General features: G+C 43.7%; 2 protein-coding genes across 3 annotated transcripts; both read left to right on the forward strand.

Annotated features, from left to right (window-relative positions):
- The first annotated feature begins 25212 nt into the window (after positions 1 to 25212).
- On the forward strand, positions 25213 to 28146 carry LOC142967800 (E3 ubiquitin-protein ligase TRIM21-like). 2 transcript variants are annotated; one of them, XM_076107389.1, is made up of 2 exons: positions 25213 to 25423; positions 25615 to 28146. In XM_076107389.1, exon 2 carries the CDS (start codon positions 25617 to 25619, stop codon positions 27249 to 27251), a length of 1635 nt encoding a protein of 544 aa, XP_075963504.1. In that variant the 5' UTR covers positions 25213 to 25423; positions 25615 to 25616; the 3' UTR covers positions 27252 to 28146. The 2 variants fall into 2 exon arrangements, with proteins under 2 accessions (XP_075963504.1, XP_075963505.1); XM_076107390.1 differs by having other exon boundaries at positions 25237 to 25342.
- A 25089-nt stretch (positions 28147 to 53235) lies between these two features.
- LOC142967806 (protein jagged-2-like) lies at positions 53236 to 102678 on the forward strand. The gene is made up of 26 exons (XM_076107403.1): positions 53236 to 53509; positions 54380 to 54703; positions 70351 to 70408; positions 76558 to 76812; positions 77193 to 77253; positions 80409 to 80539; positions 81856 to 81975; positions 82129 to 82242; positions 82746 to 82859; positions 84574 to 84687; positions 86474 to 86520; positions 87127 to 87294; positions 87406 to 87556; positions 87693 to 87857; positions 88640 to 88753; positions 89475 to 89588; positions 90192 to 90305; positions 90469 to 90585; positions 90861 to 90888; positions 93031 to 93116; positions 93662 to 93775; positions 93888 to 94003; positions 94090 to 94350; positions 95065 to 95196; positions 98803 to 98962; positions 99580 to 102678. The coding sequence occupies exons 1-26, from the start codon at positions 53441 to 53443 to the stop codon at positions 100092 to 100094; spliced, it is 3762 nt and encodes a 1253-aa protein (XP_075963518.1). The 5' UTR covers positions 53236 to 53440; the 3' UTR covers positions 100095 to 102678.
- The last annotated feature ends 41501 nt before the right edge of the window (positions 102679 to 144179 follow it).

Raw genomic sequence — 144179 nt, forward strand, 5'->3', positions numbered from 1 at the left:
ATTTCTGACTTCAGATGTGGTTACAGCACTGATGTTCTGCACAGCTGCTTATTAGCTACCGGGTGCTGCTTTGACGGCCTAATCCTACAGATGAAAACCGATCACTCACCTTTTAAAAGCGTGGCTGAGTGATCGTCTCTAATTTGCTGCCGGGGGGGTGTTGGGACGCGCACCGACCTGCTCGTCCCCGGAGTTTGCAGAGGAATCAGACCTGCCCGGGCCTGAGGATGACGAGGCTCATTAAAGCAGACCTGGGTTCAGAGGAAGACATGCACATACAGAGAGAGACATCACGAACACAGATTCACTTTTTGGATCACAAGCCAAAAGGAGCGGCTCGATTATTTTAGTTTTAATAAACCAGATTAGGAGACACTGTCATATCGGCCAACGAATATCACAAACTGAAGAGGAAGCTAACGACACCCAAATGTGTGTCCAGTTTCAGGCATTTTCAGCATTTTATCGCATTTTTCAATAATAGCATTTTATTTTAAATGCAGCCAAAATATCTACGTCCCAATAGTTCGTAATGTGCCTCATGAACCCGGTAGGCCTATGTGATGCAATATTTGGTGAAAGATAAGAGAGTTATAGTTTAGTATCAGTTATACTGTATTTATCTTAGCGTACAAGTTGGATTAATCGAGCTAGCTGGTGTTAGAGGCTTCGTAGAGTCATAGCATGCTAGGTCGCTAGCTTTAGTCTGTAGTATGGCTGCTAGCCTGCTAGCTAGCTGGTAGCATCCATGTTCCCCTCGGGATGAACTGTAATAACGTTGGTGAACCTTTGCTGCGTTACAGATGAGCTAATTGAGTGTAAGAGGAAATGTGTGCCGAGCAGCGTGTGTTATATTAGAGAGCTATTTACAGAGCAGCTGATGGGGATTCAATTAAAGAAGGGAGGTTATCTGAGGATGTTGTTTGGCATTTGGTCGCCACAAAAATGTGACTTTGTCATTTACAAAACCACATCCTGTCCGTGAAGATGAGAGGAACATACATTGATGTGTTTTTGAAGCCATGATGTGTTGATTTATTCATTTTTAAAAATATTTAACCAAGACGGTTTTACTCAACGAAGGTGTTTCGGTGCCTTACCTCAACCTCACTGTATTGTATGATCAACATGCATCCTTAACCGTAATCAAGGGTTTTGGGTTGTTAAAGCCTTGTTGCTGTAAAAAGCAGGACACAAATAACACATGCAAATGAAGTAGAAATACATTCACTCTTAACATTCTGTGGTTATATTGAGAAAAATCTTAATCTGCACAGCATGACAGTGCACTTCCTCCAAATATGTAGGCGAAAATATTCAGTGTAGGCGACAGAATAAACGAAGACGAAACTAAAGTTATTGTCTCATCTTAAACTTTGGGGTCAACCTTGATTTTTGACGGATGTCTCTTTTCAGGTTATTCAAAAATAATTAAACTCTCTGATAACTTGATGTTTAAATAATCTTGATTTGGACATTTCTCAATTGACTTTAAACAGATTTTGACTTGAGTCGCTTTGTGACCGTGTCCGGTTTGACTTTGTCTCGAGACTAAACTGGGACTTTCGACTTGACCTGAGGCTGTAACAGACTTAGGACAGGACCTATACCTGTTTAAATAACCTGAACGCATCTTGAATTAATATATTGAATTACAAAGAATTTGACTTGGACTTTGATGAGACCTGACTTGAGCTTTACAGTGCAAACAACGTTCCTGAAATTACTTGAGACCTGACTTGTCTATTTCTTTAGTGCGTTTACTTGATATGGATTTTTCCTGAATACTTGGACTTGTCTCAATTGTCCTAAAGTAATTTGGACTTGTCCTAACTATTTATTTAAATATGTGTCCTGATCCAAAGTTAAACAAGGCAAACAGAATACATCACAGCCCTCAGAGTGTCCTCAGGAGTATGTTTGTCTGATGAGGAAAGAGTCACTGTGTGAAAGTCAGTCCTTGTTTATTTTTTCTTTAAAGGTGTGTGAGTGTGTGTGTGAGTGTGTGTGTGTGTGTGTGTGTGTGTGTGTGTGTCTGACTGCGAGGGACTCACAGGGCGAGCGAGTCGATCTGCGTCTATTTTCCTGTCGAAGTGACGACTCTCTCCACGACGTCTTCGCCTTATCTCATGTTGACTCACAGTACGGCTCGACCACAAGGTGTTTCCACCTGGGCTACACACACACACACACACACACACACACACACACACACACACACACACACACAAACTCATCCTCGACACCCCTCAGACATAACACAATCACCTCAGCACTTGCCTCATCGAGGGAGGGAGAAAATGAGAAAGATAAAAGAAGTCAGACATTTGAGGACAGAGTCATCAGAGAGGAATGAATGGAAAATATTGTGTGTGTGTGTGTGTGTGTGTGCGGGTGTGTGTGTGTGCAGGTCCTCGTCCCTGGTTACTTGCGTGATAATTACCTGAGCAGCTCTGTGATTAGACTCACATCAGAGCAGAGCGAATGACGAGAGACTGGAACTCGTAAAAGCACCAACCACACACGCTCAAACTAAAATGCACAGACTAGCACACAGCGGACTTTGTGTCCTACTCGGCTTGCCGTCAGCAAGAACAAACAAGCAGCCACTTTACAGCGAATTAAGGCATCAACATTGAAACAGATTGAGGTGCACCTTTTATCTCTAAAACACACAAAGGTACAGTAGTCGGAACCAAGATGGAGAACTTTATAGCTCTTTTCCACCTTGACTAAGTAATTCTGGGGCAGTTACAGAGTCCGGTATTCTCTCTCTTTTTGCTCTGTTTTTGGTCTCCACCACCTCCCGAGAGAAGCGTGTGTCCCTGTAGCTGCTAAATGCTCCACTGTGTTCACCAGCTGGTTGCTAACTTTGTCTCTCGTTTGCATGACTACAACGGAGGTTTTTTTCTTCGGTGTTGATGTGCTTGAAAACGTAACATAAAATGTGTTGAAAAGTTATTAGAAATGCACGATAAATGCACAAACCTTTTGAACAACTCGCCTTTATTGTACTGTTTATCTGTAAGGAGACACATCGTTGGAGATCATTTCCATGGTCTGTTTTTGCAAAATATTGATCCCATTGGTGGGACGGTGCCTCTCCAGCTGGAAAAATTCAACTTTTTTGAATTCCTATTTTATCCTGTTTGCTTTGCGTTTGGTGTGAACTCTGACAACAGTTAGCCACACTAGATCCTCCGTCATGTGTACAGTTACAGATTACACCTTTTTAAAGGAGCAAACAGCAGCCAACATGTCCTCCCGTTTGTTACAAAAACAAACATTTTTATGAATCCAAAGCTGGTTCCCACGAGAACAGAAGCACAAGGCAACACACACACACGTGGGGAGCAGCTTTTAGTGTGCAGTTTAACTAGAAGGGGACGTCCTCCGTGTCCTCAGTGTCCTAGTGTGCCTCCGCCCAGTGAAGTTAAACAGAGTCAGAGCCCACAGCATCTGTCTCCTGTGTTTATGATAAACAAAGGTTACAATGAGCACAGCGCGACCTACACACACACACACACACACACACACACACACACACACAGGTCGGTCTCCCACCGACAGACAGATGTGCTCCGGATGAGTCACACTGAGAACCAATTCTCTCCTACATTTCCCAGAACTGCTGTGTGTTGTACAAATTACATTACGCTGGTGTGTGTGTGTGTGTGTGTGTGTGTGTGTGTGTGTGTGTGTGTGTGTGTGTGTGTGTGTGTGTGTGTGTGTGTGTGTGTGTGTGTGTGTGTGTGTGTGTGTGTGTGTGTGTGTGTGTGTGTGTGTGTGTGCAGCTGCAATCAAACCAGTTCAACCTTGTCTTCTACGCATTTCACAAACATGCAGCTATTTTTTGCTGAAACCTCGTAGGGAGGACGGGGGGGGGGGGTGCCATCAGGGAGGAACCTCCGTCATCACAGGTGTTTTACATGAATCATCTGATTTTAAATGATTGATGACTCATTGACATCAACCTAACGGACTCAGAGGTTGAGAAGGTAGATATGTTGTGTCTTGTGTGTTGCTGTGGTTGTAAAAGAGGCAGAGGAAAACCCGGTGGAGCGCACAGAGAAGTAGAAACACACACTTCAAATATAAGAATATTTTGTACGTGCCGCTCGTTGTCAGAGTAAAATGAGCTTTTACAGCGTGAGTGTCTGTCTTTGCTGATGGGAAAATGCAAAACAGATAACTGTAGATGTGATATCTTTTTAATGCTAACAAGCATCAAGAGACCACTAGCTTGTTAGCTGCAGGCCTGAAGCAGCCGCTGGGGGTACCGTGTGTGTGTGTGTGTGTGTGTGTGTGTGTGTGTGTGTGTGTGTGTGTGTGAGGTAAAATAAGATACAATGAGATATGATTAACTTTATTGATCCCTGAAGGAAGATTCAGTCATAGCAGCAGCAGACAGTAGACGAGTAGATTGGACTACTGAGACCAAGAAGGTAATAAGGACTAAAATATAAAACTTAATAATCCCCAAGAATCATGTTCACAACGATGGTGTCTCTGTGATGCTAATATTATGCTCCTCCCTGATGAGTAAAATGGGATTTGTTTTATGATTGCAATCAACAGATTAACAGATATTGATAGTCAGGTTGTTCTGGTATCAAACGTCTCTGATCAATCCTACTGGAAGCTGATTTACACACATTTACATTTTAGGTCTTTGCTTGCTTTATGGTGGTGGTGGTGGTAGTAGTAGTAGCAGTAGTGGTGGTGGTAGTAGTAGTGGTGGTAGTAGTAGTAGCAGTAGTGGTGGTGGTAGTAGTAGTGGTGGTAGTAGTAGTAGCAGTAGTACCAGGTACCATATCCACAGCTTTTGCTTATGAAAACCCCCAAAACAGCAAGTTGACTTGAGTAGAGCCGTGTGGACCATGCAGTGTGAATGTGACATTAATACATTCGTTTTTTTGTTTTGTTTTTCGGGCTGACTGATTGAATTATGTTTTGTAATCATTTCTATATTTGAGAACGTGATCTGGGTTTTGTAAAAGTCTTCGGCATCAGAAGTCAATTAACCGAAATCGAAATCACATTAAATATTGACGCCGTCCAAATCAGATAATTTGGTTCCGTTCACACTACACCTTATGTTTCTTTAATACATCTTTATTGACAGTTTGACCCTCTAATGCTGAGCCCTGTTCCTCGGGGAACATCAGGAGCAGCTCTCTGATTGGCTCAAGGCTATCAGTGACATAGTCAGGGTGTTTCCATTGAGCCCACATAAGAAGTGTGTATGTCTATAGCTGAGGTCAGAGGTCAGCAAGTGAATCTGCCCCCTCCTCCCGCCTCCATTTTGTCTCCTCGTCCTCTGGTGTTAAACTGACACATCTGTCGGGCCCCCCCGCCGAGCCTCCTCTTTACTGGAGCAGAAGGCGGGAGAGGAGGAGGAGGAGGAGCAGGAGGAAGAATGGAGCTCGTGCCTTCACACAAGACTCCTGACACACACTGCATCTGGCCCGTGCCTCAACAGATGCTTCTGACACAGACCTCTTACACACACACACACACACACACACACACACACACTTTATAGAGACCTCTAACAAACACAAATCAACAGATCCTCATACAACGGTTCGTATGATATCCTACTAAATGTCACTCCTCTTTTTTTCAATTTAGGCTCGTTACATGCATACGGTCTTTTCAAAATAAAGTTCCGTCTTCACAGTTAGGTTTGGGTTCAAATAACCACGGAGGTGCTGCAGTACTCAAGTTAGTACGATCGCTGTTTATTGGACTCATCCACCTCTCCTCCCTCCTCCCTCCGCGTGCTTCATAGGTGTGTATACTTCTTCGTGCAAGATTACGTGGGTAACATACAAAACACTTTTGTGGGACATCTATTGTATGTTGCATCGTGCATTATTTTTCGCAGGTATTGCTACGAATGCTGGTTGAGACCAGTCTGCATTCACACAAGAAGACGACACACGTGCACTGTAAATACAATCAGATACAAACTGAGACACACATCCTAAAACACACAGACAAGTGTGCGCACACACACACACACACACACAGCCCTTGTGGCAGCAGGTTCGTCCTTTCCATACCTCATAAGTCAGTCAATCCCTCCCACCCACTCCTGAATTTTCTCTGACTTTAAACTGACATTTAATAACAAGATCCAGACGTCTGAACCCTTAAATTCAAATATCTCTTTACAGATATGAGTTGGATAATTTCACTACAAACTGGACATTTTTTTGGCTTATTTCTCTCTCTCCTCAACTGACTTGAATGCTTCTCGTTGTGAGTAGAAAAGACGCCTACAAACATGGAGAGCCAGAACCAGAGAATCAATACAGTGGTGGCAGGCCTCTTCTGCAAGATGAAAAAGTCTAACAGTATTTGGATTTTTTCGATAGAGGGTAAAAGTTAAAAGCTGCAAAAAAGGACACTTGTCGAGACGTATCTATTTTGATTCATGGTGATGATGTGAGGTGTTTTTTTTCCTCAGGGCTTTTACAAATGCATGTTGGAAAAGAATGAAGTGCTTTAAACCTGGCGAGTTCACACAACCACAGCAATTACAGTTGAAAGCAGCAATAATGAAACTACGTGTTCTTCTGGCTTGTTGCTGCGGATCATAAAATGTTGATTGCTCTACTTGTTCCTGCCTCTTACGAAATGTGAGAACACCGAGACATTCATCACGTCACCCGGCAGACATTTATCATTTCGTCAAAGACGTCACCAACATAGCGGCCACTCCGAGCTCTATTTTAGCCTGATATAGTGAAGCCGCTCAGCTTGTGAAACAGAAGACTGTGTCAATGATTTACCGTGCTGATTTGAAGTGCAAACAGGGAACAAAATGTGAATATCGGGCATCCAAGCCATTTCAAAATGATCCCGAAGTGTGAGGTCCTGTGTGGTGACAACCACACAGGACTCTGTAGCGCTGAGTTTTGTGTAAATGTTGCAAGGATTTGTGCCCCACTGGGGGCTAAAACACATGCGCTGATACCAGGGAAGAGTTGATGTTATTCAATGTCAGCGTGGGAGAGAAAATGTAGGAACAAAGAAAAGCCCGATTTATAGCAAGAGAGTATCACTACTGTGGGTTTCTCTCTCCACGTCCTGGCTCAATTAGCATGCTGCAGCAGGGTCAGGGGGAGGCTGCTACACGCTGAGCATCTAAATGTAGGAAACGGAAGCTTTAGAAGTTTTAATGGAGTGAGTGTGTTTGTGTGTGAGAGGGAGCTTAGGGAAAGAGGGGGGAGGCTTGGAGAGATGAGCGATAATGCTGAGTCATATTGTACCGAGTTGCTCTGACCCAGTTCTCACTCGCATCCTATTTGCCATCACAATTTATTCATTCGACACAGCGCCGGTACTTTCTCAGAGATGCGGCTCTTAATAATGCATGTCGACCCAAAGTGGAATTGGGAAAACGGAGCCCACAAAAAGGCTGAGAGATATTGAAAACGCATCCATTTCCGTATTATTCTACACTCAATGTGCACTTTTAATGAAATCGCAGAACAATGCGTCAATCTGGGGAAATGTTTTATTCTGTGACTTAAAATTGGTCGCGCTCAGAGTCTGACTTGTGATGCCTCCACACAGTGGCCGGTGGCATTATGTTTTCAATTTGTCCGTCAGTCCGTACAAAGCGGTAACCTCCAGGGCCTAAAGTGGAGGCGCATGCAGTTCATCAAATGTCCACTTGAGCCTCCAAAAGTCAGTCAATCCCAGGCGTCTTAAAGTGTCTTAAAGCGGCATTCTCTCTAATGTCCACCAGGGGGCGACTCCTCTGGTTGTATAGAAGTCTATGAGAAAATGACTCTACTTCTCTCTTGATTTATTACCTCAGTAAACATTGTAAACATGAGTTTATGGTCTCAATCTCTAGTTTCAAGTCTTCTTCAATACAGCATGATGTTCATTTAGTACATTATGGTCCATTTAGAGTCAAACAGACCATAAAGCAGGGGATGCTTTAGGGCGGGGCTACACGGTGATTGACAGGTCTCTACCAGAGACGTATACGGCGTCTCTCACTCCTCCTCAGTCCTAATACTGTAACTTCTGTTTACTGGTTGCAAAAACAACATATTCCGTATTCCAAAATGGCGATGGCAAAATCGCCCAACTCGAGGCCTCACATAACGGCTCTTCAGAAACCTTTATGAGAATATGTCCATATTTAATACAGTCTGTGGTCTTCGGTAAAACTACCTGAGTATAATCAGGAAAATGTGGACGCGCAAATGTGTATACGTTAAAATATTATATAAGGAATAGCAGCAACATTTGAGAACCTTAAAATTTAATTTTTGCACAAAAAATGACTTAAACGGATTAATTGGCAATTATTTTGTGTGTCAATTGATTAACTGTAATTATATGTACTGTCGGTTAGTTCAATAAAACTCTTCATACGGTTTGTATGCAAACATACTAAGGCTGTGTGTAATGTAGCGGATTAGAAGTATAAAGTGGCCAAAAATGGAAATACCTCATATTAGTACTTAAGTACTAAGAGTAAATATATACATTGTTACCAGCTAGAACAAAGACACAGTGAAGTTTTACTTATAAATCATCTTTTCCTCCCGTCTTTCTTTGGCTCATTCTTTGATCTGATGCTTTACTAACTAGAATACACATGTTCATCAGAGGCTGCTCATGCTGTTCTAGGAATCACATCTTATTTGGATTTTCACACAGCACAAGGCACTCTGGGTAAATGTGTTAGTTAAATGCCTACAGTGTAAAATGAATGGGGACATGGGCCTCTCTTATCTGAATCTCACGGTGAAGAAAATCAAGCTGATGCATAAAGAAGCTGCTGAGGAAACGAGACAGGCGCATCACATCGCTGCTTTATCCTCGCCGGGTTCACACGCGGGTCTGGAAAGTCTGGGAGAAACCAGGTTGACGACTTGAAGGGTTTGAAAACTTTTGACATCTCACAAAAGAGTCAATCTCAACATCTATCTGCATACGTGATTCTGCAGACAAGGCAGGCTCTTTAAACTCCAGTCAACTGATGCAGGTAGGAAAAAAAAAAGAAGTGGACGTACTTGTCGTGACGTCCCCCATTGGTTTTTGGACTGCTGTTTTGAAGCCATGAGTTCGGCGTATTGGCTGTCGCCATCTTGGTTTTTGCAACCAGTGAACAGAAGTGACAATAGTTGGAATGAGTGACGTAGAGACGCCGTATACGACTCTGGTAGAGACCTGTCAATCACAAAGTAGCCCCGCCCTAAAGCATCCCCTGCTTTATGGTCTGTTTGACTCTAAATGGACCGTAATTTCTCATCTGTGAAAAATCATCTCTCTGTTCTTTGCACAGAAAACAATCTACCTGAACTTTTGACTTCCAACAATCTTTTTAAACTGCTGAATATTTTGCGAATACTCGATCAGTAGCTGTGCTCGAACATCAAAACGATCTGTGGCGGACATGAAGAATATGCTGTAAATTAAAAGGCTCTGATCTCTACACTCGTCTCTTTTTGTGTGTCCGTCAGCAGCTCTCCTCGGCTTCACAAAGGCCCTGAAGCAACACTTTGAGTCCCTCACCTACTTACTTTGGATAACGGCGTCAGCCAAATGCTTAAAATGTAAATGTGGCTCCAAATTCTTTTTTCTACTCCCACCAGTGTATTTTATATTCATCACCTTCCAGCTGTCTCCTCCAGGCCGGAGGGACGCCTCAGAGGAATTGGCCAAGTACCTCATAGTTTTGGGGCCTTTGGGAACAAGTGATTTGCTTAAGATGAAAGGCCTACTGGAGCTTAGATCAATAACATATTGTGCCATATTAACTTAGTAATGTAGAAGGCGTGCTGTCTACCCACACAACTACATATTTCACATATTTTCAAACCGTGAGAAAGCTGTTTAAAGAAGCTCTGGAAGGATTCAGCAGAGTAAAAAATTCCTCATTCGTTTTATTTAGAGAGTGAGACCAAGAGTCTCAAGTGGGAGTTAACCACGGATAGTGTGTATTTATAAATTCTATCTTTTACAGTGACAAGACCACAGAGAGAAAAGTGTGACGGCTTGGTGTTCAGAGGGTTAATACCAGGTGTGAATGGGGTCGTAGTGACAATCTGTAAATGTTGATTCTGATCCAGGTATTGCTTGAACATTGCTGCTATGCAAATAAGTGTTTTTTAAAAACCTGTACAGCTCTACCTGCCTCTTCTTTAAACAGGTTTTTATGGATTTATTTTTCAGCGCTGCTTTAAGCTCGGTGTGTTATTGTTTTGTGAAGCTCATAACTTCGCCAACCTTTGCAGTCAATGTCTGAGTTGAACATAAATCTCCTTCTTTCTTCTTTCCTGGATGACTGGAGTGGATTTAACCTCTGAATGGCGAGTCAGTGGGATTCCCCGGTCAAGAGGCATGTGTTCTTTGTGTTTTCTGTTCTTAAAGCCGACGCCTTTTATCTGCTCTGCAGCTTTAACGCCTCATTAGACGCCACCTACTTTTTGACTTAATGTCTGTTTTATTTTGGGTTTTTTCTTGTGTTGCAAACCAAATCACAGGACAAAACCTGCCACACAAATACAGTTTGACTGATTGATTCTCAAAAGTTGTGGCAGGCGCCCCCCCCCACCCCCCCTTCGGGTTTCAGCCAATTGGTATTCAGCTCTGGATCTGACCTGTCTGCACGCGCTCAGTAGAGGCGTCGGACATTTGATCTGCCTACACGGCCACTGAACATTCAGGCATATTGAAGCGTGTTGGGTGGGTTTGGGATCCTCCTGTGTGTTTGTGTTGTGTGTGTGTGTGGGAGTAAGTGCACTGTTGTGCTTCTCACAATGGGTCATAAATTCAGGAGACTCCCCCTCAGGCCTCGCTCACGATGGCACACTTCGTATACACACACACGCACACACACACTAGATGACCTCAGAAAGAAAGAGTTCAGGCTGCAGATGTCTGTTTGCCGGAGGTGGTGAATATGTGTGTTTGTATGTGTGTGTCGCCCCCTGACCCCAGCACACACCCTGCAAACACACACTTTCGCCTCCCGTAACCCCGACTAACCTCACCGACACACACTCTTCACCCCGGCAAAGCTGCGAGGGCTTTGTGTTCGCGTCTAATTCCTGTTGGGGTCAGCGGATCCCAACAGGACTGTAGCTGAAGGTTGAACTGTTTTGATTTCACAGCGATGAGTTTAAGTCATTTATTTTTAGACCTCATTTGCCAGTTGCTAATTGAGAATATGTGATTTTTCTTTTTTTTTTACAGTACAATTCGATTTAGTCAGAATTAGTTTAGGTGCTAAAATTTCCATCATGCGCCAAATTAAAATGCCAGCCTTCCTGTTGAATATGAATTGGTGATATGGTTGCAACAATTGGTTGGTTCACCACTTTGGTGCAGACTGAAATTTGGTTCAGATATTCATGTTCTCCACAGGACGCATTGTTATAACTTTGGTGATCTCTCGACTTTTCATGTAGCACCAATCAGGTCAAAGCTTGTCCAATACCTGCAAAACTGCAGACATCGTCCTCAGCTGTCCTTTGTGTTCAGTGCTAGTAAGCTAATGTTTGCATGCTAACAGGCTAAACTAAGATGATGTTACATGGTAAAAATTACACCCTCTGAACATTGGCCTGTTAGCAATGTCATCGTGAGCATGTTGGTGACGTTAGCCTTTAGCTTAAAGTGCCTAAACACAGCCTCAAAGAGCTGCTAGCATGGCAGTAGACCAGAGAGTGTATATAAGAAGTAGACAAAGTCGTCATGACGTCACCCATTGGTTTGTGGACTGATGTTTTGAAGCTTCGAGTTTGGCTGTCGCCATCTTGGATTTTCTAAAGCATCCCCTGCTTTATGGTCTGTTTGACTCTAAATGGACCATAATGTACTAAATGAACATCATGCTGTATTGAAGAAGACTTGAAACTAGAGATTGAGACCATAAACTCATGTTTACAATGTTTACTGAGGTAATAAATCAAGAGAGAAGTAGAGTCATTTTCTCATAGACTTCTATACAACCAGAGGAGTCGCCCCCTGGTGGACACTAGAGAGAATGCAGGTTAAAGACTTCAGCATTGGCTTCACTCATCAGAACAAGATGTTGCCGCCTGCTGCAAGCGCTGTCTATAAAAGCTTGATCAGAAGGGAAACATAAATAAATGTATTATATCCAATGTGATGGATTATTGCTTTAAACACGAAAAAAACTACTTCAAGTAAATTCCTCAGGTGAACATTTCAGATATGCAGAGAGGCTCTATTTCTTCTGCATGCATGCATACATAACACTGTATGCTGCACATGTGCATGCCTTTCTTTTTTCTCTCATTATTCTTTTTGTCTCACACACACATGTGAAGAGGTACTCACCTCACACCGAAGAGTACTCATGAATACTACATCAGAAATACCCACATACACGTGTTGCCTATAAATATGCAGAGCATCACTGCGGGGGAATACGCAGGGTCACAGTGCAAGTGATGGTGTGGGTTAGATAAGAGTGTGTGTGTGTGTGTGTGTGTAGTGATACTCATCTTGTGGGATTACCACAAGGCAAAAAATCTCTACCACTGTAATCATGACATACAAACTGCAGATCAGGATCATTGTTTTATTTTCTTGAAATAACTTCCTGTGAGTGAAACGATAGACTAACATTCTTTTGTAAGAATTAAAAAACAAACTGGTTCACACATATAATGAATTACGTTTTAGATTTCACACACATTAGATTATACAGTAACACTATTTGTAGAACAATAATTCCTCCTTCAGGTTCCCCATCGTTGGTCCATTTAGAGTCAAATAGATCATAAAGCAGGGTATGGTTTAGGGCGGGGCTACTGTGATTGACAGGTCTCTATCAGAGACGTATCCGGCATCACTACGTCACTCCTCCGCATTCCAAATATGGTCACTTCCGTTCATCGGTTGCAATAAACCCCAAAATAGGGACGGTCGTAATCCAAGATGGCGACGGCGAAATCACTGAACGCGAGGCTTCAAAACATCGGTCCACAAACGTGTGTGATGTCACGATGACTACGTCCACTTCTTAGTCTGCGATATAGAGCAACAAAGCCTGTTAGGAACGGCGGTCAGGGGCGATGGATGGGTCAAACAAACACAGGACTTCATGGAGACCGCTGTTCAACTCCCGTGTGACAACAAAAGTCAACATTGACTGATTTACTTGTATACTTATTTTAGCCCCAAACAACGATCTTATCCTAAACCTAACCAGGTAGATTTGTTACCTAAACCGTAAGGTGTTTTGTTTCAATTCACAACATTACGTTTCACTCTCAGTCTCACGACATGGTGCGTGCAGTTTGGCCAACCCGTTCACACAGAAATACGTCAAATGGCCACGACCTGTTAACCGCGCATTTAGGTGGTGGTGGTGGCACGTCATGTGTTAAAGGGACCTGCTGTGTGCCTTCTGTAGTTGTCAAACATGGCGTTGCCGCGTTCATTAGCTTGGTTGCTCGCTGAATACCTCTACACACTCTGGATGACCGGTCTCGACTGCTGCGGCTGATTATGCGGTTGTGTTCTGAACCGGCGGCGGGTCTGCCTTTGTTAGCCGTCAGTCCTCCGGGGGTTAATGACCTAGAAGCCGTCATCTCCTTATCCTGCTGAGATGAAAAGAGACATTGTTTACACACATCTGCCTTCAAAGGGGACGGCGCCCAAATTAGAAGCAGCAAGTCAAACAGTATGCAGATGAGGCAGCTGAATGGGGTGAATAGACGCCTCCCGACTGGAGGCACGCACGCCTTCACCCTCCTTCGCCACTCGCCTCCTGTGGGTGAGGATAGAGGAGGGAGGGAGCAGAGGCAGGTGCTGTCTCCCCCCTGCAGAGCTCTTCCATTGTGGTTCCTCTTAAAAAAGGACAGCTGTTGTGTCTCACTCCCCCTCCAGTGTGTGTGTGTGTGTGTGTGTGTGTGTGTGTGTATGTTTATCAGAGTGTGTGTTTTACAGAGTTCGTGTTTGGTTTCAACAGGCTGTTAAAGAGCCGAGGTGCAGATGTGTTTCTTTCTCAGCTGTTTCGCTGCTGTTCTGGTTCTCTCACCTGGAACGATTCTAACATTTTCTGTCCGTCTTTAAATGTTTTTTAAATTGTAAATTCGGTTCATCTAAAACTTTTTTCTCAAAGGCAGAGCTGCTTTGGAGCCAGAAGTAATCTCAATGCACGAGTTGAGCTGCAGTTTTACCGTCAGTAATCCTGTATAACCTAAGTTTGGGCTGGGCAATATGTCGATATTGTATTGGAAACGTGATATGAGACTAGATATCATGTTAGGTTTTTATATCGTAATTTGACCCGAGTCATTTCCTCGTTTTAAAGGCTGCCTTCCAGTAAAGTGATGTTCTAGCTGATCTATAATAGTCAACCTTACATTATTGTTGCAATATCAATATTGAAGTATATGTGGACAAAAGTATTGTGATATTTGATTTTCTACACATCGGTCAGTATTGCACTGACTGTCGCTATTTTGGTTAGCTACTAAGAAATGATTGCACTAGATTACAGGAAAAACTGTATAGTGGTTCACAAAAAAACGAGCAATTAGATAACATACCCTCACATCTCTAATTTCAGGTGCATGTGGGGATGAATTGGTAAGATGGACCTGATGGGCAGGTGGCACCTTGCATGGTAGCCCCTGTCATCAATGTGTGAATGGGTGAATGATGACATGTTGTGTTAAAGTTTTTTGAGCGGTCAGAAGACTAAGCGTTGTACAAGTACAATCCATTTACCAAAACTTCCCAAAAAGATATGTTTTTTGTCACCAGAGCGGATTCACTATTACCCGCCATTTTGGTACTTTTGTCGGCCATGGTTTGTCCGTGTTGCATTTTGAACCAAATCAACACAACTGATTTTATACACAGCAAACAGTTACAGGCAATTTACATATCCAGCCGTTACAGAGCAACACATTTAGTCCAATATTCACTTTTCTTTTCGCTCTGTTTTGGTCTCCACCAGCTCCTGAGAAAAATATCTGGCCGTAAAACCAAAACTATGACCTGAAAGAGTTGATGATAACAGGTTTGTCACAATAAGCAACCCATTCTCACGTTACACATTCATTTGATCCATTGCTTTTTTTAAAACATATTGATTAGTGTTGCTTAAATAGTCATTGGCTTTGCACAATCTGTCTCTTCCTTCTCGCTCTGCTCTACCCCCCGAAACCACATTATACTTTCCTCTGTCTGCTTGATTCCATCTCTCCCTCTCTCTTCTCCCATCTCCTCTTTATAAAGCTTTAGGGGTAACAAGCGTGTCCGGGGTTAAGATGAGCCCCTGGTGGGCTGACAGTCCACTTTGTCTCCTCCCAGAGCCCCTCCGGTGTGTTGGAATGACCACATCGGCATCAGTGGAATGGCACCAGGAATTCTTTTGTGTTTGCCCTGCTTAGCGCCCCCCATGCTGGCAGCCACCGTCCTCACCCCTCCACCCCGCTAATTTAATCAGCTCAGGCTAGGAAAACACACGGCATCGGTAAGAACGTCAATGTTTGTCCCAAATGTGAGCAGGCAGCTGATGGGGTAATGGTTACATGTCTGTGGGAATGTGTCCGGGCTCTGTTTGAGTGACACAATCTTTTAGGCATTGCGGTATTCTAATTGTGTGGGCCCAAAAGGGTTCGTAAACACATGAAACGTATTCATTGGAAAGAAATTCAAATTCCATATCATATACAAATAGTTTTTCAGATGACCAAATCAAGTGCCGTTTGTTGAAAATGTCAGTTTACATATTAAAGACAGTCGGATTTTACATTTTTAGTTTTTACCTAAAGGGTAAGAGGCGCAAGAGGAATAAAAGTTGAAGTATCAGCAGAGTTTTTAGAATGAATCCTCTGAGGATCATGACACAGGAATCCAGTTAATAGCTGTTGGGATGCTTCAGTTTGGACCAAAGTGTTGGATCTGCTGACCAACATCCCGAGAGCCAGGACGCCAGCGCGGTTAAAAAACACATACAAAGAAATACAGGGCTCCACGTAAGGGTTGCCAGGCTGCTATTGGCAACCATTTTGAAAAGTTGGCAAACCGATTCTTGGCCACTTTTTAACGTATAAAAATAGGGACAGCAAACAGCAAAACGTGCAGCCTAATGAACACGAATGTTGGTGTCACTTGAGGGACCTACAGTCCATCAGGGCCTGGAGAGAGAACGCATGAATGTTTGGACAAAACCAATAAATATTCCATCCAATAGTTGTTGGTGTATTTCTGGAAACCAAAGTGGTGGACGGACTAACGGACTGATACAGATATATATCTATTATGTTCTCTGCATCGTTTGACTAGAGATCTTTTGAAACGCAATTTTGTTAATTTATTGTATGCGATCAGGAGGCAACCTCCAGTTCTGAAAAATGAAGCCGATGCTGAAGTGTCTAAAGCTGCATTCTCTCTAGTGTCCACCAGGGGGCGACTCCTCTAGTTGTATAGAAGTCTATGAGAAAATGACTCTACTTCTCTCTTGATTTATTACCTCAGTAAACATTGTAAACATGAGTTTATGGTCTCAATCTCTAGTTTCAAGTCTTCTTCAATACAGCATGATGTTCATTTAGTACATGATGGTCCATTTAGAGTCAAACAGACCATAAAGCAGGGGATGCTTTAGGGGCGGGGCTACCTTGTGATTGACAGGTCTCTACCACCTCTGTGTAGTTCTGTAAACTATCAGTAAAAACACAAACTAAAAGAATTGTATTCGGTTTCTGTGTTACATTTTTATTATTAAGCTGGTGCATAACTGTATAGTACCTTGATTAAAATATAGGATGACTAACGGCAGCCACATGTTCAGTTTCGGAAACAAAAGCCGAGGCCTAGTTGTCGAGCCCGAACGCAGCAGAGAGTTTGAGATTCAGACCTCCCTGTGGTTTTCCTATCGCTTCATTCTGTTAAGATTTAGCTTTCCAAATAAGCTTAAGTAGATTCACACTGAATGCCACTGCAACATACTTTATATTCATTCAACAATGGGGATTTAAAAGCCTTAGTCTTGGTATACCAAGGGGGGGGATTTATTACATTAAGTTGATTAAGACAGTAATGGATGTCAATTGCCATTACCGTCATGGTTCATTACATTATTATGACTTTATTACATTAACAGCTGTAACAAAGCTTTATAGTCACTCTGCATGAGAGTGTGAGGCTCTAATGTAGAAGTGCTCACACATGCAGGCAATCATTACATCATATTGTGACACAAGAAACGGTCACATTTCCATCTAAATTACAACATAAAATACCCTGGCAGCACAGCGTCATTGTGTTAAGTGTTGTGTCATTTTGAGGACTTCATTCTTCATTTGTCAAAAAACATCCGCCTTCCAGCCACACGACCACGCCAGCCTCCATCCGCCGCCGTCCCTCGAGATCGTCTCTGACAGCCTGACGGCTGATGTGTCAGCGAGCTTATAGCCCAACAATGGCTTTCAAACGGCCTCACATGCAGTCAGACAACAGAACAAACTAAGAAGTGTGTGTAAAGGAGCCAATGGTCTTTTTCTTTTGTTTCTCTCGATGAATTGATTTTTTTCGCCAGACGTCAGCCTTCACCGTGCGAAGTGATGAATGGGTGATTAATGTGGCCGGGATACGGAGCAAATCAATTTCTGGTGACCCGCCTTGTAGCGGTGACCCAGAAGGCAAAACGCGTGGGAGTCGTGCACGTGAGTGGGGGGGGAGGCCAGGCACCAACCGGGAGCTGCACCTGCGTTATAGCACCATTTACATGTTTTGAACATGTATTGTTTTTATTGATTGAACGGGAGCAAGAGGTTCTGTGTCTGTTATAGTCCCAAAAACACGTCTCTTCTTACACAGTGCAAGGTACGGAATGAACCATGGAAGCCTTGTTCATTTTCTCCCTCCCACACTCTCTCTGGATCGATCCTGGCTCTGCCATCGGTGTGTGAAAGTGCACGAATGTTTAGGTCCTGACGTGCAGGTGGCGCCTCGTATGGATGTGTGTGGGAATTTGTCAGAACACTGAAAAGAGGCAAATACAAAGGCAGGTCCATTTACCGCTTACCTCTGTGCTGTGTTGAGAGGATTGACTTTTGTGCAGGTCAACACTGAGTTAACTCAGACCCTCTGAGTCAGCATCCAAACTGCACCAACACAGAGGTTTCTATCTTCTATATTCTTCATGTTTTCTACATTCAGCTTCCCTTTCTTTTCCTTTTTTTCCCGTTTCTTCCGTATTGTTGTTGACTTCCCTGCACAGCTTTTGTTTCAGCTGGATAGTAGATCAAGGTCACGTGTCACATTGAACAGCATGGATCAATTTGACCTGAGGTTGGAAAAGCAGAATTTTAAAGGTTTTCTGTCTGAAAATGCAGACTGAGTCCCAGAAAGGGACGCTGGAGCAGTTACCTCTCCCCCCTTCATTAGCTAGCATCAAGGTGCCCTTCATGTGCTTCATCGCCCCCCCCCCCCCCCCCCCCCCATTGCTGCAGTGCATCTGCTCAGTGGTCAACCGCACATGACTTTCACTGAACAGGGCAGATCCCAGACGTAGGTGTTTGTGTGTGAATGACTCTAATGAGCAGCAACATCACAGAAATCATGTGCAGCTACAGGCTATAAACAAGCTCCTGAACGGTACTGAAGCAGCTTGTAGTCGATGCTTACAGACATTTTACTCTCTTTGTCTCGTTGGGAGTTTTGTATCAATACACGAGTTGTTTTCCTCTTTCATCCTCTCTTTCTCTCTCTGATTTACCATCTTTCTCATACCTGCATATTTCCACATGTAAATACTTGTTGTTCAACGTATCCTCATACAACTGCTCTCCTGATATCTTGAGGAAAGTTACTCCTTTTTCTTGCGTTTTCCGACAAAAGCCAGCAACACGTGTCATCTTCCGCTTGTTACGTGGACAGGAAAGCATTGTTGTTTGGGTTTGAATAACTAGAAGTGCTGTTACTGAAGTACGCGACAAATAAATCCACGTAGACTTCTCGTTTCACAAGGGGAAGGAACAGCGGCCTCCAGATTGCTGGTTGTTGGACCCCTCCGCCTCACCTCACTCCGGCCCTGTATGGGTTTTAGCGGTCTTTAAATGTCCCCGTTCAAGATGATGGGGATAACATCAAAAGATCATTTTGTGGGATATCTACGAATAATTTTTTCATAGGTATAGCTAAAGATGCTGCATGAAAACAGCCTGCGCTGTAATACTCTGCCTGTCTCCCGTCAAGACCTGGATTCAACCCTCAGCGTGTCCTCTCTTTCCACTCTGCTGCTCCTGCTGACACAAACCAAGAGGAATCTGCGCTGTGGGAGACGATTAATGGGGTTCAGGTGCCGTTGTCTCCCCTCTTGACTCGCGACCAGAACTCCGCCCTGCCCGATCACCACCACGAGGGAACAACACGGACACGAGCTGCTTCATCAGAATCACTTTACTTTAGGGTCAGGAAAGGTGAAACGCATCTCTGCTGCAGCACGAGTCTGTGAATCAAATCACTCCGTCAACTGAAATGAAAATAAAATAATGTGAAGTTAGTACCCTGTTTGTACAAGTGTGTTGTCTTTCAAGGTAAGGTATTTTAACATGACCTTGAATTTATGCAATTGAGCAGAAATATCTCTGGAACCGTTAAAGCCGTATTCAAACAGGACGAGTGTTACCTGGGGACCTCGAGTCATTGTAATAATTGCGGATGTCACCTGTGATCTTCATCCTGTGCGAATCTGCCGTGTCCGTAATTTGTCACGTAAAAATTCCACTTTTTCTATGCTTTGAAAAAGATTAAAGTTTATTTGTGTTGAAAATAATATCTACATTTCAACTAATTGTATCTAATGTTTTAAGAAAAGTAAATTATAAAATTTGCAGCAGAAAGACCTCTCTTTCCTACTCCTCTTCTTTCCTCTTCTCCTTCCTCCTTGACCTCTACCTCCTAACGCCTTGTTTTAATATCTCTCTATTCACCAGCCAATCTCTCTCCTCCCCCCCCCCCCCCCCCCCCACCCGCTGTCCTCCATCATAAATTCAAGAAGATTAATATTTCATCTGCCACTTCTCTGGCAGCTTTGGGGAGGAAGTGAGGTGGGGTACCTTGTTGGTCACATGGTGTCCTGTGCAGATCCAATCATCACTCAAGTCTTTTCTTATGCTTTCAACTAAAGAGACATTCTGATATTTTATTACGGTCCTGAGGATTTTAGAGAGTACACTCTGTATGAAAGGGTTTACTCAATTATTTATTTACACTAGAAATGGACTGATTGTGTTTTCCATTTTACAATTTGTTGGTTAGAAAGAAAAAACATTTAAAATGTCAAAAAAAAAGAGTTGCTTCAATAAACTTTATTGAATGAAACAAACTCTTGCAACCCTTCTGACTACTGTGGATAAACATTAAGGTAAAACACATACGGCTGAGAAATTAAAGGCGAAATCTGATTAAATTAGTGGAAAATCAAGTGCAGATACTTCAAAGTGTAGTGCATGATACCAATTGAGCAATTAACATCCTCTTCTGTGTGGCTTGTATAAAGATGCTAGGAAGGCCCAGATGGGAGCCCTGCTGAACACCTTTTGGAGACTTTGGACCGATGATGTCAGGCAAAGAGGCCCTTTTTCCTGTGACATGTCCCAGTAGGAAAAGCACAGGTGTGAATAAAAACACCCGGTATTGTGCACGCTGACTCAAGGGTCAAGTTTCCATCCAAGTTTAGCGCAAATTTGGCAAACAAACAAAATGCACCAACGTCTACTGTTAAGTGAATATTGTGGGTCATATTAAGAAAAACAGAGGCTGGGGCTAATTCTCCAGTGGGATACAGAACGTAGTCACTGTGACATCACCCATTGGTTTGGTGTTTGATATTTTACCCGTCGCCAACAACGCCGTGGTAGAGACCTGTCAATCAAAGTAAGCCCCGCCCTAAAGCATACATCTGTTTGACTCTAAATGGACCATAATGTACTAAATGAACATCATGCTGTATTGAAGAAGACTTGAAACTAGAGATTGAGACCATAAACTCATGTTTACAATGTTTACTGAGGTAATAAATCAAGAGAGAAGTAGAGTCATTTTCTCATACACTTCTATACAACCAGAGGAGTCGCCCCCTGGTGGACACTAGAGAGAATGCAAGTTTAAAGCGCTTCAGCATTGACTTCATTTTTCAGATATGTAGCCTGGTCGGACACCATAAATCAACAAAATTACATCTCAAAAGATCTCCAGTCAAACATATTGGATATGAATCTGTATCAGTCTGTTAGGCCGTCCTCCACTTTGGTTCCAGAAATACAACAACTATTGTACAAACATTCATGGTTACCAGAGGATGAATCCTAACTTTGGTTAGCTCTTGACATTTGTGGTTTTAAGAAACATGCCTCAATAACTATTTGATGATTGAACCAAAAGAGCCTGAAAAGCTCCTCTGCGGAGCTGTAAGTCATTCAGTTAGTTGTTATACTAAAAATATTGACCGGTGGAGCATCGAGAACCCTTCAGTTCATGTAGAAACACAGCAGGTTACAGAGTGGACTTCCAGTACTTTCTTTTTATAATGGCAGTGATTTCAGAAATACTGCTCACATGTGTGGAGCCGGGAAGCGGCGGATTATTCTGTGTAATTGAGTTAACCTGGAACATGAGAGGGAGGTGTTGTGTTGAGGTGGAGAGACCAGGAGGAGGAGGAGGGTGTGAAGGGCTACATTCAGGCTTTCTGTATCCCAGAGAATGAATCTCTCCTCTTTGAGACAACAACAAAGGAGGAAAGAGTCACTTATTTCATCATTGTGAAGCCGCCGTGTTTCTGACTGAGCGCCCTGCGACGGGCCAAGAGTCAACTCCACTCTGATATTATTTCTCATGATGATGTCGGCCTGTAATTAAATTCTTTGCCCGTCCCGACGTTAAAATCACATTATGTTTTGTGCCTGTGGAAACGCAGATTCCAGGAGGCACATTAACTGTTACAGCACAGTATTCATCATTTTTATTCTTTAATGATGTCTCGTAATTAGCAAGCAGTGATGAACAGCTCACTTCACGGGGTTATGTTTTTATATTTCAGAGGAAGGAACAACAGATTCATTGAAAAAGCATATATATATATATATATATATATATATATATATATTTACAGTATATATATATATTTACAGTATATATACTATATGTGTGTATATATGTATATATATATATATTTACAGTATATATATATATATTTACAGTATATATATACATATATGTGTATATATGTATATATATATGTGTATATGATTGGATAAAAGATTATGGATGGACATAACCTGTTTGAGGAGTATCACAGCAAGGTTTAACTCCTGCTTTCGTATTATAACTATTACAGTACAGCGGTTGTGGTAGTATTAGTAGTACTGGCAGTAGTTGCAGTATGAGAGAACTAGGAACTAGTGGGAACTAGCTCAGTCCCCACAGAACCCTCAAACAAAAGTATAATTACACATTTGACCTCTTTTTGATTTCCTCTGGTCATTATTTTGTCTCAATCCTCTGTTTTTCTACTGGAATCAGCCTGTAAAACACCCATTGTGTGCATGTTTTTAATTGTAGAGGACAATTTAACTCGTCTAATTTTGTTTGTTTGTTTTTTAAATTGATGTTTGAATTACCAGTTTTGGCGAATTCAATCAGCAGCAGCTGAAATTAGCTTGTTACTGGAGACATTTACACATTTAGGGGTCGTTAGATGAGGGCTGCTGAGGGCCCTAAAGATGCTTTGGATGGGCCCTGCAGTAAAAGCAGAAGCAGCAGAGGGAGTAGTAATAGTAGTTGTAGTTGTGTACTTTTGGCAGTAGTACCTGTAGCAGATGTACCAGTATAAAGGCAGAGGGTTGTCCTGGGTCATTTCTGTCCATGATGCCCTCTTTCATATTCATAGGCCTTTTTTAGAATTCAGTTTATGAGACCAAACCCTGAAGACATGAGGTTTTATGATATGATGTGCAATGGAAACTTTGAATTTCACTAAAACTAAACATCAACACAAAATATTTTCTGTTACCAGAACTAACTGTTCAAAGTTGAGCCACACAGAACGATTTTTTAAACCACTTTGTCCTTCAATAACTGATAAACTGGGACAAATTGCTCTGCAATCTAATTCATTATTTATGAACGATAAGTCCTCTGTGCCTCGTGAGTAGATGTGAGGAGCAGCAGGGAGACAGGTGACCTGAGCGACCCTGCTGTGACACAACAGGGACGCTCATTTAGCGCCATCCAGTGGTGGAGACGCAACACTGCATCCTCAGCCAACGTAAACTAATCAGTGCTGTTGATTCTGAGTGTCGATCATCTTTTTCTTTACTTGATCCTCACTCTCTAACCAATTATTCACCTTACATGACAAGAACGTGGTTAGAAAGGAAAATATATGACACAGTATGTTTAAAAACAAGTAGATGTATCTCATCACTCTAGATTTTTGTCTCCCGCTTTCCTTCCCCTTTCTTTCCTCACCCCCTCCTCTCCTTTTCTTTCTTTATTCTCTTTATCCCTCACTCCTATTCTTCAGGCTCTTCCTGTTTGTTCCTCTCCGTCCTTACACCTGCCTCCAATTCTGTCCTTTTCCTACTTGACCTTCCCAGCCTCCTCCTCGTCTTTTTCCTCCCCTCTGTGTGTGTATATGTATATATATATATATATATATATATATATATATATATATATATATATAAAATCTCAAAAGCACTCAAGCACCTCCTCGGGCTAAAGAAAGACCAATTAATTAAAAACACTAATAACCCTTTCTCTACTCAGAGGGAGCATTTTCCTTCTCATACATTATTAATATGGCTCTTTATCATCATTTGCAGGTAGCGTGTGTGTGTGTGTGTGTTCCTAGCTTAACAAGCGCTACTTTGAAAGCTGTGTGTGTGTGTGTGTGTGTGTGTGTGTGTGATTTTCACTCCGAGGTGCTCATTAAGAGCTGACCAGCTGAGAGTGAGTGAGACGGTCTCGGCGTATATAGTAGGTCATGTCATTTGCATGGCGAGCGCTGGCCAAAGAGTGTGTGTGTGTGTGTGTGTGTGTGTGTGTTAGCTCATTTGCAGCCCTTGTTTCGAGGTGGCTGAGTGGACCCCGGGGCCACTCAGATGCGGTGAGGAGGGAATATCAAGTTAAAAGGTTAATGAAAATGTTTTGCGATCCTGATCTTTTCCCTGCAGTGTTTCTCTATCGTATATCATACAACACATGATACAAACAGCCTAAAATACAATCATCACCATCACATACTGGTGTCTACAATGAAAATGCAGCAGCAAGAAGTCAAGACGGCAACAAAGAAAAGAAGTAAGACATCCGTCAGCGTCGCACAGTGAGAATAGTTTAGTTTCGTACATTATAGTATCCCTCCTGGTGATGGTTGACAATTTGCAACCAGTGCACTTGAGTTAGCTTGAGTTAGCATGCTGTGTAGAAATGTAGCTAGAATTTAAAGTTTTGTAGGGAAATCTGAGAATCACTCGACACAAGTGCAGTAAGAATTTGTCGTTCTTGAATAAATAAGTATAAAGAGAAAAGAAACCTGAAGCTAAATGTTAAAATAGGAGACACACACACAGGTGTTGATAATAAAATAAATGATGAATTATGTTTAACGGCTTGCAGCTCTATTGTTTATATTCTCATAGCTTACTGAGACACATGACTAAAGCGGAGCTCAATACGAAATACTGAGCAAATCTATGATTGTGGGATTGCCTCCACATGGCTCTCAACATGGCGACGGCTGAGCTGGTGGTTAGCAGCTAACAGTGCAAACAACGGTAACAGTGCTGGCAGAGCAAACGGTTGGGCGCTACGCTTTGGCGATGACGCCAACAGCCACTAAAAGCTCTGATACCAACACGCACACAGGGAGACTGACTCCATGCTCTGCTCAGGTAGATATTACTCCACTATACCTTTACATATCTTGGACTAAATGTATGTTCTATTTAATGCTATAGACCCTCATTTAAAAACAAAGAAGACATAAAAAAGTGAAAAGTCTCCTTAGTGACTACAGGGTGGCTGTATACTTTACTTCCTATTAGATATATTGTATGCCAGAGGTGTGTCGCAATAACCGAGCTGCAGAGGGCAAAAACAATAGTCACCAGTGGAGCTGAAACAAGAGGCGGAGCAACGGCAAGAAATTTGAGCTTCAACGTCAGACTCCTGAAAGGAAACTAAAAGTTAGAAAGAGGCAACAGGAGGACTGCAGCTGACGTCTTATTTCTTTTTTAAGAAATATCACAATAAACAAAGTTCACGGGATCCTTTCTAAACTACACAGCGGAGTCTCTGCACGCTGGTGAGTACAGCTGATGATCTCGACTGTGTTCCAACCGCCAACATCGACACATACTGAGCTTGAGCTGAGCTCAGAGACGGGGTGAGACACTTTTGTCTTTTCAGAACAAATCTTCTCAAATGAAATGTTGACGTATGTGCAAAGTAGCTATAAAACAGAATTGCGTGTTAACTTTGTAATAATCATAGTTTCATATTTTTAAACTAATAATCAGGAATCTTGTGATTCTAGTTTAGCTTTTTCACACTTTCACTTCTGTTTTTATTGTGTAGAGATGTCTGCTGCCAGCAGTTTGCTCTCTGAAGACCAGTTTCTGTGTTCCATCTGTCGGGATGTGTTCACTGATCCAGTCAGCACACCTTGTGGACACAACTTCTGCAAAACCTGCATGACTAGATACTGGGATAGTGATGTGCTCTACAAGTGTCCCAACTGTAATAAGATGTTCTACACCAGACCTGAGCTGCAGGTGAATACTTTAGTCTCTGAGATGGTTGCTCACTTTAGACAGTCGGCTCAACAGAGAGGCAGAAGCAGCAGCAGCAGCTCAGAGCAACAAGCTGCTGAACCAGGAGACGTTCCCTGTGACGTCTGCACTGGAGCCAAACTGAAGGCCCTGAAGTCCTGCCTGGTGTGTCTGGAATCCTACTGTGAGACTCACCTGGAGCCTCACCTGACAAGATCAGGTCTGAGAAAACATCAGCTGATCGACCCCGTGGAGGATCTGGAAGGCAGGATGTGTACGAAGCACGATAAACCGCTGGAGCTGTTCTGTGAGACCGACCAGATGTGTGTCTGCATGCTCTGCACTGTTTTAGACCACAAGTCACATGATGTTGTTCCTCTGAAAGAAGAATATACAAGAAGGAAGGCCGGGGTTGAGAAGACAGAAGCTGAAATTCAGCAGATGATCCAGGAGAGACGACTTAAGATCCAAGAGTTCAATCGTTCAGTCAAGGTCAGCAGGAAAAATGCAAACAGGGACAAAGAAGACAGAAATTCTGTCTTCTCTAAACTGAAGAAGGCTGTTGAGAGAAACCAGGCCAAAGTCATCAAGACGATTGAAGAGAACCACAAAGCGACAGAGAAACGGGCTGAAGGCTTCATCAAAGAGCTGAAACAGGAACTCTCTGAGCTGAACAAGAGGAGTGCTGAGCTGCAGCTGCTCTCACACTCAGGAGACCACCTTCACCTCGTCCAGAACTTCAAGTCCCCGGGTGCTGCTCCACCCACAAAGAACTGGACTGAAGTCCGAGTCGGTCCACCTCCATATGAGGGGAACGAGAGGAGGACAACTGTAGCTCAGGTACTGGAGATGCTCAAAAATGAGATGAATACGGTGTTCAGAGAGACCGAGCTGAAGAGGATCCAGCAGTTTGCAGTGGACGTCACACTCGATCCTGATACAGCACATCCCTTGCTCATCCTGTCTGAAGATGGGAAACAAGTACATTGCGGTCTTGTAGAGAACAATCCACCAGATAACCCAAAGAGATTTTCTACTTTTATCTTTGTTTTAGGAAAGCAGTCTGTCTCTACAGGGAGATCTTACTTTGAGGTTCAGGTTAAAGGGAAGACTAGATGGGTTTTAGGAGTTGCCAGAGAGTCAGTCAATAGAAAGGGGATAATCAATGTGAGCTCTAAGAATGGTTACTGGACACTATGGTTGGGTAGTGACAATGTCTACAGTGCTCTTACTGAGACCCATGTCCCTCTCTCTGTGGAGTCGAAGCCTGAGAAGGTCGGAGTGTTTGTAGATTATGAGAAGAGTCTGGTCTCATTTTATGACGTTGATGCTGGAAGTCTTATCTACGCCTTTACTGGCTGCTCCTTCACTGAAAAACTCCTCCCATTCTTCTCTCCCTGTGCTAACCAGGGTGGTAAAAACTCTGCCCCTCTCATCATCTGAAAGTTGAATTTGATAACTGTATCTGATCTTTATTTTTATTTTATGATCACTGTATCCATCACGAGTGGACACGCAGGTTCATAGATAAGGATGGATGTATTTAGGTAAAAACACTAAAGAAAAGTTAATCTTTCTAAGTGTAGGCCTCATAGTCACAAGCTAAGCTTGGATAACTGTTCATTTTTAGTCATGTTGTTTGATTAATTTGGTATACAAGTTGATTTGTTGTTATTTTTTTCATTTTACTATATTTGCTTGTCTGCCAGAATTACATCTTCTCTGATCTCTTGAAAATAATAATTAAAATCATACATTATGTATATTTTAATTATTATTATCAGTAGTAGTAGAAGTGTGTACCTTTTCTTTAGTGTACATACATAAATGTTGACTTCAAGGACAACAAAGTTATGAGAAGTACTCTATGTGAAAAAAGTGTGTATATATTATATATATATATATATATAAACAAATCATTTAAATATACACAAACCACTATAATATCAGACTAAATTGAACATGTTTGTATGTATTTTATAATCCATTGTACATTTGTATATTTTTATTTTTAACTATGTCTTATACTATTGCACTGTGTTTATTACATGCACCAATCACCAAGCTACATTCCTTGTATGTACAGACATACTTGGTAGTAAACCTGATTCTACATATTATACTGTAATACTGAGTGTGAGTGCAAAGAATGCTGGAACAAATATTGTACACTGTGATTTGATAATAAGATAAGATTTCCTGTCTGGGGTTCAATAACGGATTGTTCTACTATTTGAATTGTTACTTTAATCAAAGTATGTACATGATGTGTTACATTGTGAACACAATACATTGTAAATATTTGACTTAAATAAAATTTGTAAGGAAACAAAGGTCAGTTGCTTCTGTATCACCTCTTCTTCATGTGAACACTATGTTTTATTGAGTTTCCTCAGATGGGTGAAACAGCGCCCCCCCTGGTAGCGGCTGGTAAATCTCATCCCGCCTGTGAGGTCAGACATGGCTTTACACCCATGAAGACGTCCACCGAGGAAAGCTCAGGTGAATCCTTTAATCATTAAATAGTAACGTTACGTAAATGTGGTCAGTGTGAAACTGCTGAGAAGCTGAGAATAGACATGTCTCTGTGAAATAAGCCCTGAAGTGAATTAAGAAGTCAAAGTCATTCTCTGGCCTCACCGCCAACAAAAGAAAGTCAAAAACAGTATTTAAATGACACAAACAGGAGAGTAAGCTTGTTTCCAGTCTTGCTGATTGTTGTAACAGCAGATGGAGAGGAGAGGAGGACCATCACAGTCACACATTCATCTTCATGATAGAGAGGAGAGAACAGGCTGCAACATCTAATAACGTGAGTTAAATAAATCTTTATCACTGTTTCTGTCTCTTTCTCTCTGGTTTCTGCTTAAATGTCTCCGTAGTTCTTCTACAGTACATTTGGATCAATTTACACAACAGAGAACATCAGAACACTATACATCTTAACAGTGGATTTAGATATGAGAACTGTACTTATTGAACTAATACTTGTGAAAACATAGCCTACAGTGGTCACGTTGTTATCAAGACTGCACAAATATCAATGAGAGAAATGCATTTGTTTTGCAGGAGTCAGTATTTGCAAAGATATGAACTGAGAATGAGAGCTTGTAATTTGTGTGAATTATGAATATTTTTCTGCTAGTGCTTGGGAACATGTATGTCTTGCTTTTGAGTGTAGCTGTATAATGAATCATTACCACCAATAAGTAACGGGTTTACTGTCTGTTAGGCCTCGTTGGTAAGGAAACTTCCCCAGACAATTTTCTGAACTGTAATGTTTGAATATGCAAATGAGACATTATCTAGTGGTATTTTTTGGTGAATTTGTGTGCTTTTATGGTGCACGTTACCAAAGAAACGTGCAATCAATCAAATGGCTACAAAGTAATGGCCACACAGATAATGTGGGGTGTTTTTGGCCCCTAATGGTCTGGAGCTCCGGGGCCAGTTTGTCATCACCACCAGCGATTAGGAAAGTTTTAATTTCCCCACCAGGCAAATTTATGTCGGGAAAAGAGATTAACGCGCAACCCTTCACAATAATTCACAAACTATATCCCAGGTTTAATTACGTATTTCCCTGATGGAGTGGTTGCACTGCTTAGACTTCTTCACTCGTCTCACTGCTCCTCAGAGAGAGAAAAGAGGTCCGTTAATCTTCTACACCCCCCCCAAAGACTCCACACTGGGATTCACGAGGACGCCGAGGGGCCCTGAAGGAGGCTTGCCTCGTCTCTGCTCCCCCTTCTGAGTCAGACTAATCCAATATGGCTGCTAATTAGATCATTCCAGTGTCCTCTAACGCATTACCAGTACCTGACTCAACTGCTCGGATGAAGGACAGCTTCTGTGACGAGACAGGAAACAGAAGAGACGACTGCTTTCCTTGAGGCACCACAGGAAGAGGAAGAGGAAGACGACGCTCAGAGTTGCATGATGGCAGTTTTGGACCCTCTAAATCGAGGTGTTGCGTGAGAAGATTTGACGTTTTCATATTTCACTTTCTCTTTGACAATCCAGGAAGAGCTTCTGCTGAGTGTGCATGCTCTTCCTCCCGCTCCATGTGTAGATATAAATGTCTCATTCTAAGGTCACAAAAAAAAAGATTCTTTGTTATCATACACTGGAAACATGCTTATTGATATTATAAATTACATTCCTGCCAATTGATCCTTCTAAATGTTTCACTATGTTCCTTTAATGTGTGATACAATAAACAGATCAAGTTGATGATCGGAGCGCCGTTAACTCAGAGAGAATCATTGTATTGGTGTCGTTGAAAATATTGCAATTTACCTGAACGTTGTACTCCAGCACATCAAGTTTATTTAATGTTTTTCGTCCTGTGATCTCTCTTTGTGCCGGCAGGTGGCACTGGTGTTTAAGCAAACCTCCTCAGGTCACACGGAGCTACTTTATTCAGCCACACACATGCACGCACACACACACACACACACACCCCTAGCTTGTTGTCAGGTGTCGGGTGTCAAACTACCAACCACACACACTTGAGGGAGTGTCGCCAAAACACCTGAGAAGCTGAGAAACCCCCTCAGAGCTCAGAGAGGAGAGCAGGACGGACAATAATTCAGTTTATTTATCAATAAATATTATAATAATGACAATAATGTTAAACCAGAATAAGTCATTATAGCAGAGGAGGAGAATCAACAAGGATACTTTTTAATTTGACCTGATTCAGCTGTTGTTCCTGATTCTTCTTCTGTTGATTGTTTTCTGATCGCTGTTAAACACCTTTTTATAACCTCCCAAAATACAACGTGACATATTCAATTTGCTTGTTTTGTCCGACAATCCAAATCTATTCACTTTACTTTAATAGAAGAAACAAAGATTCACACTTTAGTAGCTGAACCAGTTCATTTTGTAGTATTTTAGTTTAAAAAAAATAAATGGTTTAAATCATTTACAGATTTTCAGAATTGTTGCCAAATAGTTTCCTGACGATCTAATGATTAATCGTTTCAGCTCTGGTGTTACGACTCTTTGTTCTATTGTCTTTTTCTTTTCTTTCTTTTTTTTTACTAGAAACCACAAGATATGCTGCGTTAAAACAGAGATATTTAACATGAAGTCAGTTCCAGTAACTATCAAGATAAGCTGATGTTTGGTGACCATTTTATGTTGAAATGTTTACCTGAAAGTTTGTAGAAGTATGTAAAACGTGGAACTAACTCTCTCTAGTTTCCTGTACTTTATTTTGATATTCGTCTGTTATTGATCTGTGTGTGTGTGTGTGTGTGTGTGTGTGTGTGTGTGTGTGTGTGTGTGTGTGTGTGTGTGTGTGTGTGTGTGTGTGTGTGTGTAGTACACACAGGTGCATGAGAATCCTCGTTGGTATAAATTCCCCTCTGACCAGCACATAAAAAGCTGAATTTCCGTTCCCATGTGATTAAAAGAAGAACAGAAGTTAATCTCAGGCCTACCTGCTGTCGCCGGGCGAACGCCACAGCGAACGTACTGATTGGCTGTCGGCCCCCGGCCCCATTGTTGCAGCCGCGCTTCTGTTGTCTCATACCTCAACAGCTGTAATGAGATAGGGGAGGCAGGGAGGTGGAGGAGGGGAGGCCTCCCCCCCTCCACCCCTCCTGTAGGGAAGCTGTTGAGCTTAATGTTTAATAAGCCACTGGACACAGAAGGAAACCTGATCCTCTCTGGAGAGACGAGTGTGTGTGTGTGTGTGTGTGTGTGTGCGTGTGTGTGTGTGTGTGTGTGTGTGTGTGTGTGCGTGTGTGTCCTCTCGGTGCATTTGTTGTGCAAGTATCCAAGCGTGCTGCATTCTTCTCTGGGCGATGTGTGAATCGGATGCTCTGTTGTAATGGACTCTGTGTTCAGCTCCAGGCCGGCTCGTGTTTCTCCTCAGAACACAAGACTCATTTTTCTTTTTTCTCTTTTCGTGTTTGTATCGATATATAACATCAAATGACAACATGTGAGTTACAGAAGCAGGAAATGATCACCAGCTGAGCTTTTTCTTTTAGCTTCCTGAGCTTGTTGTTTTGGTGTTACTGCACATGTCGACCACCTTCACACCTGGTTTTAACACGCAGACTTTATCTGGATTAGAAAAAATGCAAAACATGCGATGAGATCTGTGAATGCAGAAACCGCCTCTGGAGGCGAGGTGGTCTGACTCGCGTTGTGATTGGATCTCAGCCAGGTGTAAATGACACGTGTACAGTTTGATCCATAGACTGTAGTGGACGTAGTCATCGTGATGTCACTCTTTGGTTTGTGGACTGATGTTATGAAGCCGTCGCCATCTTGGATTGCAGCCGTCGCCATCTTGACTTTTTACAACCAGTGAACAGGAAGTGATCATATCTGGACTGAGGAGGAGCTTCCATCGTGGCTCTCCTCCTCTCGACTCCGCTTTAGCAATGCCTTTATGAAGCCTCAAATTCGACGATTTCGCTGTCGCCATCTTGGATTACAGCCATCGCCATCTTGGCTTTTTTCCGTCCGATGCACGGAAGTGACCATATCTGGACTGAGGATGAGTGACGTAGAGACTCCGTATACGGCTCTGGTAGCCACCTGTCAATCACTGTGTAGCCCCGCCCTAAAGCATCCCCTGCTTTATGGTCTGTTTGACTCTAAATGGACCATAATGTACTAAATGAACATCATGCTGCATTGAAGAAGACTTGAAACTAGAGATTGAGACCATAAACTCATGTTTACAATGTTTACTGAGGTAATAAATCAAGAGAGAAGTAGAGTCATTTTCTCATAGACTTCTATACAATCCGACCTGGTTTGACCGCATCCAACGAGTTGAAAGGTCACCCGACTGCTTCTCATTTACACTTCAAGTCATTTCATGCGTCTCGTATTCGGATGAGATTCAATGCTCTTTCGTTCACATTTAGTAAATTCACTGATAAAAGCATTTTTAACATCTCTGAGGATTTTACAAAGACGGTCAATTAGTTTTTAAATGCTTTAGAAACAGGAGGTCTTAAAAATCTACATTTGAGGAAACATTCTGCAGCCAAATCAAATAGTTTACAGGATATTCAACCTTCATTCCTTTATAATGCTTTTAACACTTACAGGGTTTGTTCAAAGGCAATGAAGTAGTCCATGAATATGAGATATAAGTTTACAGATAATTACAATCCCTCCTCTTCGTTGTGGAGGTTTATGGCATTTTGCCGGTTACACCTACAGTCTGAGTTACACTCGTTATGTAATAGTGTACGTGAGGCTGTAGTTCCCCTGCGCCCCCTAGTGGCTAGAAATGCCTAATTGCAGCTTTAGGGTGTCATGTCTTTATATGCAATAGTCACAATGCTGCTGGCTTGTTTGTAGTAGTACCATCTGTCTTCTAATATTAACATGATTTAATGTTTTGATCAAAATAAGGGATCCTCAGATGTCCAATAGAAACACGTTTATTGTAATGCTCCTGTTATTACTGTAACAACTGAAAATAAAACAGGAACACAGAGGACGTCACTCTGCTTAGCTTTGATCGTGTTTATTAGGACTTTATGACTTTTATCCTGTTATGGAATAAGTAGGAATGAATGTTTTCTTTCCAGCTGAAGGTTGACTCACCACAGCACCGCTGCACCTTTTTACTTTATACTTCATTGAAACCTTTTTTAGTGTTTCTTCTTCAACCCTCTAACTCCGGTTGAAAGACATTAGCTTCCCCTCTCCCAAAGGATGAAACCTAATTGTCGTCCTTCTCATATCCCATGAATCATATCCTCTCCATCCTTCACCTCCTGTTATATACCCGCAATTTAATGGCTGCAAACAATTCTTTACTGTGCTTCAGTTTCTCAGCCTTTAGCGGCAGCATAACGGCTAAATGTAACGCTGTGCTACTGTAGTTTAAAGTTACTGTGAAGAACTTTTAACCTCTTTCTGAACCAGTCTCAGTGTAGTCCTGGTCCTCTATATGAACCAGTCTCAGTTTAGTCCTGATCCTATATGAACCAGTCTCAGTGTAGTCCTGATCCTCTATCAGACCTCCATCAGTAAAGAGACCATCAGAGAGAAGATGGTCTGTTTCTATAGAGTTATTCTTAATGCTCGTTATCGGGGCCACCGGGTCGGATTCTGGTGAAACCAGATGAAATCATGCAGGTTCACCAGAAACCTTTTGTTTTGATGAGGCATGTGGTTTCTGCATGTTTTGAAGTAAGCCTCAGCAAGTTATTTGCTTATACTGCGTCATGAATTATAACAGCTGGTGGTTTACTAAAATGTTGCATTGCACCTCTTTCAGTCCCCTTTTTCATGCCTATTTGACGTTCATGTGTTTGTTTTGGGTCCAAATATTAGTGTTTCTTATCGATAATGAACTACAGAAGAGAAGGAACATGAAGTTCATTCTTATCCTTGGAAAAAAAGTTGCTTTTTCAGAGGCTTTCAGTCGCATCTCATGGTCTTCATCAGCGGATTGATCAGCGGAAAGTGTCTTTGGTGTCCAGTCTTTGTCTCCATCTGTGGTTGAAAAAGCTCCAAAGAGAAGCTAGTAAGAGGATCTTGGACGTCACTGACAACAGACACGTCACATTCAGTCTGAACTCGTAGCTCTGAACTCAGCCAGCAGACCTCACACACACACGGCGCTCTGCCTCCACAGCTGTGTGCAGCAGAGCAGCTGGATGCACAACGAGGCTTCGGTCGTGGGCACCGGCCAGTTAAGCGTTTCACATCAACCACATGCTGTTTGACTGGCGGCAACAGTTACGGCTTTTTACTCTTCAACGGTCGCACTGAATGGCCGCTCTGCTGCCGTCACGTGTCCCCCCCGCCGGCCTGCCTCCTGTCCTGGGACTCGGGTAGAGTTACAGGGCGGCTAAAGCCTCTGATGTATTATTCATCTACTCATGTCAGATATTACAGGGCAACGGGGCGACCTGGGGAGGGGGGCATGCACTGCTGCACCACGGGGTCAGGAAGTGGACACAAACAGACCGACAAGCAGGCGGTCCAGGCAGGGAGTGTAAGGGTCCCTTATAATGCATCTGTCCCCGGAAACACCGTCGTCCCTCTTCTACTAACGTCCCATCTTTACCTCAGTTCAAACTTAAACTAGAGCCCAAATAACCAGAACCTAAACATATCAAATATAGTTGCATTAAACCAAGCTCTTTAAAAGAATGTCGTGTGTAATTACATTTTCAACAGCAGCCTCCAATAGACAGTCGTTGCTCAAGTCTGTGGCTAAGCCTTTGTGTTTGCTCCATGTCTTGTGTTAATACACATCATTGGGTGACGACTCCCACAGTAGACCTGAGGAGAGACGGACATTATCACGGTACTGGCGGGTTGTTCACCAACCAGACGTCCTCCCGTGTTCCCAGTGAGACCTGGAATTAGCAGAGCGCCGGTTGAGATCCGTTACTCTGTACGCGCAACATGTGGTGGAGGGGGAGCAAAAGAAAAAAAAACCACCAAAAAAACAAAACAAAGTTAAAACCTGACCCTGTCCCTGCACACAAAGCCTCGGGGTATGTGGGGGGCAATAATAGCCCTGCCTAAAAATAAAAGGGGCAAAATGACAGTGGAGGATACCGTTACAAAGAGCTCCAGTGGACAAATAGGAGGGCCAGCGCTTTGAAGAGTTTCTCACAAAAGACGGACCACACACTCCCCTCCCCCCCCCACACACACACACCTCCACCGCCCGCTCTGCTCTCCCTCCGATCAGGTTCCCTTTATCGGCGAGGCCACACGGCGGAGAGGGCAGGAGGGGTTTGAAATGCCCGTCAGAAGCCGCTCGCCCGTGTCCGGCCTCCGTGGCTCATGTGAGGCAGCCGAACAACACACACACACTCACACACACACACACACACACACACACACACGCACACGCACACGCACAAATGCATGCCGCGTGATACTTTTATAGTTGTATACTTTGTATACTTTCATTGACAATTCTTTCTAAACCTGGTGCAGGTTTTTACTTAAACTCTACCCTGAGCTACATTAATTCGGGGTCGCAGTGGGAACGGAGTAAACTTTAGTCAGCATACTAGCAGCATGGTTAATGCTAGCAGCATGATTAAGGGATGGCAATGTCCGTTTTGTCTGCTAGCGAACAACTTTGATTGAGACTGAAACAACTGATAAAACTGTTGGATGGATTGACATAAAATTTTGCAGATATTGTAGCTTGCTAGAGTCACAGTTTGTCATCTCAACTGTGTGTGATAATCGGTTCTGGTACAAAACACAGCTAACTTTAGCCAACTACTCTGAGGGGATTCGTGTTGGCCTCCAGTCTGTCCATTGTTTAGCATCCAGCTAACACTGTGACGTTATCATGTAAAAGGGTCAGCAAAATTCTGGAATTGGCAGGTCAGACTTTAAAAAGAAGTCTTTATTCAGGATGAATTGTTATAACGTTGGTGATCCAAAGAGCGCTATCATCAGGTCTAAATTTGAATCTGACAAATGCTAATTGCCAAACAAATTATCCAAGTTTCCCTGGATATGTGAAAGCACTCCAAAAAGTCAGCAGGCTTCATCTGTTTTGGACCATGTTCGTACAAAATTCCATGACAATCCATCCAACAGTTATGGACATATATTAGTCTGGAGCCACATCAAATTGTCCTCTTTCCGTCCTTGTGGAGACATTTAGGTCCACTCAAGTACCTCACAGGTCCTGAGCGGTTTTACTCAAAGAATAAAACTTCTTGTGCTCCGGTTAGAGTTCTGTCAGACCAAATTACCTGCAACTGACCCGACCAGAGCCGCTGTAGATCGTTTTAACACTTAGTTTCTGAATGTAGCTTCGGACCAGATTGGTGGGAGTTTTAAGGCCCTGTCCTCACATATACAGATATATTTTTATTATAATAAAATAATAAACTTTGATTCACACAATCTTCGTTTTACAAAATATCTCTGTCTACTCTAGTACGCAAAAACGACACCAAGCGCTCTCCGGGCCAGTAGGTGGCAATAAAGGCTACGGCAGCGATACGTCAAATACCAGAGAAGAAGAATGTGAGCATGCTCAGTGAGCTTATCTTCCTTTAACAACAGTAAAGCAGTAGCTGAGGTGGACCAAATAACATTGGGCATGAGACGTGCAGCAATGTTAAGTTTAAATGTAAAGTGCTCATTAGACCGAGCGGTGCTAACAAAACATAAACGATCCGGTAGTCCGCCATCTTTGTTACTGTTTCTGGAGCACGCTCATTACACAAAGCAACAATGGGCACATGCGAATTGGGGAGATGACGTCATCGCTTTATAAAAGATCCATTTTACATGTCCTTTACATATAGTCTTTTAAAAACCTACACCGTAGAGAACCTCTTCTAAAAATATCTGTTTGCGTGTGGACGAGAGGTCAGAACCCAGAGGAAAATATTTGAGTGTTTAAGGCGAGTTGTCATCTCAGGAAGGTAAACTGAACGAACTGAAACAATATTTCCCTGTGATTGAACACTTCACTGCTCATTGTATTCTCTCATGTGGTAAACCACACCCATGTAGCAACTCTAAAGGATTAAATAAACCATGAAGTGTTTTTCATACTCAAAGACGGAGCGACCGACTAACTGCAGTGACTGAGGCTCAGTTACAGGTGTGTGTGTGTGTGTGTGTGTGTGTGTGTGTGTGTGTGTGTGTGTCCCGAAAGGGGCCCAAGTGTTGGACCGGGGCCACATGTCCAGACATGTCTGCCTCTCTCTGTGCCCCACGGTTGGCCTCTGTAATTAGGATCTGAGAGGGTAATGGCCCTGAGCTCCACCGTCCAACACTCAACACCTCCAACTTTTTCTCCTTCAGTCTTTTCAATTTGTTCAGTTCAACAGCAATTCACCATTTCTAAAACAGGCAACAGGTCAACAGTGATTGAGTTTAACTCAATTTTCATGAGTGCTATTTGAAGGCAGCATTGTAACACATAATATAATTTCCACATATAACTAATATATATCCAGCACACCATAATAATTCTCTGGGAAATACGGCAGACGACTTCACATAAAAAAATTAATTCAACATCACAGAAGCATTGTCGATCAACCTTCAATATGCTTCGAGCACCAAGCATCATTGATGTAAATACTTGTTGCCTGGATTTTCCTGCGACCAGACATGAGCCTGGAGCTGACTGGGTGGTTGAGCCTCAGGCCCCAGCTGGGTTAGCTTAGCTTCCATCGTGGCTCTCCTCCTCTCGACTCCGCTTTAGCAATGCCTTTATGAAGCCTCAAGTTCGACGATTTTGCAGTCGCCATCTTGGATTACAGCCATCGCCATCTTGGCTTTTTTCCGTCCGATGCACGGAAGTGACCATAGTTGGACTGAGGAGGAGTGACGTAGAGACGCCGTATACAAATCTGGTAGAGACCTGTCAATCACCGTGTAGCCCCGCCCTAAAGCATCCCCTGCTGACTGCTGCTAGTGAGAGTTATAGCTTGTCTCTTTTGTTTTCTGATCTCCTTTTCCTCCCTGTTGTCTTCCTCCTGATCTTCAGAGTAACTTCTCACGCACCGCACCTTAAAATGAATCACCCCTGGATCATTTGGCGGTGGGTGACATCATGCTCGTGTCACTCTGGGTGTTAATCAGAGCCGCGGGCGCTCCCACATCTCCTCCTCAAGGCCTCGTGGCAGGTGCTTATCAGGCCCGCCAGCCGGACCGCTCCTTCAGCTCGGAACCGGGCCGGCCCGGGGAGAGGATAACGGGGCTCACTCCCAATTTTCAACACGGCATTGTTGTGCCTGGCAGCGCGCTCCGCCAGATTGATATCTCGCGGGAGAAAGTATAATTTCCTCGAGCTAAACCCACCCGGGAGCGGCGCGCTGCCACCTCCCTAAGAAAGCCCGGGAACGTACATTTCCAGCCCGTCTGTCACTCAGTGCAGCACAAAATGACCGCGTATTAACAATCGCTGCTGCACCCTCTTGAGATCCTGACCAGCGATAACACACATCCACACACCCATGAACACTTGTAGTCGCATAGCTTTGGCTTTTTGACCTTCAGCTCCCACGTTTTCTTAAATCCTGACTGCTGCGTCTGTGTTGTGTTGCAGTTGTTCGTTGTTTTGGGGAGTTTCCTGTTGGAGGGTGAGAGACCCTGAACACAGGTGGAAGAGAACCAGGTAGATTGTAGATGAAGAAGAAATGGAGTCAAGCCGAGTGTCGGACATAGAGTGCATATAAGAAGTGCACACAGTTGTCATGCCGTCACTCCATTGGTTTGTGTGATTCTTTAAGCCTCAAATTTTGGCAATGTTGAGGTTTTGAGGGTGTGAACTCGACTAAAGTTAGTAAAAGTTAGTTAACTTTTACGATTGGAGTAGGAACTTTGCAATATCCGATCTGCGCCGATGCTGTGATCCCACACAAACTATGCATTCTTTAACACGTTAAAATATAATTTTTTACATGTGAAACACACGACGGGAGAAATAAGAGAAATTTAATAAAACATCAATGCTCAATCAAATTGAAGGTCCTCTTAGTTTCCAGAGTCACAATAGGTTGATAAAGACCTTTATGTGGGGGTCCCCTCCCTCTGAAGAGACATATTAACAGCCTTCTGTGACTAATGGATGTAGTGGGATCTCATTTAAAGCAGGGAGGGTATCAAATCCACGCGTGCACAAAGACATTAAAGGAAGTCCTCCGGGAGGCCGCAGAGTTTTGATTCCCCGCCGCCCCTCGTGGGACGTCTAGCCGTTCATTATGTTGGTTAAAAAAAGAAGAAAATACAGTATCCTGTGCCTCTAATGTCCCTGTAATTTATCGAACGATACCCAGCGCTTCTAGTCTAGATCGTCATCTCGTATCATGTCACTGAAGAGAAGTGAGGAGTGTTGTTTCAGAGAGAGGAGAGCTTAATACAAATCCTGTTTCACATAATGGTGCCATTTTCAGCTTCTTTTTGGGCACTTATTCATTGTTGCTGGTAATCTGAGAGATTTCCAGCATGTTCTACAGCAGCATTTCATCTAAATAACTGTATACAAGTGTTAGCTCGGGGGCTAATTTCACAAAAAGAAGCACTATCCTGCATTAACAGGATATGAATAGATGAAATATAAATATAATTTACCTTTGTTTCAGAAAGCTTCCCAGATGAAAGACGTGTATCTCGATGCATCTCTCAATACAGAGTATGGCAGACTTCGGGTCCCCGAACTCTGAAAGTTGAAATTGTTTCAACAACCTTTTGTGTTTTATTGACTTTTACATCTTTACATGTAAGGCCCCAAAAGTACACAGGCACTGTGCTGTTGTACGTTAAATGCCCAACAGAGAGCTGCAGGAACGTTAGTCTATAAAGGAACTCCACCCCGGTCACATGACTTCACGTCTCCTCCACTAAGCTAAAGGAGGATGTTCTAGTGAGGACGCTTAGTCGTCTCATTTACACTCTTTTTAAGATTCACCAGAGGGGCGTTCACTGACCTGTTTCACATCAGAGAACTAAACGTTGTGATAAAACACAGACCTTATTTCAGACAGCTAACCAAAGACACATTCAAAAAAAATTTTGACTTTGAGACGAGGGAACAGGAAGTGAAAGACTCATTTCTGATTTTTTAGAAGTCATAGTTTGAGGCTCAGGACCGAAGGGCCAAAGAGAACAGGCTTGTTATTGCATGTAAAATTACAAAAAGCACCGTGCTGAGTGCACACATTTTATGAATGACTGAAATCTTTCCATCACATAGCTGCGATCCATTGCATGACGGTACTGGATCAGGGCTACATATACTGTTACTGAGCCCAGTATCATGGCAGGTTGTGAAATACTCACTTGTTGCCGAAACATAACCGTTCGTAGTTATTTTATGCCAAACCATGATGCTTTTTCATACACTTAACTAGTTTTATTTCCTCGACCTAACTTTCCTTTTTAAAGTAATGTTTCCCAAAAAATAAAGTTTTTCCAATTGACACGAAAACAACCAATTGGTGTCCCTGTACACGAAACCAATAGATTGCATTTTGTGACTATTTCATGAATACTGTGTTCCTCTACTATTCATCCTCCTGCTATACTGTTGATTATAACATGCAGGACTGTTTACCTCCAGGGTATCGCAACTTACTGAAGTAATTTATTAACTTTTCCCACTGATGGCGACTGTTTGCATATCTAGTACGAGACCGTTGTAGTGATTTGCATATTGTGATGAACTCCTGCGGTAACAGCATTCTGGTGCATGCGTTTCTTTGCACGCGAGGGCCTTTTGTTTGGTGATCGGCCACGCGGTGTTCAGTACAGTTAAGACTTTATGGTTTAATTGCTCCTCTGCTGCCGCTGTGGACACGCCCAGCTCTTCCCTCTGCAGGAGGATATTTTCACAGGAGGTGGGCACCTGCCTCAGCTTCCTCGCTGATTGTTTCCAGGACGGGGGGCCTCCATGGTCCTGACATTTTTTGCACTGAGGTAACGTTTCCTTGCATTATGGTCGCAGAATAGCTCCCCTTGTCTATTGTGCTGCATGTTAAAACTCCTCATGGATTCAAGAACAGTGATGGGGGGGAGGAAAGTGGAGGGAGGGGGGGGGATTCCGGGGGATTCCAGCAGCATTCCTATCAGATTGCCTTCCTTCTTTTTCTTTTTTTTCTTTCAGCATAATCAGTGCAACTGTGTGGTGTCAAGGCCGTGTCAGAGCTCCGGGCTTGACTCACGATATTAACAAGAACTTTTGCAGCTTGATTGGCATCTAAATAATCTGTGACTGGAAATGAATATGTGAGAAAAATCTTTAACAATTAAGCAAAAATGATTCAAGAACATTTCTAAACTAGTTAAATAAAAAAAAGAAGGAAATTATCTCATCAAAGTGGAACATTTTCTTGAATTGGTTTCAAATTAAATCTCATTATTCAATTAAAGTACCACCACAGGCACAGCAGGACTGAAAGAACTCCTGAGACGAACAAGGATATCCCAAACACACAAACACTGAACACTTTCCCTCTTTTTGAGAGAACCATGCGGCTGTGAGAGGACCTGCTGCATCGAGTTTCAGAGCGATTAAACCAGGAATCCTCAAACAAAGTGCCCTCAGATAACGCCGCTTCTCTCCGCTGGAGATCCTATCGGCCGAAGAGAACAAAAGGAAAAAGACAAATAAACAAAATCAGCGTTTGAAGCGGCGTCTTATCCGTGTTGACGGTAAACGGAACAGAGAGCGTGCGGTAAGAGAGCAGCAGAGACGGGAGGTCAGTCTGAGGGCCGTCGGTGTGATGATGGAGCCGCTCTGAGCGGGTCGCTGTGTTTGACCCCAGAGCTGCTTGGTTTCACTCAAAAGCCTCAAAGCCAAATCCTCGTCCCGGTCACTGCTTTCTGAGCAGCCAACCATCCACCGGTTTACCAATTCATCCATCACCACCAGAGTGGTGTTCAGTGATAATACCGCAGTTTAACTTCAAGCTTTCAGTCAAAGTATAAGCAGCAACTTGTACGTGTGTCAAAGTTAAGGTACTCATTATCCAGTCTTAGAAGTATGGGTTCCAAATATTTTGCATCAAAACTATTCATACGCAGGAACGGCGGACTTGTGACAGTTGCAACAGTTTTTCAATAAAAGGTTTGAATAGATTCAGGTAGAGGACCAACTACCAGGATCCTATCGACCCAGAGTCTATGAGTCTATGAGTCTATGAGTCTATGAGTCTATGAAATACCATCTATGAGTCTATGAGTCAACTAGAAGTTGACGTGTTGAAATGATTTTCCAAGTTAACTTTCATCGTCTTCAGTACAGAAAGCGTAAAACGTCTCTTCATCCGGTCGGATTCATGGAGTTTTGAGCTGTTGAGACATTTCTTGAAGAATCATCGGAGGCGAAGTTTCAACAGAAGGTTCTGGCGTTCTATTGTTAACAACCCGACCTGTCCTGCATGCACAATTACAGATGACATCAGATACCTCCGAGTAAACAACGCAGCCTCCTACACTACCACCTGTCTGCTGGTGGTAGCCTCTGCAGCTTTGCTCTGTGATGTCTTGCTGTACAGTACCCCCCCCCCCCCTCCCTCCACATCTGTATTGTGTGCGTTTGTGTATTTTACGTGTGTCGAACTGTTTTTCCCACTGCTCCGTGGAGCCGCCGTTCTGTTGTCGCCAGCCCGCAGCCGCGCAGCTCATTGTATTTGTGTCCTGTGTGTCACTTCCTGCGTCAGATTGTGGATTGTTAGCCGAAACAATGGTGTGTTTCGCCTTGAAAGGACACCTCAATCATCTACCACTAGGCAGTAAACGCAGACGTACACGGCGCTGTTGCTCTCCGACAATATGTATTTATCCCCCTGTGCTGTCACTTGAATGAAGCCTGAGCCGACAGTCGACGCAATGAATCATAATTTAGATATGTTGTTTTTTTTCTATAACATCTATAACACAATGCAACAAACTAGTGTTCCCTATTGAGAAACAGGGCGCCACGTTTCTAAACCCTCCCTTTTCTGTTGATAGGAGAAAGCAAAAAGCTGAAAAAGAGAGATCTCAGAGATAACGCACCAAACAATCCACGTCTCCAGTGAAAGGAGAAGATTTACGTCTTCTTCTGATGTTACACAAGTTATAAACCGGCCTTATTTCCTGTGAATTCACCTACTGTACTTAACCAAAGGTATTCATGTGAGGCAAGGCAAACATTCCCACCTCCACAAATATGCAGTCAAGCACACACTTGTCGCTCCTGGTTGTGCTCGTGGTGATGCTGGTGAGAGTGAAGCCTCTCCCGCATCCCCAGCTCGCCTCCCACCGAGGATGGTGTGCAAAGCAAAAAAAAAGAAAATGAATCAACAGCAAAATGAGGAAAACTAACGTGTTTGGACCGCATGGCATTCTTCAGGTCAGGAAGTGTTTCTTTATTGGGTTCCAACATGTTGCTGCACTTCAGAGATGGAAAGTACAGTACACAAGTATTTGTGTCTTAGTGGAGTTTTTTAATGTCAAGGCTGCGTTTCAGGTCACTTTGTAGATTCTGATTTGCACATTTAACATTAATAAAGCTCATAAAATATTTGTATTTTCTTGGCTAGGCTATTTGTCATTCTGCTCTGAGGTGGGATCCAAATGATCCTGAATTTTGGCATCAAACCCAGATCTCTGCCTGAAGTTTGAAATACCCAAATGCAGCATTTGGTGTGGATTAAACGTAGGATTACCAAATCTGAATCTTCAGGATCAGGATTCTCTGTATCTGCTTTGATTCTGGTGAAAATGTGATTTAAAACAACACCACTATTGTTGCAATATAAAACATATAATAGGGATTAAATGGCGGACCGCGGTCCAGACCTGGTCTGGACCTGGTCTGTTCTATCCAGACATCTGATCACGTGTGCAGCGAGCGCCTAGTCCATAAAAGTCCGAGGTGCACGACTAAACACTGCGACAATTTGTGGAGCCTTCAGGAGCGACGTGCAGGCCGTGATTACGTCACTACGGAGAGTTCAAACCAATGAAGAGCCCGCTTGAATCTTCTACCCACTTCTCTCTTCATGTTCCACCTCAGCTCTTTCTGACCTCTGCTCTTCAGAAAAGATCCTTTTTTTTAGACTTCAAGCTGCAGTGACCAGTGCTGTGGAGACATTAAATCCATGTGAAAACAACGGGCAATAAAAAACCTGTCGAGTTTATTTAACATCATAAGTTTTCAATAAGAGGATTCTTCCTCACCTTGTGAGGTTACCCACATCTACGCCGACAGCTCCATCTTTTCATCAAAGAATGCAATGTGATCATTCACACTCACACTCCGTAGCAGCGGCTGATATAACAGCCAGAGAAAGTGGTGGTTTCTTCCACCGCGATCTGCCGCCACAGCAACAACACAAAGGCCGTGAGCAGATAAGAGGGAGATACGGACGCTACGAAGACTTGACACCTTCACGCTCCAGACTCAGGTCTTTGTGTTCGGTGCCGACCTGTGCACCCTTTGACCCCCTCACGACACCTCAACCCCTCTTTGAAAAGAGACGCTTCTCTTCCCTCTCTGGTCTTGTTTGTGCTTCTCTTTGTCCTCAGTGTGCTCACACGGTTATATTCTCATTACGCAGTGCTTGTGAACACAAACATTTGATCCACGCGCTCGCTGCTGTGAATCCTCGGGTGTGCAGGATCTGCACCTTTAAAAAAAAAGAAAAGAAAAAGAAAAGCTTTCACACAGTTCACAGAAAACCCCTCGAGCTCATGCAGGTATTCATTTGCAGCGATTACCTGCAGCTTCACAGGACCTGCAGCAGTCTCCTCTTTTGTCCCTTCCTTTTATGGCGGAGGGCTCCCCTCCCTTCAGAGCTTAATGAGATGTTTACACGGAGCTGGCTGTGGGAACCCGGGGTCCATATGCTGCTGTGTAAGATGACAGGGACCTGCTTTGTGTTTGTGGCCTTGTTAAGAGGTTTTAGTGCTGAAATCAGAGCCTCTGGGCCTCCATCGACCTGCAGCGAGGTGAGAGACGCCCGGCACATCTGCTGTCAGTCAAAGTGCTGAAGCAGAGTGGAAGAGGATGACGCATTTGGATCCGGCTTCAAGAAAGTCTCTCTCTTATTTCTTCCTTTTTGAGCCGCAGTTTCTCCTTGAGTTTTTCCATTCCGATAGCAAACTGACACTTTTATCAAAACCTTACTTTGAGCGAACATAGCCCTCGTACAATGAAGCCAATCTTCAGTGAGGCATCCTTATTAGATTAGATTCTGATTATTGTACAGGTACTGAGACAACGGACATTTTGTGTAGCACCTAACCAGAAGAGCATCACGGTGTTTATACGCTCTGCGCTCTGCGTTTCATTGTTCTCTGAAATGCCAGAGGGCGCACAAACAAAATGAACTGTGAAGAATGAAAAAGACAACGAGGGTAACTCATAGATATGACCACAGACTGTAGATGTAACCTCCACAATGACCAGGAGCGATTATAATTATCTGTAAACTCATACCTCATATTCATGGACTACTTTACTATCTATATACGAGCGCTGTAAAGAAAGAAGTCAAGTGTTAAATGCATTGTGAAGAAAATTTACAAAAATTCAGAGGTGCGTGATCAAGCGCTGCGACAACCTGACGAAATTTGAAAACAAAAATTGGAAAAAAGGGACCAGCGCGTCCCTTCGCGCACAACGCGCTGGTCGTGATTAAGTCATTTTGTGGCCCTCACACCTTCTTCCCTACAGCGAGTATGAACTACACTAAATGTGCATGCTGATCAACTGACTCCTATCAGCCTCCTCTTAGGACATGTGAGCTCCTGGTTCTCATCCTCGCCTCCTCACTGCTGCAAAAAAAGTTATCTTTTTGTTTCTCTTCCTCTCCTGGTCCAGGCTCTGCATTATCAAAACAGCTTGCTCTGCAACAAGCCTGCACAGACAGACAGACAGACAGACAGACAGACAGACAGACAGACAGACAGACAGGTCTAAATGTGTCCCTGCTGCTGATAAAGGCAGTAAACCGTCATGACTCCACAGCGTTATCAGACACACTTCTTTGGCTTAGAGCCGCTGCACCTGCTGCTGCTGCTGCTCACAGTCTGAGCTCAGCTCAGAGGGGATGCACACACACCTGTCCCACCTGCCCCTCCGCCCTGCATGGCCGCTTTCCTTTGAGGTTAAATATTTGTGTTTATCCAGAATTCTGCATAGTGATGTTGTTAACCTGGAAAATCCCCAAAAGCACACTCCACATGTCACACAGACCTGCATTCATTTACGTCCTCACGTTTCTCATTCAAACTTCTCATATTTCAAACCAAACCCTGGTTTGGGCAAAGTTATACTTGTTACCAGAAACCAACTGGGTTCAAAAACGTGTTGAACTCCTGAACTTAATGTAAACTCCTTGAGGTCGAACCGCAACGGGTTCCTCCACAGGTTCTCCATGGAGAAAGTTCCTGCGATCAATAGCTTTGTGTTTCAGCTTTATAGCTCCTCAGTATGCTCTGACATGCTCTACATGTTCTCTGTTGTCCTGCATTCATTCATTTATCTCTAGAAGACAGACTTTGTCTCTGGGCTTAATCCACTTTAACCTGCAGTCTGAATGTCACCTGATACCAAACTGTGGATCAAAAAAACAAAAAAAAAGACACATAATCCTGATGTATTGCAATGTGAGGAATGCTTCCACAGGCTGCATAAATATGTGTGTGCGTGTGGGTGTGTGACTCAAACACACACACAAGAGGAAGGTTAACGCGGTGAATAATGCTTCATACGCTTCACTCATACGGTGGAGGTAAGTGCGTGGTCGGTATGTTCCCGCCTGTCAGCGAGCTGTCAGGTGATCAAACAGCGTTTCCTCTGAAGGTGTGAGCCGTTAGCAGAGCAGAGAGGAGGTCAAATGAATCCTCTTTACCTTTGTCTGCCTGCAGGAGGTCACGTCACTCTGAGCTCCAGCCGTCCGTAACGCCGGCTCGGGTCTGTAGTTTTGAGGAAAGTGATGACGTCGACATATCATAAATAGTTCACTGTTAAAAGCACTTTTTACATTTCTAGGGATTAAACATAGAAGGCCAATTTACCTTTAGATGCTTTAGAAACAGGAGGTCTTAAAAATCTATGAATAATTGTAATAAATAATATCGTCCGGCGTTTGTCTTGAACCCTGATCGCCGGAAGAACCTCATATTTTCAGAATTTTGGCATCGACTTGGAGTTGAAGTATCGTGTTTTGTGACTTCCCTACATTTCAGCAGGCACACATGTACGTAACATTCTCTAAGGCATGAACAGAATATGGTACTTTGTTTTAGCAAATAGGGCCTCGTGCTCCATCAAACGCTGCTAAAGTCTCAGTGTCACAGTCACAGTGGATTCACGTTTTCCCTCGTGCATCTTTTAAACCAGTGGACTCACAAACACGTTACATTATCATTTAATAAAGCTGCTCGCTTTTTGTCCTAGTTGTGTGTAATGCGTTTCAGCAGCCGACACTCACGATGTCTGGAGCTTTGCTTCCAGACGCTGATCCACATCAGAGTGTGACGTCTCAGACCGCCTGATAGCTCACCTGACACAACCTGAGCCGCTACGTCGTTTGAATCCCTGCTGGGAACCGGAGAGTGAATCAGAAGCGACAGTGTCGGCACTGAGTGTGTCAGTCCTCCCCCACCTCCCCAAGCTGCTCACCTAAACAAGAATGCATTTCCATTCAAGCTGCTGGGTTATTCAAGGATCAGAAAACTAAGACAATGTGAGAAGATGATCGTCCGATGTTGTAGTCAGAAGACCACCCAGACAAGCCGCGACAGGACTGTCTAAAGTTGACTCTTTTGTCAGATAAGAACTCTGCTCAGGTCTGTTTGCATTCTTCAGGACGGGACATGTAAACGTTTCTATGGCAGCTCGCTCAGCCCTCGGCCTCTTTGTGTGCCGTTGTGAAGCACACAGAAGCTCTGGGTGAAGGTGAAAGCCATTGTGCTTTTTGGGGCATATTCCTTCCTGAAAACACATAAATCCTCACATGACAGTAGCTCCTGAGTCCTAAAGAAAGAAAGAGATGAAAGTCAGAAAAGGGAAGTCAGGGACGCCAAATAAGGAAAGACAAATATAGCCGTAGAAAGAGATGTAGTTTTACTCCTCAGCAGAGCTTTGTGTTCAGGATTTGAACAGTTTGTTTTTGAGGCTCATGCCAGCAGAGATTCTGTAATATTGACGGAAGAATTTGAGGAAGTGAAAGAGAATTACAGCATTACTCCACTACTCCTTTCATTACAAATAGTTGCTGCTTTATAAAAGCTCTGAATTTTGCATTTAGCACTTTCTACTCAGCTTTGACATCTGAACCTGAGTTAGTAAAATAATCCCTTCACATGCAGACGGTGTCAATTTGGAAAAGACACAGCTGGAGTTCGAGCAGAGTGAATCGGTGCTTAGTGAGCTGAAATCAGATCAACTAAACGGTGGAATAAAAAGTGAAAGGGAGGGCAGGTAGGCACACGTTGCGCTGCCGGCAGAGCTGACTCAGGACTTCTAACGATGACACAGCGAGTCTGAATATTTCATGTCGGATTGTAACACACAGTCATCAGAGGCTCGGTTACTTTAATCACCAGCGTAGGATTAATGTGCAGGTATTTGTGGGATGGGTGCAGAGACAGACCTGAGCTTGTAAAGTAGAGCAGCACACACACGTCATGGAAAGAAATCAGTTCACAGAGCATCTAACTAAGACAACAAACTATGGCTGCATTATAATAATGTTCAAGAGAGAAACATGTTGCACATCTAAAGTCCTCTACTGGCACATTTACAGTCTGGGACCTCCTTCTTCTCCATCATGAATGCACCTTAAATACTTTACCTTCTCATATTTTGGATGGTGTGTTTGAAGTGGCTGGTAAACAGCAGCATTGTATCTGCAGCACATATCAGACCAGGTTGTGTAGACTTCAGCGGGGCTCTTGTTTAGTCTTTGCTCCGCATTAGAGGCCCCAGCTATGTGAGATGGGACTTTATCTCCTGTTCAATTTCATAATCCTTCAAACATTCAACTGCAGAATGTGAAAACAGGTTTTTTTTTGTTGTACTCATCCATCTCCAAAGAAAGAGTCAACATGTACAGAAGATCTACACAAACTCTACTTTACAGTTTGATAATTCTAAAGCCAATTTCTGTTTGATGTTTTGGTCCAGACTGAAATATCTCAGTGACTGTGTGTACGGCCATTCATGATCCCCAGAGGATAAACTAAGTGATCATTTGACTTTTCTTCTGGAGCCACCACAACGTTGACATTTGTGTTTTGTTAGTGAAATATCTCAACATTTACTGCATTGGTTGAATATTTGGTACAGACATTCATGATCCCCAGAGGATGAAACCCTCTTCATTTGGTAACTATTCCAAAAGCGTCACTTTGACTGAAGTTAGCATTTAGTACATTTAGTACAGTCTAACCCGATAGGCGATAGCATGACAGTGGACAATTTGTCTAGTTTAGGCTACGTTTACACTTGTTGATACATTTAACATCATTATTAAATCTTTTTTCCTTCATCTTAAGCTTCCAAATAGCCTCAGCTGCTGTTTAATGCAGCTAATTCAACGTATTACTTCCCCAGTTTATCTGTCCGAGGATTGTTTCCCATGCTTCCTCATCGCTGCTGATAAGAGCCGTCATAAAGAGATGAACACAAGTAGTTTGTGTCTGTTTGCAGGCGTGTGAATGAGTCATATGTACACAAGTATGTGCAAAGTGTGTGTGTGTGTCTGTGTGTGTGTGTGTGTGTGTTGGTCTGCACCTGCTTCCCTGGGAGGAAACATCTGCTGCAGGGTGTCAGAGGCCACCTGTCTGCCTCCGTCCTGACTGACCAGCCTGCAGAACTGATCTCTTGTCTGTGCAGGCTGAAGCTGCAGCCGGATGATGTGTGTGGAGAGAAACAGCTGTCTCATTGGACCGTCCACGTGGCCCGCCATCCGAGACGTCCACTCAATGTGGAAGCAACAGGAAATCTTGTCTGCATGCTGGAAGTAACAGACTGAGGGCTGTTAATGCATGTTGGAATTCTTAAATGTAACTTTCTGATCAGGAAATGGTCTGAAACGAGGCAAAACTACCCCAAAAATATCTCCAAAAGCACAACTGACTTTACATTCATATTAATAGCAACTCATTTGAACGTTCATCTCTTTCTTTAGTGGCTATGGTTTTTTAGTGGACTTTGGTCCAGACTGAAACATCTCAACGTCCTCTAGATGTTTTGGAACCAAATCTTTCACACATGTTCATGGCTCCCAGAGGATGGACCCTACTGACTCTTGTGATGCCCTCACTTTTCCTCTAGCGCCACCATCTGGTTAACATTTGTGGTTTTGAGTGAAATGTTTCGACAACTGTCTGATGGATTATCATGGACTTTGGTTTCGATGTTTATCTCAATGTGAATTGTAATAACTTTGGGTGATCCACTGACTTTTAAATGTAGCGCCATCATCAGGTTAACATTTCACTTTGTCCGACTGGTTACCTGCTGAAGGAATGACATCATCAGCCTCTGCTGTACCTTCATTTTACTGCTAACTGGCAAATGTTAGCATGCTAACGGCAGCTGAAGCACTTAAAGCAATGCTCCGCCTATATTTTGAGTATCATGCTTATCCTTTGTAGACTTACAATGTTTTGGCAAAAAAATGGCGACAAAGAACTATGTATGCTCATAGAAACTCCTCAAATCGCTCCTGCAGGAATAAATCAAGCTGTCGGTGTCCACCTTTAAGCTAAGTGAGTTCCATAGCCTTACGTGTTCGCCAAAATGTGGCTGAATACATCATGTTAAATACGGCGAAATGTTAGTTAGGTTTGGTGTTTTTTGCATTTTCTTGTCCGACGAGGAGTACCGATCATAAGAAATGGTCCCCAGCTGGTCGACGGGATTAACGGTCAGCACTTTAAGAGCCGAGGCCGTCAAGAAGCCTCAGGCAGTTTGGTACTTTTTAATTTGCTGCAAAACAATTACAGTGAACCCGCTGTAACTGAAGCCGACCACAGCTGCTGTCCTCCAGAGAGATTTCTTTTCAGAGGCCGGCTTTCAAGCCTGCAGGTGTTTGATAGTAAACACGGGATTTGGGTGAACTAGTCCTTTAAGTTTAGAGAGAGATGGTCATTGCTGGTTTGAGAAGAGGCACACATTGTGTAAAGCATCAGATAGTTGACCAACACGTCGTTATCTTTCTACGTAACGCCACATTTATTGGTGCTGGCTGCTGGGCTTGTATCTAAATCATCTTTTGCAGAAACACCTTATTTGGACATGAATCCTTGGGAGATTTGGCAGAGTTATGATTGTGACTTTGTTGTAAAATGTTTTAACCTTTAAACGTATTACTACAGAACCCCAAAGTATGTGGGCCAACAGAGCGCCATCGCTCCGAGCAGCTTTTCCTTATTTTCATCCGTAATTTCCAGGAAGCTGTCGTACTTCAGATTTCCCAATGCGGCACCGATTCCAAAAATATAACTTCATAGACGAGCTAAAGAGTTCAGGCTCTTATTTCAACAGGGATTCACAAACGTTTGTTCTCAGCTCGTCTGTCAGTGCTGAGTGTGAAACTTTTGATTTTAATAACCTTTGATTCAAAAGTCTTGTATCTCATTGATTCTGACTGACAGAGATCGGACACGTTTCACTGAGTCCTCTGACGGATGCAGAGGAACTGAAGAAGGGAGGTAGCTTGTTCAATTTTCTATTGTTATTCTCGTGCTCTTCCCTATTTTTGTTCAGTAAATGTATCTTAAATCCAATGTGCCGATCATACAATTAATATAGACATGTCAATGAGTAAAATAAAGTTCAACAAAACTAGTACGTAGATAAAAGTTTGGCTTAAAAGGTGAGTTTGAAGTTATCTTATAAAGATGTCCACACTGTCGGCTCCCCTCAGGTGTGTTGCACATACAAGGAATTTGACATGGTGGGTGGTGCACAACATAAAACAATCAACAACAATCAGCACAGTGCAAACAATAGAAACATATTCAAATTGACAATCAAACATAAAATATAGGTCCACAGTCTTAGACCGGACCAGACCCATAAATAAAAACCATGTCAGACAGGTAGCGAGACCATTTAGTAAAGAATCTATACATCAATTCTAAAAACTGACGGGAAGACAGTTTAGAGATCAGTTGAAAAAAGGAGGGAAAGAACTACAAATTCAGTGAAATAAAAAGTAGAGAAAAAAAATACCAAATGTTCAAAAAGAAAGTCTTTTTAGAATGGAAATACACAAGTTCACCTGCAAACCTGCAGTATGTGATTAAATGCAGTGGACACTTCACTGTGTGTGTGTGTGTGTGTGTGTGTGTGTGTGCGTGCGTGTGTAGCTGAGTGGCCGGTAGAGGGCGCTAACAACCGTGTTTCCTCTGCTCACAGCTCAGTTGTGTGTGCGCGCGTGTGTTTGTGTGTGTGCGTGTCTGTCTTCACGCTTTGTTCATGGGTCACATTCACTTGTTATATTCTGTTGATTTGAATCCTCTGAAGTACAATTCTGCATAAAAACCTGCAACAGAAACATATATTATAACTTGGATTTATTGTTTTTTTCCCGAATAAATCCAAGTTATAATATATTTCTTTAATATATTTCACTTATTGCAGCACACAGAGACACGTGTGTTTGCTGAAATACGGTGTGAGTGTAATAAAAACACAAATACAAGCTCCTGTGTGAGAACACTTCCACGATAAATCCATCAGCGGTCCTCCCCTCTCCCCTTCTCCCAGCCCCTCCTCTCGATTGGCTCTCAGCGGACAAACGGTCCACAAAGACGGCCTGTGATTGGTCCACGCTGCTGTCCCTCATAATTGGGGGGGGCGCGCCCCTTCTTTGGCTTTTGGCAACAGAGACGCGCGGCTGCTCTCCTTCTCTGCTGTTTAGTGCGTCGAGCGTTGGAGGGAAGTGGAGTTCGCGCGTCTCGTAGTGCGTCCGTGGACCAAAGAGCAGCAGCAGCAGCAGCAGCAGCGGTGCGCTCTTCCTCTTCCAGAGCCGCAGTCATCCCGGGGAGCAGCCCGCACCGTGCACGCCTCGGACACCGGGAGGAGGGATACTGCTCTTCTTCTGCATTCTTATTTTCTAACGGATTTGAAACATACATGTTCTTTTCATTTCCCCGATGGTAACCAAGTCCGCGCAGCCGGAGACATGTGGAATAATCCGGGGACAGTGCGCCGCGTCTCTCTAGTGTGTCTGCTCCTGACGCTGTGGGCTGAGGTGAGAACTTTAATCTCAGAGGGGGTGAGGAGGTTATCGATGGTGCGTTCACGTATCAATCGACTGGAAGTTTTTTTCCGTTTTTTTGGAGGGGGTTTAAATTCCAGCTTTAATTGAATTGCCTGCTCGGGTCGTTGAATCATGTGATCTCAGGATTTCTAAATTAGCGCTTCCTTCTGGGAGACAAATGAAGTAAAAATCATCTGCTGTGTGATGCAGTGTCGGTATTACAGACATCAGCTGCTGCTCAGCAATGTAAACCGTGAAGTTCTGAAGACACGGCTGGGTGAAAGTTCTGTGTTTTTAAAGTTACATCTCCAAAATGAAGTGCGTTTTACGCAGATTCTAAACAGCCTGAAGACGCAAATGATTTGAAGGAAACATTGTTTGCAGCGCAGCTTCACCTGCATGTTCATGTTCTATAACAGGTTGCAGAAGTCAGATCCTAAATAGTTCAGCTCTTTGGCGGATGTGTTTGTCTCTCTGTCAGAAGTCTCCACTGAGACTCAGGCTGCAGCGGGTCTCGTTAAGGTGCTCGGCCTGATATGCAGAGTGAGCTAAATTGGAGTGTAGGTCTGGTTACGCAGCCCCTGAAGTTCCGCTGTGCCAGAATGTACAGTAGTGCGGGGCTGCAGAGTGACTGCTCGCTGCAAATAATGCGCCCCACTTTCCCCTTCCATCTTAATCAAGTGGCATTTTGCTTGAACATTTAACCCAAAGCCGTCAAGTCCCTTAAAAAGCAGCGTGAGACTCTAATAGAAAGGAATAACTTCTACGTGGAATACAATGTCACTTTAGAAGAACATCTGAATGGACACTGCAGTGTAAACACCCTTTCAGTCCGTCTCACTCATCCTGTCTTCCCCCCAGGTGTCTCGGTCCACCGGGTACTTTGAGCTACAGCTGATTTCGGTGGGAAACCCTGAAGGGCAGCTCCTGAACGGCGACTGCTGCGACGCGGAGAAGAGCGCGGCGGAGGGCCACTGCGGCGCGGACGAGTGCGACACCTACTTCAAAGTGTGTTTAAAGGAATACCAAACGGAGGTCAAGACCAACGGACAGTGCACCTACGGCTCGGAAACTACTAAGGTTATCGGTGGGAATACTTTTCAGTTCAAGGGCGGCCAGAAAACCGGCCAGAACCGGAACAATGACGCCGGGAAGATCACCATCCCCTTCCAGTTCGCCTGGCCGGTAAGTGGATCTTAGTGGCGCGTGAACAGGTGGAAATTCACCAGTTTCATGTAAAAGATGTTTTCATGTTCATAATCTTCCACGATGTGTTTTAAAATGTAGAATCATCTGAGGGAGTTTGGTTATTAGTATTTTGGCACATTTTTGGCATTTTTTTGGTGCCGCTCATTCTTCCTTCCGCGTGGCAGCTTTTTTTTTGGCGTCTCTACGTGATCAGACGCCTCGTGAGGGATATCGCATTCCTCTCGTGGAGCTTTTTTGAGTGAATGTCTGTGCGTTTCTGAGCCAAAGCCCATGAGCGCGCGTGAGGCATGACTTTTACGCACAGCAGTGGTGCAGTTTGATGAGTTACTAAACAAGCTGCTGTTTGTTACAGTGTGTGAGAGGGGAGGGGGGCTGTGGTCCCGGTGTTTGAAGAGGATGGGGGGGGGGGGGATTAACAAGTGGCGGGTAATTTATTATCTAATCCAAACAAGCAGCGGAGCCAATCAGAAGCTGCGCCAGCGTGGGAAACAGGAACAGTCGTGACAGTCAGAGCTTTATGAGAGCTGCTGTTCCTCTCAGAGATCTGTATCAGCGAGCTGTAATGGTGGGGGTGACGTGCTAACGGAGGAAACGTCACAGGTTTGATTCCCACAACAGCTGAGCGAGCTGTCAAAATAAGAGTCCTGCTGGAAAAGAGCAACAGAGATGATGATGATATAGTTATTATAGCTCATCAATCAAGAGAAAAGGTTATGACTCTTTAGATAATCATTTACTAAAGCTTGTTACACTGCAACAGTTCTCACCGAGTCATTTTGTAGCTTTTACTGAGTTAAAGTCTTATTTTCTTCAAACATGTGAGATCTGAATATTTTACAGAAGCTTGTTTGAAGTATTTTCTTGAATGCTGTGAAGCAATCTGTCTAAATGTGTTGTTCCCACATACTGACTCATTCTTATTGGAAAAAGGTTGAAATAAGAACAAACTAAGGCGCCTTTCGGCCTCAATGTCAGTCAAACATGACTTTGGAGACTTTCTGAGTGTGTGAAGAACAAACACTAAAGAACTCCTGCTAGCTTCTCCAGTTTAAGGATCAGCTGGTTTTCTCTGCTTCATATGAATGTAAATAGAATATTTCAAGTTTTTTTGATCAAATGAAATAAGCAGTTTGAAGACTTGAACTTCTGGGAATGTGTGATGGACGTTTGTTTCCTGCAGCAGCAAAACACGTGACTGCTTGTGACTGAACATCAGTGTGCATACAGATATGGAATCATTCACCGCTGACACTCATAACGGACGGTGTCGCCGTGGAGACGTCGTATCGGCTGCTTTGTGCTCGGCTGGCTGGCCTGACCCCTCCATTCATCACTCCTCATGGTCAGCTGTCAGCGGAGGGGAAGATGGAAGTAGTAAGTTGGGGCCCTGCGGGCGGATTGGGTTACCACTAAGTTGTGTGTGACACAGGCGGCGGGTATCGGTGTCACCAACTACTCAAACAAGTGAAGATCCTCGGTCAATCTGGGCCGGGGGATGCCTTTACCTCTCAGGTGCACGCTCTATCCGTTATTGGGTCATTGTCTCGCTCGGCGTGTGTGGGGGTCAGGACTTTCCACTATGTGTGTGTGTGTGTGTGTGTGTGTGTGCGTGTGTGGCACAAAGGAAGGAGGGTATCAGTGTTCAGCTTTTAAGGTTGAAGCAGCTGAAGGCTTTTTAAAAGAAATGTCATCACACCTCGCGCTTTTAAATCGGTTCTCTAGACGCCTGGTAACGTTTTCACTGGTGGTTAAATATCTGGTGTGTGACCCTCTCTGTGCAGCGCCACCACTGCATTATTCTAATAATAATTCACTATATTAGTGCAGCACAAAGTAACACTCTTGATGCAATAAAAAATAAACAAGATGAGTAGAATGCATAACTTCATTGGAGGTAATTTACTTCACAAACTCTGAATGTTTGACAATAATCTTTAATTAGCATTGAATACAACTCGTGCTGCTGTTGGTGATTGATTAGTGTGATATAAATGTGTAGAATAGTTCCCAGTTTGATGTTCAATTTACAAAGATATGAAACAGACACAAGGAGCTGGAGCCAGAGAATGTTTGGCATTCTTTTCTTGACGGATGACTTTGATGAGTCACTTGAATCCAGTCGCCATCATGTTGTAGTTTAAACACTGTCGTGTCTTCTGTGTGTATAAGACATGTAGAGCATCCTGTCCACCCCGGAGGAGGGATTCCTCCTCTGAGAACACAGCAGATGCTCTACATAGAGGGACGTCTCGTCCTCTGTTCACACATCGATCAGAAGGTTGTGAAAGAAGACGGATGTCTCACTCTCCTCATACGTTACGCGGCCAAACCCAGACCTCCTCCTGCCACAGACAGCGCTGACAGTCACTAACAAAGTGTGTGTGTGTGTGAGTGTGTGCCCTGTAGCCTCTGGTGCTGCCATAGTGGACTCCTTCGGTCGGCCCCAGTAATCTGGGCCACTGGTGCTGCCATAGTGGACTCCTTCGGTCGGCCCCAGTAATCTGGGCCACTGGTCCTGACATGAATTAGCTGCAGAGAAAAGAAAAAAAGAAGGCCATTGTTCTGCCCTCTGCTACGCCGATCATTTCCCCTTCATGTTCAGCCCTCTGGCTGTTTGGGTCTGTAGTGACATCTTTTTCATTGGAGCGACGGGGGGGGGGGGGGGGGGCATTGACCGATGGAGCGAGGGACGATGGGGAGGAGAGAGAGGAAGCAGCCCCCTTTTCAAAATAAAAAAACCTCCACCCGGCTTCCTTGTGAGGGTTCTGTCACGAAGGAGTATTTTGGGATGCAGGAACTTTTTTTTTTTTGACAGCAAAAAACAATCATTTACTTCTTCTTCTCTTCCTCCCCTGCCCCCCCCCCCCCCATCTCACCCAAACCTTACCCTCTCTCTCTCTCTCCTTAAGGGGTATTTTTAGAGCTGCTGTCCTCCGCTCACCCCTCTTGTGAGTAAATCAAGGATCAAGGGTGCGTACTCCTTCAGTTTCATGGCCCGTTTCTTTACTCCCCCTCTGCCAGCATTCCCCCTCAGCCTGGCAGATCTGAGAGGGCAGAGGTGGAACAGCTGTTGTATGGAGACCTCCTCCTCCTCCTCCTCCTCCTGGAATAAATGTTTTAGTGAAACAACATTAGGAGAACAGGCTATGATTGCAGCGTTGACGAAGCAAAAGATCAGCTCACCCGGAGGAGTATCGGTGAGCAATCACAAAGTGCAATGTTGGATGTCTCCGTCTCCTTCCGTTGTTTCCTCGATGCCGTCACTGCCGGTCGGCTCGTTTGGCTCATTTGCCGAGTGCGTCTTTGGCACACGCTCCTCCATCAGGAGCTCCTCTCGGTTTGGTGACTGCTTTTAATGGTTGATTAGTTTTGGGGGGAAAGAGGACGAGAGCGTTGGGATGTGTGTTAGGTGAGCGGAAGAGATGGTGTGGTATGTTTGTGTCCAGTGGTGATGCTGCAAAATGAAGACAGACCCCAAAAATGTCCTATTTTTAAGGCCTACACATGTCAACCAGTTGTGCAACAACAGAACCAGATGCTGCAACTAAGTGAGACCATGATATCCAGTTTAATGAAGACCGCTCAGCATTGTGTCCGCTCCTCCCATGAGCCTGATGTGTGCAGACGTTAGCGTTAGCTACGTGGCTACATGGCGGGTAGACACGGACTGAATGAAGTAGAATCAGTCGACTCCCCTTTCTCGTGATCAGAAATAATATCTCATCAGACTGGGAGTGCAAATTAAAGTAAAGATATGATCTCTACTTTAACAGCTACCAGCTACTTTCTGACTGTTTTGTGTGCGCGTTGCAGTGACTTATCCTTGAGTCTGAACAGACTTTATTGGCAGCAGGACATGGTTCTCCTTTTCTTCATGCATACGTGACTTTGGAGCTCCAAAGCTTTGCTCTCATGAAGCATGTCGGTTGACCTGGAACACGTGTCTCTCTGTAAAACAACAAATTCACTCCTGTCTCTCTGCTCCGTGTGTCTTCATTAAGCCTGAGAAGCCTGCAGCAGGCCTCAGCAGGGCTGTGTGTGTGTGTGTGTGTGTGTGTGTGTGTGTGTGTGTGTGTGTGTGTGTGTGTGTGTGTGTGTGTGTGTGTGTGTGTGTGTGTGTGTGTGTGTGTGTGTGTGTGTGTGTGTGTGTGTGTGTGTGTGTGTGTGTGTGTGTGTGTGTGTGTGTGTGTGTGTGTGTGTGTGTGTGTGTGTGTGTGTGTGTGTGTGTGTGTGTGTGTGTGTGTGTGTGGCGGTTAACTGCGGTCGGGACGAGTCTGCTCGTCTTTCCCACGCTGTCGCTGGATTCCGCGTCAGCTGACCTGGTTCTAAGGCGTGTACAATGTGCGATTAGCTCCTCGGTCTGTGCGAGCTGATTGATTGCTGAGGCTGCTGGTGGTTTTGGTTTTGTGTGTGTGACTGATGTGTGTGTGTGTGTAGGGGCAGCTTTTTATCCTCGTGTCGGGACATAAATATGTTCTCACAGTTACATTATGAGGCACAAAAAGCAGGTCCACACAAGATAAACCACATGGGTTAAAGCTTCAGGTTTAAGTCTCCAGAGAATTAATGTGAGTCAGTGTCCTCACATTAAAACTAAGAGAGAGTGTGGGTGTAGGTGTAGGTGTGGAAGCTGTACATATGCATCATGCTGATGCTGATATGATATTTACTAGCAGTCAGTTGAATTAATCTTCATCCCAACAAGTCCAAATCTGGTATTTCAGCAAATCGGATTGTGACAAATTCTGATTTAAAAAAGCTCATTCTTGACCTCAGAAGTAGTAGTTTCACAAATCTAAAGGTCCACTTACTAGTTTCTCTTCTGATCTTAAAGTGTAAGCCAACACAGAAGAGAAGTCCAAAAGTGCTATAAAGAATTGCAACATCTTTCATGTGATATGGATGAAACCTGTAGAAAAGCCACGATATCTCAATATGGGAATATTGCCAATATGTGTATAGAGAGAAATGATCAGAGACGGTGTCCACAGACGTACTTCTATCAGACTCAGGGGAGGTGGTTGCTTTGTATATGTATCTTTTTTCATCACAGGCTGGTGAAACATTGATTTCATTTTTTGTCTTTTTATTTGCATTGTTTGTATGTTGCCATTGTATATTGTGCAACCGCTGAGATGTTGTCCAGTGTCAGTCGGATGACTTGTATTGATGAGGTGGAGGTGTGTTGCTTGGTGTGGCGATGGCGTTGCTCCACTTTCTTCAGTCCCTGAACAGCTCTGCAAAGAGGTTTCACCCATAACCTCTCTGGCGTCAAGACCATCAGATGGTTAGTGAACGGTAGTGACACATTAACAAGTAATACTGGCAATGCAAAGGATTTAGACCTCACAGCCGCGGTATCGTGGCTCTTTTACATCGACTGTGAATAAGAAGTGGACGTAGCCATCGTGACGTCACCCATTGCTTTGTAGACTGATGTTTTGAAGCCTCTAATTAAACTTTTTGGCCGTCGCCATCTTGTTTTTTTGCAACCGAAAGTGACACTAGAGGGAGGAGCTAAGTACAACCGAACGCTGAATAAGACCAAAATGTTACAATTAACTTCATGAAGTGAAAACACACGACGAAAACACAGACTACTCTCAGAACGGACACCTCTGCGGTAGAGACCTGTCAATCACAAGGTAGTCCCGCCCTAAAGCATTCCTTTACTTAATATCATGACCTCTTTACTGAAGCATCAGTATCCCTGCTCCTCTGGTTCTTCCTACACTGAGCACTGATTTAGAACCGGAGGTTAAACTTGCACTATGTTTGAGATGTCCTCATATACATTTTCCATGGACACCTGCCAGCCAATCAGGGACGAGTATTTTTCCGTAGCCGTGGTGTATTATTGAATGATCGCCAAGCTCCCTGTGTGCAGTATGTACAGATCAGTTTCATGTGTGTTAGTCTGCACATGAACATGTGCTCTATGTCCTTTATTACACCTGTTATTATCATAAGCGTCCTGCCGTCTCCGCTCCGTCCATGTTGTGATTTTGCATCCGGCGTGTTTCGCTGCATTTGTTTCTAAAGAATATGGCCGAACTCTGCAGACGTCCTTTAACACCCGCTGAGATCCACCTCCAGATACGGTTTTAATTTGTTCTGGGTGCGTTTACACCTTTTTTCTCCTCGTCCAGATCAGAGATCCACTTACAGATTACAGGTGTGAATGTGTGTGTATCGTCGCGATGTGTGTGTGTGTGTGTTTAGGTCGTGAGCACTGAGGTGATTAAAGCACGCAGCTTAATTTCCCACTTGACTCCCAGTAGTTGCTCCCAGTGCTAATGGAGCTCAGCTGGACCTCACAGAGAGGGAGGGAGGCGTTTTGAAGGAGGAGTGCATGATGGGAAATAAAAACAGAGCTCCATTGTTGATTGTCTTTATCTACTTATATCTTCACGGGTCTCTTGTTTGTCTTCGTCCATCTTCTCTCTCTCGGACCACCCGCCGGGAGGAAAACCCCGTAGCTACATCATTTGTTACAAATCATTTGGCTGCTGCGTTTCCTCTTTCGTTAGCTTGTTTTGCTAGCTTTGAGCGTGTGATCGCACCGGCAGTTTGCTTTTCTTTGGTCCGAAACTGAGTGGGAGAAGATCTTCTGTGTTGTATTTTTGCAACATTCAGGCTCTCCTCGTGAACCAAACGTCCATCATGCACCAGGTTTGTGAGCCACCACTAGGCCGTTTCTCCTCACCCAATTGGCGTTCTTTGTGTTATTTCAGCTAAGCATGACAGATTTCTGGGTAATTTCTCTCCTCTGGTGTTGATCACAGTAGAGAGCACATGAAGTAGCTGGAAATGAACAATCTTCTCACGGACAAATAAACCAAATTAAAGCAGTAAATGCTCCAGTGTTCAATAAACACACCCTGACTCATCATTTGGCTTTCCAAAAGTATGCTGAAGAGATCAAACAGGACAAATTTAAGAATTCATACAGCGTTCTTCTTCTTCTTCCGTACGTTGCTGCAACGTGGACGTCGTGCAGCCTTTCCTAACCGGCCTCTCCAGAGGGATCGGGTGACGGTTCAGCAGGGTTTCTCAACACATCTGGGGCCAAAATCTCTGTCAGTGACCTCAGTTACCCAACCGCCCACTTCATGGAGAAACCCCCGCAACACTCTCGCACACTTTTCTCTAATCCATAACGTCTGAAATCAAATCCACGCTGCTCATTCGATGTGTTGTGTTTGTGTAATGGGATGAAGTGGACGCTCTGGGTTGATCATGTCGTTCGTAGTTTTACTGATGTATTATAAGCTGCTTAGAGCTAGATTTAGGAAGTTAAAGGTCATAATTCACCTCTAAGATTTACTTTATGTTGCTGTGAAAACATCTGTATTTATTCAGGTTTTTTGCCAAAAACTACATTTTACAAGATGACATTTGAACACATCATGACAACTTTTATAATTCACCCAAAACTCATTTTTACTGAACGAGCATGAGCAGTGCTGCTGCTAACGTTACTAGTTCTCCTCCTTTGAGTTAAGATTGTTTTTGTCAATTAATCCTTCGCTAAGCCCCGCCCCTCGAAAACGCAGACTAGCCAATCACATCGGCCAGCTCCGGCTAGGGTTCGACATCTATCCGTCTCTGCTCTGTAGACTCTCATCAATGGTCTCAGATGTTCTTCATGTTCAGGCTTTAGTCTGGAGCTCGTCGTGGTTAAACGTTGTGTAAAAGTGATACTCGTTACCCGGAGAGGTTAAAGGAGAGACTCGTTTATAGCAAAGGTCAGAGTCGATGTTGCACGCAGCAAACTGGTCTCTCTCCCTCCACCTCGTCTCCACATGAAAGACTTTTCTTTGCTGTCGGGTGCAGGAGGGGCCGCTCGGTTGGATCACTGATGAAGGAGCTGGTCGGGGGTTTTCCCACGGCGTGGATATCACTTTCCCGGCCGCGCTGTGGAAACGAGGGCCGCCTTAACCTCTTTGTCACCGCACCTTTGAGGGGGAACAATGACTTTATACCTCGGCCTTTGTGCCCAGATATTGAGTTATCAAGACGAGTGGAGGGAGGGAGGGTGGCAGAAGGGAGGCAGAATGTCAGGATTAGAGAGCGTTTTGCAGACGGCCTCTCTGGGGTGCAGCATGCTGGATCTGGTGTTCACACCTGCTTCAGGTGTTCTCGCTTCACGTGGAGCTCTGAATTTACAGTTGTTCTCAGACGAGGATGAATATTCATGATCCATCAACTGGTGGTTTTCTTCAGAGGCCCCCATCTACCCGATGTGTAGATATGTCAGCTCTCTTCAGAAGCTAGAGCAGTCTAAGAGAATCCAGAGGAACATCAAGTAATAGAATGAAGTAGAGATACAGAGCTGAGGATATCATCTAAATATCTGTTTTGTGCTGAGGTTCCCTCTTCTTGCTGATGCTTCCTCGTGCTGTAGGTCATTTGCATGAAATATAACAAACACAAAAGTGGTCGTTTGGCAGCGAAGTCCAAAATAACCTTTATGACAAAATGTTTCCAAGAAGGACTTTAAACCTGCAAACGATCTTTCTTTGTGGCCAGATCTAGAAAAGTCTTTTTGCCGCTTTACACGTGTGATCCTGGTTTTGTGGAGCAGGTTTCTGTTCTCAAAGACTTGCAACATCTGTCGCTTAATGTCTGAATGCACATTTACTCAAAAGCCACCACGCTTCCACCTCAAAGGTTCAGAAAACCTGCCTTCCTCAGTGAATCGCTCTGGTGTTTCCACGCTCATCTCTCTGATCTTTTCTCTTCTTCACTGTTTATCGAGTCAGTAGCTCCAGCTAAGCGTTTGAGCTGGTTCCAGACACATTCATAGTACTATTCTTTATGTTCCTCCTTTGCTCACTGTCCCTTGTTATAAAGCACGCCACCTATTGTGACTGCGTGCACCTCCAAGGAGACGCTGCCCCCATAATAAACCAGTCTGAGGTCCCGAGTTAGGAGATGAGTGATGAGTGATTGTGATACGAGGTTTAAAGTAGTGAAGGATGAGACGCCTGTGTGAGCGCGGTGGTTGAGGGAGTGTCGGCAGCATCTGATGACAGACGATTTGACGGAGAGGTAATAAAAAGCAGAGCGCGGTGTTCAGGTGTTCAGATCTGTGACTTACTGAGAAGCACTTTATGATTAACTATATGAAGAACAAACAGAAAAACTCCCTTCAACAGTTAAAAAACGTCACCTTACTGTATATTTGTAAGCCTATCGCTGGATCAGAGGACTCACTAATGGATTTAAGGCGGTATTTTCTTCCCACTGCTTCCCTTCACGCACTTTTCTTTAAAAGAATAATTCCTCAGAATTCCTCTCCGTTGTAACCTGGAGCGACACAAATAGATTTTCACGCGTTTGGTGGGAAAAAGTGAATTGGGTCATTTTCCCATTCTGCAGCTCGGTATAAAGACCTGATTAGATTAGCTTTGATTAGATTTGCCGTCTGAGCGAGGCCTCCTGTGTGTGTGTGTGTGTGTGTGTGTGTGGGGGGGGGGGGGGGGGGGGGGGGGGGCTCCTTAGAGAGAGGAGGTGGTGTCGGTGGAGGGGCGGTGGGCTCGTTCTGTTATAATGTGCTAAATTAACCATCCCAGCTCCTCTCTGCCGGGAGCAACATCTTTTATTCATGTCAACAGACTAACAGGTGTGACCTGACAGGTGTTGCCGCTGCTTTTTTTTCTTCATCTTCCTCTGATCACAACTCGAGAAAAGTTGTTAATTGGGTTCTTTCTCTTCCCTGCTGCTGTGAAATTTCAATTAAAGGAACATTCTTCTCTATTTTAATCCACCTTAAGGTGTGAAGCTCTCCTTTTAAAGTGATGATATTTGTGATATTACGCACACATCGGGGTGTTTGTGACTCTGAGCATCTCGTCGATCAAGCAGTGGGTTTAATTCTGGAACATCTGATGTCGGGGACAGGAAGTGGAACAGTTTTCAGAATAAACTTCGCTCTGCAAACTCAACAGCCACAAATGGTTGATCCATGTCGTTCATTACTGGACTTTTAACGGTCTGTAGATCACAGCACAACAACGTAAGAAATAACAACAATAAACTTAAGGTTCATTACGATGGCCATATACATACAGGGACATGAAACACTGAGCATCAGGAGCAGTGGGCTGCTGGAAATGTGTGAAATATATTCACGTTTTGAAAATAAATAAATACAATTGAGTATATTTCGGTTTTGGAAATTAATTAACATGATTTTGAACGCTTTTCAGACGCATTTTTATATTTTTTTATCCCATTTTCACTTTTTATCTCCATGACAAAAATAAAATCTAACAATCCCGTCCAGTCGCCTCTTCATGAACACCACGCCCAACGCAGCGTCCACCACCGGTACTATAACCATCAAAGTATAAACACACACACACTGCTAACGCTCCAAAGTCAGATATAACGAGGTTAAACTAAGCAGACGCAGTGTAGCAGCAGCAGAAGATTAAATCTTATCAGTATGTATAGAAACCATCATGAAGCAGCTCCAGCCGTACGGTGAATCCTCAGCAGAGCTCCGTGGTGCCGGCGGCTGTTGAAGCCGTAATTTATTCATTGAACAGGTGAAGGCGGCGAGGGAGGGGGCCGCTTCTCCTCGCCTAATGAAAACTCAAATCCCTCTGACTCCTGTAAATTGGTTCGGAGGTGTCAAGTGTCACACTAACCCCCCCCCCCCCCCCCCCCATATCACATAGAGTCGACTCCTAAAGTCATCTCACTGCAGACAGAAGGGACGTGACACTTTGATCCTGCAGCTCCTGTCCTTCAAGGACGCACACACACACACACACACGTACACACATATACATACACACACACACACACACACACACACACACACACACACACTGCTCTGAGGCCGTGGGACAGCCCCATCTGTCTGGGAGCCAGCGGCTGTGACATTTAAAATTGATTACAAAGGGAAAGATTGATTATGATAATGTCCACTTATTTTCACTCGTTACAGAGTTATGTGCCGCTTGCTGGGCTCATAAATCACGGCCGGGTCATCTGGAGCCGATGTCGTCCTCGGGCTCATGTCTTGGTTTTTTTTCGGGGGGGGGGGGGGGGGGTTATTAGGGATTGGAACTATAATTTGAAGTCACATAAACTCCGGAGATTGTTTCCCAGGAGAAGTTTGGTTTTAGTCGAGGGATGACGTCTGGGTTGAGCGTGACACGGATTACACCTCCGTCACATTCATAGACGGTATATAAGAAGTGGACGTAGTCGTAGTGACGTCACCCATTGCAACCAGTTAACAGGAAGTGACCATATCTGGACTGAGGATGAGTGACGTAGAGACTCCGTATACGGCTCTGGTAGCCACCTGTCAATCACTGTGTAGCCCCGCCCTAAAGCATCCCCTGCTTTATGGTCTGTTTGACTCTAAATGGACCATAATGTACTAAATGAACATCATGCTGTATTGAAGAAGACTTGAAACTAGAGATTGAGACCATAATCTCATGTTCACAATGTTTACTGAGGTAATAAATCAAGAGAGAAGTAGAGTCATTTTCTCATAGACTTCTATACAACCAGAGGAGTCGCCCCCTGGTGGACATTAGAGAGAATGCAGGTTTAACACATGAAGCATTGGCTTCACTATTCAGAACCGGAGGTTGCCGCCTGGTTAGATAGCCGGTTCGTAACTTGGTCATAAACAACCAAGCGTCTTGCCGTTCCTTGAAGTTCTCTGGTGGTTTTGGCGTCGGCCCTTAGCGACAGAAGTTCCCGAATCTCGTCTTCTCTCCAGTTAGACTTTCTGTTGGCGTCTTCGCATTAAGGACTCTTCTTCTTCCTCTTCTTCACCCTCGGATGTTTGTTGTCTCTCGGTTTTGCGCCGGCCGCATGAAAGAAACATCACCAACACACTCGCTCGCTGTGAATTCTAGGAACAATGAGCGCCTCTGTTCACACATGAGCTCAACGGGACATTACACAGACTTTGTACGACATAGCCGGCAGGGTGAAGTCTGTTTAATGTCCGAATGATTCGGACATATGTGTTCTCACATACAGCTCCTCTGATTCATGTCTAGATAAGTTCAGGGTGGTGTTGCATGTTTGAGATTCTGTTCCACGTCTTAACATATCTGTGATCTGGTAGTGAGCAGACAAAAACTGTTAAATAAATATTAATGTAGGTTTAGCAAATTTAGTTAAATTCATTAAATTGTTGTACTTAATCAGATGCAAAATAAAAACACGATGTCTTCATTATATATATATTCATCATCTGCGTGGCTTATTTCTCGTCTTAAATGTTTCACAGTTATTTCTGTACTATACTCTCATCTTACAGTGATGCTGTCTGTGATCTCTCTCTGAGGTTAATGGATGCTGCTGTGACAGTTACCTGACATCACACAGACACCTGTCTGAAACATCTACTGGATACCTTCTCCCACATTTGATCCCATTGTGGATTCAGCAGCTTGGTGAGATTGCTCCAGCTCAGGGACCAACTAGGAGGTACAGGACAGACTTTTAACCCAGCAGGGGGTCTTGAGTTGCTCCGCATCCAGGTCTTTGTTATAATGCTGAACAGTTCAGTTGGTTTCTATTAGGTCAGCAGGTGTCGGAGGTAAAAGGAGTCTTCTTGCTTTTAGTCCCTTCTCTGAGTCACATTAATATCCTTACTTATTTATGAGAGTTGTTCCGATACCAGTATCAGAAGTGCCTCTGAGATGCTGGATCGATCTGATATCACGTTATCATTTATCAGCTCATTCACGCTACAAAGGAACTCGCCGTCACATCCCTACATCTTGCTGATCGCTACTGAGCATGTGCAACAATCACCATAGAGTGAGTCAGAAGCGAGGCGGCTCACTCGTTAGCTTCTTCCATCATCGATTTCAGGCGCAGCGATCGTTTTCCCAAGAGTTGCACGTGCTCAGTAGCGATCAGGCCAGTACTAGTGGAGAGTGTAGCAATCATACCACATCCATAAGTGGTAAACAGCTGTTCAAAATAAAGATAATAATGTTTATTTTTGTTTTTAACGCACTGGTACTAGATCAGCAAGAACAAATCTTTTTGTTTAGGAGTCTTTGACATTCAGCCGAACTGTCAGCACATCGTTTTCACTCTCAGATGAGATCGTAAATCATCATTTATGTGCTGCTCACTGGGGAAGCTGCCAGCAAACCACAGTACGGATGCAATCATTGAAATGATGACTGACGCCATGACACAGTTTATTTAACGTATCATTTGACATATTTACTCAAGATCCTGATGGACATTTTAGTAAAATACAAATAATCAATAGTTGCCGCTCTTGTGAGGTTGATTCTTGTAGCTGAGTAGTTTTCTGGTGCTTAGAATGGGATTTTCCCCAATTGCTGCCTAAACAGCTCCAAACCTGCATGTTGTGAACACACCCGACAGCATCAACCAGATACTTGTAACAACTCGGTTTCATATCTCGTGATTTAGTCTCTCTTGCATCTCCTCTCTGTCGCCAAACTATGACCTACCCTTAAATCCGAGCACCATAGAACGAGCTTTATCGTGGCTTTCTGTCTTCTCTCCGTCTCTAATCTCTCCACTCTGTGAGCTCTCCTGTAATCTTCCCTGCAGCTCTCAGTTCCCCCCGAGTCACACTTGGGTCATGGGAACTCACAGCTGCTCGTCCGGCTCCATGCAGTCGACGGACGGCGAGCTCCGTTTGGGTTTGTTTCCTGTTGCCCGTGCACCTGAAACAATCCAGAGTTTGGGTTTGTTGCTGTGGGATGGAGGAGTCTGTCTCCTCTGCAAAGTAGGAAAGTAGGAAAGTAGGGCATAGTGTGCAGGCATGCTGCGCCTTCACACACAATATCCTCAGAAACACGTATCATGGTTCAATAGTGAGTAAGAAGGCATGTAAAGTTGGCATTCTTTAACACAATACAATGCTATAAACTGGAATGTGTTAAGTTCAGCTCAATACTGAGTAAGTCTAACTGGTGACAATCTAACGTTCTTTGCTTGTGCTTCAAGCAGCTATCAAACCGAAATATTAATGTGGCAGCCCAGCCGTCAGAAGAAATGTTGGTATTGTACGTTTCAGCAAACCACAGATATGTTTCATATTAACCTCGTATCACGCCTGCAGAAACGCACAATAACGCGTGGTTAACGTTGGGAAACTATTGGTTGTGTTTAGGCAACAGGTCTACCTGGTTACGGTCAGAAAAAAACATCAAGGTTTGTGTTTCAATAAAAACTTAACACGGTAAATAAATAGCGACCGCCCTGAGTGGACTTTCTTACGTAACGAGCGTAAAGTCAACGTTGACTTTTGGTTTCACACGAGACACAAACATCGGTCTCCTGGGTGAAAGTCCTGTGTTTGTTTGACCCGTCCACCATCAGTGGGCTTTCCTGGGTGTTACACTCATAACTTTAAATAACAGTAGCTCGTTGTACTACGTCACTAGCTGTGACCGAATGAAAAAACACGGTCGTTCGACGTATTGGTGGTTTGCAGAAATGTACAATGACAACATTTCTTTCTGGCGATTAAATACCAAAAAGTGTCTGAAAAGTTGGTCAGATTGGTAGTTTTGTGGTTTGATTCTTGCAGCTTTGACACGTTGTAAATGTGACCACTGTTCAATACTTTCACAATGTTGTGTTGTTTTCATTCACTCAGTCTGATGCTGACCTTCTTTCACATTCTGACGTTCATCATCGTAGCGAAGGCAAAGTCTTATTTTCTGAGGACAAATACAACCAATGCCCCAAAGAAATGCACAGCAGCCACCATGCACATGTGTGCACATCTTTTTGGGGGGAGATCTATTAGCTGAAATGGAATACAATATTTAATATTCATATAATCATATCTATGTTTTCTTAAGTGTGTAATCACCTGAAACAAAAAAATTGTTGTGTGCTTCCGTTAGCTTACAATGAGTCCTTCATATCTACATTACGCTTTTTCTACAGTAGCCCAGAACGGACAAACCAAACCGCTAGTTGCTAGCGCTTGATGCTACCAAATCCTACACACGGTTCCTTTAATGTAAGATACATTTTTAGATTAAATAAATGGAAAAAAAACCCGAACAAGAACCCATGAACGCTCTCGATTCCATCATTCCAAGTGTCTCCTCTGCCGCTTAAATTAAGAGGCACACTGAGTCCAGATCCCGGTGGAGAAGTTCCCCCTATTGGAAATCAATGCATTACCACACAAAGTGCCCTTGAGCAAGTCATCAAATCCCTGACCCCCCCGTGGAGCCGAGGAAAAGACTAACGCACGCCTTCTGGGGTCAATAAAACGCTGATCGACAGAATGAGTGACAAAGAGGGAAAACCAGGATTTCATAACAAAGCAGGTCCGTGGCTGCACTCGTTAACCAGCCTCGGGGCAGACGGGAGCTAATCAGTGACAGCAGCGTGGGAACGGGACCGACTCTCCCAGCGTTATTCACCGTTTATGCAAAATATGTGTGTGAAAGTTCTGCCGTCTGTTTATGAGTGACGGTGCCTCATATATCTTGAGTTTCTGTACAGACTCTACATCATGTGTGCACGTCTGCGTCAAGAAGTTGGCATATCTGAGTTTCTGTATTGGTGTGCACTGTGATAACCTCTGCCCCCCCCCCCCCCCCCCCCCCCCCCCTGTGTTTCAGCGAGCGTACACAGTGATAGTGGAGGCGTGGGACAGAGACAACGGCACACACAGCAATGGTAAGGATCACCAACACTGGGTTTGTGTGCTGCTCTCCATGCTGAATCATTCTGTTCTTTGTTATTTATTTTTTAATAAATGTACGGCTTGCTTTTGCTACGATGTCGCATATAGGGATGTATCTCTATCGATGCTTTTACTTACATATCTTAAAATGGTGATGATATTCTATTACTAGTTAGTATCAATTTACAGACAGTAACTGTAATGTTAGTTAAAGACATTTTCTCGCTCAAACATAACCGTTAAAGTTAACAAAAAATATAAAACGAACGAATATCAAAGTCACCAGAACAGCAGACATGCAGAAATAACTTTTCAACAATGGGGGAGATGAAGAAACATTTATTCTATGAATACTCCTACGAACAGAAAAACGTTCCTCGAGCTTTGGTGAAGACAACAAGTAAACAGTTGGTGCTGCCGTCTTAGTAAAGCGCTCCGGGATGCTCTTACTTTCTGCAGCTAGTTCTCCGGAGAATGCACGCGTTGACCTGGTCTTTGTTGGTTATGCAGATCAACGTAGATATTTGTACTGGATGACGTAGATCACACCGTCGATGCATTAACGAGACCTAGCTGGCCTCTGCTGCCGCAAGCAGAATAAGAAACACTGGAGAGAGAGCCAACCAGCCGACCTGACTCATGATATGAAACACCTGCAATGAGTTGACTGAAATGAAAGGAATGGTAGGTGTGTGCCATGTTTTGGGGTTATTGCTCTGTGCGAGCATGTGAAGCTCATACTTGACATCTTAGAGGACCGAGGCTCGACTTCCCTCCTGCTTCTGATTGACAGGTCGCTTATTTGCTCTCCCTACTCCAGCTTCTCACCCTCTTCATGGTCGACTGTTCTTTCCTCTATATTAAGCTTGTGAGAGCATTGCATCGTTAAGCCATTAATTGCGGGCCCCGTCCCCTTCCTCTTTCCTTTGATGTCTGTGTGCTAATTAGCGGCCCCCGACAGCTGTCCGGCTACCGCACGGCACTTCATTATCCCCGAACAGCGAGACCGGCTGGCATCCAGACTGCCGTGCCTCGGCCTGGACGGACAGCTCTGGACGCTTTGCGTGTTCAAACCACCGGTAGATGTGGCCAGAGGGAGGCTTTGTTAATCCTCACGGAGGGGGGAAGGGCGAGGTTCGGAGGCAGTGGCATGCAGGCGGGCGGAGAGGTGCTGACGTCTCGACCCGCCGTGTCCCGTCTTGTAGACTTGGACTGAGTATTTTCTCATTGCGTGATCGACAATTTGGATTCCTGAGTCTGTCGGCGGCCAAGTTTCCCTTCAAAGTGAAACATTACCTGCTTCTTGTTCAACTCACCCTGGACAAGCTAAAAATACACAATACGCAATGTTATAATAAGCTGAATCCCTCCGTGGGTGTTTGTCTGTGACGGTCAGCAGATTCACTTCGGCAGATTAAATGTTATTTACTTCTTTGTGTCTACTTTCGCTCCCCTGTTCCTGCCTCACTTTGGGATTTCCTACACTTTCGACCAACTTCAGCGAGCAGGCATGAACCTGTCGCATCCAGCATTAGTGAAGCTGTGGCATGATTAGAGAGAGAGAGAGTTGGCATCTGTTATACGGGCCAGGTGTGCACTGGAAAAAGAAGCTAGCGATGTCCCTATCAGGTTTTGTTTTGCCCTAAAGTCTATTCCCAGTCCTCTGGTTTGTCGGCCAACACAAGTCCTCTGAACACTGAACTGTATTTTCATACGTAACACGGCTGCACGTTTCATCTGAAGCTGACCCAAAGTACATTAAAGTAAAGTACAGCCCAGAAAACACTGGAAACACAGCCGGTGTTTGTAGTGTTTTGCACAGGATGGGGAGAGTGGTTAGTCAATTGATTGGTTAGTCAATTGGCAGAAAATGATTTTGATAACAATACTGCCAATGAATTAATTGTTCAAATCATTGGTTAAGAAAAAGTGCTGATGTCATGGTTCCACCTTCTCGAATGTGAGAAATTGCTGCTTTTCTCAGTTGTGTTTTTTCGCTGTTGATTATCTGAAATGTCAGCAAAGCTTGTCTCAAGTTCCTAAAACCCACATTTGCATATTCAAATGACTTGTTTATATGACACAATTGGTCAAAAACCTAAAGGTATTTCATAGAGGACTAACAGAACCTGCACATTTGAGAGGCTGAAAAAATACCTTGAACATTTACTCAATCAACTAATCAATGAATGAACTAATCGATTGAGCTGCACTCAGATTCTTCTTCTCATTGGGACTCTAATATTTTGGGGCTTTGGACTAACAAGCAGTCTGAAGACATCACCTCACACTGTGGACACGACGGTTCATAAACTAATTGGAAAATGAATCGAACAAGTAATCGATAATAATAACTCTTTTTTTGTCTCAGGTGCAGCTGAGAAATGATGCGTCAGCATAAAGATGATATCTGTAACTACTAGTTTGAGTGTGTGAACAGGTCTGACCAGCAGGTCGGAGAGTCTTTGTGACGCCTGTTTGAAAACAAAACAGAAAGGGCCGGAGCGAAGGGAAACAAGGGGTTAAAGGAGAAGCCTCGTGATACGGCCTCATGCTGTATATCTTCTTCTTCTTCTGCTCTGTTAAAAACACATCGATGAGCCTCACTGTAGTTCCTTCATCACCATGAACAAACACACTGTAGTTTACTCTGACTCAACCCCACAAACACCGTCCTGCTGCCACAAATACGCTCTAGAGCGCCAAGCGTGGATTCATCCGCCGCTGAAAGTAGTCCCCAGCAAATGCACTATTTCCTCCTGTTTGAATAATGTTTGTTAAAAACTACAGTGCTCAGCTGTTTGAGGACACTACTAAGCAATAGATTTACAGCCCAGTCGCTCTGAAATTATTTGATGTTGAATGCCGGCATTTTCGCGTTCGTTCAAAGTGACGTAGCTCAACGAGTGGGCGTTATTGAGAGTTACAGTACGTAGTACAAAAACGAGTATAACAAGCGAGAAAGTCCACTAATGGGCTGGATTGGTCCAACAAACACAGGACTTTCACTCAAGAGACCGTTGTTCGTGTCCAAATATCAACATTTACTAACGTTACGATTGTTACGTTGTAGCGTTCATAAGAAAGTCGGCTGAGGGCGGTTGGTATCGTTATGTTACGTTATTATTGAACACAAACATTGATCTTTTTCTGAGGTTTTGCTGCCTCAACATAACCAAACGTTAACAACGTGGCATTGTGAATTCCTAAAGCGTGATATGAAGCCGATATGAAACATATTAATGAAACGTCGTCGTTCAATATCTATGGTTTCCAAAAATGTACGACGCAAACATTTATTCTGCTTGAGATTGTGACTTGTTGACAATAACAGAAATATAAGTATCGGCTTTATCCTTTAACACTGATGCACTGAGAGTTTGGTGCAGTATATTTTATCAAATGAACACAACTACCATATCAGGTAAGGTATCGGTACAGAATATCTGTTATTATTCTCAAGACAACTGCACATAAGCAGCCTTGTGTCAGATACTGATTCATGTCTCCTGACCACAAACTAACAACTTCCAATCTGTACGGAAAAGTAGAGCGGTACCCTGCTCTTAAAATGATTAAGACTGATGCGAGCCATGGAAATGATAATAATTCACATGTCTGAAGAAGTGGCAGTGTGTGCCAAGCTGAGTGTGAAAGCTTCATTATAAAGATCTGGCAATCACAGGACAGCGTTTAAATACCACATGTCTCATTCCTTATCATTTGAATTCCACTGAGCTGAATCAGGTTAAAACAAACCCACAGAGAGAAGAGAGCACTCGTTGGTCATGTTAGCCTCTTTTATCTATTCCTTTAAACGTTTAGAAATAAAACATGATTGTTGCTTGAAGACGAAGGAAAGCAACTGGCTGTGAAAGTGTGTCGGTGCAGCGCTGAACCACCTGGAGGAGGACGCCTCCCAAACTCAATAACAGCCTGACCCCCAGGTCGTCAACGCTGAGTCAGCGTCGACGTGAGAGTTTCTCATTCCATTCCAGCTGTGCTTTCACAATTATTGTATCCATCCGTCTGTTATCTATCACCAAGATGAAGGTAAATTAAACAGAAAAGCTGTGCTTCATCCTAACATGAGGATGTTCAGGGTTGGTTTGTAGCTGCTCGCTTTAAGTTTTGACTCTGGGTTTGTTTGATGGACATTTTACATTTTTGTCATTTTAAAGATCGAGTAAGGATTACTGGATTTACTGCTAGATTAAAAAAAAGTTCTTTACCGGGAATTAAAACTCACTATTTATTTCTTTATATGCGTGGTGACTTTAGTGGGAAAGGTGCTGAAGTCACTTGTGTGACAGAAAAGGCACAAATATTCAAATGTTGACCTTTTTATAGATCGATGTTGTCCAGATGGGAACGAGAAGGGAACCCATGAGATTATGTTAACCGGCGGTGTGAACACGGTCGGGACTTCAGCTCAGAGGTCCCCGCTGTTACAAAGGAGCGAGCAGTAAAGAGGTCAAAGGTCAAAACAAAAGGTGCTTCAGCCCTCTCACAAAAAACACTCCAGTTGCAGCTCGTTGCATGGAACAAAAACACAAAGTGTCTGTGTGTGTGAAGCGGAGCGTCTCTTCAAACCAGACCGTCGTGTTGCTCTGGATCAGCTGCTCGGATCTGAAGCCGCTCGTTGTTTATGTAAGCCGGTTTTAAATGGCCCACTCTCTGCTGCTCTCCCTAGTAACAACAGCCTCTCCTCCGGGGACACACGCGGCTCATGATTGGTCTATATTTTTACATGTAATTGCTGGAGATGAGCAGCAGTGGGTGAGCGTTTCAGGTGGTGGGTGTGGGACACAGATCCGTGGCAGTAAATCAGGACAGCGTGGAAATGGATCCTTTTCTTCTACAGTCTAACTCCAGCAGTGAATTAAGAATATATAAAGGAATGTGAGTTACATGGGGAAAATTATAAATGTTTTAAAAAGGATCCGAACTCAGAAGAAAACTAATCCAGAGGGAGAAAAAGAGACTTTTAAAAGAAGAGATAACGCATTCTCCCTTCAAAGTTAATCTCCTCAATTCATTCTCCGCCACGTAATGTTTACGTATTTTCTTATGTCACAAAATGGGACAACAAACTGCATTCTGTTGCACAATCCTGTTTTACCATGACAATAGATGAACCTTATACTTTGGTTGTGTTGAGAAGATTCTCCTACTTCTCAAACTAAGTAAACTGGAGAAGCACCGATCAAACAGCCGATCCGTCTCAGACTAAGCCGGTTCTGTGCCGGTCATATTTAACAGGCATGTGCCGATGGTAAACGTCCAAGTGGCAAAAACTGCAGTCCATCAAATGTCCATTTGTGACCGGCTCCAAAAGAGAGTCACTCCCAACTTTACAGCAGAAATAAACATGTTTATTTTATTCTTTTCAGACCCTCTCAGCGAATTTATATCTAAAAGCGTCAAATTTAGCGACTTATAAAAGTGAGGGATATAATGTTGTGTGATTCAGTCCCATGCATTCTGCTCAGAGTCATCGCAGTGACCGCCTCTTCTCTCCACCTCCTCTGGGAGTTAATATGAAGTGATACACTCGTCTTTACATTAGTGTAAACACTTCTTCTGTTCCTTGAGAACAAGCTAAAGGGTCCTTTCCTATGTCGCCCTTCCTCGTCTGTTCCGTGGCTCTTATTATTTCCGGCCTGGCTCCGATGTAGTCGGCGCTGGATATCCTGAGAGAGAGGGGGGAGGGGGGGGGAGTGAATAATTTCACCGAGCAGGAAAAGTGAAAAAGCCTTTTGGGTTATCAAGCCCTCACAGACCTCGCTCCAACTCCCGCTGTTTGTGCCATGTTCCCATTCTTTCCCCTTGTTCCTCCTCTTTTTTTTCTCTTCTTCCACATTCCTGCTGGAGGTCACACCTTCCCCTCTGATGTGCGCTAACAACAGGCATTCTTCGAAGCCTCACGGTCCGTCTTATCTCACGAAACACCGGCTTGTTGGGTCAAACCCCCAATAACCGGAACCAGCCCTGCTCCTTGGAATGTCATTCAGAATTCCTTGTTGTTTAAGACCGACCCGAACACTTGACCGGAGTGTTCTCTTTCCTTCTGCAGTGCTGAAGAATGAAATGTTTGTTAATGAACCCCTCTGAGTATACACTGTGTTTGTCTCCGGTCCAGATGATGAGCTGCTGATTGAGCGCAGCATCTACAAAGGGATGATCAACCCGGGCGAGGAGAAGCAGCCGGTGGAGTATAAAAGCCTGATTGCCAGTCTGGAGTACACCATCCGCGTGCGCTGCGACGAAAACTACTACGGCGTCAAGTGCAACAAAGTGTGCCGTCCCCGCGACGATTACTTCGGCCACTACGTGTGCGACCAGTTGGGGAACCGAGGCTGCATGGAGGGCTGGACGGGGCCCGACTGCAAAACAGGTACGGGGAGGATGTGCAGCAGCAACACGGTGTTCATGACGCTCCTCACTTCATCACTGATTCATACTGAATGATAACAGATTCAACACATCGAGCAGAACGAATACCAACAGCCTAAACATTGAAATAGTCTTATTTATTTTACTCTTCTCCTTATCTTTTAAAAGCTCAAACAGGACTAACAGTAGGCAATTAAAAAGGAAAAATTAGCATGAAGTTCATGGAAGTCGACGTTGCTTTGCAAGAATTCAAAGAATGTGTGGAGACTGTGGATCGCTGCCGTCGACTCACCGTCACACAACGACTCGGCCGTCCATTGTTCTCTCTGCAACTTTCACCAACAAGATGAAACTAACAGAAGCTTCTCTCTCCTGTGAAAGCCATCTGCAAACAGGGATGCAGCCTGGAGCATGGACGGTGCAGCGTACCGGGGGAATGCAGGTGAGCCCCCCCCCCCCCCTTTATTGATTGTGTTTGTTTGTTCCTCTTTGTTCAGCGTCACATCAAGTGTTGTTTGGATGGAAAACCCCGTAAGAGTTTAATGAGGTTAACAGAGGTGTAGAGAGGAGTGGATTGGGGGGGGGGGGGGGGGTTGTTGATAACATACCCTCAGCTCCGCTCTGATCTAGAAGCCATTGTTCTGCTTCCTGTCCTGAAGCTGGACACACACACACACACACACACACAGGCCTGTTTTTCTGCTATATGTCGTTCCCCCCCCCGTCCCCCCCATGTCTGCAGCCCACATCACCACCTTCCTATCCTGGACCTTGTTATGGCTGCAGGCGGGGATGCAGATTAGATTTACTCTAAAGAGTTTAGTCTGGTGAGAGAGAGAAAGAAATGTGGCAAATGTTATGCAATTTTTTTTTAAATCTCGTTGCAAAGAAGTAATTGATAATGGACGGGATGAACACAGGACAGTAAACATGGCTGCTGAGTGTTTTTAAGAAAAAGGCTGACCGGGCATTTGTTGCAGCAGTTATGTGAAGAGGAGAGGAGGCAGCGGAGAGACATTTAGATTTGATTACATGTCGAGCCGAACTGTACATTTAGACACAGTGGAGCACGAGAGCCTTAAAAAGACAAACTGCACACACACACACACGCACGCGCACACACACACGCACACGCACACACACTGTGGCAAGTACATGGAGACGACAGGAGAGTGGAGGAGAGGAGAGGAGAGGAGAGGAGAGGAGAGGGGAGGGGAGGGGTTTACACGGAGGCAGGTTTGATTTAGTTAAATTCCCGTAAAAAGATAAAAGAAATGAAATGAAATGGCCGGAGGATTGGAAGAGAGAGGAACACCCTGGAATGTGCCTCAACATGTGATTTTGGAGCTTCAACGCAATCAGTGACACACACACACACACACTGACACTGCTAAGAAACAGGAAGACAAACCATCCAACTAGAGAATGAATGTGAAGCTGTTAGCGTAGAAGCTAGTAAAAAATAATATTATCAAACAACTCGACTTCTTTCGAATCAAATATAAAAGTCAGAGCTTCAAAAATAAGAGAGAGAGAGAGAGAAAAAGAGAGAGAGAGAGAGAGAGACAGAGAGAGAAATCTGTGTTTGGTATCTTGTTTCTTACACACAACCTACGCTCCCTCATGTAACACTACTAAACATGTAGCTAGGCAACAGCCGGCTAAGTCCGTCCGCTGGATTTGGGCGCGAGACTCTCCTGTAAATAATACACACACGCACGCACGCACACACACACACACACACACACACACACACACACACACACACACAGCCCCTCTACCTCTGCCCCGGCCCACCGTCCCGTCCTCTGGGTGTGGTCTGTCTGAGGGGACAGCAGCAGCACCGGAGCAGGGGTTTGTGGTCAGGCGGGGTATTTTTGGGCTGCCCCCCCCCTTCATGGGCCCCTTTCCATTGATGGGACGGCAGCAGCCGACGGGGACTGTGGGTAATGCCACCCTTTGGCCTGTGGCTGCTCGAAACCATTTCCCCCGCTCTCTCCCACACTGCAGCCAGACAGACTGTCCACGCTGCCACCGCAGTCGCACGGCTGACAGTGTGCAGGGCACCGCCGGCCGACCGCAGTGCCGGACAACACCACGTACTGTAGTAAACAATACGCAGCACTGACACACACACACACACACACACACACACACACACACACACACACACACACACACGCGCACACACACACATACACACGCACACAGCTGGGCTTCACTCACAAAGCAGAGCAGATTGAAGTTGTTGTGGTCGTGCACGCAGTTCAATCTTGCTTCAGCTTACTAATTGTGCATGAAACAAAGTGCTCCATGCATGCTTTCAACCAAACCAGATCTTGGTCCTATAGCAGCATTTTTATTTTGTCAATCTTTCCCATAAAACCATAAATATCAGCACAGATAGAAAACTGTCATTTGGACACCAGCGTCCTGCAGCAGTGGAGCAGTGTGTGGTTAGAACCCATTTAGAAGTGTTTGTGAGTTGCCGTGGAAGAGGGGGGGGGGGGGGGGGGGGGTTGCTCCCTGAAATAGCCCCGACTGAGAAATGACAGGACAGGTGGGGCAAGGTTACCGCTGGCCTTGGAATAACAGAGTGCTGCCATAAACCAACAGATTAGCTAACCCTCCGCCGGCCTCCCGGTCCAGACGACTCACCCTCGTTCCACAAAACCCGCCGCTCATTCCAGGTTTGACCTCTGCGCAGCTCACGACACAAATAAAACAGCTCCTTAGACAATCAGGTTTCCTCATCCTATGTCTTACTCTCTGAACAGAAGTCGTATGTTACATTATTGCTGAGGTATCGATGTATCTTTTAAGTAATTTGTTAAACAAAAAAGCCAAACTTTCTATGGTTTCAGATTCTCCAAGGTGAGGATTTGCTACTTAATAATTGTTTTACTATCATTGGATCATCATTTCAAGAAGAGAAGATGAATGAATATATCAGAGGTTGATTAATGATGATGAAAGGATTAGCTGCAGCCTGTTTCCACTGCAAACCAGCCTGTGTCGAGTATTTCCTAAAAGCAGTGACTTGTTTTATTATTGTTGTTTCAAGACAAAGACGCTCATTTCTAGAAAATGATATATATATATATATATATATATAATGTTTGGCACGTACAGCATTCTCCGTGTTTACCTGGCATCAAGCGCTCCTCTGTGTCTTCACACATGTAAACATATTAACTCACTTGCTTGTTATCACTACGTAACTATCACTGTTCTTTTCATCACGGCCAGCTCCCTCTGCGTTGAGTGCATCTGTGTGATATTCCCTCAGGCCGGGGCTTTGAACAGGAACACATTGTCAGTGTGCTTGTGAAATAAGACGCTCTTATTTTAGTAAAAAAACAAATCCACTCAGCCACTGCTGCACCCGCTGAACTCTGTTCTCTGTGGACTGTTTTCACTCACATTAAAGTAATTCAATATCAGCATATTTGAGTGAAATATACTTGTTGGGTATATACTGCCTCCTTTCTCTAGTTTGGGGTTTCAGATCACTTCAGGAAGGAGAAGAAAGAAGCACATGAGACAGGGAAGAAGGAATCGAGATGAAAGAATGAAACTGTAAGCCGTGTGTTGCAGGTGTAACTACGGCTGGCAGGGGCCGCTCTGTGACGAGTGCCTGCCGTATCCCGGCTGTGTTCACAGCACCTGCAACGAGCCCTGGCAGTGCACCTGTGAGAAGAACTGGGGAGGTCTGCTCTGTGACAAAGGTCAGATCTCACAATGTTCACATAATGCCATCTTCTGGATATCTGCAAGTCATAGGAGTCAACAGGAAGTGGCTTTAAGATCGTCTCAAAGAGTATTCTAATGTTTCTACAAGCTTAACCTGACATTTTACATTTGTTTTGTGATGATGAGGAATTCAGATTTCTTTCTTCTCCTCGGTTTCGATTGTTTTCCATGCATTCTTAAAATCAATGAGCAGAAACTCGCTTGAGTCGTATTGATGTCATGTTATCTCAAAACGATAACTGTGGTCGTGTTTCCACTCACTCATTTTCATGCACGTTGTGAAGTATCGCGTTAGAAACGCTGTAAAAGTTCCTCGATTGCGCAAATTCTTTTTTTTTTACGGCTCGCTTGAGTTGGTTTTTGCTGAATACATTCTGACGCAGCGAACATTTAACTCCCATGACTGATCAGCTGTTTCTGCTGCCGCCGTCTCCTCAGATATTCTCAGTACGTGTGAATGCTCGTCTTCATCTCGTCTTCATCTCTTAAAATACTAGCTGCCACAAAAGAACAATTCAAACTTGCCCAATTAAAACAATTTGCTATAGACCTCTCTCCATTTTTCGCTCATAGACAGTTTGATGGTCAAGATGGTTCTCAACCTCTACTTCTTCTTCTACTCTGTTTATTTGGTAGATTACACTCAAGCGTAGCCTATAGAGCTAACTTCTGACCAACGACACTGCAGCCGAGGCTATTCGCTCCAAACAGTTGATGGAAACACACCTTATAGTCACGTTTCTTCTTTGAAGACATTTCAAAAGTTTGCCCAAAGTTCACTTGACAATTGAATGGAAACACGACTTCAAACGAATTGTTGACCTTTTACTCACTGTGATGGATTCCACACATTTGAGTTTCATGCCGTGGAAAAGAAACAAATGGTGAAGGAAAGTGAAGTGCAGAATGTTTTTGCGAAACACACAATTGTATTAATTTAAAGTATTTTTGACTTCTAGTACATAAGTTTTTACATGCAAAAACACTGGAATGCTCCTTTAAAGCTCTGTCTTACTCCACATGAGTGGCATGAGGACACGAGGCATGAGGTGTGATCGGTCAAGATGCAGACGACTGAAGTAGAAATTACTTTTTTAGTAAATATCTTCCGATATTGTGTTCTTAATAAAATGCTTTTGTAGGAAGAATAAATAATGAAGCGGAGTCTGTAGCAGCAGGTTATTGTGCAGAATGATGAGAAGTTCCATCACTCGGCTGTCTGAGCTTGTGTACCTGTGTGTTTCACGTGGAGTATATGGAGTTGGTCACATCAGTGTTCTTCGCTGTGCAGATCTAAACTACTGCGGCACCAACCGTCCCTGTAAGAACGGAGGGACGTGCATGAACACGGAGCCGGACGAGTATAACTGCGCCTGTCCAGACGGCTACTCTGGCAAGAACTGTGAGATCGGTGAGTCTCCAAATCAAACAAACCGGCGCCTAAAAATCCTGGCGTGTTTTTTTTGTGCCACGTCACGTTCAGAGTGAAGTTCTGAGGAGCCGGATGAAATCTGACGAAAGGTTTATGAGCATTCCTACTTTTCTCTGATTTATTTTTCTCCAGCGGAGCACGCCTGTGTTTCCAACCCCTGTGCCAACGGCGGCACCTGCCATGAAGTCCCGTCAGGCTTTGAGTGTCACTGTCCAGCAGGCTGGTCCGGGCCGACCTGTGCTAAAGGTGAGGGGGTCTACGACCAACAAATACAAATAATATGCTCTCATCAAAGCCACCAGACTCCATTGACACAAACAGTAATGTTACCTTGCTGATCATTGTAAAACGCAACACAAACAGATCGGTTTGTTTTTCCACTCTTTCAACAATGACCAACTATGTTCGTGTTCTCCTGAAGCTTGACATTAGTAGTTTTCCTTTTGTATTTAAAGCTGCTTAGAGCCGGTGTAGGAAGTTAAACAGGTCATAATTCCCTCTCTAATAATCTATTCTACATTAACGTGAAAACATCTCTTTCAAACAACTGTAACTCATTCAAGTCTTTGCCAAAAGCTAGATTTTACAATCACAAACACATCTGGATAACGTTATAATTCATATAACGTTTAGGAACGGCTACTTCCAGTGTTCCGCCCGCTTAACGTTCAGACTTAAAGAGGTCGCCGGTTGAGCTTGAGTTTTTGAAGTGATAGTGGCCTGAACATCCGTCTGGTTTCTGTTTTCAGACACGGATGAATGTGCCTCCAGCCCCTGTGCTCAGGGTGGAACCTGCATGGACATGGAGAACGGCTTCGAATGCCTCTGTCCTCCTCAGTGGACGGGCAAGACCTGCCAGATCGGTACGTCTCATTCATACGTTGTGATCAAAGATAATAGCTTTGAGCAGCTTTGTGTTTACTTGATTATTGCTTAATATTTAAGCAATTTTCATATTTAGATTTTGGAACATTTTAGATGGAAAAAATACATTTTCTGAAATCCTGATTCAGATCATTGTTGCACGTTGGGTGATGTTTTGCTTTGATGAAGCCGGCGTGTGTGTGAGTGTGTTGCACCTACAGTGAATGCCAATGCGTCCGAATTCCTTTTGCAGGAATCACCATTTGCTTGCAGAGTTCCAGCATCTCTGGGTGTTTGTTTATCCCGCCCCGTCGTTTAGCCAGTAGTATTACTGCAGGAGGGCCACTCGTTTCAAATGAGAGTGTGTGTTTGTGTGTGTGTGTTTGTGTATATGCATGCCCAACGGAGACGCTCGCTGGGTTTCATCTGCAACTCGAGCCAGGTGACTTGAGTAAAGCTAAAAATAACCCGCCTGGCAACTGCTAGCCTTGGGACAAAATACAGTCCAGTGGGGGGTTATCTTTGGCTCCAGACTGGGCGTAGCTGGGTTGCATGTACGCTACGGTGAGGCGACACAGCGGAGCCCTCACCCCCTTCGACCTCAGCCAGGAAACACTATATAACCTGTAAACACGCGCGGGGAGCAACCGAAACGCTTCGGTTTGCGTTACAGATTCGCAGAGCGCTCACCCTTTCGGGGAACGAGGTGGCACCTGGGAGGGAGAGGGGGGAGGGGAGTAGTGGTAGTGGGGGAGGTTGGGTTTTTGGGAATGGGTTGGGGTGTTTAGTTTCAGCAGGTCAACAGGTGCCGCTCACCTCCTGGGAGTAGTATTAATGCACTGTGTCGGTTTATAGTGAGCGCAGCGGGCGCGGCGATAGCTGCCTCTGAAACTGACCACTTGGAATGCCGCAGGTCGGCCTTCAGGGAATGCCATGGAGAGACATTAACCCCCGAGGGGGGGACCGGGGAGGGAGGATAGAGCAGCGATGGAAAGCTGTGGAAGACATGAAACCCTGTCAGACATGAACTTCACTCTGTAAATGTTCTGGCTATCTGACAATGTTTGAGTTGTTTACCCGTAAAAGTCATGAAAGTAATCTGACTACATGGTACCAAGTTACAACTGAATATGAATATTAGAGACTTTAAATGTGCCACACTGTAATAAACGTCTCCCTTTATCATCATATCGATATATGCACAAAGAAATAAAGTCAAGTTAACATGAATACTGTGAATGAGACAATTTGAATAAGTACATAGCTATTTTTAAGAATTTGTGTTGATTAAAGATGATTTTTTCCTCATGAGAAGAAGGAAGAAATGAAAGCCATTAAAAACAAACAATCATTGAGCTGCAAAACAACTTGTTAATTCCTCAACTGATGCACCTTTTAAAACTTCCTTCAGAGCGACAGAAGTCTAATATTGTGCGAGCGTTGCAGCTCTTTCCAAAACATTTCTGTAACGGAGTCCTACGCTTGAAAGACCAAAAGGCATTTTTGTAGATGAAGCCAGCAATGTCACAGATTAAATGCCTTCAAGGCGCATCAACAGAGTTGGAAGTCAAGAGTTCAGAGAAGTCATCCAACCTTTAACCATGATTTCAGTGTGTTCTTACCACATGAAGCTGCGCTTGGTGACGGGGCTCCTGAGCAGGTTCTCAGCTCTCTCATGCATTCTCTCTTGTGTCTCTCGTCTCCACTTTGCAGACGTTAATGAGTGTGCGGGGAAGCCTTGCATCAATGCTTACCGTTGCAAAAACTTGATTGGTGGATATCACTGTGTCTGCTTTCATGGATGGGTTGGCAAGAACTGTGACATCAGTTAGTATCAATCCAGCAAATCATTGGTCCTCAGCCTCTTTCCACCTGCTGCACCTGTAGCACCGACAGACCCGAGGCCTGTCCTCTCCGCTGGCTAGCTTCTGTTCCACTGGCTCCTTCTCACTTTTCAGTCGTTCATCAGTCTTTCTGAAAGGCCAAAACATGTTTCAGTGGTTTTCTGTTATTATGGAGACATTAGTATCTACTATTATAATGGACAGTAAAATGTGAACACATCAATTCTACCAAGAAAAACAATCCTTGCTAGGAAATTTACGTATCTAATAATCTCTAATGGGCAAAATAAGCAGTGCTTTCATGCTTTAAATGGCAAGTTGTTTGAGTTTTCTAGTATGACAAAATCTTAGAATAACGATTTAACGCCAGACGCAACAGCTTCTACTGAGCTTTGATAGCATGCAAGTGGCTAAGACCAGGAGTGTTTCTATGTTCCTAACGTCCTGTGTTCCCATGGTCCTATGTTCCGATGGTCCTATGTTCCAATGTGTTCACAAGGTTCTATGTCCCTAGGGTTCTATGTTCACAATGTCCTTTGTTTCCCATTTCAATTTTATGTTACACAAAGTAAACTTTTCAAAAGGTTTTATTTTTCAGGGACTATTTTTCCATGTTTGTTCTAAGTTTAACTCGATGCTATGTTCCCTTTGACGAGTTCCCACAACAGCGTATGTCCTGTTCAGTAAAACGAGCTGGGGAACCAGCCTGTTCTCAGTCCCAGGTTGTCAAAAACATACTTATTTGAACCCAAACCACAAACTTTTCCTAAACCAAACCAAGTAGTTTTGTTGCCTAAACCTAAATGACTCCAAAAGGGTCCTGACCAAGAGTCCGTATGTGACAAGTATGTGAATAAGAGCGGGTGCGGGGGAGGACCCTAGGTACATTGAACCCTGGGAACAAAGGACCCTTTGTCATGGTCCTATTATGTGCCATATAAATCTGGGGAACAAAGGACCCTAGAAACGTAGGAATGACCCCCTAAGAGCCTCGACATGCTGAATGCTCAAAAAAAATTGTAGCTTTTTGTTGCTGGATCCCAAGTTGTTTCACAAATCTCCTACAGTGGTAAATGCTAATTTATCTTCCAGCTCTCATGAGGTACGCTGTAAGATAGTGGATCAGACCACGGAGATGTATTGTTGTTGAGTTTGCAAGATAATCGTAGCTTTTTCTTGTTCAAATATTACTCAAAGCTAAAGTTGTATGTGCTCATTAGTCTCACAATATGGACAGGAAGCCACAGAAACCCGTTTTACTACAGCCCCATGAGGTGTTGGCAGCGTGCTAATGTTTGAGACTTTTGTATCGTGCAACGTTAGCAACAGAGATCTGGGCTCCTCGATGGATACACATTCATCTGGAGATCTAATCTGGACAGAAAACAACAGTAACATGTTTGGGCTTTTCCGATGGAGCGATGAAGGAAGTTAAAGAAGCCGGTGGAACATTCATTCTCCTTTCTCTCGCCTCTTAGATGGCTGTTTACACCTGCCACACCCTGACCTAACTCCTCTAAGCTATGTGACTTCATGATTTTCCTGACGGTTGTAAATCTTTTAGAGGAAATCTTGAGGGGCAGTTTTGTTTCATTGCATGTTCTCACTGCACCTCTGAATCTGCATCTCAGGCATGGATCACTTTGCTTTGATTGCATTGACCGCCTCTCTGTAGCAGCTGCATGTTTCCTGCACCAATGCATGTTCCCCTTCCCGGTTTGTCAAACTCAAACCTCATGTTTTGTCTCGATTTTGTTTATTATTCTCAGATCTGAGGAGCTGTCACGGTCAGTGTCAGAACGGGGGGACCTGCAAGGTGAGAATCACAAATGTCAAGAGTTTCTATAGCTTTCGTTAACATTGACGTCTTAAAGGTGCTGAACTGATATACTCATTAACGTAATATGATGAGGTAATTGAGTTGGAACAAGATTATAGATCTTCAAAGTACCTCAGATGATCTGTTCGAGGGTGTTATGGTTCTGAAACATTGGTTGCTAACTTGCACTGCCTGAAGCTTTTATTGTTCCCAACAGAAATACAAAGCCAGATTAAAACGACATAGTTCGGTTTAAAACCTTTTTTTTGTTACTGAGCCGTGTCCTATATTAATATATATTGTTGGGAAACTTGTTGTGATTGACACAGAATCACCCACACCCAGGTTTTCAACTTTTAACTACATGTTGCCATTTCATTAAATATAATATCCTTGATGTTGTTATAGCTCTCAATATTCCCAAATCTCTGTCTCGCTCAGTGTTGAAGTTCTGACTTGTGTGTCTTGTTGAGTGCTTGTTTTCTTTAATGATAAATTAACGCCTCACCTTTTATTGGGCAAAAAAAAACCTATAAATTGGAAGCTCTGCCACTTTGATCATCTGCATTTGAGTGAAATATGACGGCAGGGTTTGTGTTCCAGGAGGGAGCCAGAGGCTGCGTTTGCCAGGCGGGATTCGTGGGTCGGCACTGCGAGATTCAGAGAAACCGCTGTGCCAGCGGTCCCTGTAGGAACGGTGGGCGCTGCCACGCCCTGCTGGACGGCTTCATGTGTGAATGCCCGCAGGGCTTCGCTGGTACAACTTGTGAGGTGAGGACTAGATCCAGCGAGTAAAACAACCACTCTATTTCATTGTTCACAACCAGCTCCATTTCATTGTTGGTGAGAACACACCTCTACCTCCCTGTTTTCCATCTGTAGGTGCAGAACGACCCCTGCAGCCCGAACCCATGTCACAACAAGGCCCAGTGCCACAGCCTAATGGGCAACTTCTACTGCAGCTGCCCCGACGATTACGAGGGCAAAACCTGTTCGGAGCTCAAGGACCACTGCAAGACCAACCAGTGTCAAGGTACCACGGCACCCGGAGAGCCCTGGTGTCTTTGATCTAAAGAAAGATTTCAATCAACCAGCCAGAAGTAGGACATATCATCTCTATTCCAACTTTCTGATCCTCTCTTTCTTTTTCCCACTTCTGTATCCCCAAGTGATTGACAGTTGCACCGTAGCTGTGGCAACCAATGACACCCAAAAGCGGGTGTGGCACATCTCATCCAATGTGTGCGGTCCCCACGGCCGCTGCATCAGCCTGCCTGCCGGGAACTTCAGCTGCTCCTGTGAGCCGGGATTCACTGGCACCTACTGCCACGAGAGTGAGTCATTGTTAGCTCCACACACACACACACACACACACAAATACATGTAACACACAGACTATATTTACCATCACTGGGAACCACATGACTCTTACGGTAATACAGACTCCAGTTTCACTTCTCGTCGCTCTTAGTTTAGTTTAATCACAGAAGCAAATCTGGAGGAAAACATTAGCAGGAAAATACTGATAAATGATTTTGCCTGTTATTAGGTTTTTTTGTTTTGTACGCTCACAGGATGATTCCAACAAACTCACCCATTGTCTCTCGTTCTCAAGAGATGATAGTAACAGGAACACAAGTAGTTTTGTAAGACATTTGTTTACCTTGTTTAAAAAGATAAAAACACAGTGATTGCAATTTGATATATTCCCACTTTATACACAAAGCTGATGCTCATACAGCAAGTGGGCAAAGATATTTGTTCATCAGACAGTTTAACAATAACAAAAAACTGACGTGCAGCCTTAACTCAATTTGTATCCGTGCACAGAAGAAAAATAGGCAAAAAATCTGGATTTAAAAAATATTTTGGTATATATTTGAAATTCTTTGGATTTTATCTATTTTTCTTTTTTTTTTTATTCAGGGGATTAAGGGAGGGAGTCCTGGTTTCACACATAAAAGAAACAATTAACAGACTTTCAAACATAAGAGCAAAACATTGAAAACAACTTCCCATGAAAGACACAAATAACAGACTTAAAACAAACTAATAACTTAATAACTAAGTAAAAAAAGAAGCTAACATCCCTAAATATCTCTCCTCTCTCCTGCAGACATCAATGACTGTGCGTCATCCCCCTGTAAGAACGGAGGCACTTGCATCGACGGGATCAACTCCTTCCAGTGTTTCTGCCCAGACGGCTGGGAGGGCAGTCTATGTGACGTTGGTGAGTATGTGTGTGTAATTGTGTGTGTAACTGTGTGTGTGTGTGTCAGAGAGAACTGAGTGTTTGGGGTTCGACGTGAGCAAACAGCACAGGTATGCACATTTTAGGGAAGAGCGTTTGCTCCGTCATGCTGCCGGTGAATCAGATATCCTGAGAGAATCAATCAGTGGCCTCCAGCAGCAGAGGGACGATCAGCAGGCTGAGACTAAACAATGGAGGATTTGTTGTGGAGATGAAAACAAGCAGAACGATGTGGTAACGTTACCAGCTGACTGATCCTAAATCTGTTCTGAACTTCTAAATCGGTCAGTGTGCACATTTGCAGACGACACTGTTATTTATGTTGGTGGTTTGAGATGATCTCCGTCTCTCTCTCATGACAACAGGGCCCATCTATAGTTTAAATACTATATACATTATATACTGGAACTTTAATTCAGGTTTCACCTTTTACCAATTTGTTGCTGCATTAAAAGGATTTACATATGAATTGTAATTCCTGCTAATTTTAGAGATTATTATTATTATTATTAGCTAGGTATCGGCCCATACCCAAAGCCATGGTTTTTGGGACTGAAAAAGGGGGATCTGTGTGTCCCTAATTAAAACTCTACTGAACAAACATCAATATAACATAATAATAATTTAATAATTTGAAGATAAATACAAGTCGATATAGAATCAATAACTTCAATAACTGCACTGTTTGGCTTTGTTCCAGATGTGAACGAGTGCAACAGGAACCCGTGTCAGAACGGAGGCCGATGTGTCGACCTGCTCAACGACTTCTACTGCAACTGTGTGGACAACTGGAAGGGAAAGACCTGCCACTCACGTAAGTGTGTGTGGGACCGTTAACACTTTCTAATAACCATCATTAGTAAGTGGTGAATTCAACTTTAGATACTAGTTATTTACTGATGATAATGATAATTATGTTTATTGATTTTTAGTATGTTTGTAAAACATCCATAAGCATTATTTTATAGTGTTCTATAACTCCCATAGTTGTAATACATTACAATCTTTTCATCATCACTATGATCTCTGTCCTAAGTTACTCTCACTCGTTATTCTTTGCTTTAAATAAAGTGAAAATTAATTTGACCTTTTGTTAGTTTTGCATAGATTTAATGATATCTTTTTGACTTCACTTGATAAACAATGATTATATAATATTATAACATACTATTAGTATGTTTATAAGGCATTAGACTTGGGCGTCATAGAAAATGGTATGATAAAGTTGCAATAGTTTATGAAAACTATATTTTTAATTGTTATAGTGCCTGTTAATCTTTTCTCTGAGCCGCGGTGCCCTCCTCCCCGGCTGCTGTGCAGACTTGTCCTCCCCTCTGAACATGTACTTCAAAGCTACTCACAGAGTCAAATGAAACCTCTTAAAACCCTCTTCCTCCCAATGCTGCCTCCTGTTCAGGTGAGAGCCAGTGCGACTCCACCACCTGCAGTAACGGAGGGACGTGTTACGACCACGGAGACTCCTTCCTGTGCAGCTGCCCGTCAGGCTGGGGCGGCAGCACCTGCAACACAGGTCAGAGACTCACACGGCTGCTGATCCATAACAGCGGCGTGATGTTGTGTGGTGACGCTCTGTCGGACTGTGATCACGGGCCAGAGAGCAGCTCTCCCGCTGTGCGCTGGTCTGAATAACAACATTGTCATTAAAAGGGAATCTCTGGTTTTTCGTTTTTTAGCCAAGAACAGCACATGTGACTCGGGTCCGTGTGAGAACGGAGGGACGTGTGTCGGAGGGGGCGACGCCTTCACCTGCATCTGCAAGGACGGCTGGGAGGGATCCAGCTGTGCACAGAGTACGTCTCCGTTAGAGGCCCTGTTCATGTCACGAGGGATGGATGGTGGACATGAGATCCATATTCACCTTAAAAATACTGTGAATAAATGATCACTTTAAAGTTTGAACCACCGTGAGCTTGAGCTCAGCTGCTTATTATTTAGCACCAAGTTACATAATGAATGTAATGTAAAGTAACTCTTAAATGACTTAAGTATTTAAGCTACTGCTTTGTTGACCAGCAATTTAAATTCTAAACTTACTGATTGATATTTTGTTTTTTCTCTCTCGCAGATGTCGACGACTGCAATCCACATCCCTGGTAAGACAGATTCATTTTCATTATCATCTCAAATGTTTTTTTAGCAGAAATGCAATATTTTGCTGCTGGTTGTGGCTTTACTTTCAGTTAACGGCTATTGAAGGCTGATGGCTGCAGCTTAAATACTGTCTGTTGGATTCTTTTAACTGGTTCTACAGGCAGAAGAAGCTCACCTGTAGAAACCTGTTTCTGGTGTCAAACATTGATCAGTTGGATGCCCTGCAGACAGATCGTCAGCTCTTCTCTTTCCGTTGGCACTCTGTTAATTGTCTGTTTTGGTGTAAACATGACGTCTGTGATCTGTTCTGAACTTCACCTCACTTGATCTTTGGGAGCTGATTCAGCCGAGGCGGTGTGGACCGCAGCCCTGAACTCTAGTAGCTATTTATCTCTGCTGGGTGCAGCCACCTTTCATCTTCTCCTTTCGCTCTTCTTAATGTAGAAACATCAGCTCGGCTGACGTTTGCATCTTTTGTGAGTCACTCTGGATCAACTCTAGCAGCCAGAGAAGCATTGTTTGGTGGTGAGCGTATGAAGCGGAGCAGCTACAGGGTTTCCCAGAGACTCTCACACTTTGCTCTCATTCTGCAAATCTGATTTCATGCTGCCGATCTTCCCGTTAAAGGTTTTGGATGAAAACGGGATTTTTCCTTCTCTGATGTGAGGATTTCTGCTTTCGTATAATTTCTGATTTATATCATTGTTGTTAATTCATCATATTTGGGGTGTTGGACTGTTGATCGAACAAAACAAGACGTTTCTGACATTTTTATTGACGATATTAAAGCAGAAACCAGTGACTCCTGACAGCCTCTCAGAGAGGCTGCCCAGGACTAAAGCCCCCCCCCCCCCCCCCCCCTTTCTCTCTTCCTCACCCGCCTCTTCAATGACAGGTGGATTAGTGGTGGTTTTGGTTTTTCGGAGGAGGGGGTTCAGGGAGAGGGGGGCAGGAGAGTGTGAAGACCTCGGGGTAGCTGTGAGGAGTGGAGGTGTTGGGGGAGGCTGCTCAGTATGTGGTCTGCAGGGATTTACATATGAAGTCTGGACATTGATCTGGGATCAGCTTCAGCCTGCCGACACTCAGAGTCTCTGCAAACGCTGGGGAAATAAAAAAAAGTCCGATAGTTTGAAGCCCAGAGGGCCGAACACGAGTCTCACACCTCAGTGGGTTCATACGACCCTCCAGCCTCTGATGGTGGTGGAGCTTCATCTGAGGGGAGTTCTAGTTCGGTCTGAAGATGAGGAGCAGGAGGAGAAGTTTCTGTCAGAACCGGTGGAAAAACTTCTACAAACTGGTCCCTTCTTAAGACGTTGTGTTGATAGGATTTAATGATGCACATGTGATGGGTGATTTGTGCACAACGATAAATAAAGTACACTGGTATAAAGATGATAAAAATATGAACATTCTTAATAGAATATGACAAAAAAAACAACAATAGAAGAGAACGTTAATCTATGTCTATTATTAACGTGTTTAGTGACTCTCTTAAATGATAGTTCTACAGATAAAGTGAAGCGGTGTCATTGGAAATCTCCAGCTCCATGTGAACGAGCTTAAACTGTTGAGCTGACGTCACGCGGCTCAGTGGGCAGGTTGAGGCAAAGTTTATTTTCTGCAGTACTTTTAGTTTAAAGTGTGCAATAAACAGCAGATTTCAGTCTGAACATTACTGCTCCGGTATTCCTGTCAGGGAATCACTTCACAATCACTTCTCAAAAATCTGATGTATCAGCTACCAGAGGGAAGGGTTGAGACGGAGGGCATTGATTTATAGTTTTTTAAAAGCTCGCCTGCAAAGAGAAGCAGAAGGTTTTTCCTCCTCGGGGAGGAAATTTAGGAAAAGAATGAATTATCTTTTTCCATCTCTGTTTGATAAGCCATACTTTGAATGTCCCCGTAGGGAAGAGAAAACCCTAAAACAGCTTCTATGTAACAGCACGGACACACACATCCTACTACTGTGACATGAGACTCTAAATGCACAAAGGCAGGAGTGGATGTTTAACAGGGTTCAGCATGCTTGGAACTATTGTCTCTGCCGGTCTGATGTCCACAGATTGTTTGGAGGGACTTTTCCTCGTTGATTCTGCGTCTGCAGCAGCAGTGAAGTCACACGTGTCTCTGTTTCCTTTCTGCAGCTACAACGGCGGCATCTGCGTCGACGGCGTCAACTGGTTCCGCTGTGAATGCGCCCCGGGATTCGCCGGACCGGACTGCCGCATCAGTGAGTCCCTGGGAACTGGAGGGGGGGGGGGGGGGGCGTGTGTGGAGGGGGTCAAAGGTGAAAGGCCGCGGCTGGGGGGGGAAGCGCGAGCCGATTGTTTCGGGTCGACAGATTAGCCTTTTAGGAAGGCGGTCTTAACCTCTCCCCTCCGCGCTGAGCCGAGGTCCGATCAGACGGGCCGGTGCGCTCTCCCGCGGCCCTCTGGGAGACATCGCTTCAGAAAAGCCCTTTTCACAACCAGAGTGTTATCCAATTGAAGCGTTTCAAACCAACTGCTATGAAACCCCATTGTGCAAAGAAAAGATCCCTCTGAGTTCCATCATTGAAGACGTTTGAATTCAACATTCACATCTCCCAAAGCTCCGTTTTCTCTCCGCTAAAGTTGAGCAAGTTCGACTAAAAACAACAGGTTGTACTTCCACTGAAACGCTTCTGCAGCTCCTATTTTATCTCTTTCGTCTGTCGATTAGGTATTTCATTACCTGCTCCTGTGAAAGTCTAACTCTGGCATGTGTGTTAATTACAGCTCTGTGTTCTTTTCACAGACATAGATGAGTGTCAGTCGTCTCCTTGTTCCGATGGTTCGACCTGCGTGGATGAAATCAACGGCTACCGCTGCGTCTGTCCTCCGGGACACGCCGGACCTCGCTGTCAGAAGTGTGAGTACCGTAAACCCTCAATCGCAATGTTTCCTGCAGTGCAATCGGTTAAGTAAAACAGATTACTCACAACTTCCTTTCGTCCCCGACGTCCTCCTTTTATTCCCTCCAGTCATCGGACTCGGGAAGCCGTGTCGTCATGCCGGCTTGCAGTTTCCTCACGGCAGCCGGTGGGAGGAGGAGTGCAACGCCTGCCAGTGTGTCAACGGCTACGTCCTCTGCTCCAAGGTCAGGCCTCGACAACTTCTAATCAGTTTGGCCCGTTTTTGTGAGCGACGCGACCAGATGATCACTGAGGTGTCGTGTTCTTCCAGGTGAGGTGCGGTCGGCGGCCCTGCCTCCTCCCGAAGGCTCCGCCCGCCCCGGACGCGAACCCCCAGTCTTGCCCCGGAGGTCACGAGTGCGTGGAGCATCAGTTCCTCACCTGCTTCTCGCCGCCTTGCCACCAGTGGGGCGTGTGTTCGACGCCCGACCCGCCGACGCCCGTGCACACCAATTGTGAGCCCAACAGCGGTTACCTCGACAACAGCTGCGCTCGCATCACGCTCATCTTCAAGAAGGACAAAGTGCCGCAGGTGAGGGACTTCCTGTCCGTCTTTAACGGTTATTTAACCATTTAAACAAGATCGTGCAAACACCGATCTCCTACTGGAGGTCTTGTTCTAAAGGGTTAAGCTTCTCAGGACCCAGAAGTGTTGTAGTTATTAATCCTCCCTTTTTATTGGGTCTGAGTGAAAGATGAAAAATGGTAAAAAAAATAAGTTATATTTAACAATAGAATATCTTCTTTGTTGTTGAAAAATTAAAACTTTTGTATGTGGTGGGAAACAGCTGACTCAGCAGCGAGACCTAAAGTCCATAAACCTCCATTCAAAGTGTCCGATCTGTCCTCTCTTCTTGTTTACTACTGGATCATGATACCTCCGCTGGCCCTCTGCGGCAGGTCTGGATAGAGTTTTATGAATGGAAATGAGTCCGCTCCTCTGACACGATACTGATCTGAGATCTGAGACACAGTCCCCCCCCGCTGGGCTCTGATTGGCTCCATCTGAAACAGACTTAGGAGGAATTAGAAGCTGATTGCTGCTCGCCGGCAGTGCAGATACTAATCTGTGTGTGTGTGTGTGTGTGTGTGTGTGTGTGTGTGTGTGTGTGTGTGTGTGTGTGTGTGTGTGTGTGTGTGTGTGTGTGTGTGTGTGTGTGTGTGTGTGTGTGTGTGTGTGTGTGTGTGTGTGTGTGTGTGTGTGTGTGTGTGTGTGTGTGTGTGTGTGTGTGTGTGTGCGTCGCAGGGCACCACTGTAGAGAACATCTGCTCCGAGCTGAGGTACCTCCCCGTAACTCAGACGCTGGCCGAGGAGCGAGCGCTGCTCATCCTCTGTGACCTGTCCTACTCCAACAGTGACGCCGTGGAGGTCGCCATGGTGAATATTACACACACACACACACACACACACACACACACACATTGATATGCGTTATTGAGACGGTCTATTGATCCACAATGGGATACAACAAAAAGATAAAATACAAAAAAGTAACAATGCTGATAGAAATATTTAGAAAAAGTCATTATTACTTTCTATCAGTTCTGATCTCTGAACACAGTGAGAGGACTCACGTCTCTCTTGTGTCTCTGAAGCCTTAAATTCGCTTGTGAATGAATTCAAATGACTTTTTTCATGAACATTAATACAAAGAAAACAATGTAAATGTGTCTGCTGATGAAGGTTTGCTTTAGAAGGACTCTCTGGCTCAGATTGCTCCTCGCGGTAACTCAAACATCAGCCCCCTCTTTGTCTTATTAAAAGGTAATTGTGGTTATCTCAAAATGTTATTTTCATATTCTCGTCCCTTCTTTCCATCGCTTACGACGACATTAAGAACACTGCAAATGCTGCAACGAAGTCGAGCAGCACGAGAAACAAGCAGTTCAACCAGATTATGTAGACCACTTTATACTCTACTGTACATCCGTGAGTTTGATCTATAAATACATGACGTAAACAGCTCATGCAGGAATATAAGTAACACACACCTACAGCTTCAGACTCTCTCACTTTCCCTCTTTTCTTCCCCCACTTTATGAAATCACACTCAATTTGTCACTGCAAATCGTTTCCAGAGGAGTCCAGAGAAATCGGAACTTTTGTATTCATGGCTCTTCCCTCTTTGTTAAAAAAAGAGAAAGAAGGAAGAAGAAAGAGAAAAGGAAAAGACAGAAGAGGGAGAGGCGTTTGAAGCTTTTAACAACATCTGGATGAGATTTAGGTTTCTGTTGGGACACCTTGCTGATCTCTGCTCTGCCTCTGCTTCTCTTCTCCTTTTTTTCTTTCTCCGTCTTTGTTGCTGTCTTTTCTACCCTCTCTCTCCTCTCTCTCTCTCTCTCTCTCTCTCTCTCTCTCTCTCTCTCTCTCTCTCTCTTCCCTGCTTCTTCCTCTCTCGGCCACCCAGACTCGAGGGGCTCTAAGCTGTTAATGGAGGGGATTAGTTCTTGCTCCTCTGATGTTTGCAGGCCTGTTTTGAGCGACAGATACAGGAAAAGGAGTGGTGAACCTGACATCCACCCAAACTCCACAACATAACAAAAAAACCTCACTCCCACTCTGGCGACTCGTGGTGTTGCAACGAAATGTCAGCGCTCATTTCCAAGTGTGGGTGAAATCTCTATAATCTCGGGGAGTCGATTTATTCTCTTCTCCAAAGGCTCTCGGTGTGTTTGTAAAACCCCTGAAACGCTCTGCTGAGAGGCCTCCGACCTGAGCGACGAACAAGTGGTTCAATATGTCTAAATGTGTGTGTGTGTGTGTGTGTGTGTGTGTGTGTGTGTGTGTGCGCGCGAGAAAGATGAGCGCTGGGTTTGTCTTCCTCCCGGAGAGTGAAGCGTCCTCTGCTTTATCTGGACATGTTGAGGCTGCGTCCAGTGTGTTGGAAGGAACGTCAACAGGTCTTCAAGTAGCTTTAGTTAAATGTTTGGAAGCAACGTTCAGCCTCGGGAGCTAAGTTAGATATTTATTTATTTTTTTCGTCTGCATCCTATAAACCAGAGTCGTCCGACCGTCTGAATGCAGAAATATTTATACTTGTTCAGAATGGCCACACTGCAAGAAGTGGGCGAAAAAAATAAGCCGCTTCACCACTGGACCGAAAACCCACGAACACCCACTAACATCTGGCTTCGGTCTCCAGTGGGAAAGGTTACAAATCGGGATTCATCGCTGGGACGAAGGACTCTGCAGTATTCTCGGTAATTGAACTGCTCCTGCTCTGATTGGAGGTGATGGAAACACGACGCACGTTGAAGTGGATCGATAATAAATAAAATCAGCACTCCTCATAGCCGCAGGACTCCATTGACAGAAACCATAACTTTACCTTGCTGATCGCCAAAACACACTTCATTCATTTAAAACTCACCAAAACCGTCTTCGTTTGTCTTTCCACTGTTCCAACAATCACCAGCTCTGGTTTGGTTGAATTAAACCCTTAAATCTCAGAGTTAGACGTGACAAGAAACGGTTAAATGAGCTCCTCAAAGACACCAGACTCCGTTGACGGAAGCTGTAACGTAACCTCCCCGTCATTCAAACTCGACAGAAACAAAATAAATCATCGAATGTGACACACGGGTAACGAATCAAAAAGGAGAGCTTGAGAGAGTTCAGGACATTCGTACTTTTCACACCTGGTCTGTTTCATGAACCAGTAGAACTATTGTTGGACACGTCGCACCTTATTGGAGATGTTGCTTTTCTTCAGTTATGCTGGAACATCCTAAAGACATTACAGAGACCACATGCTTCTTTTAAATAACCGTCATGCCTTTAAACACTTTTATGTCTAAACATGTTTTTTTAATGTTGAATGTAAAATGTTTTCCAGTTCTTATTCAGCTTTTGAAATTCTTTCCAATGTGCTTCCAACCACTTTTATTTATTTTTAAATTATCTGTATGAAATGTGACGTACAAAGCATTTATTTTTTATTAAATGTTTTATTTATTATCATTATTATTCAGACAGAAGGTGGGGGGGGGTGGTTTCCAGCACTTAGTTTAAATCATGCTGACCAATTCAAGGGGACGGATCATAAGAAGCTAAAAACATACATGTGGTTATCTGGAGACAATAGAATCTGTTTTTTAGTGGGCTGCCTCCATCGGTCCGCTTTAAGGAGCAAACCATGTAATCTCAACAGTTTATTATTCTCCTTCACCGTCACTTCAAGTATCTAAATAAGGCAAAAAAATGCCTCCAAAAATAATGATTAAGTGAAGTAAACACAACGACGACTCTGCCAAGCATTCGATCCCACCTCTCAGCAGATGATCATTGCGGTCACAGTCAGCGTTGCCGTGACGCGGTCTGTCCGTCACGGTGGGGGGGCGGGGCTAGAGGTGTGTGAATGAGCTGCTGATTGTCTCAGGAGAAGAAAAGAGGAGTGTTTGTCCCGAGCGGGGAGCACAGCTGGCCTGTTCTCTATTGTTTGTCCTAATTGAACTGCGCAGCACACAGCTAATCCCCCTCTGTCCTCCTCCCCCCCCCCCCCCCCCCCCCCCCCCAGCCTTTGCTCTCACCCTCAGCACCTTATTAGGCAATTAACTCCACCCTCTGTGGTCTCAGCGGGGGGGTGTCCGAGGCCTGCCAGATGTTAGGATGAGAATCTTTTATTCTGACGGATGAATGTGTGTTTTTCTCCTTCTCTTGTTTTCTTGTCCTGCATAGCCTCCAGCCACACTGACCATGCGGCAAATGAGCTTAGTTTTCTTTCTCTACTGTTCTGATTGAATCACTGAACCACAAAACCAGTTTACAAAGTAGATCAGGAGCTCTCTGAGTGAATTTACTCAGAACTTCCTTAAAAACAAGCCATGCAGTAGAGAGCTGGGACTGGACTGTCAAAAACAAATTTACCCCAAATCTCAAATGTGGCCTCAAGCTGCTCCCCTTTCTTTCTTTCTTTTTTTGTAACATGTGGAATTCAGTGTAAATGCGCAACGAATTGATTCCTGTCCTCCATGTGTGTCTCAGTCCTTTGAGCAGGACGGGCGATCGAAGGACGGTGATCGAGGACAGATCCAGAAGGCGGCCAGCGCCATCATCGGTGCCCTCTCCAAACGCCACAACAGCACCGTCATGCTGGCCGTGGTGGAGGTCAAAGTGGAGACGCAGGTGGAGCCGCCGCCTGTTGGTGAGTCACATGTCTCTAGTTCTTTGTTACAAATCATGAAACGTGGAAAACTGGGAAGGAAAGTCTCTAGACCTAAAGACATGGGTTGGGTGGTCCTGGATGTAAATTCATCTTTATCGCCACCAGGCATCATCCTGTAGGGAGATCGTGTGTGTGTGTGTGTGTGTGTGTGTGTGTGTGTGTGTGTGTGTGTGTGTGTGTGTGTGTGTGTGTGTGTGTGTGTGTGTGTGTGTGTGTGTGTGTGTGTGTGTGTGTGTGTGTGTGTCCGCGGCTAATCTTACATACTGCTGCACCCATCAGGCTAATATTTTCTGTACTCATTCATGACAATTTTATTCTCTGTTTTATTCCGTCATTGACTTCTGACTCCTCACTCCTCTTAAAGGGCCGGTAGGAGCACACAACAAGTAGTGTGCTCAGTAGCAAAATGCATTTCCGGCAATCGGCTAAAAACAAGTCTTACCTCGTTCATAAAGGCAACATTTGGACTGTTGTTGTTGTTATGACCTCTACTGAGGCCACTTTTCTAGTTTGAGTATGTGAATCAAAACGGGGTCAAGTGCTCTTTATTTCCAGAGAAATGTCCCTCTAACATCTCCTCCGACGTCCTCCTTCAGGTTACCTGGTCCCGGTGCTGTGCGTCGTCTTCAGCGTCCTCTGGATCTTCTGCATCGTCGTTTGCGTCTGGTGGACCCGCAAGAGGAAGAAAGAGCGCGAGAGAGCGCCCCGATCCGAGGACACGGCGGTCAACAACCAGCTGGTGCTGAGGCCGAGCAACGCCCTCAAGGACAACCGCGACAAAGACATTCAGTACGAATGCAAGAAACTGATGGCCCCCACCGACAGGACGTGCGACGGGGCCGAGGGCGAGGAGGAAGGGGAGCAGGAGGAGGGGGAGCAGGAGGAAGACGAGGAGAGGGCGCCGGGCGTGGTGGAGAAGTGTCCGCCGCAGAGGTGCTCCACGGCGGGGGCGCAGGACAGGGGGGTGACGGGTAAGGGAGGGGTCATCTGCACGTCACGCAGCGGCCCGGTCAAGGCGCCGCACCGGACGGCGTACAGCTCCAAAGACAACCGGTGTAAAAACCTGAACGCCGCCAAGCTCAGCGAGGACATTAAAGACCACTATGTATGAACACACGGGAGGACGGAGCAGAAGAAAGAAAGGAAAGAACTGCGATGTCTTCAACGTCACTGACTTCTCAACTCTTAAAAAGATTACAAATACTTTCATTTTCTATTTTTACCTTATTTAACTACTTTGTCTGCAGCACGGAGGCTTGTTTTTACCAAAAGCCAATTCGCAAATAAAAAAAGACAGAAAAATAAACAAAAAAAGACAAATAAAAATCACGGCTTCTGGATCTTCTCGTCATACTTCTGGAATCAAGAAGAATCTTCTCTTTTTCACCGCTCCAGATTATTATTATTTTCGTACTCTTCCGCTTTGCCTCATCCGAGCTCACGCTTCCCTTTCTTTGGACTGATGGTCATCGGCCGGCAGCTGCTCACATTGTTTCTACCGATTGGTGCGTTCGGCTCCTGTCTGCCTTAGCCCCAAACCTGCGGGCCTTTTCTACACTTCACATCATGACTTTTTATATAAAACAAAAAAAACAAAAAAAGATTTTATATACATTTAAGTGCTTGACAGTTGGCACAGAGAATCCACTGTATGATACCTGGCATGAGCATTTTTTGTTGTTGTTTACATTCATAAACATCTTTTCCATTTTGTGTTGAGGCTTAAAGGTTCTTACGTATATCCTTTAAAATAATGATGTCACTGCTTCCTGCGAGTCAACATGATGATTCTTCAGTATTTGCTTCGGTAGAAAAGTGCCTTCAGCCCTTATTATTATTATTATTATTATTATTATTATTATTATTATTATTATATTTTTTTAATTTCTTTTATTTCTTTTTCCTCCTTTAGAGTTTATGCAGAATTTAATTACATATAAAGGGAAAGATGTCCGAGCAACAACTCTTCATACCACACAAAGGTTATTGTCTTTGCGATGTACATATGTAAATATGAAGAAATGGCTGTGTATATTTGAATTTAGTAACTTAAGTGATGCTTTGTATCATAGTTATTCTAAAGACTGTTTTCGTGCTTGTTTTTTTTTAATTTTAAATGATGTCATTCCGTTCATTAGTGTCTGTCGACACTATAACAGGTTTTATACAGATGTTCAGAGTCCAGGGTCCCTCTGAATCAGGAGCGCCGGTTTTTCGTTACGTGTTGTGATTCTTTGTTACAGAAACACAAACACTGAGAATGTCGATCTGTTTGTTAATCTTTGTGAGAGGTTATTGTTTTTAACCGACAGGCCGTCGTTGAAAATTAAGTTGTAAGTTTCTGAGAGTTAAAATTATTTCAAAAAGGTTTTTCTACACCTACAAATGTTTGTCTTATGGCCCATCCTTGCAAAAATCACCCAAATACAGCCATTTATCTTTTAACAAATGTATCCCAGTGTGCAAACTTAGAGCCGTTCCACACCCACAAATTCAAATCATGGGCCGACCCTCCAAAAATAATTCTAAATGTCCGATTTGAATGCTCTGTGTTTCAGTGAGACAGCTTCTGAATGATGCTTTAGTCCACTGACGATTCTTCTGAAATTGTCTTTTCAGCTTTTTCCACATTTCATGCTGTTTTGCGTCCGACAGGCTTCTCTGTACGAGCACATACAGGTTGTACTACAGCAGCCATCAGGCCAGCTTTCATGGTTTCCTTTTTGTGTGACGATATTTGAAAATGGCGAAAGCTTAAAGGTCTCTCAACCAAAGTCTGAAGAAATGAGACGTCAATCGTTCATTCAGCCTGAACCCGTCGTCCTCCTCGGTTCACTGTTACCGTCGATGCTGCAGGTTGAAAGTTGCAGGAATTAAAGGAACTGAAATGGTTTTGCTGCACTTCTTTTGTCCATTATTATAATGGAAATACAACCCAAACCCTAACCCTTCAGATATACAGCTTTTGATTTTGGGATGTGATTTCACAGCCTCCAGTTTTGTTTCATCATATCTTAATCCCTTACAGGGCACAGGGTCCAAACAACATAAAAGCTCTGCTGCCAGTCTCTCTCTCTATATATATATTTTACAGTCGGTAGACAGTGTGGATGCCAGGGTGTTCAGTAAGTATGACCCCCCCCCCCCCCTCCCCCCCACCTCCTCAAGTGCCCCATTCCAAGACACCGAATCCCCTTCTAGACGAATCAAAAGGTGTGAGGTTTGAATGGGAATCGAGTGCGAGTCCTAAATGTTTAGCCCCGCCTCTCCTCCGTGTATCTATTCTGGTCTAATGAAGGGAACAACTTGTTGCTGTTGTGGTTGTTGTCCAGTGTTTTGTAAAGTCTGTTTCTGCACTAAGAACACAAACGTTTAGCATCACATTATAAAAACAAAAGTCAAATATTGTCACTGTTTGTGGACGAACATTTCGCTGTTTTTGTGAATAATGCAAATCATTTTGAACCCAAATTCATATTCTGCCAGTAAATCCTACGTTGTGTGAGTCCCACAGGAGGACCTGAATGTGCAGAACATTGTAATTATTTTGTACAAAAATTTGGTAAAAGTCTTGGTTTGTTAGTGGAATTTTTTTTTGTTTGTTCTTAGAACAATCTTATTATTTATTAAAGTATTTTATACCAAAGTTTATTGTGTTTTGTCTCTTTTAAAAAATAAAAAGCTTTTCAAGGTAACTGCCTGTCGAGCTTATTGATGCAGTTCACAGTAACGCTTTCTGATTCATCAAAGTAATGTCCGATCATTTTGATACGATGGCTCCTTTATTTCAGACAGTTAAACAAAAGCAGCTTCTCGTTTTAGCCGGCGACGGTCACTGGTAGTGTTTAGCTAGCTAGCTAATTACTGTTAACGCCTTGAGCAGCCCAGTCGCCAAGAAAACACATGTTGGAATTGTACGTTTCTGCAAACCACGAATATGTTGACTGTTAACGTAGAGCAAGTGTCGCAGTACAATTACCAACCGCTATAGAAAAATGACGTGGTATAATAACGAGTACAAAGAGCAAGAAAATCCTCGAAGGAATGAGTCAAACAAATACAGGACTTTCACCTGGAGTCCAGTGTTTCTGTCCCGTGTGAAACCAAAAGTAAACGTTGACTTTACGCTAGTTACGTAACGTTGTTAGGCTTCTCCACTGAGGGCGGTTGTTGTTTTATTTACGATGTTACGTTATTTGAACACAAACCATGATCTTTTCTGTAACCTCAACCACGTAGTTCAGTTGCCCAAAACTCACCAATCGTTCCACAACGTTAACCACATGTGTGTTTCTGCAACCGTGATACGAGGCTGATATGAAATGTATTTACGGTTCAGCAACTTTGACAGTTAACGTATCCCGGGCTTTGCAGAAACGTACAATGCCAACATTTTTCTGGCGACTGGGTTGATCGACGGCGCTAAACACGTATTTCTGCAGGTGAGCTCGCCGCATTTGTCGGATGTGGTCAGTACGCTGTACATTTAAACATGTTTAATTAGAGAAATGTTAGTTGGTAAAATCGTTAATTGGCTTTTGATTCAAAATGAGATATCCAGCTTTTGTAAAAAAAAAAAGTTGCATGTCCTTAAAAAATGTAGAAAATGTTCTGTTTTTGTTTTTCTTTCTAAGATCATCAGTCTGAAAATATTCGAACACCTCGTATAGTCTCCAGGTAGCCAATCGGCCACCTCGCTGCCTCCCGCCTCATTTAGCGCCAGACCAATGAGGGGAGTCCTCCGCGTGCCTCCATCTGCCCCTCTAATGACACTGTGGGAAATGATTAACACCCCCCAGCTCTGCATGAAAGCCTTCCAGCAGCTGTGCTGGATATCCACACATGCTCGGTGGGACGTTATGTGCCGTGCCGTGTGTTCATTAACCCGGCAGTTGTTTGCGAAGAAGAATGGGAAACGTGTCTGGAATCCTGGATGGCGCGGCGCTCGGGTCACACGCACAATGCGGCGCACGGCCGCTGACCCAGTTGGAGAGAAGCACAATGGAAGAGAGGACAGGAGATGATGATGAGATCGCGTGTCAACCTACAATGCAGCCTGTAAGCCGAGACCAGATTCCTGCAGGAGCTGGTTATAGTGAAGGCCGCTGGTCCATACTGGTGCACACTGGTGCACACTGGTTACTTGTTGGGCTTCATGGTGCTTGGTTCAAGGATTTGGGGACATCGAGCGGTGCGGTTGCAGATAAAAATCAACTGAACTTAAAAATGTGAAAGTCTCTCTCTCGAGCCGGTGTTTGGTTTGTCCGTCCTGGGCTACCGTAGAAACATGGCGGAGCAACATGGCAGACGGAAATACAACAACTCTTGGTTTCAGGAGATTACACACTAATGGAAACATAATTATTATTATCATATTTCATTTCTGCTAATAGATCCCCTGAAGTTCTACACACTGGCCCTTTAAGACAGACTTAAAAATGTGAACCGCTCCTCAGAGTCCAGTGCTGTCTGCCGATTGTGGTTCCTTTAAATTGTGTTTGTTGTGTTTACTGGCCAACAGATGTAGTTCTTATGACTATGTAAGTTGAACATTTATTTTAACCCATTTGTTGTCCTTTGATTCCGAAAAGTGTCATTGGAATGCAAAAAAACCCAAACCTTCTTTTACAAGGAATGCTGCCTTTTCACCAGAAAACTCACAATCTAAGCCATGCAAGACAGTCAGAAATACAACCTCATTCAGCTCATCATTCATTGGCTGCCTTAGTTGTCACTCACTCATGTGTGGTCATTCATTGGCTGTCCTCAGGCCACATGGCATCAGGTTAGCCAATGAGCAGCAGAACTCTCAAAGGACTTCAGGAAGTGGCTGATCTTTGTGATATTTTAGCAAAAATAAATGTGTGAGGAAGGTTAGCTGAGTGTTCCAGTGAATACCTGAGCTGTGGAGGAGGCTTTGTACTTTTGGTGAGTTTTTGGTGTAGTTTTATTATCACTTTTTGCGCTGTTTTTAAATGGCTGCCACATTTGGAAACTTCTTTGTGTGTGAAGAATTGAAGTAGTGAAAGTTGTCCACCTTGTGTCTCGGATGAGTGTAGCTCTGGTTTTGGGGTGAAGTGTTAAGTTTAGACAACCTTGTATTCTGCAAAATATCCAAGTATAATTCTGTTTGCTTGGTTGATTTCATTAGCACTGACCAATTGATAAGTTTCACTAGTTTGATGGACACGGTTTAAGCACCTGTAAAACAGCCGTGCAATCGCACTCATACAGTCATGTTTATTGTGTCTTCCTTATTTGCAACCCTGGACCCAAACTACACCGATTTTAGCTTCAAATACTACAGCAAGTGAATTTATTGATAATTGACTGCTGTAATCTTTATCATTTATAATTAAGGATTACTTGACTGTAATTTCCCTCTTGTATTATTGCTCAAAAACCATGAATTTCAAGATGTTTAGCATTAGGCATCTGTCCCGTTCGCCTGGATGTCAAACCGTCCTAAATCCCCCAGCATGCCTGGACAACACCGAAGCTTCCTCACGGTTTCACGGCCCATTTGAAGCTCGTCCTCTCGGATCGTTCGAACGACCAACACAAAGCGGTCTCCACGGTGACTGGGTGAACGCTTCAGCTTGATGTTTAACTGAAAGTCTCACACATGTTCCTCATCCACACAGACGACTGACTCACTGGGGCAGATAATCTGCTGAGGAGATGGACGGCTTCCAATGCCGCCGCCGCCGCCGCCGCCGCCGCCAGAGGAACAGTGGAGCCACCTGGTTCCAGGTAAGAGGAGCAAAGACACTGTAGTGGATCTGAGGATAGAGATTCCTCTTCAAGTCCCAAACCTTTTTTTAAAGGCCCCGTATTTTAGATGGTGAGATTACCGTGTCTTTTTTTAAAGTAACAAAGCCGGTCTGGGTGCTACTTAAATACTATCGAAACACTAAATTCATGTACAATCACACACAACCCGTATTCAGACACTGATGAGCAGCCAAGATTTCCATAGTTCTGCTGTAAAGACAGCAAAGCACAGACGTGGACAAACAGAGCCAACTGTGCTTAAAGAGACAGGCGCTAAAACGGAGCGTTTCACACAAGGAGAATACAAATATACTCAGACAGACGGCGTGAGAAGAATAAAGTGTTTTATGAACATTAAAGCATGTGAACATGTTCTAGTAGAAACCCAGAATACGAGTATGAACCCGGAAATGAGCATGATACGTCCCCTTTAAGGTCCACCTTCTGGTTTCTGCACATAAAATCAGAAGATATCACATTCTTTATTTGCATATATCGACAAAAATTCTGAATGAAGAGTTATTGACTCAAACACATGTAGTCTGTGTTGGTGGAGCTCAGGACTCCAGTGGGACGAGTGGGGCTCGATGCTCAAACATAGTCCAGGTGGATGAGGAGATGTCGGCCATATTGCCCAGAGTGTTGTTCTGCTGTGTGTTTACATTCCTCCTGATGCAAAAAAAAAAAAAGCACAACAGGAATGCACTTCTGTTTCTGTTTTGTTTGGTTTCTTTTCTTGTGCAGCAAATGGGCTCCAGCTGCATTTTGTTTTTCAACCCATGTGTCGCATAATGACAATAAATGATCCTTAAAATCCTCTCAGTTCCATGTAGAACAGAGACGTTTGTCTGGTTAAATCTTTTCTTTGTTGCATCTCAGTTTGAGACAAAGCTGGAAGTTAACGGGTAAATCAAAAAGAGTTATTTATCGGTGGAAAATACGCGAAGGTTAATAGACTTTGCACCTAAATATGAGGAGATTTTAAGTTGAATGACAGTAATAGTTCTTCTTTTCTTCACATTTCCTTGGTGTAGAATGAAACCAGAAGCCTCATTTGGTTCACACACAGCTGAACCAGAGGGGGAGTCGAGGGTGTGTGACCCCTCGGATGTGACATAGCGGGTCCTTCTAGGATGAAACCTGGTGAGGCTATAGCTTACAGCGATGACACTGAGCTCATGGTTTTAATATTTTACTGCCGGTAATTCAATTTAACTCTCTTTGGCTCAGCAACTAAATAATTACACTGCAAAAAAATGTAACTGAACATGAAATATAAAAAGTCCTAATGGCTCTTAATAAGCTCGGGCCCTATTTGTAGGCCTCTGCTCGAAAATGGTATACCCATACTAAGGAGACCACAGTTCTGTAACTACAAGGTCTATTTTAAAAAATGTTGATGCTATAATCAGATAACACTTGTGAGATTTATTCAGATGGGTAAATATTGTGTATATGTTGCTGGTTAATATAGTGCATGAAGATATTACACAGGATAAAGTGAAGAATAAGAGGCTTTAGTACAGAGAGGTCACGCGAGGTCATCATTTTCGAACCAGCTGTTGCAGCTCTTACATTGTACTTTTATATACTATATAACTATATATTTCACTTTTTTTATCACTCATATTATTCCATACATCCAAATACAGCCGTTAGAAATCATTTTGACAGCAAGGGTCCTCTCAGAGCCTGTTTCTGGCTGTCATCCATAGGATTTTCTCAGTTCCTGTATGTGTATGGGGCTGTAGCTCAGCCTATCATCGGTCGATTTCAGTCAATGAGCCCGCCTTCGACGCGTCAGAGTCTCAGGAATGCTGTCGTCGAAGCGGGTGTTGATTGACAGAAGTTTCAGCGAGTAAAGTTGCAAGAAGTGCCGCGTCTCCCCGAGCGTAAATTTCTGTTCGCCGGAAGTCTGACCACTCGAAACAGCTCGGCAGTAAACAGGATGCAGTTGCCAACAATGATGGTAGCTTTGAACCGGATAATCTTCGATGTTATTGTACTCATTTTTCATAAAACGTGACCAAAAACCAACGATTTGTTTTGGCGAAGGGCAGTGCCATGGTACCGTTGTCCACTCACAGCTTTCTACTGGTTTCACGGAGAGAAAAACCGAAGGTATTTGCGTTCGGCGACGAATGCTAAAGCTAAAAAATGCATTGGTTAGCTCGGTAGCCGCTAGCTTCGGGGTGCAAATATTGATTTGCAGTACACATAACGGCGATTTCTGCCCAGGATTTCGTGAGTTTATGCCACATTTTCTAGATGTACACCTCAGGTATTAAATGAAATGGCTCGAGCCGGTGAGGTTAACTCGCCATCAGACGGGTATCCGAGCAGTGCCGGTCGCTGTAAAACCAGAGGCATTCTCTGACCTGCTGCTCTGGCGCCGCTCAGCTCCTAAACACAATGACCCCGATATAATGAGGCCGAGAGGCTCAATGACTTTCTCCAGCCTCCTCCTGCTTCTCAGGCCACACACACACACACACACACACACACACACACACACACACACACACACACACACACACTCCTGTTTTCACAGGATCACCAGCGGCGTGCTTTAGTCTCGCACACTCGAGGGATGATGAAACACTGCCACAAGCGCTGCTGCTAGACCAGGTCCCTGTGAGTCTCTGTGAGTCCCAGTGAGTCCCTGTGAGTCCCTGTGAGTCCCTGTGTCAGTGTCCAGCTCAGTGTCCACATCACCTGACAATAAACACACAGGCTTCTGGTCTCGTTATGTTTCCATTCAAATGCGGTGCAAGTAAGAAGAAGAAGTAAATTCCTAAAATATTGGCAAAATAAAATGTGCATTAGTGCACAAACTACGTGACTTAGTTTCATAATCTGTATCTCTGATACATCAACGGTCTGCTATACGTTTAAAGGATGTGTCCCGGAGTTCAAACTGATTCATCAGTGAAAACAGGTTAAAAAGATGAAGATAGAAGTAACAGTGAACCACCACATCACACATCAACAGCACTAATCACTACTTTTTCTACTGGAGTTCTGAACCGACGTACACCTGATAGCTGCCGGGCACCATGCAGCTCCTCACATCTATGGACTCTACATTCAAACACGCTCATTTAGAGTCACCCTGCAGGAGCTGCTAACCCCGAGATAATCTAATCTGCTCAGGTTTCTGAAAGATGATTTGCAACCCTGACAGGGATTCATTTTGAGATATCGGTTTCCAGTGTGGTGCGCTTGAAGCAGTCGGAGGAGATTGGAGGAGGTGAGGGAAATCTTGCACATGGATAGGGAGGCGGGGGGGGGGGGGGGAAGGGGGAGGCAGGAATGCTCGGCGGAGCTCCTGGGGACAGCAGGAGAGCCGGATTCCTCCTCGGGGCGGCCACGCCTCGGCCTCTCAGCTGGCGGCGAGCCCTCCGACTCCTCCCAGGGTTAGGGCCGAGTCCACATGTTCAAACGGAGATGAAAGGCCCCCGGTAGGAAGGTTGCCGGTGCCAATACCAACCGCCTGCCAAGAGAGCCCTGCTTAGCGGCGCTCTCCCAGATGTTCCCGACGCTGAATATTCGGCTCTTTGCCCCCCCCTCCCTCGAGGAGGGAGCCTCCGCTTGACCCCTTCACATCAAAGTGTTGAGGAGGACTCAAAACAATGAGCACCTCCAGAGAGTGTGTGTGTGTGTGTGCGTGTGTGTGCGTGCGTGCGTGTGTGTGTGTGGAGAGCATGGACCAATGATTTAGGAGGGTAAGAAGTGGGTTGGGCTCCTCATCAGAATAGCTGACGGTAATGCGTCAGTCCTGTGGGTTTGTATTCAGAGAGCATAGAATAGGCCGACGCATACTTTGAGCCCACGCCTGCATACTTCAGCCGTTTCATTCACACTGGACTGTATCTGTAAATCAGATCCACTCTTGTTGTCACACATGTACGTACGCTGCACAGCACACACAGAGAATATAACATGTAGTATTCGGAGCAGAGGGCAGCTGCTACTGTTCAGCGCCCGAGGACCAGTTTCAGGGGTCCGGTGTCTTGCTCAAGGGGACCTCAGGACTGCCCAGCAGGTGAACTGGCACCTTATCCAGCCGCCCGTCACACTGTCCGTGTGGGTACATGGTTCAAGTCCCAACACACTGAGCTACTGCTGACGTACTGAGTGTATATACATCATATATATATATATATATATAAATATATATACTGTACTGTATGTGATAAAAGCTGTGACGAAGCTTTTCCACGGACGTCACTTTATTGCTTACGTTGATATCCTGTTCGGATGATTTCATCTTTAACCCTTCATTATATTTAACTTAATCTGAAGCTAGTTGTAGTAAAGTGAAAAGTATAATATGTTGTGTTGAGGTATTATGTAGCATAGAATGTAAATACTGAATGGAAAATGAGAAAGTGACGAATCAAGTTCATTTCTTTTAGTTATTTTATCGTTGAAGCAAACCGTATGATCTCACCTTGATGACCGTCTCCTGTATTTCATCGGGAACAGGAGGCTGAAGCATGTGTCTCAGTGAGCAGTGAGGGGAGAAGGACTGAACTAAAACACACGGGGTGTTCAGTCAGAGAGCTCTGGAATAGTTTGAGTCATTTCATTGCCTTTTGAAATCGAAAAGAGAGTTGATGCGGCACGCCTGTCTTCCATGCACACCACCCAAGGCTACACATTTTATAGACAAGCCTGGACTGAGAGAGGAACGCCATAACTCCGAACATCATGCACCTCTTCATCACAGCCAATGGACTGGATCTGTTTCATGTCAGAGTTTTACGACTCTCACGTAATGGAAGCTGTGGAGATGATTGTGTTGCTGTGAGACGCATCATGTTGATACGCTTACATAGTTGTGCGTGATGCAGGCCGTTAATTTGTCAAACGATGTGAGTCTGTGAGGTTCTGTAACGCGACAGAGACGGCCTGAAGGTGAAAGGAAAGGTTCAGGTTGACGGTCATAGAAACACGCACAGACGGCAGTATTCAAAGCTTTAAATAAATATGCTCAATTAAACAGAACTATGTGAAACACAAGTTAAAACTGAGTTAAATAGTTTTACAAGATTAAAAGATTTCACAAAATACGTGTATAATTATATATACACTATTATATTTAGGGGGAATATTCTAATTAACTATAATAATTGTCATATACATGCATCAATAAACAAGCACTATTTAGAATACATATTTTGATTAAAGAAAATAGACACAAGTACGAATGACGATCCTTAAGATATACAATAATACAAATTCTATTTATGTAGAAAATATACAAAATAGTATGTTTATTAAAATAGAATATTCTAAAGAGACGGAATAAATGTACATGCACATACAAACTTAAAGAAGTTTTTGTATATATTATTATTATATTATGCAAATTAAAATAAATATTATTGAATTAAAAATGTTAAATTTCATTATATTATTATTTTAGACTTTATATACTACTTCATAATATATATATCATTTATATTCTTAAGATATATTACAAAAGAGATGCATATATTACATGAAAATAAATGCTGTTACTGATAATATTAGTTGAAATATACAAAATGTCTTTAAGTATATTAATGTTTATGTAGTACAGAAAATATATACATTTTATGGATATATGTGGACGTACATACTAATATTCTTCATCTTGATTTCGATAGAACTATTTAAAAACTTGAAATACACTTCAAACTATTTTACAGCTCGGATTTTATCAAATTTGTATGTATGTATGACTCTTTATATTATAAATACAAAAAACATTGAAATGATATAAATAAAAGAGGATACAGACACACACACACACACACACACGCGCACACACACACACACGAGTAAATACAAGGCTAGTGATGAGCGCAGTGTGATCCAGATCTACAGACTGACCCTTCACTCCCCTCTCACACACACACACACACACACACACACACACACACACACACACACACACATCACACACTCACAGACGTGGCACGGGGCGAGCCGGACCTTGCGTAATGCCATTTGCCCGCTGTGAGGTGGAGCCCCGGGGCGTTGGGGCTGAGACAGCGTGACGGACGGACCCCTGTGTCATCAGTTGGCCGGAAGTGCAACAATAAGGCTTAATGCGTGATTAAGTCCCAAATCAGCTCTCATTACGAGTGAGCACGTCAACCGTGAGTGCAGCTCTGCTCCCTTTCAGAAAACTGAACTCTGCGTCCAAATCTGCCCTTACCCCCCCCCCCCCCCTCTCTGAGCTCATACTGTGGCTCCACCAGTTTCTGCTGTTTTAGCCTCTTTGCATCTTTCACTTAGTCATCATTAGCCAGCGCCTATTTAAAGCGGCAACATGCAGGCTTTCGACGTGAGTCAGCATAAATTGCTGGTTCTGCCTTCAAGTTCTCGCTCCAGCGCCTGTCACTCATCTTGATGAGCTGTCTAAATCCTGTAGCCTGAGGTAAAGAATCCTCACGCATACCGAGACACAGATCGTAAATGTGCCAAACCCCCATCAACAAATGGTGCAGGCCCAGAATGAACAACAAGTGGAAAACACGTCTGATACACTTCAGTCTAGACGGTTGTATTCATTCAATCAAACAATACAGCCGTGGTTGTTGCAGACACACCGGGTTCTGAACTCTACTGAGTTAACCTTTTATATGAAGGTCTTTTATTTTTCATAAAAGGTGACCAAAAACCAACGATTTTTTTCGGCGAAGACCAGTGCCATGGTACCATTGTCCACTCACAGCTTTCTACTGGTTCCACGGAGAGAAAAACCGAAGGTATTTATGCGTTCGCCGTCGAATGCTAATGCTAAAAAATGCATTGCTTAGCTCGGTAGCCGTTAGCTTTGTGGTCCAAAATCGATGTGCAGTTAAATATGAGGGCGATTTTTGGCCACAAAGTCGTCCTTATATGCCACATTTTCTAGATGCTTATACTAGTAGTCTATAGTTGTGTTTGGAGTGTGTAAGAAGTGACTTATATGATAGTGTTGCCCATATGTTGCTGTTTAATCCGGTAAAAAAAATGTACAAATCCAAAATATTGGCGAACAATAAGTCCATTTTCTGAACAATTTTTTCGGGGGGGCTGAGCCCGATAGCCCCCGAATTCGGGGGCGTCGTGCTGAAGAGGTAGACACTAACAGTCTTTGATGCAGCATGTCTGCTTATCACCTCGTATTTTCCCGCTTTCATTTTCACTTTTCTTCTCCTCTGACATTCATCACATCCAAACGTCCCCAAAGTGAAACCTGTCTGTGTATTCCTGCATTCGCCTCGTCTGACGCTTCCTCTCCACGCGCTCGTCTTGCCTTGCTCGTGCTTTCATCAGACTCCCAACCTTCCGTCTCGGACGGGTGCCACTGGAATTTGATGATTTTTAGCGTGTTTCTGCTTGAATTGAAGAATGAATTGTTTGTCTTTGGGATAAGCTAGTTTTACGACCCTTGGGCTGATGAAGTCCTTTGAATGACCTTTTCTCATTTCCAGAGGTTCATGGCTGTCAATTCAAAAGCAGATTTATTTTCCAAAGTCCTAATTCTGCAAAGACAGAAAGAGGGCTTTCACCCAACATCAGGGCAACACTTGAGACTGCAGATATAGATATCGTGTATTCATCCACCAGCACAGATCCTGCCAAGATTTCTGTAAGAGGCCTCCTCTGATCACCAGCACATGGTTATTCCTTTTTAGCGTCATAACGAAGGCCAACTCCATATTCATGCATGATGTGACTTTTCTGTACACGTACAAAACATGCACAAACATTCACGGTGATGATAAACATGAGGTTTCTGATGGTTGACATGTGAGACGCCGTCTGTATCCCTCTGGTGTCCATCTGTGACACACTGCAAACAGACTGATCTGCCAGTGCACAAACTGTGCCTCACAAGTACATACAGTACAGTACAGTACTACAGTACAGTACTGCACAATATATTCATACCTCATGTTGGGATAGTTTCATGTAGGCTACTGAATGACCGAATGTGCACGCCGTCCTCTTTCTACAGGTGCATCAACATTATATTCCCACAATATGATGTAGTATAGTATATTATTCCGAAATGGACCATGCACAGTATTTTGTGCACCTCAAGACCTAAGTCCCCCAATTAAGTCTCATTAGTTGTGATGAGATCTTCGGTGAATCGTACTCGATGATTCACAGATACTCGGATTTAAACGTGATGTCATCAGTCTGGAACACCCTTGAATGTTCGGTGATTTACTCCACTTTGGTGTGAATGAACATGTCGCTGCTGAGTTTTTCAGACTCAGCGGAGGAAAGAAACAAGCGTGAAGTTTGTTCCATCAGGACTCCTGGATGATACAGGATTCATTGGACCATAAACGCTGAATGCTTAGCATCAAGGTGGGGTTAGACTATTTGTATTTTATTTTAACTCTGGGTTTGACTATAGCCTTTGCACGTCTACAGTAGGTTTGCCGAGCTATTGTATAATCTCTAACTCTGACCACAGCGGCTGTCCAAGTAGAGAAGAAGTGGTGTATAAACATGCATCAACCTGATGGGGGAACACGACCAGCGTATGAATCGGCTTTGATGTCCGACAACAGAACAGACCTGTGTTCTTCCACCCTGCAAGTGAAACCAAAGACCTGAGCGGATTTTGGGGAGGTGGTCAAGGACTCGTGTCTGCTGAGCTCAGCTTGAAGCGAAAGCCATTGAACTGAACACCTCTTAGCATTGGCTTGTTGTGCTGGTCCTGGATGGATGGATGACTTCTCTGGAAAAGAGAGGTTCCCCGCTCTTTAGAGGTAGCTGAGCTGAGACGACAGCAGCAATGCTAAGTGGCTGCTGGGAGGAGGCGTCCAGACGGAGGTTAATGGGCCACTTCACCTCTGAGTGTCCAGGTCAGATCTCAAGACAGACATCAAGTCTGTGACACAGATGAACCACAAGACACCCGACCACCCTCAGCTCAGACAGGGGGGACGATACTGTTCTCCTAAAGACAGGAATGTTAACCCCTCTAGTATGAAACCTTCCTATTTACACATTTAACCAGCGATACTGTAACAGTAGCTGTTTTCTAAATCTAATCATTGACATCATTGGATCTGATGCAGTTTAGTTATTAAATAGTATTTTATCAAATCATGACCTAAAATTTAAAGTTTATCAAACATCCAGTGATAATATAAAACTAAAAAACCCAATTATAATTGCTATATTATTACTACTATAATGTATATATTATTTATTTAAAGCTTTTTAGTGTTGATGTTAGCGCTCCCTGTGGACTAAAGTGGTAGTGTCTCTGAGCTCCAGACTCCCTTTAGAAAACCTCTCATGTTACTGCAGCAGGGTCTGACAGTCTGCCCCTCTCAGTCCTGGTTCTGGTTCTCCCGTGCCTCCCTTCCCTCCAGTGGCTCCAGCAATACGTCCTGGGTCTCCAACAGCGTGGTGTCGGTGTTGGCTCCCAGAGAGGAGAAGCTCTGCTCCTGGAGGAGGAAGAGGAGGAGGAGGAGGAGGAGGAGGAGGAGGAGGAGGAGGAGACACTGCTGCTGCCGCTGCCGGGAGCTGAGCTCTCCTCCTCCCTCCGGAGCTCCGACTGCAGGTCCAAGGCTGCAGGTGAAGCCGGATCTGGGTCTGGGTCTTCATCTGGTTTCACCAGAATCCGACCCGGTGGCACCGATGACGAGCATTAAGAATAAATATACAAATCTTTTCTTCTTCATCTTCTCTCTGATGGTCTCGTTGGTCATATGGAGGATCAGGATTACATTGAGAAGGTTTCATAACCAGTTAAAGGCTCCTCACAGTAGCTTTAATTAGCTTCTTTCAATCATAATAGAACATGTCAATCATCTTTCAGTGTAAAGTCTTTTATACTGCAGGACTTTCCTTAGTTAAAAGGGAACATATGTGGTCCATCTGTGATGAATTGATTTCTACCCTCCTTAGTATACATTATTTTTAATTAATGATGGAAAAGTGATTATTGTACGCTTGCATTGTGAATAATCACAGTGCAACATAAATCCATAGCAAGGTTCAATCAGATTGTATTTACATGCACTAAAGATGTAACACCACAAGTGTTAAAGAACTGTTCTCTGTTTGGAAGCAGGTGGAACATTCAGATCTTTCCGTGTATTTGCATGTGTTTGTTTCCACACTGTTTACTGCTGCTTTGGCACATAAATAACTCAGATGCATCTTCCAACTGCAATGGAATTTTAATGCATCCATGTGACATAAATCATCATACCTTACCGCTACAACATGGGAACATGTGGACCCTGAACGTCCCAGTTTTCACCGTGCAGAGGAGTTAAAGTCTGTGTTACAGAACCTGGGCAGAGAGGGAGAGAAACCCACATCAGTGTATGTAAATCAGGGCATATTTCTGCACTTCCTGTGTGATCTCCACCCCCCTGCAGCCATCCCACGCCTCAGCCTGGCCACTGCAGGCAGGTTGGTGCTTTGGCTCGCACTTCAAAGCTTCAACTTTGCTTTTTAAACAAAGTCTGACAGAGAGAGAGAGAGAGTTTGAGTCCCAGATGCTTCTTGTGGAAGTCCAGCAGAGTGCCAGAGGATCTGAATAACTGACAGACGGAGAGACAAGACCGTCCACAGATCCTGGATGTCGCTCCGGTGTCTCCAAGCAGCTCGACACTCTTCTCACCTCCGTGAAACACAACTCTTATTTTAACACCGTGATCGACATGTAGCTCGTAACACGAGGAGGAAACGCTCACTGCAGAGGTATGCGGATGGGAAACTTGGCCTCAACATTTGACTTTTTTGGTACCGATTGTTTCCAAAGTATTGTTAGATTTCCCTCTAAGTCAAATTCATTAGTTGGAAGTTTATTTGTGTAGCCAACAAACGGTGAATAACAACGTGCCATGATCATGAAAAACACGGTTTTGTTCAACTGTTAAATCACCGTTCTGATAATTGCAGGTAACCATTGCAACGACACTGATGCTACGATCACACTACGAGCGTCATTGCTACAAAACGGTCCAAGCGTGCCTACATTGACACCGAGTCACCATTGAAGGATTGCTCAAGTGCTCGTTGACGTAGTTATGTAGGGTATTGGATAACGACAAGAAAAATGACTTAACAGAAGAGGAATTGATCCTTTGCTAAGCCCCGCCCCCCGCTGCTACTCTGTCAAGCTGTACGAGCTAACATTACTACGGAGCCCACACTGTCACTAACTGCACTCCCTGAAGAAATATTATTATTATATTATCTAATTGTTCCTCTTTATTCACTGTTACAATCATTAAAATACATCTAGTGTACCTATACGCTAGTTTATTGCCTCGTCGTTCGTAGCGTGAACATATCGTCACTGTCAACTCACATTTCAGTAAGCACTGATTTTATGATTTGCAAAACTAAAAATGTAATAACTATCAAGTTAGCTGTTAGAACTTGCCAATTTCTTCCCCTGACAGGTCTAAAGCGAGGCGGCAATATTGATGAGTATTTTAAAACCACTGTACAGTGTTTTGGCATCTGACGAGCCTGCATACTCACGGCTCTGCTATCTACCTTCCTGAATTGTATTTCATCTTCTCACCGGTACCTGAAACAACATGCCCCCACAACTGTGCATTGTTTAAATGCAGGGTACGTGTAATCTGAACGCCCACTCGTGCATTTTTTTGTAAATACTGGAACACCTACTGTAGCGGTGCGTTGCCGCTTACATAACAGCCCTCATCTTTAGACCTTCAAAATATTTCAACCCTAAAATAGCCCCCTGTGCTTTTCTTTCCCTCTAAAATGTGTTTGTTTTCTCCACCAGTAGAGAGTTGAGGTTTCAGTTGCAGATAGGTGGTTAAGCTGTGGAGCAACATACCTGTAAGAAAGAACTTTTGCATATTGTTTAGGGTGCATAATCATGAGTACAATATAATGCATTGTATTTACCCAGAAACCCTTCAACATTTCATCTCGTCACTGTTAAGGTGGTGTTGTTGACATTGCTAATTTTCCAGCTTGGGTTTGGTGTCCAATACAAACATCTGGCTCCATTTCTTGGACCAAAGGATTGTCATCAATATTCCAGGATGATTAGCGCCTTTATAATACTTTCAGCGACATCTCTGGCAAACCAAGAAAACCCGTCGAGCACCATCTGATACGAGCACATTGTTCAGCTGCAGCTCAGGTTTCCACACTGTCACCTTCCACATACAGCTGGACACCAGCTCTGCACTATTTTTACCAAGCGAACACACACCTGCTTCTGATTCTCACACACATACACACACGCTCTGCATCAGCGATGATCACTGGCAAGTCGGTTTGCTCATCCTCCCAGAGAAACCTCCACGACAGAGGACGCCTGGATCCACTCATGAGGGAGGGAAACAAGAAGGCTTTATTTCAAAGCCCCGATCCGTTTTCAGGGATTCGTCATTCAAAACTTCAAAGATGCAGATGACCGAAGGGCAGCTCTCGTGAGATTAATGCTTTACAAACGAGTGTGATGCTGATGTTTGGCGGTTTCAGAAATTGTAGTGGAACTAAGCGTCCCTCCATGGAAACTGAAAGTCTATAAATATCGGGTCCCTTTTTAGGAAATCTCTCCCTTCAACAACCAAATTGTCCCCGCGCCACGGAGCGGGAAGAGCAGCTTTTATGAGACTTAACTGTAAAATGTGGGCCATAAAACCAAAACAATGATTTAAAAGACGCTAAAATGTCAGGTGGCTTCATCACGACGAGCGACGCCTTACACACAGTTACCTGACCCATCCTTAATACAACTGGAATCACCGTCAGTTTACATCCACGTCTGTCCAACATTTCATCACTTCATCATTTTATCTTGTTGGACATTTGTTTGATAATATGTTTGTCATAATTAGCATATTAATTAGAACCAACAATGTGTTCAGTTCGGTTATGGAGACCTTGAGACATTTGACCACTAGGTCTACCTGTCCATTATAGGTTTTTGCATTTCTAGTGTAGGTGATAAAATGGTTTTGATGATTTTAAGATGATCTTTTGTGGATGAAATCGTCGGACTGATCGACAGACGGACGAGCTGACATTGCATCCTGAAGTCCTGCTTGTGTAACAAAAACATAATAATAAAAACCGATGAATAGAGATGTCAGTCTTTTGTCATTTGCCAGCCTACTGTTAAAAAATACCTTTTTTATTTTAAGAACATTATAGTTTGGGAGATCAAGACCGATATCTTAAGAAATGTCCTTTTTTGCTTGGATTTGGTTGTAAGCACAAACTTGTTGCCTCCACCCCGTTCAGAGAGCGCCGACCTCAGTGACACAGACTTTTAACTTCTTTTTATTGTTGCATGTGTGAATCCCGTCGAACAGGAAATAGCTACCAGATCCATGCGGCGAGGAGTGAAAACATTACAACCCGTGTTGGCTGCATAACTCTTCTGATGCCGAGCGCCGCAACAGCTGGAGGCCAAGCGTTAGCATCAGGTGTCATCGTCTGTCTTTTTCCTTTTCACGTCATTTAATGTGGCCAACTTTGACCTCACAGTTTTCTGAGCTGACTTTTCAGCTCGTCCCCGATGTGTTCTTGCAGCGGTGAGCCGCGACAGCTGATCTCAGCAGATTCAGAGAGTTACTGTCCTTTTGTCAGCGTATGCTCGTCACTTCTATAAAGGGCCGTAAGCAGTTTGAGCCTCTCTGCTGTTGGGTGGTTTACAATAAGAGTCTGGTACAACGAGGTCAAAGCCCATTTTCAGGATTTGCAGCAATATGGGGAAACTGTAGATTTATTCCAGGCAGGAGGGACCCTGGATTTAAAACCTGGGCAGAGAGGTCTATTACTCTGAAGATCCTCAAACAATGTAACTCAACTCTTTAACTTTCTTTGAGTATCTTCAAGTAAGGAATTGTGTATTAGTAACACAAAAGTCACTTTATAAACCACCTCTTCCCTGTGCTGAACAATTTGTCTTGTCTAAGACGTAAAGGTGCTAACTAAGCAACGAGGGTTCTTTGGCTTGTCCTCTGATAGAACCTTTTTTATGAAGGTTTTATACCTGCATCTCTTTTTGAAGATCGATTCTAGGGTCAATAGGATCGATGCCTCTAAAAGGTTTTTTTTGTGCTGATCCGATCCGTGATTTAAGACCGTGATACGATCCGAACCGTGAGTTTTATGATTCGTTGCAACCATAGATTTGATATAAAAAGTGGACGTAGTCATCGTGACATCACCCATTGGTTTGTGGACTGCCGTTATGAAGCCTCGAGTTCGACAATTTTGCGTAAAACGTACCCTGCTTTATGGTCTGTTTGACTCTAAATGGACCATAATGTACTAAATGAACATCATGCTGTATTGAAGAAGACTTGAAACTAGAGATTGAGACCATAAACTCATGTTTACAATGTTTACTGAGGTAATAAATCAAGAGAGAAGTAGAGTCATTTTCTCATAGACTTCTATACAACCAGAGGAGTCGCCCCCTGGTGGACACGAGAGAGAATGCAGCTTTAACACATGAAGCTTTGGCTTCAATCGGCAGAACTGGAGGTTGCCGCCTGGTTGCACCCCTAGTGGGTATCCAGTAAAGCGATTGGTTCTGCCTGAACTGAACACTGTTTCAGTCACTTAAATAGATGCAGTGCTGACTAAAAATGAGACGCTGCTTTTGTCTACTTCAGTCTTAAGATCAAGGGAAGGTTTCCAGCTCCGGGTGACTCTGCACAGGATCAACTGGTGTAGAAACAGAAATAAAACTAGCACCATATTCTCACACATCCAGTGAATAATACTGATTCATAATATACAGTTATCATGTAGTCCCGTCACTGCTTTTTAGTTCATCTTTTTTGGCCATTTGTATGTGTAAGCACGACACTCGCATGGATACCAGGAAAAGACACAGTACGTGTGTGTGTGTGTGTGTGTGTGTGTGTGTGTGTGTGTGTTTAGGACATACCATGTCTGATTATTCATGCTGTTAAGGCTTGAGGTCTGCAGCAGCTGTTCTTTGTGTGCGTGTGTCTCAGAACAAAGTCATCTTAAACCTTATTGAACGTCTGACTGACCTGACTCACTTACACTGACTAGACACAACTCACCAGCTCATCACACACTTCTCCTGAAGGGTCAACGTTTGTATATCGTGCAAACAAACAAAGTATAAATGAGTTTATGATTTTTTTTTTTTGTTCTACATGTAGGTCATCAATGTTACTACTTTAAAAAAACAACTTAATTTGTATCCAACAGGTCTGATGTTTTTAAATCAAAATGTAAAGGTGCTAAGTTCAAAATTGAAAGCATATAAATAGCAGCAAACAACTATTGTCTACATAAAGATAAAGTGGAGTAATGTCTGCCCGGCGACTGTGGCTAAGTGAAGAGCAGGGCCGTCCTTCAATCAGAGGGTCGGCGGTTCGATCCCCGGATCCTTGAGCAAGACGCTTAACCCCAAAATTGCTCTCGCAGCTCTGCAGCTCTACGGTGTATGAATGTGATAGAATCTGAATTGTGAGTCGCTTTGGATAAAAGCGTCTTATGCTAAATGACTGTAATGTAAAGTCACTCTCCCTCTGTGTGTGTGTGTGTGTGTGTGTGTGTGTGTCATTATCCGAGCTTCTCCTTGCTTTGTCGACACAGCCGGGCCGGTAGCACCATCTTTCAGTGCCCGTGAGTCCCAGTGTGTGCCCCCCAATGGTTAGCATGTTAGCAATGGTTAGCATGTTTATAGACAGTGGTTTCCAAACAAAGGGGTCAGAATCCTTCAGATATTAGTTCAGAGAGATGATTAACTGTCAACACATTTCTCTTCATTTATTTCTGACCTTTTCTTCTTCTATTTTTCTGTATTTGACTTTCAGGCCTTTATCAAATGAAACTGTGTGACACCGCTTTGAACGAGAAGCACATGTAACCTGTGACAAGGGGTTGCAAGTAAACACTGGTTCACATCAAGGAGTCACGAGTCAGAACGCTACGAAACCACTGTTTCAAAAAGCACTCGACATTAGTATTTGCATTGTGAAGTTGTGGTTAATCTTGGGAAATATGTTTCCTTTGTCGGTCATTGTTCTCACAAGTATTTGTCGACGTATTACTCGTGATTCTGGTCTTAGCAAACCTGCATCATGATGCATCAAACCTCAGTGACGTGCGATCGACTGTGTGGGAACCAGCTTTTAGTCTTTATTCCATACCAAGAAAACAGTCATTTAGTGTTTGCTGTGGTGAATCTGGTGAAACAACAACAAACTTTCACAAGGAATTCACCAAAATCGCATCATCTCCTTTCTTGATTGTTCAGGAGACAAAACCTTATTAGTCATGTTTTAAGATTTGTTTGCAGATGGTTCTTTACATCCACCAATTATTCTTTCTTCACAAACGACCTCAGACCGGAACATCAACAACTCAAATACGCGGAGATGATCCACTGCGTGGGAGACGTATTTTTGTATTTTGCCATGGATTCCCTCTCCTGATCTAATGATTACCCGTTCACAGGCTGGCGGACTGCCAACACAAACCTGAGAGTTTGGTTTAACTCATCGCTGATCCTCTGGAACAGCGAGACGAAAAACATCCTGTTGCAAGAGACGAACATTTTTGGTCTCTGCCGTGGTTCAGTTTGTCGGCAGGAGACGGCGGTGTCACGGTGATCTGTTTCTTATGGACCTTATGGAGTCTGGTCAGGAACGTCCACAGCGTTGGTAGAAACATATGAATGCGATTGGATGTCACGAGTCAGCTGGTAGCCAATCAGCTGATGCAACCGTGATTTCAGTGCTCTGCCTAAAGTAACAGTGGTCCATCCGTAGTGACTTCTTTTTTCTTATGGAAACGGAATAGACAAATCCCAACGCATGATGTTCACTGTGGTGTCTCAGCCCGGTCTCACCCAATGATGTGTTAAAGATCACCTATCCATGACTGTTAAACATAAAGCTGTCCTCTGTGTGTCTACAGACCCGAGTCATTTACTGTGTGGTAACAACGCTATTCTTGCTGTTTATGCAATGTAGTCTGTACTGCCATACAAACGCATATGCGTTAATATGCTGGGCTCAGAGAAAGTGATGTAGTGTGAAAGGCCATTGTTCCCAGATGCTGTTGAGTTATTTTAAAGTTACATTAGTGATGTTTAAGACGTGCTTGCCGTACTTCTGTTGTTCATGTTTTACTTAGTTGACAGACTTGGTTTAAAGCCCACCCATGATGTTTCTCCTAAACCTACCAGCGGATGTTTCACGGTGTTGACTCGGCATGAAATGACATGAGAAAAGCCTGAAATGATTTATCATGATGCGCGGCATATCCTTTTAGTGTTGTGTTATTAATACGAGATCATGTTGGGTATCTGTAATCACTGGGATTTTTATTGTCTTATTATTATTTGGATTCATTTGATGGGAAGACAAGTTAACAAAACTCTGTTGAACTGAGATGCTTCTGGGCGCCTGTGATGTAACTGAACCTCAACAAACCCAACATAGAAATGAAACAAAGTCCCATTTTTCTGTTGTTCCAAAACAAAACAAAATGGACAGCGAGTGCAAGTTTAAGAGAATAAAACCGGTTGTCAGTGGGCCGTGAGGAAGTTTGGAAGTCTACCAGTCACATATTTTCGGTCGGTGCCCATAGAGCAGAATGTCAACAACCGGAGCACGCGTGGGAGACGCAGCATATTTTAATATTTCTATGGAGTCTGTATTAATCCGGGGATTACCTTCATGAAACGCAAACCGCTGCAGCCAATGGGCTCGAATTTAAAAGCACTTTTTCTCTTGGCTGCTGATCCTCAGTGTAAGAGAAGGACGACTCAGAGTGACAGCGAGACTTAGCGGTGATTAATTCTCCGAGGTGTGCTTCTTTGTTCCTCTTTTGAACATTACTGTAAAGCGAGCTGAGCCCTCTTCCCTGCCTAAACACGCCGCCATCGCCGTGCCTACCTGTGCTTGTCTGGGCACACAGCGGAGTGATACAGCGGAGGGTGAAATACTTTGGCACAGAATAAACTTCTCTTACACATAGCCGCGGGGGCCCAATGCGCTGTTCCAGTGACTCAACAAGAAAACCTTCATGAGTGGGCGATTTGGCTTTTTTTCTCTCTCTCTCTCTCTCTCTCTCTCTCTCTCTCTCTCTCTCCCCCCCTGTCTTTTGATGTGAGGAGACGCTACCGGTGTCACACCCCTATCTGAAGGTTTCCTTGGCAACTTCCATGTAAAGATCCTGCAAGAATGGAGACGCCACAGAAGAGAAGAAAAGAACAGCTAATAAATGCTTTGACCTTTCATTTGCCTTGACATACCTTTCAGCTGCATAAAAGGCGTTTCAGGTCACATAATCCTGTAATTCACTCTGAACATCTTATCTCTCTCAATGATGAATGGCGTCAAAAAGAACATTTGCGGACGTTCAAGCGAACCCGGTGACATTTGACTTCTTTTCAAGATGTTTCCATCTGTGAAAGGTCTCGAGACTATCTGATGGTGAAGAAAAGGTTTCCATGAAGCACAAAGTGTGTGAGTGAGATCTTCTTTTGATTAATCCTGCACCCCGAGACCCTGCACCCTGAAGTATCTATTGCTGCATGTTTACGGGCTGATTATGAGGAAATGGGCCCCTGGGCGCAGACATGCAGAGGGCCCCACCTCCTCTCCCCCGCAGGAGGAAGACGTACAGAATGTATAGGTGTTCAGCCTCTTTTGTTGTTAATTTGTGTCTCTTTGTTGTTGTTTTGTTTGTGTTTGTCATCATCTTGTGTTTCTTTGTAGTAGTTTTGTGTCTCTTTGTTGTCATGTTGTCTCTTTGCAAAAAGACCAAAACAATTAAAGTGTCACAAAACTACAACAGTTATTTGTGTCTGTGGTTGTTTAGCCACTTTTTGTCGTCGTTATGCATCTCTTTGTTGTTTTGAGTCTCTTTGAGGTCATTTGGAGTCTCTTTGTTGTTGTTTTGAGTCTCTTTGAGGTCATTTGCAGTCTCTTTGCAGTTGTTCTGTCTCATTGTAATCACTTTGAGTCTCTTTGTTGTCATTTACTGTCCGTTGGTGCTTGTTCTGCTCTTTTTGATAGTCATTGTGAGTCTGTCTGTGTCTCTTTGCATCTGTTTTGCATCACTATGTAGTTATTTGTGTCTCTTTGTATTCATTTTGTGTGTCTTTGTTGTCTTTTTTACGTTTTCTTTTGTGGTTTCATTTCGAGAGTCTACCTGGTGGTCATCCATCCATGTACAGCTTGTACACCGATATTCCTTCTACACTGACATAAACAGAGCCAGTTACAGCAGGACGGGTTTATCATGAATGTGTTTATCTATTGGTTACATTTTCTTTACCCTATTCAGTGTCTCCTGTCATTTTAGAGAGTGGTTTGTTCATATATCATTCACAGTCTGATTCATGCAACGTGTTATTACGTAAAACATGGAGAACATAAACTTTTATGGCTGTTGGCAGTATTTTCTGATGTTATGCAGCCATAGAGATATCTAAAATTCACTCTTAGCTCCTTTATAATGTCAGCTTAGGAAACGCGTCTCACTACTCCTAAAAGAAGATTATGCTTCTGTTATTGACAATAAATCTAATTAGTTGTGCAACCCTGGTGTGATTACCATAAAGAAGTGAAACCATGCTCGAGATGGCTGGTAGCCTCATACCTGTGGTTTCACGGATTTCTTTAAAATGAACAACACATTCCTTATAAAGGTTGTTTTCAAACAGAAGCAGTTCTCTAGTTTACTTTCTTTCTTGTGGATTTAATGAAGAACATAAGAAGAGATTGTGTGATTGGTTTCATCACCAATGAGAGAGTTTTCTTTATCTATTGTAGGTCTGTTCACACTGACAACACAGCGCCCTCTTTAAGCAGTCGAGATGATATCCCACATATCTCCTCCACTGCTGCAGCGTTTACACAATGGTATAGAGGCCGGAGACGTGTTTTGTTAGCTTTTGTTTTTACAGTAAACGTGATGATGATATATCGCAGTGGAAAAACCAAACATCACACTTTCGGTACCACCATTGTTTGCGTCTCCTTGTCATTCAATGTAAAGAAGAAGTTCCCACAGGATGCAGATTGTTTCTGAAGGATGAGGTCCGTCCGTCGTGTGGTTCAGAGGAAGAGAAGTTCCCAACTTTGAGCAGCCGGGATTCTCAGGCCTCGCTCTGCTGCGGCCGCTCTGTAACGCTCTCTTATTCTCACACGTTCTCTTTAGTTTGGCTCAGAAAATGAATGGGCGCCTCCTCTCGACTCAAAGTGGAGAGCAGCGCGTCGGCTCCTTCCGGCGGTTTGGTCGGTAATCATCACCTCCCGGGTTTCTGAAGCTTTGCTAAGCGTCGTGTTTGAAAAACCACTTACTGCATCATTTGTTCAAACTCTTGTCAGTTTTTTATTCACTAGAGATGTAGAGCGGGCGCAGAGCCAGAGGGAGTGGAAGCTAGAAGTGTGTGCGTGTGTGTGTGTGTGTGTGTGTGTGTGTGTGTGTGTGTGTGTGTGTGTGTGTGTGTGTGTGTGTGTGTGTGTGTGTGTGTATAATCAAAAGTGTGGAAGTGTTAGTGTAGAGGTTGTTCTTATGTCATCCAGATTATTATACAGTAGCTCTGCTTGGAAAGGCCCTAAATGACTCAGAATGTGTGTGTGTGTGTGTTTGTGTGTGTGTGTGCTCATGTATCTTTGTGAGGACTTATTTGAATTATAGACCTTGAGAGGACGGACACTTTTAAATCTGGGGACACGTTAGAAATTGAGCATATTCTTGGGAAGTTGAGACATTTTTGAAAATTAGGACATGTTGGAAGATGAGCATATATTTGGGAAGTAGCCTGAGGGACAATTTGGAAAGGAAATTTGATTTGATTTGGAAAAAGACATTTGTGAGGGTGAGGACAACAGTGGGGACATTGGTTGAAAGTTTATTCACTCTTATATGAAGTGAAATAAAGATAAATTACTGTTAAAAACGCATAATTTAGTTTTAATGGTTGAACGTTTGTTGTTCCAGCAAGTGCTAAAAACATAAAGTTTGATGATTATTTTGAAGGGTGGACCATCATCAAAGGTTGCTTTAACCTCAGAATCAGTATTGTTGAACGTGTTCCCTGAGGGGCTCAGGAATGCATCACTCACTGTGTGCACAAAGTAATCTCAAGGTGAACTGCAGAAATTCATACAAACACACTCATGATAACTGTGTGTGTTTAGTGGCCTGTACATAGTTACTTACCGCAACACTAGATTCTGTTTTGTCGCTGCATTAGCAGCCATTACGGAACCATAACACATCTCATGATTAGGTGCTGTGACCTCTTTTATGTTAAACTGTTTAACCGAAATCCTTTTACTGGAACATGCAGTTCACATCTGACAACTTGTCTTTGCTGCTAACGAGAGCAACATGTAGCGTGTTGGCATGTTGCAATCACTTTTTAATTGGTTCATTCTACTTTACATATTTACCACTTATTGACGAATACCTGAATGCACCATTAAAGAATTGATCAGCGTGGATTTTAGGATACATGGATCTGCAAAGAACCAGTCAGTCTTTGTTGATACGTATTTGGAATCTAAAGTGTGTGTTTTTGAAATGGGACGCCCCCCCCCACCACTCCTAAGTTAGTAAATTAGGGTACAAATGACACGGCAATGACTGCTAAGGAGTTCATTTATCACCAGCAAAGGAATTTCCTTATGACGCAGGTTGCTCCTTGGTTGCACCAAAACCAGGTAGGTGGGGAGCTTCTCGGTGTGGCGTTGAACCCAATCGGTGGTTCGATTGTATTCCAAAACAAAATAATCAGTATTTGATCAACATCCCCGTAAAGTACAATCTCGTAGAAAACCGTTCACCATCATTTAGATCTATTTTTTCCTGCCAAGAAAAAGTGCTCAAGTGCTGCAGAGCTCCAGACTGTCTGTGGGAGTGGCAGATTGAAGGACTGGCTCCTAATACTAGACGCTCACATTACCATCCCTCACACACACACTCACACACACACACACTTCATGTGTACATGTATGCACATGCGAACCCCCCGGACACATGTATCGACCTCACCAGTCTGCACAGAACTGCATCAACAGCTTTGCATGCAGATGCAAACACACACACACATCACTGTCATTAGACCGCCCACTCAGGCTCACACACACCCTTTTTTCTCCCTCTCATTATCAGTGCTCTCTGGCACCAAACTCCAGGTAAGAGAAGAGCAAAGCCCCCTCATTACTATCTGAGGCTAATGCAATAACTACTGCTTTGTCCCCTCTTGTCTCTCCAAGTCTCTGTCCTGACCTCCGCAGAGTCACACTGGCTCCACCCTGCTCGTCATCCTCAGCTGTTATATTTCTGCTGTTTTGCAGTAATTGTACTACTTGTATATGTAGTGGTTGGTAGTGGTCATTCAGTATCATGGCAGTTTGTGAAATACTCAAATGCAATCTATTGGTTTTGTGTACAGGGACGCGAATGTTCAGTTTTTATTGTGTCACTCAGCACAAAATAATGTCGATTGAAAGTCAGTGAGGATCCTTATTTGCGGTGAACACACAAATGAAACGCATCCACGTGACTAACAACAGTCAGAGCAGGAGACAGACTTTATAACATCAGAAAAGACGACTATTGGTGGACGGGAGGTGCACAGAGAAAGATAAAGGTGCCCTCTGGAACCAGAAGTGGTTCTTTAGAGTGATGCCATCAAAGAACCGTTTCTGCTTCCACAAAGAACCTTACAGACCAAGGTTCTTTAAAGGACCATTTTCTTAAACGCTTCTTTAAAAAAACGTTTAAGGAACTTCAAAGAACCAGAAAAGGTGCCTCAAAGAGCCTTCAAACATGGTTCTTGGAGGTACCTTCTCTGGTTCTTTGAAGAACTTGAAGAAAAAAAAGTTCTCTAAAGAACCTTTTTTAATTTTCTTTTGCTAATTTTTACCATCCCAGTAACTCAAACATGAATTAAGAACCCAAAGAACCATATGACAAATGAAGAGAAGGACAGTTCGTGTCCCTGTACGCAAAAGCAATAGATTGCATTTTGTGACTATTTCACAAACTGCCATGAGACTGAGTTGTGTACTCGCTGATCCAACACGATACGGGATATATTATTAAGACGAATAACTAAAGGCAAAAACATTTTTCATGAACTGGTCAATTTTTAATTTTTGGTCTTTTTTTGTTATTTCAGACCAGCGGAAAGACAATAAACTACGCTTTATGTATTTGCATTTGTAGATTTCTCCTAAATTCACCAAAAGGTAATGATTGGATACACTGAAATGAGAATAAAACTATTAAAAACAGAGTATAATTCACTGGAGTTCCAGTTTATGTGGCGATGTCAGTTTGATTTTAGTTTTACATCTGAGACGTTCGGACCTGCACCGGCTCCGGACTGTGCCTCTGTGAGAGTTGAGTACAACACTGTGTGGGTCAGACCGGCCTGACAGATGTTTAATGTTCTGTGTGTGCGACTACAAAGCGTGAGAACACGGAGGTTATCATTTGCTGCTTTGTAGTTGGGTTTTTTTCTCGCATCGCTGCTCTCTATATTCAGACATTTGCAAACAGCCCGGTGGAGGTCAAACAGTGTGAACGCCAACAGTGATATACGGCCGTGTGTGTGTGTGTGTGTGTGTGTGTGTGTGTGTGTGTCTGATTTACTGTGTGTGAGAACGTGGAGCCTGTCATTTCACAAAACCACATGACTGGTGCTAAAAAGAGGAGGGGGGGGGGGGGGGGTTAAGACCGAGTTTGGATATGTTAAGAAGTCCTTGAAGGGTGGTTATAATTGTCAGATATACCAGTCTGACTCATTGTTTATGGCCCGTGTGTACTGTAGCCTTCCATTCATCAAGCTACCATCACTGATTAGGCCCGTGCTGAGTTATGGTGGGAACCAGTAACACTTCCTCCCTCATGTAGACCCGGGTTCCTGCTGATAACAAACAACCGCACAGAGCTCTGGTGTGTGTAAGTGCACCACAGCCTGTGTTGTGTTTTGCATTCATATTGGTGGCGGGATATTAATAGATTTATGAGACATGGAGGACCCTTATATAAACCAGGAAATGCACATCAGAAGGAGGTTCCTCCCAGTGCCACTTATTCTATATCCTATTCAATCACAGTCAATGTCAACACGTGGACGAACCTTTGAGTGTGCACTTGTTAACTCCAGTTGTTGGTTTTGATCCGTATTCTATTATTAAACACCGTATTTCATTCTGGACGTGACTTCCTTTATATTTTCACATTGTTTCCCACTCGTCCTTATTTTAAAGCACATTTTCAAAGAGCAAAGTTGAAGTCGTGAGGTCACTCGCTCTGAAAGAAGAGACGAGGAACGAGAATGAACGACGCCTCTAAACCTCAGCGTCTATACGCCAGCGTAGAGGTGACGGGAAATACAAGGAAAGCCAGGAGAGTTGTTACGTCACATTACAGTCATTTAGCAGACGCTTCTATCCAAAGACACTTACAAGTCAGATTCTATCACACCGTAGGCGCAGCTACGGGAGCAATTTTGGGGTTAAGTGTCTTGCTCAAGGACACATCGACATGCGACTAGTGGAGCCGGGGATCAAACCGCCGATCCTCTGATTGAAGTACGGCCCTGCTTTCCACTTAGCCACAGTCGCCCAGGAGAGTTGTTATTACCTAGAAGAGTTGTTATTACAGAGTCAGTGGCTCAAACCTCGAGAGCGGCGTTTTGTAACCCTGTGCGTTGTTTAGTTGTTTAGTTGTTTAGCCACACTGCTGCTAGAGACGTGGTTCTACGTCAGTCCAATATTTAGGTCTGGATTAAAATATTTGAACAACTATTTGATGGATTATCATATCATTTGGATTTTCAGGGTCCCCAGATGAATCCTCACATGTTTGAAGTTATTAATTACTAATTACCACATGTTCCCTGTCTTTATACTTTCTAACACAATGTTTACAGTCGTATCAGTATGATGGTGTATTAGGTCCACTGTGAGTAAAAGATAAATAAAGATGACGGAGCTGGAGGAGGGGGATATAACGAGAATATAACGTCATTAATTTGCAAGAAAAAAAGTCATAAATTACATTTTACTTTATTGCTGCACTTAGTTGATTTACATCTTGTTGCTGCACCGAGACCGATAAGGTTTCATCTCCTGCCTCCCCTACAGCAGCCACTCCTACAGGCCATTTCTCTAAGTGATAATATGTTCTTCCTCAAAACTGTATAATGCATTAATGAAGACAAACGTGTGTGTGTGTGTGTGTGTGTGTGTGTGTGTGTGTGTGTGTGTGTGTGTGTGTGTGTGTGTGTGTGTGTGTGTGTGTGTGTGTGTGTGTGTGTGTGTGTGTGTGTGTGTGTGTGTGTGTGTGTGTGTGTGTGTGTGAGCTCCTCTCTCCTCCTGTTCCTCTCTCTGAATCTGTTGTGTTTGGTTTTGGTCTCCAAGCACCCAGATCGTTTGGCGGCGGCTCAGAATGAAACTAAAACATATCTTTGCACTCAGGGTGCTTTGGAGCGGTTGAGCCCTGTTTGTTCACCTGTGTTGTGTTCACTGCAGTTCACTGCCGGGAACATCAGCTGAGACCTTTTGTAAGACGGACTAATCACCAGGAGAGAGCTGATCACATGATCAGCTGCACTGTGGTGGTACATGTTTAGTTTCTGGTCAAATTCATGAACTTGTAAATCAGTGAGGGTTTGATCACAGAAATCAGAACAGTATGTTAACGTGCACACAGGAAACACAGAACACGCTGTATAAATCTATGTATACATGCAGCAGGTCAGTAATCAGATCTCTTCTCCACCCCAACGAGACGGCAACCTCGAGTGTCTTAAACCTGCATTCTATCTAGTGTCCACCAGGGGGCGACTCCTCTGGTTGTATAGAAGTCTATGAGAAAATGACTCTACTTCTCTCTTGATTTATTACCTCAGTAAACATTGTAAACATGAGTTTATGGTCTCAATCTCTAGTTTCAAGTCTTCTTCAATACAGCATGATGTTCATTTAGTAAACTATGGTCCATTTAGAGTCAAACAGACCATAAAGCAGGGGATGCTTTAGGGCGGGGCTACACGGTGATTGACAGGTTGCTACCACGATCTTGTCCGGTCTGGGAGTTGTCTGTGTGTTCATCTTACAACTTTAACCCTTTCACAGTGTGTTTTCACTTCATGAAAGTTAATTGTAGGTCGTAAGGTTGTACCCTCCACCCCTGGCTAAAAATCAAGGTGGCGGGTCAAGGTTTCTCGCCAAATTGCGAGGCTTAAAAAAACAGCGGTCCACAAACCAATGAGCGACGTCACAGTGACCAGGTCCCCTTCTTCTACACAGTGTATGGAAAGGACCTCATTCTGAAAGCATTACTCAGTGATGGATCCTACATCAACAGGCTATTTTCTAACAGTTTCTGTTATTTCACACCAGAGATTTCTTTTCCTTTTTTCGCTCTTGGGGGGAAAAAGGTGATGTCACATACTTCTGTGCACCAACCAGGATTTACAAACATTTGAATCAGAATCTGTTGACTATCGGGGGAGTGGTCTGATCACTTGTATCACACATTTTTACATGTTCAACACCGACGTATGTACTATATTAATATTAACAATTTGTATAACCTGTTCTATGCACAAAACATTCTAATGTGTCAATGCAGACAGCTGTGTGAGCGAAGAGAAGTGGTTGTAAAGCGGCTAACAACGGGACAGGCCTGATTAGCGAGACACAGAGGACCGCTGGCTCTGCATTCCCAGCTGCCTCCGTCCCGAACACACTGTCAACAGCACATCAGCAACCCCCCCCCCCCCCCCCCCCCAAAATCACCCTCCAGAGGGGTGACACACATCCACTGTCCTCCAGACCCGGGTGGTAGGTAGCGGCATGGTAGCGGGGACAATGTGTTCCTGCTCTGTTGAAGTGCTGCTGAGCAAGAGCCGGTGGCGGGTGAAGTAAAGACAAGTCACTCTGGGGATCAGTGAAACACGGGGTTAAAATTAGCTGGATGTTTCCTGTCCTTTTCAGACAAAGCTCTTTGACTCAATCCTTCTCAGAGTCTGTCACGAGGATCCTTCATGATATTAATTTCAGACAATTTAAACTCTCGGTAATTTAAATTAGTTGGTTATTAATTGCGTTTACGTCGCGCATCTGAACTTCTTAAAAGCACAACTTCAGTCAGGATTAAATGAGGCGGTTGGTGGAATTTGGCAGTTTGCTTTGCTAAATCAGGAAGTTCAACCTCCACCATGTGCAATATTAGGAATTCCAGGAGCTCATCCCCATGTGGTGCAGACGTTGAGGTGTTAATTGCTTATGCCGAAGATGTTTTCATTGCCGTTTGTCAGGCGTCTGTCTTTCTTTTGGCGCAAAGTTCGGCCACAAGCCAAAGACCTCGTGATCGATCTCATGGTGAGATTTATTCTATTTTGTTTTTACTAGAAAACCAGTTTCTCTCATCAGCGCCTCGCCATAAAGCAATATTATCAGCCGGAGTAAAAATAAGAATTGGTTGTGTTGTCTGAAGTATTTCCAAGAATCATTTAGGATTCATAGAAATCAGAAGCAAAATGACTGAGATGAAGCTTAGCTGAAACCATAATTATTATTTTTTATACAATATGAGTTGTGAAACTTAAGTTTTCAAACGAGTTCTCTCTCCAAACTGGTCAAATAGAAACAGTTGACCAGGTGGCTCAGTTTCTGCCCCCTTTTCAAAATAAACTTCCGTGTTCAAATTCACTCTGCTGGTTAGATGCATACCGTTGCTTTTCAAAATAAACTTCCAATGCAAGTTTACTTTGTTTTTTGGTTTCCTCGTGCAAAGAAAGAGCAAACAGTACGGACCAAAACAACCTCCTGCACTGTCTTCATGACTTTATTAAGAGATATTTAGTGTCAGTGTTTATAGACCTTCATCAGGTTACGTACTACAAGTAACCTGATGAAGGTCTATGGACTAAAACTTCATTAAATATCTCTGAAGTGAAGTGAAGAAGTGTGTGGAAGTTTTTTTTGTTCTCGCTTTACTTATGCAACAAAACTACTAAGTGAGGTTAAGAAAAAGTTCGTGGTTTGAGTTAAAATAAGTATGTTTGCTTACGTAGCTGGCGTAAGCGAACTACGGAAGGAAAAGTAAAGACTGACGAGGACACAAACAGCGGTCTCCTGGGTGAAAGTCCTGTGTTTGTTTGACCTCCGCTCCCTCCTGCACTACGCACACTTTCTGCTGTTTATTATACATCAGTTGCTCTGACCATCTAATATTGACTAATATTGGATGGGTTTACGTTGTAGTTAGCTAAACATAAAGAAACTCGTTGGTATTTGAGGCGTTGGGAGTGAGAACACGTTGAGTTTTCAGGTGATTTTAGAGTAAAAGTTCAACGTTTGGGGAATTCTGCTTATTCCTTTTCTTCCACAAACGGGGAGCTGAGAGAGCCACATTGTGTGGTTTCATGTTGAGCTACATGGATCTATTTTCTGATTAGCATGCTGTGCAGTGTGTCGACTCAAGGCTCTAGCAGGTCGATCTAAAACCGCAAATACTCATTTTCATTTGTTTTGTTTGTCTCCAGATTAAACAAACAAGATGCATTAATAAGCTTTTTAAGGTGCTGGTGAGTGAACTTTGGACAGAGCCAGGCTATCTGTTTCCACCTGCTTCTAGACTTTATGCTAAGCTAGGCTAATCACCTCCTGTCACCAAGTAAAGTAAAGTAGGAGCGAACGTGGTCTGAAACCAACGGTGTCAGGGACAAATTCTGGACCGCCAAATAAGATGATGGGCTAGACAATGGATCAAAAGTGACTTTAGGAAGTATTTCAACATCCTTTTTCTACTCTTCAAACCATCACACACGTTTACAGTCAACCTGGTAGTCCGGATCACATTTCCTATCCCTCGCATATCAATCTTCTCCGACATTGCAAATCTGACAACTTTATTGTCCATTACACTGACAACGTGTGGCACTCTGTCTTTGGCATAACAACATGGCCGGTTAAAAATAGATTTAAAAGCAGGGACGGACAGATTTACAGTACATGACATAAATAACATTAGATCCTTACAACCCGGCACACACCACACGAACCGACAGGTGTCCTCCCCGGTTTTGTTACGACTGTTCCTTCAGTTACACTCTGTGTTCTGCTCACATCTCCATGTTGTAAGAGGCTGCTTGTGCAGAACTAAATACTGGATTACGGGCAAATTAAATCAATGCCTTTAAAATAGTTTCAGTGCCAATTGTAATACAATAGAGATCAATTTCACAGCTGAAAATAAATCTGAAACACTAAAGAATATTTGATCTCTGTGTCTCCCCGGCCTCCCGGAGCTCAAACATAAATACTCCTCACCGATGCCTGCTCTGTGTTTCAGTTAACACGATATGCAGAATTCTTTCATCAGAAGAATGACTGTTATTCTTAGGAAGTCAGTGGTTATGTGTGATATTGATCTTCATGCTTTCTTTGTACCGTCACTCTGAAAAGTTGTGAGCGTGACGAGTCAAACCGAGATCATCTGCACCTTTTCTGAGCTACGAGACATTCTGTTTGTTTTGGTTGGTGTTTGTCATCTTACGTGATGTAATCGTGTGTTTTTATGACACAGAGTGGAATAAGCAGTGTCAGAAACATAGAGCGTAGAACATGGTTGCAGTATCTTTGCCGTCACCTATTTTTTGAATCCTTGAGTTTCGGTTTGTCAATCAAATGTTTTATCGCCAGATAATAGTTAGTGGTTCGTTTTCTCTTGATGGACTGATTGTTTCAACACTGGTTGTCTCTTCAAAGCTCTTAAGCATCACCAGAAGTCTATTTTGCAAAGTACTGTAGTTTAGAACCACAGACTGTTTATAAGAAGTGGACGTAGTCATCATGACATCACCCATTGTTTGTACACTGACGTTTTGGAGCCTCGGGTTTGGCCGTCGCCATCTTGGAATACGGCCGTCACCATCTTGGCTTTTTGCAACCAGTGAACATTAAAGTGACCATATCTGGACTGAGGAGGAGTGACGTAGAGACGCCGTATACGTCTCTGGTGGAGACCTGTCAATCACCGTGTAGCCCCGCCCTAAAGCATCCCCTGCTGTATGGTCTGTTTGACTCTAAATGGACCATAATGTACTAAATGAACATCATGCTGTATTGAAGAAGACTTGAAACTAGAGATTGAGACCATAAACTCATGTTTACAATGTTTACTGAGGTAATAAATCAAGAGAGAAGTAGAGTCATTTTCTCATAGACTTCTATACAACCAGAGGAGTCGCCCCCTGGTGGACACTAGAGAGAATGCAGCTTTAACACATGAAGCTTTGGCTTCACATTTCAGAACAGGAGGTTGCCGTCTGTTTAAAACATTCTGAACATCACCGGGCTGAGGGTTGATTGTTTCAGAAGCCATCTATGGATATTTTGTTGTTGTATTGGAATCTGTTGCAACTATTAGGAATCCAAGCTGACCACAGCTGCTGTCCTCCAATAATGAACAAACCAAAAGCGTTTCAGAGGCTACGTATACCTACAGTATACAGTATACCTTTAAATATTAAGAGGGTTTGTAGCAGCAGTTGCTGTAGTAGACGGACTAATCAGACGAAGAGGCCGTGCCAGGAAGAAGTCAGGAGCCTTGAAGGAGTGAAATCCAATCTGCGGCGGGGTGGAAAGGACGTTCTGCCAGTCAGCCACTCTCTTATTAGGACATGTGGGACCAGCTGTTTGTGTATGTTTGTTCCTTCGCCTGGCTGAGCGCTTGAAGAGGAGGATTCAATGCTTGTCTGACTGCAGACGGTGCAGAACCCGATGCAAACTAGTACACAAATGCAGACGTGCATGCACGCAGGTCACACAGTAAACAAGACCAACACACGTGGAAACACAACCTAGCAACTAGATCATCAGGTAAATGCACTCATAGTGCGTTTGGCAGCGTCAGGGTAACCGTCTCTGTTTTCTCTTGGCCGCGGTTCATCGCTCTCGGGCGGTTTGGCCTCGTAACGCTCAGCTGGCCTTTATCGCCGAGGAGCTGGTTAGCTGCTACGGTGAGCGTGTTAGCACTTGCTGACCGGACATCAGGTCAGCTCTTCATCCTGATTGTTCAGACTCCGTATCACAAGCATTTCTACGACGAAAATAAAGTCGAGCATCTGAAGTAGCGCAGACTGTAGCATTGTGTTGTGTTTTTGCCACTGGAACTATAGATGCATTCAGTACAGCAGGTGATCGGAGGTAGAAGTGTCTGCTTCAAGTAATATTAACACTTTAAATGTGCCAAACGTCCCTTTATATGAGAACACACACACAGAGCCTGATGAAGAGCCTGAGTTAACATGATAGCACGCTCTCTCTGAAGTTTGTTTTGGGATTGGTGGAGCCAGCTGACTCAGGTCAAAGCCTGGCTCTGGTGAACTTGCTTCATAGTAAACCTCTCAGGTTCACCGTGAGTGAAGATTTCTCAGTATTTTGTTTCATATTAACTAAATCATGTCGGCACATGTTTCATCCAAAGATGTCATCAAGATGTTTATGAGGCAGGGAGATCGGATAAACATGTGTGTCACGCCAGTGTTGTAGATCCCTGTTGGTTCTCCTGCTGTATGACTGACCACCTTCTAATTGAGTTCTTTACAGCAACAAAAGGTGTTTTTAATGCACGAATGTAAAGAGGTTGCTGTAATGAACCCTTTGAGTAAAGACAAGTGTTTTTACGGTGTTTGTTAAAAACCTGCAAACACAGTTAATGCAAGCATGTAGGCAGCGTACATGAAAGACATCTATGCATATAACATCCGTGCATGTTTTGTACACACACTTCCTCCAGACTATGCTGCCCCTCTCTCTCACACACACACACACACACACACACACACACACACACACACACACACTGTACACATTTTCCAGAGAGCTCCCCTCTGACGCCGGCTGAAAATAGCTCCCTCTCGTCGGTGTGTGAAGTGTCCGGGCTCTCAGCTGATTGTGCGGCCCGGAGAGAAACGGCGTGAGTCTGTGGGATGTGACAAGAGCGCCGCCGTGGGTGGAAACTTCTCTTAAAGGAACATTCCACCCACTAATCCTCTCCGATATCATCAAGTGTTGAAGCTCTCTCTCTCTCTTGGAGCTCTCTCTCAGCTGTGGGCCGTACGTGGGGAAGGTTCAGTCGCTGTGGCCTTTTCTTTGCTCTGTAGACGTTTTGGTCGGATAAACATTGTATTAAAGTGTTCTCTGCATAGATTTAGATCTATCTATCTATATCTATTCTACTGGTCTAATAAGCATCACATTGCATTAAAGTGTTCTCTGCATGGATTTAGTTATCTATTCTACCGGGCTAATAAGCATTGAAAGCAGAAATTGAGGCTTGAAAATAATTATTCTTGAATGTGTATTTGCTTTAAGAGATGTTAGAAAAAAAAAGAATATTGGTCCAACAAATGGTGGAAAACTTCAGATTTAAGAAGTTTGTTGATTTTGTTCTTGGATTTTAAGGAACTGACACCAAAGCCAAGTTCAAATTTGAGTTCAATTAAACATTTCCAGCCATCAGACACCTGTAAAAGTGCTGAAAACATGCACAACAGGTTGAATGTGATTGGCCGGGAAAACACACCAAACTAAAATAATGAACTCATAAATGTGAAAAAATGTGTAAGTTCTATAGTGTGTATGTGTGTGTGTGTGTGTGTGTACTCCAGCATATGACTGTGCATGTAATGGTGTGTGTGTGTGCTTCTGATTGGGAGAGCTGCATGCATCTATTATGAAAAAGCCTGTGTGGGTGTGAAGCGTCTTTCCACAACACAGAGCAGCATCATCACTCACTTTAACAGCTACAGCTAGCAGCAGTATGATTAGCATTGTTGCTAAAGCGTGAGAACGTCCCACCGGTGTGTGTGTGTGTGTGGGTTGTCCTTTCATGTTCCTGTTCTCACGCCTTTCAGGACTTCCTGTTCACGCCCAGCTGGCCACGCCCTCTCCGTGGCTGACAGACCGCTCGCTCGCTGTCACTGCAGCGTACACGTCCGTCCCTTTAATCGTACCGGCCCCTTTAATTGGTCTGTCTTTGAGATATTGTCTTCTTGTCTTCTGTGTGGTGTCTTTTATTGTGAAAGGCGGTGCATGTGTTTGTACACAGTGTGGTGAGTAAAACAGAGGAGAGTTTCACGTCTGTGGTTTAACCACGACACTTTACTGCAGTAAATGCAGTAGGTATATATACCCTCACCTGTAAATGACTTCTTGTAACTTCTCGTACTTTTTGCTGTAATACATTTATTAAACAGGTATAATCACTAGTTGCTTTTTTAAAGTTTTTAGAGACAAAAAAGAAATGCTCTCTTCTTCATTTGCCCATTTACAGTATTTTGTCTGCGTTGAATTTATTGCCAATATGCTTTATTTTAAAGCCTAATTTAATATTTTTCATATTGTGGTATTATACTTAAAGCTACTAAGAGGAATTTCATTTTGTGTTGATTTGGCGGTCCCTGTGGACAAAGGTGGAAGTGTTTCCGAGGTGATGGTCCGGTTTATTTATGAAGTTCATTTAGAAGCATCAGTATTAAATTGAGACTGTTTCATAACCAGTTAAAAGTTTGTAACTTTAAGTAAAGGATAGTAATATTTCTCAAGTATGGGACACATTAAATAATGTCTCAAATCTTGCTGTCAGTGGTGTAAAGTCTAGGAGATTTGTTTTTGCAAAGCTTCAGAATGGTCCTTTAGGCCTTTAGAAGTGTATATTTTTCAGTGTTATAACCAGACGGTCTAAAGTTTTTAAAGTTAGGATTTTTATTGTCATATACATACACACTTATACGAAATTTGACTTCTGCATTTAACCCATCCCTAGCTTATTGGGAAGCGCCCGGGGAGCAGTTAGGGGTTCAGTGTTCACTTCGGCACAGGACACGTAGCAGCCAAGGATCGAACCGCCGATGCGGTTACCGGACGACCCTCTCTACCCAGTGAGCCACGGCCGCTGAAAAAAGTGTCATTAAACATTTATAACCATGATTTTTTTCTATTGCAACACTGATTGTATCCCATAATAATAATAATCCTGCGCTTCAAAGATCTTTGGCTGGGGCTCTCATCGTTTTTATCACCTTCTTTTCTCTCTTATTATTTTTGTTCCTTCCTGTGAGAAACTGACAACATGACTCATTGTTGTGAAGGTGAGAAAAGCGAGCGAGAGATGACTGTAAGTTCCCGACTCCGCAGCGACCGCATGACTTCTCATGAGAGTTTTAAACGTCTTCATGTGGGGGCAAGGCCGGGCTTTATTGCTCCTCTGTGTGACCCCCCGGTGTAGCAGGAGAAGGCCGAGGCTATCATTAGCAGGACCTCTGGCCCTCCCCTCCACTCTGCAGCCAGGCAGCCAGCTGGTCCTCCACTCCCTCATTAGCCTCCAGTCCGCCTCGTCTCCGCTTTACCTGCTGTTACTAACCTCCTCTTATCGCAAACACCACATAAGCTGCTCTCTTTAACCTTCCCGTCGTCTCACCCCCCTCCCCTCCCCCGCTAACTTAATCTGTCTAATGTGTGTGTAAATAACGCTTGCGTGGTCCAGATAGCTTTTGTTTTACCATCAAACAAGCCCCGACCATGGGAACCTGGTCATTAATTACCATGTGATTCATGGTTATGGCTCTGTGTCTCGTCTTGCTACTAGTCTGTCATTAAGACTTTCCCAGACTTCCCATCCCGGCCTCTCCCAGCTAACAGCTCACCCACAGACATCACCGACACGTGACACGCGCCATCGCCACCTTCCCTTCCACCAGGACATACACACCTGTTTCGATGCATGTGTTGCAAATTACCACAATTATTCCAAGATAAAATTGGAGAAATTAGCTCATCAAGGCTGCGATAACTTCTGTGCCCAGGTAGAAAAGAGCAAAGCAATAAAAAGTACGTCAACAAACCGATGCGAGAGCGAAACTGGTGTAACTTCTCAGATTATATGAAGAAATAATCTGATGATCTACAGATTTACCTGCAGGTATGTGGAGTGAACAATCGCTGAACTGTTGTGACACCAAATCAAATGAAGGCTGGAAACGAGAGAGGTGACGTCACAAAGGTCCAGTTGAGTCACGCAGGCAGAGTTTGAAGTGCAGAGGAAGTTTGATCAATGTTTTGAGGATGCAAAAGGAGTCACGTGACCAGAGCGGCACACTGTCACATGTGACCGTTTGTATCCCGGCGGGGAAACTTCTCCAGGTTCAGCTGAAGCCTAAACGTTAAACGTCCTCTTACGTTCTCAAGTACCCAAAATCTGAGGAACCGACTGAGAGCTGATTTCCAACTGAGCGTTCCTCAAATCAGAGTTTTGCACAAACCTTGTACTGTGTTTATAAATATGAGTTGCATGCTTATTAAGTTTGAATTAGCTCTTTGCTAATTCAATAGTTTTGGTATTGATAGCCCTTCATCTTGGTTGTGTGTGTGTTTGTATACTGTATGTCTGCGAGTGCTTGGTGTTTTTCTTCACACACACACAGACACACACACACACACAAACCCTACTTGACCCCCTCAGCACAAACAGTTGCTCACGTCACTTCGCTGAAGGTGAGAGCAGCCAGACTGTAAACGCTCTGCACAATAATCACATGATGTTGGCAAATAAGTTCTGGTTTCAGGTGACTCGATGTCTCACTTTGCACAGTTTGTAAATTCCTGCTGTCCTTGTGCCGTGTGTGTGTGTGTGTGTGTGTGTGTGTGTGTGTGTGTGTGTGTTTGTGTGTGTGTGTGTGTTTGTGTGTGTGTGTCTGTTTGTGTGTGTCAGCATGGACTTTGAATCTCGCCATGCATCCACACCGAGACATTAGCAGACGGATTTTTAACTGTAAACCGCTTCTGAGAGATTTTAAGTATTTCAAGATTTAGAGTTTAAATGTTGCAGCAGTAACCACTGTTTTAATGTTCATATCCTGCAAGCAAATGTCGTCGTAATCCCATTTATTGCATAAAAATATGAAAACGAACTACAAATAAATATCAGAAATGCATGATGGAGTCGCGTATTTGCCATATAAGTTGAAATAAGGAAACTTAAACACTCAGGAAAACACTGGAAGTATGTAAACACACACTGTTACACACACAACAGGGCACACAGGGGACAACACACACCTGCACACACTCACACACACACTCGAAGATACACTGATGCAAGAATGCGCAGCCACACATGGAGAGTGATGTTGTGAAGTTATGCTTACGCACACACACACACTCGGAGTGTGAAGCTCTGGTTCCAGCAGGTTCCTCCTTTATGTGCTTCCTCTATTTTTAGCCGCCTCATTAAACTGGTGCTAATGATTGTGAGCCGTGTAAATGGTCTGATAAGCCAATTATTGGAGGAGAAAAACCTATTTCCATCCCACCCACATAAAGGCCTCTCTGCGTGGCCGCTCTGTTGAAGCCGGCGTGATTACTAGCAGAGGGTTTCTGGCGTGAGCCGTGTGTTTTTATTATCCCCGGAGAGAAATTCCATGCATCCACCCAAAGTGGAAACATTTACACAGTGAACATTAGAGACGGGATTAAGCTGATCTCATGGTCTTTATTTGCTCTTCATATCGAAGTGTTGAGAGGTTGAATCGCTGATATCGTTTGACTGTGACCGAGGATTAGTTTGAAATGTTCATACTTGACAGATGCTTTCCTCCTTTCTCTTTCCCTGCTGCACTTCTATATTTATTTTCTCATTCATGTCTCTGTGTCTCTGAGACAGGAGTGTCTCTGTTCTCGTTCTTTTTTTTTTTTTATTCAGCCAGAAGTGAGATTGAGTAACAAAATGTATTGACTCAAAGTCTGTACTCTAATATGGTTTTGAGTTTTCAGGAAACGGCAATTCAGACTCCTACCACCTGCTGGTACGCAGAGTTATTTTCTCGTATGCAAGTGTACGCGCTAGTTGGTTGTTGAATGCGGTCATGCGTTGTGTTCAAGTGCAACTTTTTGGCCAAGACTTTTTGAGGTTTTGAAGCCTCGAGTTTGCCATCTTGGATTTTTGCAAACAGTGAACAGGAAGTGACCATATTTGGACTGAGGAGGCGCGACGTAAAAACGCTATAAACGTCTCTGGTACCTGTCAATCCTTTGAGGCCGGAGCCAAAAACAAAAACATTAGAGACGGGAATAAGCTGATCTCATGGTTTTTATTTGCTCTTCATATCGAAGTGTTGAGAGTTTGACTGTTGATATCGTTTGACTGTGACCGAGGAAAGATCGTCACTGTCGTGTGGGTCGTCATGTCGCTTTACGGAGGCAGGAAGAAGCAGAGGAGGAGCTCAGTTACACCGCCTTAAATCATCTTTGGTGTTTACACGGATGCTTTGGTGACATCAAGTCTTCATTTTTTATCAGTCCTCGCACACACACACACACAGACACACACACACACACACACATACACACTAATGTGTTACAGTGCAACACAACACATAGTGGAGTAACTGCAGACACTGAGGCCTTCAGCTGTAATAGCAGGAAAATGTCACGGATAGCGAAAGATATCAACTATTTGCATAAAGTTGTTGAAAGTTAAAATACTAAGAAGAGCCTCCGGTTTTGGTGATTTTCATGAAAAGGAGAAAATACGAAATGATGAAAGATAAGCATTCAGGAGAGAGAGAAGGATGGAAATATGGAAGAAACAAAGTACAAAGAAAAGTAGAAATGTTAAGTAAAAAATGGATTTTAAGTTGTTTTTTTCAGTTTTCATCAAGCTGTTGAACAAATTCTGGCCCCTTCAGTTTGTGGTTCGGTGTCGGCACACATGGCTGTGTTTCATGGGAGACTCAAACATGAGCTGCTCTGGCTAATTTACGGGTTGCCAGTCTGGGTAGATTTCTTCCCTGAACAGTGCGGTGCTGTTCCTGATATGTTGGGTAAATCCAGGCTTTAGGCCCTGGCTTCATAAACAACGGGCTACAGAGGTGTGTCGCACAGCTGAAGTGGCCCCCGGGCAGTTTGGGCTTACCGACTGGCACTGCCTGTGCCTGCCTGCACAGCCAGCATTCAGCAGTGTGTTTCAGCCTCCTGTTCAGCCTGCAACCACCTTCTCAGGTTACACATGTTGCAAATAAAACGCTCAATTAACGAAAGATTTCCACTTTTTTTTTCTTTTTTTGCCCCTCGGTTTAGTCGTTTTGTGTTTCTTTGTAGTTTTTCATCTTTTTGTGGTCATTTAGCGTCTCTTTGTAGTTGTTTTGTCTCTTTGTAGTTGTTTAGCGTCTCTTTGTGGTTGTTTAGCGTCTCTTTGTGGTTGTTTTGGTCTATTTACAGTGTTTTTGTGTCTCTTTGTAGTCATTTTATGTTTCTTTTTGGTCATTTGTAATCTCTTCCTGGTTGCTACGTGACTCTTTGAGTGACATTTTGTAGGTGAAGGCCGGGGGATGGGGGGGTGCTCTGACACTTTGGGTCCCGGG

This window comes from Anarhichas minor, unplaced genomic scaffold (genome assembly GCF_050575085.1).
Source record: "Anarhichas minor isolate MPS153535 unplaced genomic scaffold, ASM5057508v1 ptg000038l, whole genome shotgun sequence".
NCBI lineage: Eukaryota > Metazoa > Chordata > Actinopteri > Perciformes > Anarhichadidae > Anarhichas > Anarhichas minor.

Coding starts and splice junctions, on each gene's coding strand:
- LOC142967800 (XM_076107389.1), top strand. CDS start 25,617: ATGTCTGCTGCCAGCAGTTTGCTCTCTGAAGACCAGTTTCTGTGTTCC.
- LOC142967806 (XM_076107403.1), top strand. CDS start 53,441: ATGTGGAATAATCCGGGGACAGTGCGCCGCGTCTCTCTAGTGTGTCTG. Junction 54,704..70,350: donor CCTTCCAGTTCGCCTGGCCG/GTAAGTGGATCT, acceptor CCTGTGTTTCAG/CGAGCGTACACAGTGATAGT. Junction 77,254..80,408: donor AGCGTACCGGGGGAATGCAG/GTGAGCCCCCCC, acceptor CGTGTGTTGCAG/GTGTAACTACGGCTGGCAGG.